This window comes from Microcebus murinus, chromosome 21, assembly GCF_040939455.1.
Source record: "Microcebus murinus isolate Inina chromosome 21, M.murinus_Inina_mat1.0, whole genome shotgun sequence".
Lineage (NCBI taxonomy): Eukaryota > Metazoa > Chordata > Mammalia > Primates > Cheirogaleidae > Microcebus > Microcebus murinus.
Window position 1 is genome coordinate 64883 of NC_134124.1, and position 135398 is coordinate 200280.

Consider the following 135398-nt stretch of genomic DNA (forward strand, 5'->3'; position numbering starts at 1 on the left):
TCAGGTGACATGTGACGCCCTTGCCCCCCTCCCCCCTGCGTTCTTTTTTTTTTTTTTTTTTTTTGAGACAGAGTCTCGTTTTGCTGCCCAGGCTAGAGTGAGTGCCATGGCGTCAGCCTAGCTCACAGCAACCTCAATCTCCGGGCTCAAGCAATCCTGCTGCCTCAGCCTCCCGAGTAGTTGGGACTACAGGCATGCACCACCACGCCCGGCTGTGTTTTTCTATATATATTAGTTGGCCAATTAATTTCTTTCTATTTTTAGTAGAGACGGGGTCTCGCTCTTGCTCAGGCTGGTTTCGAACTCCTGACCTGGAGCAATCCGCCCGCCTCGGCCTCCCAGAGAGCTAGGATTACAGGCGTGAGCCACCGCGCCCGGCCCCCCCTGTGTTCTTATTCATATACCTCTCATGTTGTTCCAGCGTATTGTGGGGGTACCAATGTTAAGGTCGGGTGCCTTGCCCTCTCCAAGCCTCCCCCCTCGGGTCAGAGCTTCAAGTGCGCCCATCCCCCAGTCGGTGCGCACCCACCCCATGCCTAATGGATGTGTATGCCCCTCCCCTCCCCCCACCCGCCCGACACCCACCCGATGAAGGTGATTCCTCTCTGTCCACTTAGGCGTCCATCCGTTCGTACCAATTTGCTGGTGAGCGCGCTCACGTGGTGCTCGTGTGTCCATTCTTGGGATACCTGGCCTACTGGAACGGGTTCCAGCTCTGGCCAGGAGAACACGAGAGGCGCCCTCTCACCGCTGCTCCTCACAGCCGAATGGCACTCCGTGGTGTCCACGCGCCACATTTTATTGATGCACTCCTGGATGGATGGGCACTCGGGTCGCTTCCACGTCTTTGCGATTGTGAATTGTGCCCTAACTGTCACCCTAACCCTTACCCAGCCCGTCTCCTCTGCCCCTGCCTGACGCACTCCTCCCCGGCCAGGCCCGTCACTGTCCTGGGCCCCCGCCTGACCGGCTCCTCCCCGCCCGGCCTGTCACCGTCCTCTGCCCCTGCCTGACATGCTCCTTCCCGCCCGCCCGGCCTCTCACCGTCCTGGGCCCCTGCCTGACCGGCTCCTCCGTCGCCTGGGCCTTCCAAGGGCTTGGTGTGGACGCTGCTTCCAGGAAGCCCACCAGAAACCCGGCAGCAGGGTGGCCGCAGCAGTCTCCAGCAGCCGTCCCTAAGTCGCATGAGTGCGGGGGACGTGCCCCCGCTGTGCCGCGGGGGCCCAGCCTGGTGTCTTCCCTGAGGCCCTGCGGCTGCCGGCTGGGCTGCCGCTCCCCGCAAGGGGAGAGCCGCGGAGGTGGGGACCGCCTCCTGATGGGGACGTACACGCAGCTCTCCACGCAGCTCTCCACGTCGGATTCCGGGGCTCTCTGTCCTGCCCGAAGGCCCAGCTGGCCTGCGGGTCCTTAGAGTGGCAAAAACATCCGAAAACTGAGATTGAGGGTCCGGTGGGTGTCTGCACTTTTGTGCTGGGCACCCCAGGGAGGCCCGGGGGCTGGCTGGACAACGTGGTCTGCTGGGCGGGGGGGTTGGAGGAGCAACTGATGCCCTTTGCACTTTGGGTAGCAAGAGTCTGAGGTGTCTCTGAGCCCTGTGCCCTGTGGGGGGGGGCGGGGGGGGAGGAGGAGGAGGAGGTGGGAAGGGCCGGGGCCTGCAGTCCTGTTCCCGGGGTAGCACGGCAAGTGGCTTCTTCCACAGGCTGCTTGGCCTGGGCTCCCTGCACCTGGGCCTTTGGAGGACCGGCCCTGTGCTTGCCAACACTTCCTGCAGGGACCCAGAGCTGGGAGGTGGCATCTCTCAGCCCTGGGTCGGGCAGAGCCCCAGCGGGCCATGCCCACAACCTCTCTCAGCACCGGTCCCCCAGAAGGCTCCTTTGGGACCAGGATTCTCTTGCGGTGACTCTTTAAGGTCTGGCCCCTGGATGGAGGGGCACCAGGAGTAGAGGAGCAGGAAGGGGAAGGGGGTGGCCATGCGAGGGGACACTTTGAGGCCGAGTCCCAGCTTCAGCCTGATCCTCCTGGGAACCCCGCTCTGAGACAAGGAGCCGGGCTTCGCATTCCCACAGCAGCCAGTCGTGGGCTGAGGACACCTGGGGCGTTGGGAACTCACTGGCTTCTCCTTGGTTTAACGTCTAGAGCTGCTTGTGAATCGCGCCGCCACACACACCCGAGCGCAGGTGTCTTCCGCACAGACTGCGGGCCTCGCTCTTCTGAACGCCGCTAGCTCGCCACCCACCCACGGGTGAACCTGGTCAGGGTGCTTTCTCTAAGGGGCAGACTCTTTTCCGGGCGGGCTACCGGTGTCTCTGTTTGCTCGTTTCTTTCTTCCATTTCGGGAAAGTCTTCCTTGCTGGGTGTGGAAATCTCCTATGCCTTCCCTCGCCTATTCTGTCAGCTTTCAAATTCTCTTTCAGTTGCCACCCTCACAGATGGATTAGGAAACTCTTTCCGGTGCACTCATTAGTGAAATGACCTCCAGGAAGCTGGAATCCAATATCTAATGGCCGATTTTTAGCGAGTCCACACGCCAGGGTGGTCGGGGTCCAATGCAGCCCCGGCCAGGCCCAGGCCCCTTGGACTGGGCCACAGGAGGACACGGAGGAGGGTCCCGGCCCCCACGAAGCGGTGCCGGCAGTTCTCCACGGGCTTGGGCGTTTTCCAGAGGTAGCAGATGGAGGGGACTGATTTCTTCAGCGCCCCCCAAACCACGCCACCCCACCCCACCCATGGGACACATCCCCAGAGAGAGACGCCCCATACACTGGCTGTGCCCCAGCCCTGGCCCGGAGGAATAGGCGGCAGCCCACCCACAGGGCTAGGGGGCGGGCGCAGCTGAAAGGGGTTGTGGGGGAGGGCGGCCCCTGGCTGGGGTCAAAGGGCGAGCGTCCCGCGCGTGCGCAGTCAGCGGCAGGCAGCGACGCGCTGGGGGTGGGCAGCGGGTAGGTGAAGGAGGCCGGGCGAGGAGACGAGGGGGGCTGGGAGGGCTCCACCTTGGCGAGTCCAGCCGTGGAGGCGCATCTTGTGTGGGTGTGAGTGAGTGTGAGTGTGTGTGTGTGTGTGTGTATAGAGAGACAGCCCCCGCCCCGCCCCGCCCCGCCCCGCCCATCACCCCCGTCCCTGGGAGCCCGCGGGACCCGGCCGGGGAACTCAACCGGCCCGGCCCGGCGCGGGAGGCGGCGGCGGGGAAGCCCAGAGAGGCTCGGCTTCTTGAGCGGGGCAGGGGCGCCCTCCGCCGCCGTCTAGGGCCACACCACCCTGAACGCCCCCGATCTCGTCTGGTCTGGGAAGCTAAGCAGGGTCGGGCCCGGTTAGTACTTGGATGGGAGACCGCCTGGGAATACCGGGTGCCACAGGCTGCTGCTTTTTTTTTTTTTTTTTTTTTTTTGGCCTCTTGTTCTGTCCCCTTTCTGGGAGCGCGGCGGCGGCCCGGGGTGGGGGTCACCCCCACCCTCAGCGCCCGCGCGGTGCCTGGCGCCCCAGCCCGCACCGTGGGGCCTCCTCTTGTCCCAAGCCCCGACACCGCCGCTACGCGGCAGCATGCGTGGCATCTGGACTGTCAGGTCTCAGACCAAAGGTCTGCTCTGTGGGAACCGACACGCTGGAGGAAACCTTGAGAGTCTGAGAGGGGAGGGAGTTCCAGAAGAAGGCCAGGATGTCATTTTGAGGGAGTATGTGACCAGAACTCGTCCCGTTGCTTTTGGGGTTCTATGGGCTACACGCAGGAATCTTTGGTGGTGGCACCTGATGTTGGGGGATCCGGAGTCACACCCAGACCTGCTCCACAGGCCTCCTTTTACTTTTCTCTTCGGATTCATTATTTTTAAAAAGTGTCTCTTACCTCTAGGATTGCATTTTCTTTTCTCTCTCTCTTCAAGCAGATGATGGGAGTACAAGTATTCAGGTGACATGTGACGCCCTTGCCCCCCTCCCCCCTGCGTTCTTTTTTTTTTTTTTTTTTTGAGACAGAGTCTCGTTTTGCTGCCCAGGCTAGAGTGAGTGCCATGGCGTCAGCCTAGCTCACAGCAACCTCAATCTCCGGGCTCAAGCAATCCTGCTGCCTCAGCCTCCCGAGTAGTTGGGACTACAGGCATGCACCACCACGCCCGGCTGTGTTTTTCTATATATATTAGTTGGCCAATTAATTTCTTTCTATTTTTAGTAGAGACGGGGTCTCGCTCTTGCTCAGGCTGGTTTCGAACTCCTGACCTGGAGCAATCCGCCCGCCTCGGCCTCCCAGAGAGCTAGGATTACAGGCGTGAGCCACCGCGCCCGGCCCCCCCTGTGTTCTTATTCATATACCTCTCATGTTGTTCCAGCGTATTGTGGGGGTACCAATGTTAAGGTCGGGTGCCTTGCCCTCTCCAAGCCTCCCCCCTCGGGTCAGAGCTTCAAGTGCGCCCATCCCCCAGTCGGTGCGCACCCACCCCATGCCTAATGGATGTGTATGCCCCTCCCCTCCCCCCACCCGCCCGACACCCACCCGATGAAGGTGATTCCTCTCTGTCCACTTAGGCGTCCATCCGTTCGTACCAATTTGCTGGTGAGCGCGCTCACGTGGTGCTCGTGTGTCCATTCTTGGGATACCTGGCCTACTGGAACGGGTTCCAGCTCTGGCCAGGAGAACACGAGAGGCGCCCTCTCACCGCTGCTCCTCACAGCCGAATGGCACTCCGTGGTGTCCACGCGCCACATTTTATTGATGCACTCCTGGATGGATGGGCACTCGGGTCGCTTCCACGTCTTTGCGATTGTGAATTGTGCCCTAACTGTCACCCTAACCCTTACCCAGCCCGTCTCCTCTGCCCCTGCCTGACGCACTCCTCCCCGGCCAGGCCCGTCACTGTCCTGGGCCCCCGCCTGACCGGCTCCTCCCCGCCCGGCCTGTCACCGTCCTCTGCCCCTGCCTGACATGCTCCTTCCCGCCCGCCCGGCCTCTCACCGTCCTGGGCCCCTGCCTGACCGGCTCCTCCGTCGCCTGGGCCTTCCAAGGGCTTGGTGTGGACGCTGCTTCCAGGAAGCCCACCAGAAACCCGGCAGCAGGGTGGCCGCAGCAGTCTCCAGCAGCCGTCCCTAAGTCGCGTGAGTGCGGGGGACGTGCCCCCGCTGTGCCGCGGGGGCCCAGCCTGGTGTCTTCCCTGAGGCCCTGCGGCTGCCGGCTGGGCTGCCGCTCCCCGCAAGGGGAGAGCCGCGGAGGTGGGGACCGCCTCCTGATGGGGACGTACACGCAGCTCTCCACGTCGGATTCCGGGGCTCTCTGTCCTGCCCGAAGGCCCAGCTGGCCTGCGGGTCCTTAGAGTGGCAAAAACATCCGAAAACTGAGATTGAGGGTCCGGTGGGTGTCTGCACTTTTGTGCTGGGCACCCCAGGGAGGCCCGGGGGCTGGCTGGACAACGTGGTCTGCTGGGCGGGGGGGTTGGAGGAGCAACTGATGCCCTTTGCACTTTGGGTAGCAAGAGTCTGAGGTGTCTCTGAGCCCTGTGCCCTGTGGGGGGGGGCGGGGGGGGGAGGAGGAGGAGGAGGAGGAGGAGGTGGGAAGGGCCGGGGCCTGCAGTCCTGTTCCCGGGGTAGCACGGCAAGTGGCTTCTTCCACAGGCTGCTTGGCCTGGGCTCCCTGCACCTGGGCCTTTGGAGGACCGGCCCTGTGCTTGCCAACACTTCCTGCAGGGACCCAGAGCTGGGAGGTGGCATCTCTCAGCCCTGGGTCGGGCAGAGCCCCAGCGGGCCATGCCCACAACCTCTCTCAGCACCGGTCCCCCAGAAGGCTCCTTTGGGACCAGGATTCTCTTGCGGTGACTCTTTAAGGTCTGGCCCCTGGATGGAGGGGCACCAGGAGTAGAGGAGCAGGAAGGGGAAGGGGGTGGCCATGCGAGGGGACACTTTGAGGCCGAGTCCCAGCTTCAGCCTGATCCTCCTGGGAACCCCGCTCTGAGACAAGGAGCCGGGCTTCACATTCCCACAGCAGCCAGTCGTGGGCTGAGGACACCTGGGGCGTTGGGAACTCACTGGCTTCTCCTTGGTTTAACGTCTAGAGCTGCTTGTGAATCGCGCCGCCACACACACCCGAGCGCAGGTGTCTTCCGCACAGACTGCGGGCCTCGCTCTTCTGAACGCCGCTAGCTCGCCACCCACCCACGGGTGAACCTGGTCAGGGTGCTTTCTCTAAGGGGCAGACTCTTTTCCGGGCGGGCTACCGGTGTCTCTGTTTGCTCGTTTCTTTCTTCCATTTCGGGAAAGTCTTCCTTGCTGGGTGTGGAAATCTCCTATGCCTTCCCTCGCCTATTCTGTCAGCTTTCAAATTCTCTTTCAGTTGCCACCCTCACAGATGGATTAGGAAACTCTTTCCGGTGCACTCATTAGTGAAATGACCTCCAGGAAGCTGGAATCCAATATCTAATGGCCGATTTTTAGCGAGTCCACACGCCAGGGTGGTCGGGGTCCAATGCAGCCCCGGCCAGGCCCAGGCCCCTTGGACTGGGCCACAGGAGGACACGGAGGAGGGTCCCGGCCCCCACGAAGCGGTGCCGGCAGTTCTCCACGGGCTTGGGCGTTTTCCAGAGGTAGGAGATGGAGGGGACTGATTTCTTCAGCGCCCCCCAAACCACGCCACCCCACCCCACCCATGGGACACATCCCCAGAGAGAGACGCCCCATACACTGGCTGTGCCCCAGCCCTGGCCCGGAGGAATAGGCGGCAGCCCACCCACAGGGCGAGGGGGGGGGCGCAGCTGAAAGGGGTTGTGGGGGAGGGCGGCCCCTGGCTGGGGTCAAAGGGCGAGCGTCCCGCGCGTGCGCAGTCAGCGGTAGGCAGCGACGCGCTGGGGGTGGGCAGCGGGTAGGTGAAGGAGGCCGGGCGAGGAGACGAGGGGGGCTGGGAGGGCTCCACCTTGGCTAGTCCAACCGTGGAGGCGCATCTTGTGTGAGTGTGAGTGAGTGTGAGTGTGTGTGTGTGTGTATAGAGAGACAGCCCCCGCCCCGCCCCGCCCCGCCCGGCCCCGCCCATCACCCTCGTCCCTGGGAGCCCGCGGGACCCGGCCGGCGAACTCAACCGGCCCGGCCCGGCGCGGGAGGCGGCGGCGGGGAAGCCCAGAGAGGCTCGGCTTCTTGAGCGGGGCAGGGGCGCCCTCCGCCGCCGTCTAGGGCCACACCACCCTGAACGCCCCCGATCTCGTCTGGTCTGGGAAGCTAAGCAGGGTCGGGCCTGGTTAGTACTTGGATGGGAGACCGCCTGGGAATACCGGGTGCCACAGGCTGCTGCTTTTTTTTTTTTTTTTTTTTTTTGGCCTCTTGTTCTGTCCCCTTTCTGGGAGCGCGGCGGCGGCCCGGGGTGGGGGTCACCCCCACCCTCAGCGCCCGCGCGGTGCCTGGCGCCCCAGCCCGCACCGTGGGGCCTCCTCTTCCCAAGCCGCGACACCGCCGCCACGCGGCAGCATGCGTGGCATCTGGACTGTCAGGTCTCAGACCAAAGGTCTGCTCTGTGGGAACCGACACGCTGGAGGAAACCTTGAGAGTCTGAGAGGGGAGGGAGTTCCAGAAGAAGGCCAGGATGTCATTTTGAGGGAGTATGTGACCAGAACTCGTCCCGTTGCTTTTGGGGTTCTATGGGCTACACGCAGGAATCTTTGGTGGTGGCACCTGATGTTGGGGGATCCGGAGTCACACCCAGACCTGCTCCACAGGCCTCCTTTTACTTTTCTCTTCGGATTCATTATTTTTAAAAAGTGTCTCTTACCTCTAGGATTGCATTTTCTTTTCTCTCTCTCTTCAAGCAGATGATGGGAGTACAAGTATTCAGGTGACATGTCACGCCCGTGCCCCCCTCCCCCCTGCGTTCTTTTTTTTTTTTTTTTTTTTTGAGACAGAGTCTCGTTTTGCTGCCCAGGCTAGAGTGAGTGCCATGGCGTCAGCCTAGCTCACAGCAACCTCAATCTCCGGGCTCAAGCAATCCTGCTGCCTCAGCCTCCCGAGTAGTTGGGACTACAGGCATGCACCACCACGCCCGGCTGTGTTTTTCTATATATATTAGTTGGCCAATTAATTTCTTTCTATTTTTAGTAGAGACGGGGTCTCGCTCTTGCTCAGGCTGGTTTCGAACTCCTGACCTGGAGCAATCCGCCCGCCTCGGCCTCCCAGAGAGCTAGGATTACAGGCGTGAGCCACCGCGCCCGGCCCCCCCTGTGTTCTTATTCATATACCTCTCATGTTGTTCCAGCGTATTGTGGGGGTACCAATGTTAAGGTCGGGTGCCTTGCCCTCTCCAAGCCTCCCCCCTCGGGTCAGAGCTTCAAGTGCGCCCATCCCCCAGTCGGTGCGCACCCACCCCATGCCTAATGGATGTGTATGCCCCTCCCCTCCCCCCACCCGCCCGACACCCACCCGATGAAGGTGATTCCTCTCTGTCCACTTAGGCGTCCATCCGTTCGTACCAATTTGCTGGTGAGCGCGCTCACGTGGTGCTCGTGTGTCCATTCTTGGGATACCTGGCCTACTGGAACGGGTTCCAGCTCTGGCCAGGAGAACACGAGAGGCGCCCTCTCACCGCTGCTCCTCACAGCCGAATGGCACTCCGTGGTGTCCACGCGCCACATTTTATTGATGCACTCCTGGATGGATGGGCACTCGGGTCGCTTCCACGTCTTTGCGATTGTGAATTGTGCCCTAACTGTCACCCTAACCCTTACCCAGCCCGTCTCCTCTGCCCCTGCCTGACGCACTCCTCCCCGGCCAGGCCCGTCACTGTCCTGGGCCCCCGCCTGACCGGCTCCTCCCCGCCCGGCCTGTCACCGTCCTCTGCCCCTGCCTGACATGCTCCTTCCCGCCCGCCCGGCCTCTCACCGTCCTGGGCCCCTGCCTGACCGGCTCCTCCGTCGCCTGGGCCTTCCAAGGGCTTGGTGTGGACGCTGCTTCCAGGAAGCCCACCAGAAACCCGGCAGCAGGGTGGCCGCAGCAGTCTCCAGCAGCCGTCCCTAAGTCGCGTGAGTGCGGGGGACGTGCCCCCGCTGTGCCGCGGGGGCCCAGCCTGGTGTCTTCCCTGAGGCCCTGCGGCTGCCGGCTGGGCTGCCGCTCCCCGCAAGGGGAGAGCCGCGGAGGTGGGGACCGCCTCCTGATGGGGACGTACACGCAGCTCTCCACGTCGGATTCCGGGGCTCTCTGTCCTGCCCGAAGGCCCAGCTGGCCTGCGGGTCCTTAGAGTGGCAAAAACATCCGAAAACTGAGATTGAGGGTCCGGTGGGTGTCTGCACTTTTGTGCTGGGCACCCCAGGGAGGCCCGGGGGCTGGCTGGACAACGTGGTCTGCTGGGCGGGGGGGTTGGAGGAGCAACTGATGCCCTTTGCACTTTGGGTAGCAAGAGTCTGAGGTGTCTCTGAGCCCTGTGCCCTGTGGGGGGGGGCGGGGGGGGAGGAGGAGGAGGAGGTGGGAAGGGCCGGGGCCTGCAGTCCTGTTCCCGGGGTAGCACGGCAAGTGGCTTCTTCCACAGGCTGCTTGGCCTGGGCTCCCTGCACCTGGGCCTTTGGAGGACCGGCCCTGTGCTTGCCAACACTTCCTGCAGGGACCCAGAGCTGGGAGGTGGCATCTCTCAGCCCTGGGTCGGGCAGAGCCCCAGCGGGCCATGCCCACAACCTCTCTCAGCACCGGTCCCCCAGAAGGCTCCTTTGGGACCAGGATTCTCTTGCGGTGACACTTTAAGGTCTGGCCCCTGGATGGAGGGGCACCAGGAGTAGAGGAGCAGGAAGGGGAAGGGGGTGGCCATGCGAGGGGACACTTTGAGGCCGAGTCCCAGCTTCAGCCTGATCCTCCTGGGAACCCCGCTCTGAGACAAGGAGCCGGGCTTCGCATTCCCACAGCAGCCAGTCGTGGGCTGAGGACACCTGGGGCGTTGGGAACTCCCTGGCTTCTCCTTGGTTTAACGTCTAGAGCTGCTTGTGAATCGCGCCGCCACACACACCCGAGCGCAGGTGTCTTCCGCACAGACTGCGGGCCTTGCTCTTCTGAACGCCGCTAGCTCGCCACCCACCCACGGGTGAACCTGGTCAGGGTGCTTTCTCTAAGGGGCAGACTCTTTTCCGGGCGGGCTACCGGTGTCTCTGTTTGCTCGTTTCTTTCTTCCATTTCGGGAAAGTCTTCCTTGCTGGGTGTGGAAATCTCCTATGCCTTCCCTCGCCTATTCTGTCAGCTTTAAAATTCTCTTTCAGTTGCCACCCTCACAGATGGATTAGGAAACTCTTTCCAGTGCACTCATTAGTGAAATGACCTCCAGGAAGCTGGAATCCAATATCTAATGGCCGATTTTTAGCGAGTCCACACGCCAGGGTGGTCGGGGTCCAATGCAGCCCCGGCCAGGCCCAGGCCCCTTGGACTGGGCCACAGGAGGACACGGAGGAGGGTCCCGGCCCCCACGAAGCGGTGCCGGCAGTTCTCCACGGGCTTGGGCGTTTTCCAGAGGTAGCAGATGGAGGGGACTGATTTCTTCAGCGCCCCCCAAACCACGCCACCCCACCCCACCCATGGGACACATCCCCAGAGAGAGACGCCCCATACACTGGCTGTGCCCCAGCCCTGGCCCGGGGGAATAGGCGGCAGCCCACCCACAGGGCTAGGGGGCGGGCGCAGCTGAAAGGGGTTGTGGGGGAGGGCGGCCCCTGGCTGGGGTCAAAGGGCGAGCGTCCCGCGCGTGCGCAGTCAGCGGCAGGCAGCGACGCGCTGGGGGTGGGCAGCGGGTAGGTGAAGGAGGCCGGGCGAGGAGACGAGGGGGGCTGGGAGGGCTCCACCTTGGCTAGTCCAACCGTGGAGGCGCATCTTGTGTGAGTGTGAGTGAGTGTGAGTGTGTGTGTGTGTGTATAGAGAGACAGCCCCCGCCCCGCCCCGCCCCGCCCCGCCCCGCCCATCACCCTCGTCCCTGGGAGCCCGCGGGACCCGGCCGGCGAACTCAACCGGCCCGGCCCGGCGCGGGAGGCGGCGGCGGGGAAGCCCAGAGAGGCTCGGCTTCTTGAGCGGGGCAGGGGCGCCCTCCGCCGCCGTCTAGGGCCACACCACCCTGAACGCCCCCGATCTCGTCTGGTCTGGGAAGCTAAGCAGGGTCGGGCCCGGTTAGTACTTGGATGGGAGACCGCCTGGGAATACCGGGTGCCACAGGCTGCTGCTTTTTTTTTTTTTTTTTTTTTTTTGCCTCTTGTTCTGTCCCCTTTCTGGGAGCGCGGCGGCGGCCCGGGGTGGGGGTCACCCCCACCCTCAGCGCCCGCGCGGTGCCTGGCGCCCCAGCCCGCACCGTGGGGCCTCCTCTTCCCAAGCCGCGACACCGCCGCCACGCGGCAGCATGCGTGGCATCTGGACTGTCAGGTCTCAGACCAAAGGTCTGCTCTGTGGGAACCGACACGCTGGAGGAAACCTTGAGAGTCTGAGAGGGGAGGGAGTTCCAGAAGAAGGCCAGGATGTCATTTTGAGGGAGTATGTGACCAGAACTCGTCCCGTTGCTTTTGGGGTTCTATGGGCTACACGCAGGAATCTTTGGTGGTGGCACCTGATGTTGGGGGATCCGGAGTCACACCCAGACCTGCTCCACAGGCCTCCTTTTACTTTTCTCTTCGGATTCATTATTTTTAAAAAGTGTCTCTTACCTCTAGGATTGCATTTTCTTTTCTCTCTCTCTTCAAGCAGATGATGGGAGTACAAGTATTCAGGTGACATGTGTTGCCCGTGCCCCCCTCCTCCCTGCGTTCTTTTTTTTTTTTTTTTTTTTGAGACAGAGTCTCGTTTTGCTGCCCAGGCTAGAGTGAGTGCCATGGCGTCAGCCTAGCTCACAGCAACCTCAATCTCCGGGCTCAAGCAATCCTGCTGCCTCAGCCTCCCGAGTAGTTGGGACTACAGGCATGCACCACCACGCCCGGCTGTGTTTTTCTATATATATTAGTTGGCCAATTAATTTCTTTCTATTTTTAGTAGAGACGGGGTCTCGCTCTTGCTCAGGCTGGTTTCGAACTCCTGACCTGGAGCAATCCGCCCGCCTCGGCCTCCCAGAGAGCTAGGATTACAGGCGTGAGCCACCGCGCCCGGCCCCCCCTGTGTTCTTATTCATATACCTCTCATGTTGTTCCAGCGTATTGTGGGGGTACCAATGTTAAGGTCGGGTGCCTTGCCCTCTCCAAGCCTCCCCCCTCAGGTCAGAGCTTCAAGTGCGCCCATCCCCCAGTCGGTGCGCACCCACCCCATGCCTAATGGATGTGTATGCCCCTCCCCTCCCCCCACCCGCCCGACACCCACCCGATGAAGGTGATTCCTCTCTGTCCACTTAGGCGTCCATCCGTTCGTACCAATTTGCTGGTGAGCGCGCTCACGTGGTGCTCGTGTGTCCATTCTTGGGATACCTGGCCTACTGGAACGGGTTCCAGCTCTGGCCAGGAGAACACGAGAGGCGCCCTCTCACCGCTGCTCCTCACAGCCGAATGGCACTCCGTGGTGTCCACGCGCCACATTTTATTGATGCACTCCTGGATGGATGGGCACTCGGGTCGCTTCCACGTCTTTGCGATTGTGAATTGTGCCCTAACTGTCACCCTAACCCTTACCCAGCCCGTCTCCTCTGCCCCTGCCTGACGCACTCGTCCCCGGCCAGGCCCGTCACTGTCCTGGGCCCCCGCCTGACCGGCTCCTCCCCGCCCGGCCTGTCACCGTCCTCTGCCCCTGCCTGACATGCTCCTTCCCGCCCGCCCGGCCTCTCACCGTCCTGGGCCCCTGCCTGACCGGCTCCTCCGTCGCCTGGGCCTTCCAAGGGCTTGGTGTGGACGCTGCTTCCAGGAAGCCCACCAGAAACCCGGCAGCAGGGTGGCCGCAGCAGTCTCCAGCAGCCGTCCCTAAGTCGCGTGAGTGCGGGGGACGTGCCCCCGCTGTGCCGCGGGGGCCCAGCCTGGTGTCTTCCCTGAGGCCCTGCGGCTGCCGGCTGGGCTGCCGCTCCCCGCAAGGGGAGAGCCGCGGAGGTGGGGACCGCCTCCTGATGGGGACGTACACGCAGCTCTCCACGTCGGATTCCGGGGCTCTCTGTCCTGCCCGAAGGCCCAGCTGGCCTGCGGGTCCTTAGAGTGGCAAAAACATCCGAAAACTGAGATTGAGGGTCCGGTGGGTGTCTGCACTTTTGTGCTGGGCACCCCAGGGAGGCCCGGGGGCTGGCTGGACAACGTGGTCTGCTGGGCGGGGGGGTTGGAGGAGCAACTGATGCCCTTTGCACTTTGGGTAGCAAGAGTCTGAGGTGTCTCTGAGCCCTGTGCCCTGTGGGGGGGGGCGGGGGGGGAGGAGGAGGAGGAGGAGGAGGAGGTGGGAAGGGCCGGGGCCTGCAGTCCTGTTCCCGGGGTGGCACGGCAAGTGGCTTCTTCCACAGGCTGCTTGGCCTGGGCTCCCTGCACCTGGGCCTTTGGAGGACCGGCCCTGTGCTTGCCAACACTTCCTGCAGGGACCCAGAGCTGGGAGGTGGCATCTCTCAGCCCTGGGTCGGGCAGAGCCCCAGCGGGCCATGCCCACAACCTCTCTCAGCACCGGTCCCCCAGAAGGCTCCTTTGGGACCAGGATTCTCTTGCGGTGACTCTTTAAGGTCTGGCCCCTGGATGGAGGGGCACCAGGAGTAGAGGAGCAGGAAGGGGAAGGGGGTGGCCATGCGAGGGGACACTTTGAGGCCGAGTCCCAGCTTCAGCCTGATCCTCCTGGGAACCCCGCTCTGAGACAAGGAGCCGGGCTTCGCATTCCCACAGCAGCCAGTCGTGGGCTGAGGACACCTGGGGCGTTGGGAACTCCCTGGCTTCTCCTTGGTTTAACGTCTAGAGCTGCTTGTGAATCGCGCCGCCACACACACCCGAGCGCAGGTGTCTTCCGCACAGACTGCGGGCCTCGCTCTTCTGAACGCCGCTAGCTCACCACCCACCCACGGGTGAACCTGGTCAGGGTGCTTTCTCTAAGGGGCAGACTCTTTTCCGGGCGGGCTACCGGTGTCTCTGTTTGCTCATTTCTTTCTTCCATTTCGGGAAAGTCTTCCTTGCTGGGTGTGGAAATCTCCTATGCCTTCCCTCGCCTATTCTGTCAGCTTTCAAATTCTCTTTCAGTTGCCACCCTCACAGATGGATTAGGAAACTCTTTCCGGTGCACTCATTAGTGAAATGACCTCCAGGAAGCTGGAATCCAATATCTAATGGCCGATTTTTAGCGAGTCCACACGCCAGGGTGGTCGGGGTCCAATGCAGCCCCGGCCAGGCCCAGGCCCCTTGGACTGGGCCACAGGAGGACACGGAGGAGGGTCCCGGCCCCCACGAAGCGGTGCCGGCAGTTCTCCACGGGCTTGGGCGTTTTCCAGAGGTAGGAGATGGAGGGGACTGATTTCTTCAGCGCCCCCCAAACCACGCCACCCCACCCCACGCATGGGACACATCCCCAGAGAGAGACGCCCCATACACTGGCTGTGCCCCAGCCCTGGCCCGGGGGAATAGGCGGCAGCCCACCCACAGGGCGAGGGGGGGGGCGCAGCTGAAAGGGGTTGTGGGGGAGGGCGGCCCCTGGCTGGGGTCAAAGGGCGAGCGTCCCGCGCGTGCGCAGTCAGCGGCAGGCAGCGACGCGCTGGGGGTGGGCAGCGGGTAGGTGAAGGAGGCCGGGCGAGGAGACGAGGGGGGCTGGGAGGGCTCCACCTTGGCGAGTCCAGCCGTGGAGGCGCATCTTGTGTGAGTGTGAGTGAGTGTGAGTGTGTGTGTGTGTGTATAGAGAGACAGCCCCCGCCCCGCCCCGCCCCGCCCCGCCCCGCCCATCACCCCCGTCCCTGGGAGCCCGCGGGACCCGGCCGGCGAACTCAACCGGCCCGGCCCGGCGCGGGAGGCGGCGGCGGGGAAGCCCAGAGAGGCTCGGCTTCTTGAGCGGGGCAGGGGCGCCCTCCGCCGCCGTCTAGGGCCACACCACCCTGAACGCCCCCGATCTCGTCTGGTCTGGGAAGCTAAGCAGGGTCGGGCCCGGTTAGTACTTGGATGGGAGACCGCCTGGGAATACCGGGTGCCACAGGCTGCTGCTTTTTTTTTTTTTTTTTTTTTTTGGCCTCTTGTTCTGTCCCCTTTCTGGGAGCGCGGCGGCGGCCCGGGGTGGGGGTCACCCCCACCCTCAGCGCCCGCGCGGTGCCTGGCGCCCCAGCCCGCACCGTGGGGCCTCCTCTTGTCCCAAGCCCCGACACCGCCGCTACGCGGCAGCATGCGTGGCATCTGGACTGTCAGGTCTCAGACCAAAGGTCTGCTCTGTGGGAACCGACACGCTGGAGGAAACCTTGAGAGTCTGAGAGGGGAGGGAGTTCCAGAAGAAGGCCAGGATGTCATTTTGAGGGAGTATGTGACCAGAACTCGTCCCGTTGCTTTTGGGGTTCTATGGGCTACACGCAGGAATCTTTGGTGGTGGCACCTGATGTTGGGGGATCCGGAGTCACACCCAGACCTGCTCCACAGGCCTCCTTTTACTTTTCTCTTCGGATTCATTATTTTTAAAAAGTGTCTCTTACCTCTAGGATTGCATTTTCTTTTCTCTCTCTCTTCAAGCAGATGATGGGAGTACAAGTATTCAGGTGACATGTGACGCCCTTGCCCCCCTCCCCCCTGCGTTCTTTTTTTTTTTTTTTTTTTTTGAGACAGAGTCTCGTTTTGCTGCCCAGGCTAGAGTGAGTGCCATGGCGTCAGCCTAGCTCACAGCAACCTCAATCTCCGGGCTCAAGCAATCCTGCTGCCTCAGCCTCCCGAGTAGTTGGGACTACAGGCATGCACCACCACGCCCGGCTGTGTTTTTCTATATATATTAGTTGGCCAATTAATTTCTTTCTATTTTTAGTAGAGACGGGGTCTCGCTCTTGCTCAGGCTGGTTTCGAACTCCTGACCTGGAGCAATCCGCCCGCCTCGGCCTCCCAGAGAGCTAGGATTACAGGCGTGAGCCACCGCGCCCGGCCCCCCCTGTGTTCTTATTCATATACCTCTCATGTTGTTCCAGCGTATTGTGGGGGTACCAATGTTAAGGTCGGGTGCCTTGCCCTCTCCAAGCCTCCCCCCTCGGGTCAGAGCTTCAAGTGCGCCCATCCCCCAGTCGGTGCGCACCCACCCCATGCCTAATGGATGTGTATGCCCCTCCCCTCCCCCCACCCGCCCGACACCCACCCGATGAAGGTGATTCCTCTCTGTCCACTTAGGCGTCCATCCGTTCGTACCAATTTGCTGGTGAGCGCGCTCACGTGGTGCTCGTGTGTCCATTCTTGGGATACCTGGCCTACTGGAACGGGTTCCAGCTCTGGCCAGGAGAACACGAGAGGCGCCCTCTCACCGCTGCTCCTCACAGCCGAATGGCACTCCGTGGTGTCCACGCGCCACATTTTATTGATGCACTCCTGGATGGATGGGCACTCGGGTCGCTTCCACGTCTTTGCGATTGTGAATTGTGCCCTAACTGTCACCCTAACCCTTACCCAGCCCGTCTCCTCTGCCCCTGCCTGACGCACTCCTCCCCGGCCAGGCCCGTCACTGTCCTGGGCCCCCGCCTGACCGGCTCTTCCCCGCCCGGCCTGTCACCGTCCTCTGCCCCTGCCTGACATGCTCCTTCCCGCCCGCCCGGCCTCTCACCGTCCTGGGCCCCTGCCTGACCGGCTCCTCCGTCGCCTGGGCCTTCCAAGGGCTTGGTGTGGACGCTGCTTCCAGGAAGCCCACCAGAAACCCGGCAGCAGGGTGGCCGCAGCAGTCTCCAGCAGCCGTCCCTAAGTCGCGTGAGTGCGGGGGACGTGCCCCCGCTGTGCCGCGGGGGCCCAGCCTGGTGTCTTCCCTGAGGCCCTGCGGCTGCCGGCTGGGCTGCCGCTCCCCGCAAGGGGAGAGCCGCGGAGGTGGGGACCGCCTCCTGATGGGGACGTACACGCAGCTCTCCACGTCGGATTCCGGGGCTCTCTGTCCTGCCCGAAGGCCCAGCTGGCCTGCGGGTCCTTAGAGTGGCAAAAACATCCGAAAACTGAGATTGAGGGTCCGGTGGGTGTCTGCACTTTTGTGCTGGGCACCCCAGGGAGGCCCGGGGGCTGGCTGGACAACGTGGTCTGCTGGGCGGGGGGGTTGGAGGAGCAACTTATGCCCTTTGCACTTTGGGTAGCAAGAGTCTGAGGTGTCTCTGAGCCCTGTGCCCTGTGGGGGGGGGCGGGGGGGGAGGAGGAGGAGGAGGAGGAGGAGGTGGGAAGGGCCGGGGCCTGCAGTCCTGTTCCCGGGGTAGCACGGCAAGTGGCTTCTTCCACAGGCTGCTTGGCCTGGGCTCCCTGCACCTGGGCCTTTGGAGGACCGGCCCTGTGCTTGCCAACACTTCCTGCAGGGACCCAGAGCTGGGAGGTGGCATCTCTCAGCCCTGGGTCGGGCAGAGCCCCAGCGGGCCATGCCCACAACCTCTCTCAGCACCGGTCCCCCAGAAGGCTCCTTTGGGACCAGGATTCTCTTGCGGTGACACTTTAAGGTCTGGCCCCTGGATGGAGGGGCACCAGGAGTAGAGGAGCAGGAAGGGGAAGGGGGTGGCCATGCGAGGGGACACTTTGAGGCCGAGTCCCAGCTTCAGCCTGATCCTCCTGGGAACCCCGCTCTGAGACAAGGAGCCGGGCTTCGCATTCCCACAGCAGCCAGTCGTGGGCTGAGGACACCTGGGGCGTTGGGAACTCCCTGGCTTCTCCTTGGTTTAACGTCTAGAGTTGCTTGTGAATCGCACCGCCACACACACCCGAGCGCAGGTGTCTTCCGCACAGACTGCGGGCCTCGCTCTTCTGAACGCCGCTAGCTCGCCACCCACCCACGGGTGAACCTGGTCAGGGTGCTTTCTCTAAGGGGCAGACTCTTTTCCGGGCGGGCTACCGGTGTCTCTGTTTGCTCGTTTCTTTCTTCCATTTCGGGAAAGTCTTCCTTGCTTGGTGTGGAAATCTCCTATGCCTTCCCTCGCCTATTCTGTCAGCTTTAAAATTCTCTTTCAGTTGCCACCCTCACAGATGGATTAGGAAACTCTTTCCAGTGCACTCATTAGTGAAATGACCTCCAGGAAGCTGGAATCCAATATCTAATGGCCGATTTTTAGCGAGTCCACACGCCAGGGTGGTCGGGGTCCAATGCAGCCCCGGCCAGGCCCAGGCCCCTTGGACTGGGCCACAGGAGGACACGGAGGAGGGTCCCGGCCCCCACGAAGCGGTGCCGGCAGTTCTCCACGGGCTTGGGCGTTTTCCAGAGGTAGCAGATGGAGGGGACTGATTTCTTCAGCGCCCCCCAAACCACGCCACCCCACCCCACCCATGGGACACATCCCCAGAGAGAGACGCCCCATACACTGGCTGTGCCCCAGCCCTGGCCCGGGGGAATAGGCGGCAGCCCACCCACAGGGCTAGGGGGCGGGCGCAGCTGAAAGGGGTTGTGGGGGAGGGCGGCCCCTGGCTGGGGTCAAAGGGCGAGCGTCCCGCGCGTGCGCAGTCAGCGGCAGGCAGCGACGCGCTGGGGGTGGGCAGCGGGTAGGTGAAGGAGGCCGGGCGAGGAGACGAGGGGGGCTGGGAGGGCTCCACCTTGGCTAGTCCAACCGTGGAGGCGCATCTTGTGTGAGTGTGAGTGAGTGTGAGTGTGTGTGTGTGTGTATAGAGAGACAGCCCCCGCCCCGCCCCGCCCCGCCCCGCCCCGCCCATCACCCTCGTCCCTGGGAGCCCGCGGGACCCGGCCGGCGAACTCAACCGGCCCGGCCCGGCGCGGGAGGCGGCGGCGGGGAAGCCCAGAGAGGCTCGGCTTCTTGAGCGGGGCAGGGGCGCCCTCCGCCGCCGTCTAGGGCCACACCACCCTGAACGCCCCCGATCTCGTCTGGTCTGGGAAGCTAAGCAGGGTCGGGCCCGGTTAGTACTTGGATGGGAGACCGCCTGGGAATACCGGGTGCCACAGGCTGCTGCTTTTTTTTTTTTTTTTTTTTTTTTGCCTCTTGTTCTGTCCCCTTTCTGGGAGCGCGGCGGCGGCCCGGGGTGGGGGTCACCCCCACCCTCAGCGCCCGCGCGGTGCCTGGCGCCCCAGCCCGCACCGTGGGGCCTCCTCTTCCCAAGCCGCGACACCGCCGCCACGCGGCAGCATGCGTGGCATCTGGACTGTCAGGTCTCAGACCAAAGGTCTGCTCTGTGGGAACCGACACGCTGGAGGAAACCTTGAGAGTCTGAGAGGGGAGGGAGTTCCAGAGGAAGGCCAGGATGTCATTTTGAGGGAGTATGTGACCAGAACTCGTCCCGTTGCTTTTGGGGTTCTATGGGCTACACGCAGGAATCTTTGGTGGTGGCACCTGATGTTGGGGGATCCGGAGTCACACCCAGACCTGCTCCACAGGCCTCCTTTTACTTTTCTCTTCGGATTCATTATTTTTAAAAAGTGTCTCTTACCTCTAGGATTGCATTTTCTTTTCTCTCTCTCTTCAAGCAGATGATGGGAGTACAAGTATTCAGGTGACATGTCACGCCCGTGCCCCCCTCCCCCCTGCGTTCTTTTTTTTTTTTTTTTTTTTGAGACAGAGTCTCGTTTTGCTGCCCAGGCTAGAGTGAGTGCCATGGCGTCAGCCTAGCTCACAGCAACCTCAATCTCCGGGCTCAAGCAATCCTGCTGCCTCAGCCTCCCGAGTAGTTGGGACTACAGGCATGCACCACCACGCCCGGCTGTGTTTTTCTATATATATTAGTTGGCCAATTAATTTCTTTCTATTTTTAGTAGAGACGGGGTCTCGCTCTTGCTCAGGCTGGTTTCGAACTCCTGACCTGGAGCAATCCGCCCGCCTCGGCCTCCCAGAGAGCTAGGATTACAGGCGTGAGCCACCGCGCCCGGCCCCCCCTGTGTTCTTATTCATATACCTCTCATGTTGTTCCAGCGTATTGTGGGGGTACCAATGTTAAGGTCGGGTGCCTTGCCCTCTCCAAGCCTCCCCCCTCGGGTCAGAGCTTCAAGTGCGCCCATCCCCCAGTCGGTGCGCACCCACCCCATGCCTAATGGATGTGTATGCCCCTCCCCTCCCCCCACCCGCCCGACACCCACCCGATGAAGGTGATTCCTCTCTGTCCACTTAGGCGTCCATCCGTTCGTACCAATTTGCTGGTGAGCGCGCTCACGTGGTGCTCGTGTGTCCATTCTTGGGATACCTGGCCTACTGGAACGGGTTCCAGCTCTGGCCAGGAGAACACGAGAGGCGCCCTCTCACCGCTGCTCCTCACAGCCGAATGGCACTCCGTGGTGTCCACGCGCCACATTTTATTGATGCACTCCTGGATGGATGGGCACTCGGGTCGCTTCCACGTCTTTGCGATTGTGAATTGTGCCCTAACTGTCACCCTAACCCTTACCCAGCCCGTCTCCTCTGCCCCTGCCTGACGCACTCCTCCCCGGCCAGGCCCGTCACTGTCCTGGGCCCCCGCCTGACCGGCTCCTCCCCGCCCGGCCTGTCACCGTCCTCTGCCCCTGCCTGACATGCTCCTTCCCGCCCGCCCGGCCTCTCACCGTCCTGGGCCCCTGCCTGACCGGCTCCTCCGTCGCCTGGGCCTTCCAAGGGCTTGGTGTGGACGCTGCTTCCAGGAAGCCCACCAGAAACCCGGCAGCAGGGTGGCCGCAGCAGTCTCCAGCAGCCGTCCCTAAGTCGCGTGAGTGCGGGGGACGTGCCCCCGCTGTGCCGCGGGGGCCCAGCCTGGTGTCTTCCCTGAGGCCCTGCGGCTGCCGGCTGGGCTGCCGCTCCCCGCAAGGGGAGAGCCGAGGAGGTGGGGACCGCCTCCTGATGGGGACGTACACGCAGCTCTCCACGTCGGATTCCGGGGCTCTCTGTCCTGCCCGAAGGCCCAGCTGGCCTGCGGGTCCTTAGAGTGGCAAAAACATCCGAAAACTGAGATTGAGGGTCCGGTGGGTGTCTGCACTTTTGTGCTGGGCACCCCAGGGAGGCCCGGGGGCTGGCTGGACAACGTGGTCTGCTGGGCGGGGGGGTTGGAGGAGCAACTGATGCCCTTTGCACTTTGGGTAGCAAGAGTCTGAGGTGTCTCTGAGCCCTGTGCCCTGTGGGGGGCGGCGGGGGGGGAGGAGGAGGAGGAGGAGGAGGAGGTGGGAAGGGCCGGGGCCTGCAGTCCTGTTCCCGGGGTAGCACGGCAAGTGGCTTCTTCCACAGGCTGCTTGGCCTGGGCTCCCTGCACCTGGGCCTTTGGAGGACCGGCCCTGTGCTTGCCAACACTTCCTGCAGGGACCCAGAGCTGGGAGGTGGCATCTCTCAGCCCTGGGTCGGGCAGAGCCCCAGCGGGCCATGCCCACAACCTCTCTCAGCACCGGTCCCCCAGAAGGCTCCTTTGGGACCAGGATTCTCTTGCGGTGACTCTTTAAGGTCTGGCCCCTGGATGGAGGGGCACCAGGAGTAGAGGAGCAGGAAGGGGAAGGGGGTGGCCATGCGAGGGGACACTTTGAGGCCGAGTCCCAGCTTCAGCCTGATCCTCCTGGGAACCCCGCTCTGAGACAAGGAGCCGGGCTTCGCATTCCCACAGCAGCCAGTCGTGGGCTGAGGACACCTGGGGCGTTGGGAACTCCCTGGCTTCTCCTTGGTTTAACGTCTAGAGCTGCTTGTGAATCGCGCCGCCACACACACCCGAGCGCAGGTGTCTTCCGCACAGACTGCGGGCCTCGCTCTTCTGAACGCCGCTAGCTCGCCACCCACCCACGGGTGAACCTGGTCAGGGTGCTTTCTCTAAGGGGCAGACTCTTTTCCGGGCGGGCTACCGGTGTCTCTGTTTGCTCGTTTCTTTCTTCCATTTCGGGAAAGTCTTCCTTGCTGGGTGTGGAAATCTCCTATGCCTTCCCTCGCCTATTCTGTCAGCTTTAAAATTCTCTTTCAGTTGCCACCCTCACAGATGGATTAGGAAACTCTTTCCGGTGCACTCATTAGTGAAATGACCTCCAGGAAGCTGGAATCCAATATCTAATGGCCGATTTTTAGCGAGTCCACACGCCAGGGTGGTCGGGGTCCAATGCAGCCCCGGCCAGGCCCAGGCCCCTTGGACTGGGCCACAGGAGGACACGGAGGAGGGTCCCGGCCCCCACGAAGCGGTGCCGGCAGTTCTCCACGGGCTTGGGCGTTTTCCAGAGGTAGGAGATGGAGGGGACTGATTTCTTCAGCGCCCCCCAAACCACGCCACCCCACCCCACCCATGGGATACATCCCCAGAGAGAGACGCCCCATACACTGGCTGTGCCCCAGCCCTGGCCCGGGGGAATAGGCGGCAGCCCACCCACAGGGCTAGGGGGCGGGCGCAGCTGAAAGGGGTTGTGGGGGAGGGCGGCCCCTGGCTGGGGTCAAAGGGCGAGCGTCCCGCGCGTGCGCAGTCAGCGGCAGGCAGCGACGCGCTGGGGGTGGGCAGCGGGTAGGTGAAGGAGGCCGGGCGAGGAGACGAGGGGGGCTGGGAGGGCTCCACCTTGGCGAGTCCAGCCGTGGAGGCGCATCTTGTGTGGGTGTGAGTGAGTGTGAGTGTGTGTGTGTGTGTGTATAGAGAGACAGCCCCCGCCCCGCCCCGCCCCGCCCCGCCCATCACCCCCGTCCCTGGGAGCCCGCGGGACCCGGCCGGCGAACTCAACCGGCCCGGCCCGGCGCGGGAGGCGGCGGCGGGGAAGCCCAGAGAGGCTCGGCTTCTTGAGCGGGGCAGGGGCGCCCTCCGCCGCCGCCGTCTAGGGCCACACCACCCTGAACGCCCCCGATCTCGTCTGCTCTGGGAAGCTAAGCAGGGTCGGGCCCGGTTAGTACTTGGATGGGAGACCGCCTGGGAATACCGGGTGACACAGGCTGCTGTTTTTTTTTTTTTTTTTTTTTTTTTTTGGCCTCTTGTTCTGTCCCCTTTCTGGGAGCGCGGCGGCGGCCCGGGGTGGGGGTCACCCCCACCCTCAGCGCCCGCGCGGTGCCTGGCGCCCCAGCCCGCACCGTGGGGCCTCCTCTTGTCCCAAGCCCCGACACCGCCGCTACGCGGCAGCATGCGTGGCATCTGGACTGTCAGGTCTCAGACCAAAGGTCTGCTCTGTGGGAACCGACACGCTGGAGGAAACCTTGAGAGTCTGAGAGGGGAGGGAGTTCCAGAAGAAGGCCAGGATGTCATTTTGAGGGAGTATGTGACCAGAACTCGTCCCGTTGCTTTTGGGGTTCTATGGGCTACACGCAGGAATCTTTGGTGGTGGCACCTGATGTTGGGGGATCCGGAGTCACACCCAGACCTGCTCCACAGGCCTCCTTTTACTTTTCTCTTCGGATTCATTATTTTTAAAAAGTGTCTCTTACCTCTAGGATTGCATTTTCTTTTCTCTCTCTCTTCAAGCAGATGATGGGAGTACAAGTATTCAGGTGACATGTCACGCCCGTGCCCCCCTCCCCCCTGCGTTCTTTTTTTTTTTTTTTTTTTGAGACAGAGTCTCGTTTTGCTGCCCAGGCTAGAGTGAGTGCCATGGCGTCAGCCTAGCTCACAGCAACCTCAATCTCCGGGCTCAAGCAATCCTGCTGCCTCAGCCTCCCGAGTAGTTGGGACTACAGGCATGCACCACCACGCCCGGCTGTGTTTTTCTATATATATTAGTTGGCCAATTAATTTCTTTCTATTTTTAGTAGAGACGGGGTCTCGCTCTTGCTCAGGCTGGTTTCGAACTCCTGACCTGGAGCAATCCGCCCGCCTCGGCCTCCCAGAGAGCTAGGATTACAGGCGTGAGCCACCGCGCCCGGCCCCCCCTGTGTTCTTATTCATATACCTCTCATGTTGTTCCAGCGTATTGTGGGGGTACCAATGTTAAGGTCGGGTGCCTTGCCCTCTCCAAGCCTCCCCCCTCGGGTCAGAGCTTCAAGTGCGCCCATCCCCCAGTCGGTGCGCACCCACCCCATGCCTAATGGATGTGTATGCCCCTCCCCTCCCCCCACCCGCCCGACACCCACCCGATGAAGGTGATTCCTCTCTGTCCACTTAGGCGTCCATCCGTTCGTACCAATTTGCTGGTGAGCGCGCTCACGTGGTGCTCGTGTGTCCATTCTTGGGATACCTGGCCTACTGGAACGGGTTCCAGCTCTGGCCAGGAGAACACGAGAGGCGCCCTCTCACCGCTGCTCCTCACAGCCGAATGGCACTCCGTGGTGTCCACGCGCCACATTTTATTGATGCACTCCTGGATGGATGGGCACTCGGGTCGCTTCCACGTCTTTGCGATTGTGAATTGTGCCCTAACTGTCACCCTAACCCTTACCCAGCCCGTCTCCTCTGCCCCTGCCTGACGCACTCCTCCCCGGCCAGGCCCGTCACTGTCCTGGGCCCCCGCCTGACCGGCTCCTCCCCGCCCGGCCTGTCACCGTCCTCTGCCCCTGCCTGACATGCTCCTTCCCGCCCGCCCGGCCTCTCACCGTCCTGGGCCCCTGCCTGACCGGCTCCTCCGTCGCCTGGGCCTTCCAAGGGCTTGGTGTGGACGCTGCTTCCAGGAAGCCCACCAGAAACCCGGCAGCAGGGTGGCCGCAGCAGTCTCCAGCAGCCGTCCCTAAGTCGCGTGAGTGCGGGGGACGTGCCCCCGCTGTGCCGCGGGGGCCCAGCCTGGTGTCTTCCCTGAGGCCCTGCGGCTGCCGGCTGGGCTGCCGCTCCCCGCAAGGGGAGAGCCGCGGAGGTGGGGACCGCCTCCTGATGGGGACGTACACGCAGCTCTCCACGTCGGATTCCGGGGCTCTCTGTCCTGCCCGAAGGCCCAGCTGGCCTGCGGGTCCTTAGAGTGGCAAAAACATCCGAAAACTGAGATTGAGGGTCCGGTGGGTGTCTGCACTTTTGTGCTGGGCACCCCAGGGAGGCCCGGGGGCTGGCTGGACAACGTGGTCTGCTGGGCGGGGGGGTTGGAGGAGCAACTGATGCCCTTTGCACTTTGGGTAGCAAGAGTCTGAGGTGTCTCTGAGCCCTGTGCCCTGTGGGGGGGGGCGGGGGGGGAGGAGGAGGAGGAGGAGGAGGAGGTGGGAAGGGCCGGGGCCTGCAGTCCTGTTCCCGGGGTAGCACGGCAAGTGGCTTCTTCCACAGGCTGCTTGGCCTGGGCTCCCTGCACCTGGGCCTTTGGAGGACCGGCCCTGTGCTTGCCAACACTTCCTGCAGGGACCCAGAGCTGGGAGGTGGCATCTCTCAGCCCTGGGTCGGGCAGAGCCCCAGCGGGCCATGCCCACAACCTCTCTCAGCACCGGTCCCCCAGAAGGCTCCTTTGGGACCAGGATTCTCTTGCGGTGACTCTTTAAGGTCTGGCCCCTGGATGGAGGGGCACCAGGAGTAGAGGAGCAGGAAGGGGAAGGGGGTGGCCATGCGAGGGGACACTTTGAGGCCGAGTCCCAGCTTCAGCCTGATCCTCCTGGGAACCCCGCTCTGAGACAAGGAGCCGGGCTTCGCATTCCCACAGCAGCCAGTCGTGGGCTGAGGACACCTGGGGCGTTGGGAACTCCCTGGCTTCTCCTTGGTTTAACGTCTAGAGCTGCTTGTGAATCGCGCCGCCACACACACCCGAGCGCAGGTGTCTTCCGCACAGACTGCGGGCCTCGCTCTTCTGAACGCCGCTAGCTCGCCACCCACCCACGGGTGAACCTGGTCAGGGTGCTTTCTCTAAGGGGCAGACTCTTTTCCGGGCGGGCTACCGGTGTCTCTGTTTGCTCGTTTCTTTCTTCCATTTCGGGAAAGTCTTCCTTGCTGGGTGTGGAAATCTCCTATGCCTTCCCTCGCCTATTCTGTCAGCTTTCAAATTCTCTTTCAGTTGCCACCCTCACAGATGGATTAGGAAACTCTTTCCGGTGCACTCATTAGTGAAATGACCTCCAGGAAGCTGGAATCCAATATCTAATGGCCGATTTTTAGCGAGTCCACACGCCAGGGTGGTCGGGGTCCAATGCAGCCCCGGCCAGGCCCAGGCCCCTTGGACTGGGCCACAGGAGGACACGGAGGAGGGTCCCGGCCCCCACGAAGCGGTGCCGGCAGTTCTCCACGGGCTTGGGCGTTTTCCAGAGGTAGCAGATGGAGGGGACTGATTTCTTCAGCGCCCCCCAAACCACGCCACCCCACCCCACCCATGGGACACATCCCCAGAGAGAGACGCCCCATACACTGGCTGTGCCCCAGCCCTGGCCCGGGGGAATAGGCGGCAGCCCACCCACAGGGCTAGGGGGCGGGCGCAGCTGAAAGGGGTTGTGGGGGAGGGCGGCCCCTGGCTGGGGTCAAAGGGCGAGCGTCCCGCGCGTGCGCAGTCAGCGGCAGGCAGCGACGCGCTGGGGGTGGGCAGCGGGTAGGTGAAGGAGGCCGGGCGAGGAGACGAGGGGGGCTGGGAGGGCTCCACCTTGGCTAGTCCAACCGTGGAGGCGCATCTTGTGTGAGTGTGAGTGAGTGTGAGTGTGTGTGTGTGTGTATAGAGAGACAGCCCCCGCCCCGCCCCGCCCCGCCCCGCCCCGCCCATCACCCTCGTCCCTGGGAGCCCGCGGGACCCGGCCGGCGAACTCAACCGGCCCGGCCCGGCGCGGGAGGCGGCGGCGGGGAAGCCCAGAGAGGCTCGGCTTCTTGAGCGGGGCAGGGGCGCCCTCCGCCGCCGTCTAGGGCCACACCACCCTGAACGCCCCCGATCTCGTCTGGTCTGGGAAGCTAAGCAGGGTCGGGCCTGGTTAGTACTTGGATGGGAGACCGCCTGGGAATACCGGGTGCCACAGGCTGCTGCTTTTTTTTTTTTTTTTTTTTTGTCCCCTTTCTGGGAGCGCGGCGGCGGCCCGGGGTGGGGGTCACCCCCACCCTCAGCGCCCGCGCGGTGCCTGGCGCCCCAGCCCGCACCGTGGGGCCTCCTCTTGTCCCAAGCCCCGACACCGCCGCTACGCGGCAGCATGCGTGGCATCTGGACTGTCAGGTCTCAGACCAAAGGTCTGCTCTGTGGGAACCGACACGCTGGAGGAAACCTTGAGAGTCTGAGAGGGGAGGGAGTTCCAGAAGAAGGCCAGGATGTCATTTTGAGGGAGTATGTGACCAGAACTCGTCCCGTTGCTTTTGGGGTTCTATGGGCTACACGCAGGAATCTTTGGTGGTGGCACCTGATGTTGGGGGATCCGGAGTCACACCCAGACCTGCTCCACAGGCCTCCTTTTACTTTTCTCTTCGGATTCATTATTTTTAAAAAGTGTCTCTTACCTCTAGGATTGCATTTTCTTTTCTCTCTCTCTTCAAGCAGATGATGGGAGTACAAGTATTCAGGTGACATGTCACGCCCGTGCCCCCCTCCCCCCTGCGTTCTTTTTTTTTTTTTTTTTTTTGAGACAGAGTCTCGTTTTGCTGCCCAGGCTAGAGTGAGTGCCATGGCGTCAGCCTAGCTCACAGCAACCTCAATCTCCGGGCTCAAGCAATCCTGCTGCCTCAGCCTCCCGAGTAGTTGGGACTACAGGCATGCACCACCACGCCCGGCTGTGTTTTTCTATATATATTAGTTGGCCAATTAATTTCTTTCTATTTTTAGTAGAGACGGGGTCTCGCTCTTGCTCAGGCTGGTTTCGAACTCCTGACCTGGAGCAATCCGCCCGCCTCGGCCTCCCAGAGAGCTAGGATTACAGGCGTGAGCCACCGCGCCCGGCCCCCCCTGTGTTCTTATTCATATACCTCTCATGTTGTTCCAGCGTATTGTGGGGGTACCAATGTTAAGGTCGGGTGCCTTGCCCTCTCCAAGCCTCCCCCCTCGGGTCAGAGCTTCAAGTGCGCCCATCCCCCAGTCGGTGCGCACCCACCCCATGCCTAATGGATGTGTATGCCCCTCCCCTCCCCCCACCCGCCCGACACCCACCCGATGAAGGTGATTCCTCTCTGTCCACTTAGGCGTCCATCCGTTCGTACCAATTTGCTGGTGAGCGCGCTCACGTGGTGCTCGTGTGTCCATTCTTGGGATACCTGGCCTACTGGAACGGGTTCCAGCTCTGGCCAGGAGAACACGAGAGGCGCCCTCTCACCGCTGCTCCTCACAGCCGAATGGCACTCCGTGGTGTCCACGCGCCACATTTTATTGATGCACTCCTGGATGGATGGGCACTCGGGTCGCTTCCACGTCTTTGCGATTGTGAATTGTGCCCTAACTGTCACCCTAACCCTTACCCAGCCCGTCTCCTCTGCCCCTGCCTGACGCACTCCTCCCCGGCCAGGCCCGTCACTGTCCTGGGCCCCCGCCTGACCGGCTCCTCCCCGCCCGGCCTGTCACCGTCCTCTGCCCCTGCCTGACATGCTCCTTCCCGCCCGCCCGGCCTCTCACCGTCCTGGGCCCCTGCCTGACCGGCTCCTCCGTCGCCTGGGCCTTCCAAGGGCTTGGTGTGGACGCTGCTTCCAGGAAGCCCACCAGAAACCCGGCAGCAGGGTGGCCGCAGCAGTCTCCAGCAGCCGTCCCTAAGTCGCGTGAGTGCGGGGGACGTGCCCCCGCTGTGCCGCGGGGGCCCAGCCTGGTGTCTTCCCTGAGGCCCTGCGGCTGCCGGCTGGGCTGCCGCTCCCCGCAAGGGGAGAGCCGCGGAGGTGGGGACCGCCTCCTGATGGGGACGTACACGCAGCTCTCCACGTCGGATTCCGGGGCTCTCTGTCCTGCCCGAAGGCCCAGCTGGCCTGCGGGTCCTTAGAGTGGCAAAAACATCCGAAAACTGAGATTGAGGGTCCGGTGGGTGTCTGCACTTTTGTGCTGGGCACCCCAGGGAGGCCCGGGGGCTGGCTGGACAACGTGGTCTGCTGGGCGGGGGGGTTGGAGGAGCAACTGATGCCCTTTGCACTTTGGGTAGCAAGAGTCTGAGGTGTCTCTGAGCCCTGTGCCCTGTGGGGGGGGGCGGGGGGGGAGGAGGAGGAGGAGGAGGAGGAGGTGGGAAGGGCCGGGGCCTGCAGTCCTGTTCCCGGGGTAGCACGGCAAGTGGCTTCTTCCACAGGCTGCTTGGCCTGGGCTCCCTGCACCTGGGCCTTTGGAGGACCGGCCCTGTGCTTGCCAACACTTCCTGCAGGGACCCAGAGCTGGGAGGTGGCATCTCTCAGCCCTGGGTCGGGCAGAGCCCCAGCGGGCCATGCCCACAACCTCTCTCAGCACCGGTCCCCCAGAAGGCTCCTTTGGGACCAGGATTCTCTTGCGGTGACTCTTTAAGGTCTGGCCCCTGGATGGAGGGGCACCAGGAGTAGAGGAGCAGGAAGGGGAAGGGGGTGGCCATGCGAGGGGACACTTTGAGGCCGAGTCCCAGCTTCAGCCTGATCCTCCTGGGAACCCCGCTCTGAGACAAGGAGCCGGGCTTCGCATTCCCACAGCAGCCAGTCGTGGGCTGAGGACACCTGGGGCGTTGGGAACTCCCTGGCTTCTCCTTGGTTTAACGTCTAGAGCTGCTTGTGAATCGCGCCGCCACACACACCCGAGCGCAGGTGTCTTCCGCACAGACTGCGGGCCTCGCTCTTCTGAACGCCGCTAGCTCGCCACCCACCCACGGGTGAACCTGGTCAGGGTGCTTTCTCTAAGGGGCAGACTCTTTTCCGGGCGGGCTACCGGTGTCTCTGTTTGCTCGTTTCTTTCTTCCATTTCGGGAAAGTCTTCCTTGCTGGGTGTGGAAATCTCCTATGCCTTCCCTCGCCTATTCTGTCAGCTTTCAAATTCTCTTTCAGTTGCCACCCTCACAGATGGATTAGGAAACTCTTTCCGGTGCACTCATTAGTGAAATGACCTCCAGGAAGCTGGAATCCAATATCTAATGGCCGATTTTTAGCGAGTCCACACGCCAGGGTGGTCGGGGTCCAATGCAGCCCCGGCCAGGCCCAGGCCCCTTGGACTGGGCCACAGGAGGACACGGAGGAGGGTCCCGGCCCCCACGAAGCGGTGCCGGCAGTTCTCCACGGGCTTGGGCGTTTTCCAGAGGTAGCAGATGGAGGGGACTGATTTCTTCAGCGCCCCCCAAACCACGCCACCCCACCCCACCCATGGGACACATCCCCAGAGAGAGACGCCCCATACACTGGCTGTGCCCCAGCCCTGGCCCGGGGGAATAGGCGGCAGCCCACCCACAGGGCTAGGGGGCGGGCGCAGCTGAAAGGGGTTGTGGGGGAGGGCGGCCCCTGGCTGGGGTCAAAGGGCGAGCGTCCCGCGCGTGCGCAGTCAGCGGCAGGCAGCGACGCGCTGGGGGTGGGCAGCGGGTAGGTGAAGGAGGCCGGGCGAGGAGACGAGGGGGGCTGGGAGGGCTCCACCTTGGCTAGTCCAACCGTGGAGGCGCATCTTGTGTGAGTGTGAGTGAGTGTGAGTGTGTGTGTGTGTGTATAGAGAGACAGCCCCCGCCCCGCCCCGCCCCGCCCCGCCCCGCCCCGCCCATCACCCTCGTCCCTGGGAGCCCGCGGGACCCGGCCGGCGAACTCAACCGGCCCGGCCCGGCGCGGGAGGCGGCGGCGGGGAAGCCCAGAGAGGCTCGGCTTCTTGAGCGGGGCAGGGGCGCCCTCCGCCGCCGTCTAGGGCCACACCACCCTGAACGCCCCCGATCTCGTCTGGTCTGGGAAGCTAAGCAGGGTCGGGCCCGGTTAGTACTTGGATGGGAGACCGCCTGGGAATACCGGGTGCCACAGGCTGCTGCTTTTTTTTTTTTTTTTTTTTGTCCCCTTTCTGGGAGCGCGGCGGCGGCCCGGGGTGGGGGTCACCCCCACCCTCAGCGCCCGCGCGGTGCCTGGCGCCCCAGCCCGCACCGTGGGGCCTCCTCTTGTCCCAAGCCCCGACACCGCCGCTACGCGGCAGCATGCGTGGCATCTGGACTGTCAGGTCTCAGACCAAAGGTCTGCTCTGTGGGAACCGACACGCTGGAGGAAACCTTGAGAGTCTGAGAGGGGAGGGAGTTCCAGAAGAAGGCCAGGATGTCATTTTGAGGGAGTATGTGACCAGAACTCGTCCCGTTGCTTTTGGGGTTCTATGGGCTACACGCAGGAATCTTTGGTGGTGGCACCTGATGTTGGGGGATCCGGAGTCACACCCAGACCTGCTCCACAGGCCTCCTTTTACTTTTCTCTTCGGATTCATTATTTTTAAAAAGTGTCTCTTACCTCTAGGATTGCATTTTCTTTTCTCTCTCTCTTCAAGCAGATGATGGGAGTACAAGTATTCAGGTGACATGTCACGCCCGTGCCCCCCTCCCCCCTGCGTTCTTTTTTTTTTTTTTTTTTTTGAGACAGAGTCTCGTTTTGCTGCCCAGGCTAGAGTGAGTGCCATGGCGTCAGCCTAGCTCACAGCAACCTCAATCTCCGGGCTCAAGCAATCCTGCTGCCTCAGCCTCCCGAGTAGTTGGGACTACAGGCATGCACCACCACGCCCGGCTGTGTTTTTCTATATATATTAGTTGGCCAATTAATTTCTTTCTATTTTTAGTAGAGACGGGGTCTCGCTCTTGCTCAGGCTGGTTTCGAACTCCTGACCTGGAGCAATCCGCCCGCCTCGGCCTCCCAGAGAGCTAGGATTACAGGCGTGAGCCACCGCGCCCGGCCCCCCCTGTGTTCTTATTCATATACCTCTCATGTTGTTCCAGCGTATTGTGGGGGTACCAATGTTAAGGTCGGGTGCCTTGCCCTCTCCAAGCCTCCCCCCTCGGGTCAGAGCTTCAAGTGCGCCCATCCCCCAGTCGGTGCGCACCCACCCCATGCCTAATGGATGTGTATGCCCCTCCCCTCCCCCCACCCGCCCGACACCCACCCGATGAAGGTGATTCCTCTCTGTCCACTTAGGCGTCCATCCGTTCGTACCAATTTGCTGGTGAGCGCGCTCACGTGGTGCTCGTGTGTCCATTCTTGGGATACCTGGCCTACTGGAACGGGTTCCAGCTCTGGCCAGGAGAACACGAGAGGCGCCCTCTCACCGCTGCTCCTCACAGCCGAATGGCACTCCGTGGTGTCCACGTGCCACATTTTATTGATGCACTCCTGGATGGATGGGCACTCGGGTCGCTTCCACGTCTTTGCGATTGTGAATTGTGCCCTAACTGTCACCCTAACCCTTACCCAGCCCGTCTCCTCTGCCCCTGCCTGACGCACTCCTCCCCGGCCAGGCCCGTCACTGTCCTGGGCCCCCGCCTGACCGGCTCCTCCCCGCCCGGCCTGTCACCGTCCTCTGCCCCTGCCTGACATGCTCCTTCCCGCCCGCCCGGCCTCTCACCGTCCTGGGCCCCTGCCAGACCGGCTCCTCCGTCGCCTGGGCCTTCCAAGGGCTTGGTGTGGACGCTGCTTCCAGGAAGCCCACCAGAAACCCGGCAGCAGGGTGGCCGCAGCAGTCTCCAGCAGCCGTCCCTAAGTCGCGTGAGTGCGGGGGACGTGCCCCCGCTGTGCCGCGGGGGCCCAGCCTGGTGTCTTCCCTGAGGCCCTGCGGCTGCCGGCTGGGCTGCCGCTCCCCGCAAGGGGAGAGCCGCGGAGGTGGGGACCGCCTCCTGATGGGGACGTACACGCAGCTCTCCACGTCGGATTCCGGGGCTCTCTGTCCTGCCCGAAGGCCCAGCTGGCCTGCGGGTCCTTAGAGTGGCAAAAACATCCGAAAACTGAGATTGAGGGTCCGGTGGGTGTCTGCACTTTTGTGCTGGGCACCCCAGGGAGGCCCGGGGGCTGGCTGGACAACGTGGTCTGCTGGGCGGGGGGGTTGGAGGAGCAACTGATGCCCTTTGTACTTTGGGTAGCAAGAGTCTGAGGTGTCTCTGAGCCCTGTGCCCTGTGGGGGGGGGCGGGGGGGGAGGAGGAGGAGGAGGAGGAGGAGGTGGGAAGGGCCGGGGCCTGCAGTCCTGTTCCCGGGGTAGCACGGCAAGTGGCTTCTTCCACAGGCTGCTTGGCCTGGGCTCCCTGCACCTGGGCCTTTGGAGGACCGGCCCTGTGCTTGCCAACACTTCCTGCAGGGACCCAGAGCTGGGAGGTGGCATCTCTCAGCCCTGGGTCGGGCAGAGCCCCAGCGGGCCATGCCCACAACCTCTCTCAGCACCGGTCCCCCAGAAGGCTCCTTTGGGACCAGGATTCTCTTGCGGTGACTCTTTAAGGTCTGGCCCCTGGATGGAGGGGCACCAGGAGTAGAGGAGCAGGAAGGGGAAGGGGGTGGCCATGCGAGGGGACACTTTGAGGCCGAGTCCCAGCTTCAGCCTGATCCTCCTGGGAACCCCGCTCTGAGACAAGGAGCCGGGCTTCGCATTCCCACAGCAGCCAGTCGTGGGCTGAGGACACCTGGGGCGTTGGGAACTCCCTGGCTTCTCCTTGGTTTAACGTCTAGAGCTGCTTGTGAATCGCGCCGCCACACACACCCGAGCGCAGGTGTCTTCCACACAGACTGCGGGCCTCGCTCTTCTGAACGCCGCTAGCTCGCCACCCACCCACGGGTGAACCTGGTCAGGGTGCTTTCTCTAAGGGGCAGACTCTTTTCCGGGCGGGCTACCGGTGTCTCTGTTTGCTCGTTTCTTTCTTCCATTTCGGGAAAGTCTTCCTTGCTGGGTGTGGAAATCTCCTATGCCTTCCCTCGCCTATTCTGTCAGCTTTCAAATTCTCTTTCAGTTGCCACCCTCACAGATGGATTAGGAAACTCTTTCCGGTGCACTCATTAGTGAAATGACCTCCAGGAAGCTGGAATCCAATATCTAATGGCCGATTTTTAGCGAGTCCACACGCCAGGGTGGTCGGGGTCCAATGCAGCCCCGGCCAGGCCCAGGCCCCTTGGACTGGGCCACAGGAGGACACGGAGGAGGGTCCCGGCCCCCACGAAGCGGTGCCGGCAGTTCTCCACGGGCTTGGGCGTTTTCCAGAGGTAGCAGATGGAGGGGACTGATTTCTTCAGCGCCCCCCAAACCACGCCACCCCACCCCACCCATGGGACACATCCCCAGAGAGAGACGCCCCATACACTGGCTGTGCCCCAGCCCTGGCCCGGGGGAATAGGCGGCAGCCCACCCACAGGGCTAGGGGGCGGGCGCAGCTGAAAGGGGTTGTGGGGGAGGGCGGCCCCTGGCTGGGGTCAAAGGGCGAGCGTCCCGCGCGTGCACAGTCAGCGGCAGGCAGCGACGGGCTGGGGGTGGGCAGCGGGTAGGTGAAGGAGGCCGGGCGAGGAGACGAGGGGGGCTGGGAGGGCTCCACCTTGGCTAGTCCAACCGTGGAGGCGCATCTTGTGTGAGTGTGAGTGAGTGTGAGTGTGTGTGTGTGTGTATAGAGAGACAGCCCCCGCCCCGCCCCGCCCCGCCCCGCCCCGCCCATCACCCTCGTCCCTGGGAGCCCGCGGGACCCGGCCGGCGAACTCAACCGGCCCGGCCCGGCGCGGGAGGCGGCGGCGGGGAAGCCCAGAGAGGCTCGGCTTCTTGAGCGGGGCAGGGGCGCCCTCCGCCGCCGTCTAGGGCCACACCACCCTGAACGCCCCCGATCTCGTCTGGTCTGGGAAGCTAAGCAGGGTCGGGCCCGGTTAGTACTTGGATGGGAGACCGCCTGGGAATACCGGGTGCCACAGGCTGCTGCTTTTTTTTTTTTTTTTTTTTGTCCCCTTTCTGGGAGCGCGGCGGCGGCCCGGGGTGGGGGTCACCCCCACCCTCAGCGCCCGCGCGGTGCCTGGCGCCCCAGCCCGCACCGTGGGGCCTCCTCTTGTCCCAAGCCGCGACACCGCCGCCACGCGGCAGCATGCGTGGCATCTGGACTGTCAGGTCTCAGACCAAAGGTCTGCTCTGTGGGAACCGACACGCTGGAGGAAACCTTGAGAGTCTGAGAGGGGAGGGAGTTCCAGAAGAAGGCCAGGATGTCATTTTGAGGGAGTATGTGACCAGAACTCGTCCCGTTGCTTTTGGGGTTCTATGGGCTACACGCAGGAATCTTTGGTGGTGGCACCTGATGTTGGGGGATCCGGAGTCACACCCAGACCTGCTCCACAGGCCTCCTTTTACTTTTCTCTTCGGATTCATTATTTTTAAAAAGTGTCTCTTACCTCTAGGATTGCATTTTCTTTTCTCTCTCTCTTCAAGCAGATGATGGGAGTACAAGTATTCAGGTGACATGTGTTGCCCGTGCCCCCCTCCTCCCTGCGTTCTTTTTTTTTTTTTTTTTTTTGAGACAGAGTCTCGTTTTGCTGCCCAGGCTAGAGTGAGTGCCATGGGGTCAGCCTAGCTCACAGCAACCTCAATCTCCGGGCTCAAGCAATCCTGCTGCCTCAGCCTCCCGAGTAGTTGGGACTACAGGCATGCACCACCACGCCCGGCTGTGTTTTTCTATATATATTAGTTGGCCAATTAATTTCTTTCTATTTTTAGTAGAGACGGGGTCTCGCTCTTGCTCAGGCTGGTTTCGAACTCCTGACCTGGAGCAATCCGCCCGCCTCGGCCTCCCAGAGAGCTAGGATTACAGGCGTGAGCCACCGCGCCCGGCCCCCCCTGTGTTCTTATTCATATACCTCTCATGTTGTTCCAGCGTATTGTGGGGGTACCAATGTTAAGGTCGGGTGCCTTGCCCTCTCCAAGCCTCCCCCCTCGGGTCAGAGCTTCAAGTGCGCCCATCCCCCAGTCGGTGCGCACCCACCCCATGCCTAATGGATGTGTATGCCCCTCCCCTCCCCCCACCCGCCCGACACCCACCCGATGAAGGTGATTCCTCTCTGTCCACTTAGGCGTCCATCCGTTCGTACCAATTTGCTGGTGAGCGCGCTCACGTGGTGCTCGTGTGTCCATTCTTGGGATACCTGGCCTACTGGAACGGGTTCCAGCTCTGGCCAGGAGAACACGAGAGGCGCCCTCTCACCGCTGCTCCTCACAGCCGAATGGCACTCCGTGGTGTCCACGCGCCACATTTTATTGATGCACTCCTGGATGGATGGGCACTCGGGTCGCTTCCACGTCTTTGCGATTGTGAATTGTGCCCTAACTGTCACCCTAACCCTTACCCAGCCCGTCTCCTCTGCCCCTGCCTGACGCACTCCTCCCCGGCCAGGCCCGTCACTGTCCTGGGCCCCCGCCTGACCGGCTCCTCCCCGCCCGGCCTGTCACCGTCCTCTGCCCCTGCCTGACATGCTCCTTCCCGCCCGCCCGGCCTCTCACCGTCCTGGGCCCCTGCCTGACCGGCTCCTCCGTCGCCTGGGCCTTCCAAGGGCTTGGTGTGGACGCTGCTTCCAGGAAGCCCACCAGAAACCCGGCAGCAGGGTGGCCGCAGCAGTCTCCAGCAGCCGTCCCTAAGTCGCGTGAGTGCGGGGGACGTGCCCCCGCTGTGCCGCGGGGGCCCAGCCTGGTGTCTTCCCTGAGGCCCTGCGGCTGCCGGCTGGGCTGCCGCTCCCCGCAAGGGGAGAGCCGCGGAGGTGGGGACCGCCTCCTGATGGGGACGTACACGCAGCTCTCCACGTCGGATTCCGGGGCTCTCTGTCCTGCCCGAAGGCCCAGCTGGCCTGCGGGTCCTTAGAGTGGCAAAAACATCCGAAAACTGAGATTGAGGGTCCGGTGGGTGTCTGCACTTTTGTGCTGGGCACCCCAGGGAGGCCCGGGGGCTGGCTGGACAACGTGGTCTGCTGGGCGGGGGGGTTGGAGGAGCAACTGATGCCCTTTGCACTTTGGGTAGCAAGAGTCTGAGGTGTCTCTGAGCCCTGTGCCCTGTGGGGGGGGGCGGGGGGGGAGGAGGAGGAGGAGGAGGAGGAGGTGGGAAGGGCCGGGGCCTGCAGTCCTGTTCCCGGGGTGGCACGGCAAGTGGCTTCTTCCACAGGCTGCTTGGCCTGGGCTCCCTGCACCTGGGCCTTTGGAGGACCGGCCCTGTGCTTGCCAACACTTCCTGCAGGGACCCAGAGCTGGGAGGTGGCATCTCTCAGCCCTGGGTCGGGCAGAGCCCCAGCGGGCCATGCCCACAACCTCTCTCAGCACCGGTCCCCCAGAAGGCTCCTTTGGGACCAGGATTCTCTTGCGGTGACTCTTTAAGGTCTGGCCCCTGGATGGAGGGGCACCAGGAGTAGAGGAGCAGGAAGGAGAAGGGGGTGGCCATGCGAGGGGACACTTTGAGGCCGAGTCCCAGCTTCAGCCTGATCCTCCTGGGAACCCCGCTCTGAGACAAGGAGCCGGGCTTCGCATTCCCACAGCAGCCAGTCGTGGGCTGAGGACACCTGGGGCGTTGGGAACTCCCTGGCTTCTCCTTGGTTTAACGTCTAGAGCTGCTTGTGAATCGCGCCGCCACACACACCCGAGCGCAGGTGTCTTCCGCACAGACTGCGGGCCTCGCTCTTCTGAACGCCGCTAGCTCACCACCCACCCACGGGTGAACCTGGTCAGGGTGCTTTCTCTAAGGGGCAGACTCTTTTCCGGGCGGGCTACCGGTGTCTCTGTTTGCTCGTTTCTTTCTTCCATTTCGGGAAAGTCTTCCTTGCTGGGTGTGGAAATCTCCTATGCCTTCCCTCGCCTATTCTGTCAGCTTTCAAATTCTCTTTCAGTTGCCACCCTCACAGATGGATTAGGAAACTCTTTCCGGTGCACTCATTAGTGAAATGACCTCCAGGAAGCTGGAATCCAATATCTAATGGCCGATTTTTAGCGAGTCCACACGCCAGGGTGGTCGGGGTCCAATGCAGCCCCGGCCAGGCCCAGGCCCCTTGGACTGGGCCACAGGAGGACACGGAGGAGGGTCCCGGCCCCCACGAAGCGGTGCCGGCAGTTCTCCACGGGCTTGGGCGTTTTCCAGAGGTAGGAGATGGAGGGGACTGATTTCTTCAGCGCCCCCCAAACCACGCCACCCCACCCCACGCATGGGACACATCCCCAGAGAGAGACGCCCCATACACTGGCTGTGCCCCAGCCCTGGCCCGGGGGAATAGGCGGCAGCCCACCCACAGGGCGAGGGGGGGGCGCAGCTGAAAGGGGTTGTGGGGGAGGGCGGCCCCTGGCTGGGGTCAAAGGGCGAGCGTCCCGCGCGTGCGCAGTCAGCGGCAGGCAGCGACGCGCTGGGGGTGGGCAGCGGGTAGGTGAAGGAGGCCGGGCGAGGAGACGAGGGGGGCTGGGAGGGCTCCACCTTGGCGAGTCCAGCCGTGGAGGCGCATCTTGTGTGAGTGTGAGTGAGTGTGAGTGTGTGTGTGTGTGTATAGAGAGACAGCCCCCGCCCCGCCCCGCCCCGCCCCGCCCATCACCCCCGTCCCTGGGAGCCCGCGGGACCCGGCCGGCGAACTCAACCGGCCCGGCCCGGCGCGGGAGGCGGCGGCGGGGAAGCCCAGAGAGGCTCGGCTTCTTGAGCGGGGCAGGGGCGCCCTCCGCCGCCGTCTAGGGCCACACCACCCTGAACGCCCCCGATCTCGTCTGGTCTGGGAAGCTAAGCAGGGTCGGGCCCGGTTAGTACTTGTATGGGAGACCGCCTGGGAATACCGGGTGCCACAGGCTGCTGCTTTTTTTTTTTTTTTTTTTTTTTGGCCTCTTGTTCTGTCCCCTTTCTGGGAGCGCGGCGGCGGCCCGGGGTGGGGGTCACCCCCACCCTCAGCGCCCGCGCGGTGCCTGGCGCCCCAGCCCGCACCGTGGGGCCTCCTCTTGTCCCAAGCCCCGACACCGCCGCTACGCGGCAGCATGCGTGGCATCTGGACTCCCAGGTCTCAGACCAAAGGTCTGCTCTGTGGGAACCGACACGCTGGAGGAAACCTTGAGAGTCTGAGAGGGGAGGGAGTTCCAGAAGAAGGCCAGGATGTCATTTTGAGGGAGTATGTGACCAGAACTCGTCCCGTTGCTTTTGGGGTTCTATGGGCTACACGCAGGAATCTTTGGTGGTGGCACCTGATGTTGGGGGATCCGGAGTCACACCCAGACCTGCTCCACAGGCCTCCTTTTACTTTTCTCTTCGGATTCATTATTTTTAAAAAGTGTCTCTTACCTCTAGGATTGCATTTTCTTTTCTCTCTCTCTTCAAGCAGATGATGGGAGTACAAGTATTCAGGTGACATGTCACGCCCGTGCCCCCCTCCCCCCTGCGTTCTTTTTTTTTTTTTTTTTTTTGAGACAGAGTCTCGTTTTGCTGCCCAGGCTAGAGTGAGTGCCATGGCGTCAGCCTAGCTCACAGCAACCTCAATCTCCGGGCTCAAGCAATCCTGCTGCCTCAGCCTCCTGAGTAGTTGGGACTACAGGCATGCACCACCACGCCCGGCTGTGTTTTTCTATATATATTAGTTGGCCAATTAATTTCTTTCTATTTTTAGTAGAGACGGGGTCTCGCTCTTGCTCAGGCTGGTTTCGAACTCCTGACCTGGAGCAATCCGCCCGCCTCGGCCTCCCAGAGAGCTAGGATTACAGGCGTGAGCCACCGCGCCCGGCCCCCCCTGTGTTCTTATTCATATACCTCTCATGTTGTTCCAGCGTATTGTGGGGGTACCAATGTTAAGGTCGGGTGCCTTGCCCTCTCCAAGCCTCCCCCCTCGGGTCAGAGCTTCAAGTGCGCCCATCCCCCAGTCGGTGCGCACCCACCCCATGCCTAATGGATGTGTATGCCCCTCCCCTCCCCCCACCCGCCCGACACCCACCCGATGAAGGTGATTCCTCTCTGTCCACTTAGGCGTCCATCCGTTCGTACCAATTTGCTGGTGAGCGCGCTCACGTGGTGCTCGTGTGTCCATTCTTGGGATACCTGGCCTACTGGAACGGGTTCCAGCTCTGGCCAGGAGAACACGAGAGGCGCCCTCTCACCGCTGCTCCTCACAGCCGAATGGCACTCCGTGGTGTCCACGCGCCACATTTTATTGATGCACTCCTGGATGGATGGGCACTCGGGTCGCTTCCACGTCTTTGCGATTGTGAATTGTGCCCTAACTGTCACCCTAACCCTTACCCAGCCCGTCTCCTCTGCCCCTTCCTGACGCACTCCTCCCCGGCCAGGCCCGTCACTGTCCTGGGCCCCCGCCTGACCGGCTCCTCCCCGCCCGGCCTGTCACCGTCCTCTGCCCCTGCCTGACATGCTCCTTCCCGCCCGCCCGGCCTCTCACCGTCCTGGGCCCCTGCCTGACCGGCTCCTCCGTCGCCTGGGCCTTCCAAGGGCTTGGTGTGGACGCTGCTTCCAGGAAGCCCACCAGAAACCCGGCAGCAGGGTGGCCGCAGCAGTCTCCAGCAGCCGTCCCTAAGTCGCGTGAGTGCGGGGGACGTGCCCCCGCTGTGCCGCGGGGGCCCAGCCTGGTGTCTTCCCTGAGGCCCTGCGGCTGCCGGCTGGGCTGCCGCTCCCCGCAAGGGGAGAGCCGCGGAGGTGGGGACCGCCTCCTGATGGGGACGTACACGCAGCTCTCCACGTCGGATTCCGGGGCTCTCTGTCCTGCCCGAAGGCCCAGCTGGCCTGCGGGTCCTTAGAGTGGCAAAAACATCCGAAAACTGAGATTGAGGGTCCGGTGGGTGTCTGCACTTTTGTGCTGGGCACCCCAGGGAGGCCCGGGGGCTGGCTGGACAACGTGGTCTGCTGGGCGGGGGGGTTGGAGGAGCAACTGATGCCCTTTGCACTTTGGGTAGCAAGAGTCTGAGGTGTCTCTGAGCCCTGTGCCCTGTGGGGGGGGGGCGGGGGGGGAGGAGGAGGAGGAGGAGGAGGAGGTGGGAAGGGCCGGGGCCTGCAGTCCTGTTCCCGGGGTAGCACGGCAAGTGGCTTCTTCCACAGGCTGCTTGGCCTGGGCTCCCTGCACCTGGGCCTTTGGAGGACCGGCCCTGTGCTTGCCAACACTTCCTGCAGGGACCCAGAGCTGGGAGGTGGCATCTCTCAGCCCTGGGTCGGGCAGAGCCCCAGCGGGCCATGCCCACAACCTCTCTCAGCACCGGTCCCCCAGAAGGCTCCTTTGGGACCAGGATTCTCTTGCGGTGACTCTTTAAGGTCTGGCCCCTGGATGGAGGGGCACCAGGAGTAGAGGAGCAGGAAGGGGAAGGGGGTGGCCATGCGAGGGGACACTTTGAGGCCGAGTCCCAGCTTCAGCCTGATCCTCCTGGGAACCCCGCTCTGAGACAAGGAGCCGGGCTTCGCATTCCCACAGCAGCCAGTCGTGGGCTGAGGACACCTGGGGCGTTGGGAACTCCCTGGCTTCTCCTTGGTTTAACGTCTAGAGCTGCTTGTGAATCGCGCCGCCACACACACCCGAGCGCAGGTGTCTTCCGCACAGACTGCGGGCCTCGCTCTTCTGAACGCCGCTAGCTCGCCACCCACCCACGGGTGAACCTGGTCAGGGTGCTTTCTCTAAGGGGCAGACTCTTTTCCGGGCGGGCTACCGGTGTCTCTGTTTGCTCGTTTCTTTCTTCCATTTCGGGAAAGTCTTCCTTGCTGGGTGTGGAAATCTCCTATGCCTTCCCTCGCCTATTCTGTCAGCTTTCAAATTCTCTTTCAGTTGCCACCCTCACAGATGGATTAGGAAACTCTTTCCGGTGCACTCATTAGTGAAATGACCTCCAGGAAGCTGGAATCCAATATCTAATGGCCGATTTTTAGCGAGTCCACACGCCAGGGTGGTCGGGGTCCAATGCAGCCCCGGCCAGGCCCAGGCCCCTTGGACTGGGCCACAGGAGGACACGGAGGAGGGTCCCGGCCCCCACGAAGCGGTGCCGGCAGTTCTCCACGGGCTTGGGCGTTTTCCAGAGGTAGGAGATGGAGGGGACTGATTTCTTCAGCGCCCCCCAAACCACGCCACCCCACCCCACCCATGGGACACATCCCCAGAGAGAGACGCCCCATACACTGGCTGTGCCCCAGCCCTGGCCCGGGGGAATAGGCGGCAGCCCACCCACAGGGCTAGGGGGCGGGCGCAGCTGAAAGGGGTTGTGGGGGAGGGCGGCCCCTGGCTGGGGTCAAAGGGCGAGCGTCCCGCGCGTGCGCAGTCAGCGGCAGGCAGCGACGCGCTGGGGGTGGGCAGCGGGTAGGTGAAGGAGGCCGGGCGAGGAGACGAGGGGGGCTGGGAGGGCTCCACCTTGGCGAGTCCAGCCGTGGAGGCGCATCTTGTGTGGGTGTGAGTGAGTGTGAGTGTGTGTGTGTGTGTGTATAGAGAGACAGCCCCCGCCCCGCCCCGCCCCGCCCCGCCCATCACCCCCGTCCCTGGGAGCCCGCGGGACCCGGCCGGGGAACTCAACCGGCCCGGCCCGGCGCGGGAGGCGGCGGCGGGGAAGCCCAGAGAGGCTCGGCTTCTTGAGCGGGGCAGGGGCGCCCTCCGCCGCCGTCTAGGGCCACACCACCCTGAACGCCCCCGATCTCGTCTGGTCTGGGAAGCTAAGCAGGGTCGGGCCCGGTTAGTACTTGGATGGGAGACCGCCTGGGAATACCGGGTGCCACAGGCTGCTGCTTTTTTTTTTTTTTTTTTTTTTTGGCCTCTTGTTCTGTCCCCTTTCTGGGAGCGCGGCGGCGGCCCGGGGTGGGGGTCACCCCCACCCTCAGCGCCCGCGCGGTGCCTGGCGCCCCAGCCCGCACCGTGGGGCCTCCTCTTGTCCCAAGCCCCGACACCGCCGCTACGCGGCAGCATGCGTGGCATCTGGACTGTCAGGTCTCAGACCAAAGGTCTGCTCTGTGGGAACCGACACGCTGGAGGAAACCTTGAGAGTCTGAGAGGGGAGGGAGTTCCAGAAGAAGGCCAGGATGTCATTTTGAGGGAGTATGTGACCAGAACTCGTCCCGTTGCTTTTGGGGTTCTATGGGCTACACGCAGGAATCTTTGGTGGTGGCACCTGATGTTGGGGGATCCGGAGTCACACCCAGACCTGCTCCACAGGCCTCCTTTTACTTTTCTCTTCGGATTCATTATTTTTAAAAAGTGTCTCTTACCTCTAGGATTGCATTTTCTTTTCTCTCTCTCTTCAAGCAGATGATGGGAGTACAAGTATTCAGGTGACATGTCACGCCCGTGCCCCCCTCCCCCCTGCGTTCTTTTTTTTTTTTTTTTTTTTTGAGACAGAGTCTCGTTTTGCTGCCCAGGCTAGAGTGAGTGCCATGGCGTCAGCCTAGCTCACAGCAACCTCAATCTCCGGGCTCAAGCAATCCTGCTGCCTCAGCCTCCCGAGTAGTTGGGACTACAGGCATGCACCACCACGCCCGGCTGTGTTTTTCTATATATATTAGTTGGCCAATTAATTTCTTTCTATTTTTAGTAGAGACGGGGTCTCGCTCTTGCTCAGGCTGGTTTCGAACTCCTGACCTGGAGCAATCCGCCCGCCTCGGCCTCCCAGAGAGCTAGGATTACAGGCGTGAGCCACCGCGCCCGGCCCCCCCTGTGTTCTTATTCATATACCTCTCATGTTGTTCCAGCGTATTGTGGGGGTACCAATGTTAAGGTCGGGTGCCTTGCCCTCTCCAAGCCTCCCCCCTCGGGTCAGAGCTTCAAGTGCGCCCATCCCCCAGTCGGTGCGCACCCACCCCATGCCTAATGGATGTGTATGCCCCTCCCCTCCCCCCACCCGCCCGACACCCACCCGATGAAGGTGATTCCTCTCTGTCCACTTAGGCGTCCATCCGTTCGTACCAATTTGCTGGTGAGCGCGCTCACGTGGTGCTCGTGTGTCCATTCTTGGGATACCTGGCCTACTGGAACGGGTTCCAGCTCTGGCCAGGAGAACACGAGAGGCGCCCTCTCACCGCTGCTCCTCACAGCCGAATGGCACTCCGTGGTGTCCACGCGCCACATTTTATTGATGCACTCCTGGATGGATGGGCACTCGGGTCGCTTCCACGTCTTTGCGATTGTGAATTGTGCCCTAACTGTCACCCTAACCCTTACCCAGCCCGTCTCCTCTGCCCCTGCCTGACGCACTCCTCCCCGGCCAGGCCCGTCACTGTCCTGGGCCCCCGCCTGACCGGCTCCTCCCCGCCCGGCCTGTCACCGTCCTCTGCCCCTGCCTGACATGCTCCTTCCCGCCCGCCCGGCCTCTCACCGTCCTGGGCCCCTGCCTGACCGGCTCCTCCGTCGCCTGGGCCTTCCAAGGTCTTGGTGTGGACGCTGCTTCCAGGAAGCCCACCAGAAACCCGGCAGCAGGGTGGCCGCAGCAGTCTCCAGCAGCCGTCCCTAAGTCGCGTGAGTGCGGGGGACGTGCCCCCGCTGTGCCGCGGGGGCCCAGCCTGGTGTCTTCCCTGAGGCCCTGCGGCTGCCGGCTGGGCTGCCGCTCCCCGCAAGGGGAGAGCCGCGGAGGTGGGGACCGCCTCCTGATGGGGACGTACACGCAGCTCTCCACGTCGGATTCCGGGGCTCTCTGTCCTGCCCGAAGGCCCAGCTGGCCTGCGGGTCCTTAGAGTGGCAAAAACATCCGAAAACTGAGATTGAGGGTCCGGTGGGTGTCTGCACTTTTGTGCTGGGCACCCCAGGGAGGCCCGGGGGCTGGCTGGACAACGTGGTCTGCTGGGCGGGGGGGTTGGAGGAGCAACTGATGCCCTTTGCACTTTGGGTAGCAAGAGTCTGAGGTGTCTCTGAGCCCTGTGCCCTGTGGGGGGGGGCGGGGGGGGAGGAGGAGGAGGAGGAGGAGGAGGTGGGAAGGGCCGGGGCCTGCAGTCCTGTTCCCGGGGTAGCACGGCAAGTGGCTTCTTCCACAGGCTGCTTGGCCTGGGCTCCCTGCACCTGGGCCTTTGGAGGACCGGCCCTGTGCTTGCCAACACTTCCTGCAGGGACCCAGAGCTGGGAGGTGGCATCTCTCAGCCCTGGGTCGGGCAGAGCCCCAGCGGGCCATGCCCACAACCTCTCTCAGCACCGGTCCCCCAGAAGGCTCCTTTGGGACCAGGATTCTCTTGCGGTGACTCTTTAAGGTCTGGCCCCTGGATGGAGGGGCACCAGGAGTAGAGGAGCAGGAAGGGGAAGGGGGTGGCCATGCGAGGGGACACTTTGAGGCCGAGTCCCAGCTTCAGCCTGATCCTCCTGGGAACCCCGCTCTGAGACAAGGAGCCGGGCTTCGCATTCCCACAGCAGCCAGTCGTGGGCTGAGGACACCTGGGGCGTTGGGAACTCCCTGGCTTCTCCTTGGTTTAACGTCTAGAGCTGCTTGTGAATCGCGCCGCCACACACACCCGAGCGCAGGTGTCTTCCGCACAGACTGCGGGCCTCGCTCTTCTGAACGCCGCTAGCTCGCCACCCACCCACGGGTGAACCTGGTCAGGGTGCTTTCTCTAAGGGGCAGACTCTTTTCCGGGCGGGCTACCGGTGTCTCTGTTTGCTCGTTTCTTTCTTCCATTTCGGGAAAGTCTTCCTTGCTGGGTGTGGAAATCTCCTATGCCTTCCCTCGCCTATTCTGTCAGCTTTCAAATTCTCTTTCAGTTGCCACCCTCACAGATGGATTAGGAAACTCTTTCCGGTGCACTCATTAGTGAAATGACCTCCAGGAAGCTGGAATCCAATATCTAATGGCCGATTTTTAGCGAGTCCACACGCCAGGGTGGTCGGGGTCCAATGCAGCCCCGGCCAGGCCCAGGCCCCTTGGACTGGGCCACAGGAGGACACGGAGGAGGGTCCCGGCCCCCACGAAGCGGTGCCGGCAGTTCTCCACGGGCTTGGGCGTTTTCCAGAGGTAGGAGATGGAGGGGACTGATTTCTTCAGCGCCCCCCAAACCACGCCACCCCACCCCACCCATGGGACACATCCCCAGAGAGAGACGCCCCATACACTGGCTGTGCCCCAGCCCTGGCCCGGGGGAATAGGCGGCAGCCCACCCACAGGGCTAGGGGGCGGGCGCAGCTGAAAGGGGTTGTGGGGGAGGGCGGCCCCTGGCTGGGGTCAAAGGGCGAGCGTCCCGCGCGTGCGCAGTCAGCGGCAGGCAGCGACGCGCTGGGGGTGGGCAGCGGGTAGGTGAAGGAGGCCGGGCGAGGAGACGAGGGGGGCTGGGAGGGCTCCACCTTGGCGAGTCCAGCCGTGGAGGCGCATCTTGTGTGGGTGTGAGTGAGTGTGAGTGTGTGTGTGTGTGTGTATAGAGAGACAGCCCCCGCCCCGCCCCGCCCCGCCCCGCCCATCACCCCCGTCCCTGGGAGCCCGCGGGACCCGGCCGGGGAACTCAACCGGCCCGGCCCGGCGCGGGAGGCGGCGGCGGGGAAGCCCAGAGAGGCTCGGCTTCTTGAGCGGGGCAGGGGCGCCCTCCGCCGCCGTCTAGGGCCACACCACCCTGAACGCCCCCGATCTCGTCTGGTCTGGGAAGCTAAGCAGGGTCGGGCCCGGTTAGTACTTGGATGGGAGACCGCCTGGGAATACCGGGTGCCACAGGCTGCTGCTTTTTTTTTTTTTTTTTTTTTTTGGCCTCTTGTTCTGTCCCCTTTCTGGGAGCGCGGCGGCGGCCCGGGGTGGGGGTCACCCCCACCCTCAGCGCCCGCGCGGTGCCTGGCGCCCCAGCCCGCACCGTGGGGCCTCCTCTTGTCCCAAGCCCCGACACCGCCGCTACGCGGCAGCATGCGTGGCATCTGGACTGTCAGGTCTCAGACCAAAGGTCTGCTCTGTGGGAACCGACACGCTGGAGGAAACCTTGAGAGTCTGAGAGGGGAGGGAGTTCCAGAAGAAGGCCAGGATGTCATTTTGAGGGAGTATGTGACCAGAACTCGTCCCGTTGCTTTTGGGGTTCTATGGGCTACACGCAGGAATCTTTGGTGGTGGCACCTGATGTTGGGGGATCCGGAGTCACACCCAGACCTGCTCCACAGGCCTCCTTTTACTTTTCTCTTCGGATTCATTATTTTTAAAAAGTGTCTCTTACCTCTAGGATTGCATTTTCTTTTCTCTCTCTCTTCAAGCAGATGATGGGAGTACAAGTATTCAGGTGACATGTCACGCCCGTGCCCCCCTCCCCCCTGCGTTCTTTTTTTTTTTTTTTTTTTTTGAGACAGAGTCTCGTTTTGCTGCCCAGGCTAGAGTGAGTGCCATGGCGTCAGCCTAGCTCACAGCAACCTCAATCTCCGGGCTCAAGCAATCCTGCTGCCTCAGCCTCCCGAGTAGTTGGGACTACAGGCATGCACCACCACGCCCGGCTGTGTTTTTCTATATATATTAGTTGGCCAATTAATTTCTTTCTATTTTTAGTAGAGACGGGGTCTCGCTCTTGCTCAGGCTGGTTTCGAACTCCTGACCTGGAGCAATCCGCCCGCCTCGGCCTCCCAGAGAGCTAGGATTACAGGCGTGAGCCACCGCGCCCGGCCCCCCCTGTGTTCTTATTCATATACCTCTCATGTTGTTCCAGCGTATTGTGGGGGTACCAATGTTAAGGTCGGGTGCCTTGCCCTCTCCAAGCCTCCCCCCTCGGGTCAGAGCTTCAAGTGCGCCCATCCCCCAGTCGGTGCGCACCCACCCCATGCCTAATGGATGTGTATGCCCCTCCCCTCCCCCCACCCGCCCGACACCCACCCGATGAAGGTGATTCCTCTCTGTCCACTTAGGCGTCCATCCGTTCGTACCAATTTGCTGGTGAGCGCGCTCACGTGGTGCTCGTGTGTCCATTCTTGGGATACCTGGCCTACTGGAACGGGTTCCAGCTCTGGCCAGGAGAACACGAGAGGCGCCCTCTCACCGCTGCTCCTCACAGCCGAATGGCACTCCGTGGTGTCCACGCGCCACATTTTATTGATGCACTCCTGGATGGATGGGCACTCGGGTCGCTTCCACGTCTTTGCGATTGTGAATTGTGCCCTAACTGTCACCCTAACCCTTACCCAGCCCGTCTCCTCTGCCCCTGCCTGACGCACTCCTCCCCGGCCAGGCCCGTCACTGTCCTGGGCCCCCGCCTGACCGGCTCCTCCCCGCCCGGCCTGTCACCGTCCTCTGCCCCTGCCTGACATGCTCCTTCCCGCCCGCCCGGCCTCTCACCGTCCTGGGCCCCTGCCTGACCGGCTCCTCCGTCGCCTGGGCCTTCCAAGGTCTTGGTGTGGACGCTGCTTCCAGGAAGCCCACCAGAAACCCGGCAGCAGGGTGGCCGCAGCAGTCTCCAGCAGCCGTCCCTAAGTCGCGTGAGTGCGGGGGACGTGCCCCCGCTGTGCCGCGGGGGCCCAGCCTGGTGTCTTCCCTGAGGCCCTGCGGCTGCCGGCTGGGCTGCCGCTCCCCGCAAGGGGAGAGCCGCGGAGGTGGGGACCGCCTCCTGATGGGGACGTACACGCAGCTCTCCACGTCGGATTCCGGGGCTCTCTGTCCTGCCCGAAGGCCCAGCTGGCCTGCGGGTCCTTAGAGTGGCAAAAACATCCGAAAACTGAGATTGAGGGTCCGGTGGGTGTCTGCACTTTTGTGCTGGGCACCCCAGGGAGGCCCGGGGGCTGGCTGGACAACGTGGTCTGCTGGGCGGGGGGGTTGGAGGAGCAACTGATGCCCTTTGCACTTTGGGTAGCAAGAGTCTGAGGTGTCTCTGAGCCCTGTGCCCTGTGGGGGGGGGCGGGGGGGGAGGAGGAGGAGGAGGAGGAGGAGGTGGGAAGGGCCGGGGCCTGCAGTCCTGTTCCCGGGGTAGCACGGCAAGTGGCTTCTTCCACAGGCTGCTTGGCCTGGGCTCCCTGCACCTGGGCCTTTGGAGGACCGGCCCTGTGCTTGCCAACACTTCCTGCAGGGACCCAGAGCTGGGAGGTGGCATCTCTCAGCCCTGGGTCGGGCAGAGCCCCAGCGGGCCATGCCCACAACCTCTCTCAGCACCGGTCCCCCAGAAGGCTCCTTTGGGACCAGGATTCTCTTGCGGTGACTCTTTAAGGTCTGGCCCCTGGATGGAGGGGCACCAGGAGTAGAGGAGCAGGAAGGGGAAGGGGGTGGCCATGCGAGGGGACACTTTGAGGCCGAGTCCCAGCTTCAGCCTGATCCTCCTGGGAACCCCGCTCTGAGACAAGGAGCCGGGCTTCGCATTCCCACAGCAGCCAGTCGTGGGCTGAGGACACCTGGGGCGTTGGGAACTCCCTGGCTTCTCCTTGGTTTAACGTCTAGAGCTGCTTGTGAATCGCGCCGCCACACACACCCGAGCGCAGGTGTCTTCCGCACAGACTGCGGGCCTCGCTCTTCTGAACGCCGCTAGCTCGCCACCCACCCACGGGTGAACCTGGTCAGGGTGCTTTCTCTAAGGGGCAGACTCTTTTCCGGGCGGGCTACCGGTGTCTCTGTTTGCTCGTTTCTTTCTTCCATTTCGGGAAAGTCTTCCTTGCTGGGTGTGGAAATCTCCTATGCCTTCCCTCGCCTATTCTGTCAGCTTTCAAATTCTCTTTCAGTTGCCACCCTCACAGATGGATTAGGAAACTCTTTCCGGTGCACTCATTAGTGAAATGACCTCCAGGAAGCTGGAATCCAATATCTAATGGCCGATTTTTAGCGAGTCCACACGCCAGGGTGGTCGGGGTCCAATGCAGCCCCGGCCAGGCCCAGGCCCCTTGGACTGGGCCACAGGAGGACACGGAGGAGGGTCCCGGCCCCCACGAAGCGGTGCCGGCAGTTCTCCACGGGCTTGGGCGTTTTCCAGAGGTAGGAGATGGAGGGGACTGATTTCTTCAGCGCCCCCCAAACCACGCCACCCCACCCCACCCATGGGACACATCCCCAGAGAGAGACGCCCCATACACTGGCTGTGCCCCAGCCCTGGCCCGGGGGAATAGGCGGCAGCCCACCCACAGGGCTAGGGGGCGGGCGCAGCTGAAAGGGGTTGTGGGGGAGGGCGGCCCCTGGCTGGGGTCAAAGGGCGAGCGTCCCGCGCGTGCGCAGTCAGCGGCAGGCAGCGACGCGCTGGGGGTGGGCAGCGGGTAGGTGAAGGAGGCCGGGCGAGGAGACGAGGGGGGCTGGGAGGGCTCCACCTTGGCGAGTCCAGCCGTGGAGGCGCATCTTGTGTGGGTGTGAGTGAGTGTGAGTGTGTGTGTGTGTGTGTATAGAGAGACAGCCCCCGCCCCGCCCCGCCCCGCCCCGCCCATCACCCCCGTCCCTGGGAGCCCGCGGGACCCGGCCGGGGAACTCAACCGGCCCGGCCCGGCGCGGGAGGCGGCGGCGGGGAAGCCCAGAGAGGCTCGGCTTCTTGAGCGGGGCAGGGGCGCCCTCCGCCGCCGTCTAGGGCCACACCACCCTGAACGCCCCCGATCTCGTCTGGTCTGGGAAGCTAAGCAGGGTCGGGCCCGGTTAGTACTTGGATGGGAGACCGCCTGGGAATACCGGGTGCCACAGGCTGCTGCTTTTTTTTTTTTTTTTTTTTTTTGGCCTCTTGTTCTGTCCCCTTTCTGGGAGCGCGGCGGCGGCCCGGGGTGGGGGTCACCCCCACCCTCAGCGCCCGCGCGGTGCCTGGCGCCCCAGCCCGCACCGTGGGGCCTCCTCTTGTCCCAAGCCCCGACACCGCCGCTACGCGGCAGCATGCGTGGCATCTGGACTGTCAGGTCTCAGACCAAAGGTCTGCTCTGTGGGAACCGACACGCTGGAGGAAACCTTGAGAGTCTGAGAGGGGAGGGAGTTCCAGAAGAAGGCCAGGATGTCATTTTGAGGGAGTATGTGACCAGAACTCGTCCCGTTGCTTTTGGGGTTCTATGGGCTACACGCAGGAATCTTTGGTGGTGGCACCTGATGTTGGGGGATCCGGAGTCACACCCAGACCTGCTCCACAGGCCTCCTTTTACTTTTCTCTTCGGATTCATTATTTTTAAAAAGTGTCTCTTACCTCTAGGATTGCATTTTCTTTTCTCTCTCTCTTCAAGCAGATGATGGGAGTACAAGTATTCAGGTGACATGTCACGCCCGTGCCCCCCTCCCCCCTGCGTTCTTTTTTTTTTTTTTTTTTTTTGAGACAGAGTCTCGTTTTGCTGCCCAGGCTAGAGTGAGTGCCATGGCGTCAGCCTAGCTCACAGCAACCTCAATCTCCGGGCTCAAGCAATCCTGCTGCCTCAGCCTCCCGAGTAGTTGGGACTACAGGCATGCACCACCACGCCCGGCTGTGTTTTTCTATATATATTAGTTGGCCAATTAATTTCTTTCTATTTTTAGTAGAGACGGGGTCTCGCTCTTGCTCAGGCTGGTTTCGAACTCCTGACCTGGAGCAATCCGCCCGCCTCGGCCTCCCAGAGAGCTAGGATTACAGGCGTGAGCCACCGCGCCCGGCCCCCCCTGTGTTCTTATTCATATACCTCTCATGTTGTTCCAGCGTATTGTGGGGGTACCAATGTTAAGGTCGGGTGCCTTGCCCTCTCCAAGCCTCCCCCCTCGGGTCAGAGCTTCAAGTGCGCCCATCCCCCAGTCGGTGCGCACCCACCCCATGCCTAATGGATGTGTATGCCCCTCCCCTCCCCCCACCCGCCCGACACCCACCCGATGAAGGTGATTCCTCTCTGTCCACTTAGGCGTCCATCCGTTCGTACCAATTTGCTGGTGAGCGCGCTCACGTGGTGCTCGTGTGTCCATTCTTGGGATACCTGGCCTACTGGAACGGGTTCCAGCTCTGGCCAGGAGAACACGAGAGGCGCCCTCTCACCGCTGCTCCTCACAGCCGAATGGCACTCCGTGGTGTCCACGCGCCACATTTTATTGATGCACTCCTGGATGGATGGGCACTCGGGTCGCTTCCACGTCTTTGCGATTGTGAATTGTGCCCTAACTGTCACCCTAACCCTTACCCAGCCCGTCTCCTCTGCCCCTGCCTGACGCACTCCTCCCCGGCCAGGCCCGTCACTGTCCTGGGCCCCCGCCTGACCGGCTCCTCCCCGCCCGGCCTGTCACCGTCCTCTGCCCCTGCCTGACATGCTCCTTCCCGCCCGCCCGGCCTCTCACCGTCCTGGGCCCCTGCCTGACCGGCTCCTCCGTCGCCTGGGCCTTCCAAGGGCTTGGTGTGGACGCTGCTTCCAGGAAGCCCACCAGAAACCCGGCAGCAGGGTGGCCGCAGCAGTCTCCAGCAGCCGTCCCTAAGTCGCGTGAGTGCGGGGGACGTGCCCCCGCTGTGCCGCGGGGGCCCAGCCTGGTGTCTTCCCTGAGGCCCTGCGGCTGCCGGCTGGGCTGCCGCTCCCCGCAAGGGGAGAGCCGCGGAGGTGGGGACCGCCTCCTGATGGGGACGTACACGCAGCTCTCCACGTCGGATTCCGGGGCTCTCTGTCCTGCCCGAAGGCCCAGCTGGCCTGCGGGTCCTTAGAGTGGCAAAAACATCCGAAAACTGAGATTGAGGGTCCGGTGGGTGTCTGCACTTTTGTGCTGGGCACCCCAGGGAGGCCCGGGGGCTGGCTGGACAACGTGGTCTGCTGGGCGGGGGGGTTGGAGGAGCAACTGATGCCCTTTGCACTTTGGGTAGCAAGAGTCTGAGGTGTCTCTGAGCCCTGTGCCCTGTGGGGGGGGGCGGGGGGGGAGGAGGAGGAGGAGGAGGAGGAGGTGGGAAGGGCCGGGGCCTGCAGTCCTGTTCCCGGGGTAGCACGGCAAGTGGCTTCTTCCACAGGCTGCTTGGCCTGGGCTCCCTGCACCTGGGCCTTTGGAGGACCGGCCCTGTGCTTGCCAACACTTCCTGCAGGGACCCAGAGCTGGGAGGTGGCATCTCTCAGCCCTGGGTCGGGCAGAGCCCCAGCGGGCCATGCCCACAACCTCTCTCAGCACCGGTCCCCCAGAAGGCTCCTTTGGGACCAGGATTCTCTTGCGGTGACTCTTTAAGGTCTGGCCCCTGGATGGAGGGGCACCAGGAGTAGAGGAGCAGGAAGGGGAAGGGGGTGGCCATGCGAGGGGACACTTTGAGGCCGAGTCCCAGCTTCAGCCTGATCCTCCTGGGAACCCCGCTCTGAGACAAGGAGCCGGGCTTCGCATTCCCACAGCAGCCAGTCGTGGGCTGAGGACACCTGGGGCGTTGGGAACTCCCTGGCTTCTCCTTGGTTTAACGTCTAGAGCTGCTTGTGAATCGCGCCGCCACACACACCCGAGCGCAGGTGTCTTCCGCACAGACTGCGGGCCTCGCTCTTCTGAACGCCGCTAGCTCGCCACCCACCCACGGGTGAACCTGGTCAGGGTGCTTTCTCTAAGGGGCAGACTCTTTTCCGGGCGGGCTACCGGTGTCTCTGTTTGCTCGTTTCTTTCTTCCATTTCGGGAAAGTCTTCCTTGCTGGGTGTGGAAATCTCCTATGCCTTCCCTCGCCTATTCTGTCAGCTTTCAAATTCTCTTTCAGTTGCCACCCTCACAGATGGATTAGGAAACTCTTTCCGGTGCACTCATTAGTGAAATGACCTCCAGGAAGCTGGAATCCAATATCTAATGGCCGATTTTTAGCGAGTCCACACGCCAGGGTGGTCGGGGTCCAATGCAGCCCCGGCCAGGCCCAGGCCCCTTGGACTGGGCCACAGGAGGACACGGAGGAGGGTCCCGGCCCCCACGAAGCGGTGCCGGCAGTTCTCCACGGGCTTGGGCGTTTTCCAGAGGTAGGAGATGGAGGGGACTGATTTCTTCAGCGCCCCCCAAACCACGCCACCCCACCCCACCCATGGGACACATCCCCAGAGAGAGACGCCCCATACACTGGCTGTGCCCCAGCCCTGGCCCGGGGGAATAGGCGGCAGCCCACCCACAGGGCTAGGGGGCGGGCGCAGCTGAAAGGGGTTGTGGGGGAGGGCGGCCCCTGGCTGGGGTCAAAGGGCGAGCGTCCCGCGCGTGCGCAGTCAGCGGCAGGCAGCGACGCGCTGGGGGTGGGCAGCGGGTAGGTGAAGGAGGCCGGGCGAGGAGACGAGGGGGGCTGGGAGGGCTCCACCTTGGCGAGTCCAGCCGTGGAGGCGCATCTTGTGTGGGTGTGAGTGAGTGTGAGTGTGTGTGTGTGTGTGTATAGAGAGACAGCCCCCGCCCCGCCCCGCCCCGCCCATCACCCCCGTCCCTGGGAGCCCGCGGGACCCGGCCGGCGAACTCAACCGGCCCGGCCCGGCGCGGGAGGCGGCGGCGGGGAAGCCCAGAGAGGCTCGGCTTCTTGAGCGGGGCAGGGGCGCCCTCCGCCGCCGCCGTCTAGGGCCACACCACCCTGAACGCCCCCGATCTCGTCTGCTCTGGGAAGCTAAGCAGGGTCGGGCCCGGTTAGTACTTGGATGGGAGACCGCCTGGGAATACCGGGTGACACAGGCTGCTGGTTTTTTTTTTTTTTTTTTTTTTTTTTGGCCTCTTGTTCTGTCCCCTTTCTGGGAGCGCGGCGGCGGCCCGGGGTGGGGGTCACCCCCACCCTCAGCGCCCGCGCGGTGCCTGGCGCCCCAGCCCGCACCGTGGGGCCTCCTCTTGTCCCAAGCCCCGACACCGCCGCTACGCGGCAGCATGCGTGGCATCTGGACTCCCAGGTCTCAGACCAAAGGTCTGCTCTGTGGGAACCGACACGCTGGAGGAAACCTTGAGAGTCTGAGAGGGGAGGGAGTTCCAGAAGAAGGCCAGGATGTCATTTTGAGGGAGTATGTGACCAGAACTCGTCCCGTTGCTTTTGGGGTTCTATGGGCTACACGCAGGAATCTTTGGTGGTGGCACCTGATGTTGGGGGATCCGGAGTCACACCCAGACCTGCTCCACAGGCCTCCTTTTACTTTTCTCTTCGGATTCATTATTTTTAAAAAGTGTCTCTTACCTCTAGGATTGCATTTTCTTTTCTCTCTCTCTTCAAGCAGATGATGGGAGTACAAGTATTCAGGTGACATGTCACGCCCGTGCCCCCCTCCCCCCTGCGTTCTTTTTTTTTTTTTTTTTTTTGAGACAGAGTCTCGTTTTGCTGCCCAGGCTAGAGTGAGTGCCATGGCGTCAGCCTAGCTCACAGCAACCTCAATCTCCGGGCTCAAGCAATCCTGCTGCCTCAGCCTCCTGAGTAGTTGGGACTACAGGCATGCACCACCACGCCCGGCTGTGTTTTTCTATATATATTAGTTGGCCAATTAATTTCTTTCTATTTTTAGTAGAGACGGGGTCTCGCTCTTGCTCAGGCTGGTTTCGAACTCCTGACCTGGAGCAATCCGCCCGCCTCGGCCTCCCAGAGAGCTAGGATTACAGGCGTGAGCCACCGCGCCCGGCCCCCCCTGTGTTCTTATTCATATACCTCTCATGTTGTTCCAGCGTATTGTGGGGGTACCAATGTTAAGGTCGGGTGCCTTGCCCTCTCCAAGCCTCCCCCCTCGGGTCAGAGCTTCAAGTGCGCCCATCCCCCAGTCGGTGCGCACCCACCCCATGCCTAATGGATGTGTATGCCCCTCCCCTCCCCCCACCCGCCCGACACCCACCCGATGAAGGTGATTCCTCTCTGTCCACTTAGGCGTCCATCCGTTCGTACCAATTTGCTGGTGAGCGCGCTCACGTGGTGCTCGTGTGTCCATTCTTGGGATACCTGGCCTACTGGAACGGGTTCCAGCTCTGGCCAGGAGAACACGAGAGGCGCCCTCTCACCGCTGCTCCTCACAGCCGAATGGCACTCCGTGGTGTCCACGCGCCACATTTTATTGATGCACTCCTGGATGGATGGGCACTCGGGTCGCTTCCACGTCTTTGCGATTGTGAATTGTGCCCTAACTGTCACCCTAACCCTTACCCAGCCCGTCTCCTCTGCCCCTGCCTGACGCACTCCTCCCCGGCCAGGCCCGTCACTGTCCTGGGCCCCCGCCTGACCGGCTCCTCCCCGCCCGGCCTGTCACCGTCCTCTGCCCCTGCCTGACATGCTCCTTCCCGCCCGCCCGGCCTCTCACCGTCCTGGGCCCCTGCCTGACCGGCTCCTCCGTCGCCTGGGCCTTCCAAGGGCTTGGTGTGGACGCTGCTTCCAGGAAGCCCACCAGAAACCCGGCAGCAGGGTGGCCGCAGCAGTCTCCAGCAGCCGTCCCTAAGTCGCATGAGTGCGGGGGACGTGCCCCCGCTGTGCCGCGGGGGCCCAGCCTGGTGTCTTCCCTGAGGCCCTGCGGCTGCCGGCTGGGCTGCCGCTCCCCGCAAGGGGAGAGCCGCGGAGGTGGGGACCGCCTCCTGATGGGGACGTACACGCAGCTCTCCACGTCGGATTCCGGGGCTCTCTGTCCTGCCCGAAGGCCCAGCTGGCCTGCGGGTCCTTAGAGTGGCAAAAACATCCGAAAACTGAGATTGAGGGTCCGGTGGGTGTCTGCACTTTTGTGCTGGGCACCCCAGGGAGGCCCGGGGGCTGGCTGGACAACGTGGTCTGCTGGGCGGGGGGGTTGGAGGAGCAACTGATGCCCTTTGCACTTTGGGTAGCAAGAGTCTGAGGTGTCTCTGAGCCCTGTGCCCTGTGGGGGGGGGCGGGGGGGGAGGAGGAGGAGGAGGAGGAGGAGGTGGGAAGGGCCGGGGCCTGCAGTCCTGTTCCCGGGGTAGCACGGCAAGTGGCTTCTTCCACAGGCTGCTTGGCCTGGGCTCCCTGCACCTGGGCCTTTGGAGGACCGGCCCTGTGCTTGCCAACACTTCCTGCAGGGACCCAGAGCTGGGAGGTGGCATCTCTCAGCCCTGGGTCGGGCAGAGCCCCAGCGGGCCATGCCCACAACCTCTCTCAGCACCGGTCCCCCAGAAGGCTCCTTTGGGACCAGGATTCTCTTGCGGTGACTCTTTAAGGTCTGGCCCCTGGATGGAGGGGCACCAGGAGTAGAGGAGCAGGAAGGGGAAGGGGGTGGCCATGCGAGGGGACACTTTGAGGCCGAGTCCCAGCTTCAGCCTGATCCTCCTGGGAACCCCGCTCTGAGACAAGGAGCCGGGCTTCGCATTCCCACAGCAGCCAGTCGTGGGCTGAGGACACCTGGGGCGTTGGGAACTCCCTGGCTTCTCCTTGGTTTAACGTCTAGAGCTGCTTGTGAATCGCGCCGCCACACACACCCGAGCGCAGGTGTCTTCCGCACAGACTGCGGGCCTCGCTCTTCTGAACGCCGCTAGCTCGCCACCCACCCACGGGTGAACCTGGTCAGGGTGCTTTCTCTAAGGGGCAGACTCTTTTCCGGGCGGGCTACCGGTGTCTCTGTTTGCTCGTTTCTTTCTTCCATTTCGGGAAAGTCTTCCTTGCTGGGTGTGGAAATCTCCTATGCCTTCCCTCGCCTATTCTGTCAGCTTTCAAATTCTCTTTCAGTTGCCACCCTCACAGATGGATTAGGAAACTCTTTCCGGTGCACTCATTAGTGAAATGACCTCCAGGAAGCTGGAATCCAATATCTAATGGCCGATTTTTAGCGAGTCCACACGCCAGGGTGGTCGGGGTCCAATGCAGCCCCGGCCAGGCCCAGGCCCCTTGGACTGGGCCACAGGAGGACACGGAGGAGGGTCCCGGCCCCCACGAAGCGGTGCCGGCAGTTCTCCACGGGCTTGGGCGTTTTCCAGAGGTAGGAGATGGAGGGGACTGATTTCTTCAGCGCCCCCCAAACCACGCCACCCCACCCCACCCATGGGACACATCCCCAGAGAGAGACGCCCCATACACTGGCTGTGCCCCAGCCCTGGCCCGGGGGAATAGGCGGCAGCCCACCCACAGGGCTAGGGGGCGGGCGCAGCTGAAAGGGGTTGTGGGGGAGGGCGGCCCCTGGCTGGGGTCAAAGGGCGAGCGTCCCGCGCGTGCGCAGTCAGCGGCAGGCAGCGACGCGCTGGGGGTGGGCAGCGGGTAGGTGAAGGAGGCCGGGCGAGGAGACGAGGGGGGCTGGGAGGGCTCCACCTTGGCGAGTCCAGCCGTGGAGGCGCATCTTGTGTGGGTGTGAGTGAGTGTGAGTGTGTGTGTGTGTGTGTATAGAGAGACAGCCCCCGCCCCGCCCCGCCCCGCCCCGCCCCGCCCATCACCCTCGTCCCTGGGAGCCCGCGGGACCCGGCCGGGGAACTCAACCGGCCCGGCCCGGCGCGGGAGGCGGCGGCGGGGAAGCCCAGAGAGGCTCGGCTTCTTGAGCGGGGCAGGGGCGCCCTCCGCCGCCGTCTAGGGCCACACCACCCTGAACGCCCCCGATCTCGTCTGGTCTGGGAAGCTAAGCAGGGTCGGGCCCGGTTAGTACTTGGATGGGAGACCGCCTGGGAATACCGGGTGCCACAGGCTGCTGCTTTTTTTTTTTTTTTTTTTTTTTGGCCTCTTGTTCTGTCCCCTTTCTGGGAGCGCGGCGGCGGCCCGGGGTGGGGGTCACCCCCACCCTCAGCGCCCGCGCGGTGCCTGGCGCCCCAGCCCGCACCGTGGGGCCTCCTCTTGTCCCAAGCCCCGACACCGCCGCTACGCGGCAGCATGCGTGGCATCTGGACTGTCAGGTCTCAGACCAAAGGTCTGCTCTGTGGGAACCGACACGCTGGAGGAAACCTTGAGAGTCTGAGAGGGGAGGGAGTTCCAGAAGAAGGCCAGGATGTCATTTTGAGGGAGTATGTGACCAGAACTCGTCCCGTTGCTTTTGGGGTTCTATGGGCTACACGCAGGAATCTTTGGTGGTGGCACCTGATGTTGGGGGATCCGGAGTCACACCCAGACCTGCTCCACAGGCCTCCTTTTACTTTTCTCTTCGGATTCATTATTTTTAAAAAGTGTCTCTTACCTCTAGGATTGCATTTTCTTTTCTCTCTCTCTTCAAGCAGATGATGGGAGTACAAGTATTCAGGTGACATGTCACGCCCGTGCCCCCCTCCCCCCTGCGTTCTTTTTTTTTTTTTTTTTTTTTGAGACAGAGTCTCGTTTTGCTGCCCAGGCTAGAGTGAGTGCCATGGCGTCAGCCTAGCTCACAGCAACCTCAATCTCCGGGCTCAAGCAATCCTGCTGCCTCAGCCTCCCGAGTAGTTGGGACTACAGGCATGCACCACCACGCCCGGCTGTGTTTTTCTATATATATTAGTTGGCCAATTAATTTCTTTCTATTTTTAGTAGAGACGGGGTCTCGCTCTTGCTCAGGCTGGTTTCGAACTCCTGACCTGGAGCAATCCGCCCGCCTCGGCCTCCCAGAGAGCTAGGATTACAGGCGTGAGCCACCGCGCCCGGCCCCCCCTGTGTTCTTATTCATATACCTCTCATGTTGTTCCAGCGTATTGTGGGGGTACCAATGTTAAGGTCGGGTGCCTTGCCCTCTCCAAGCCTCCCCCCTCGGGTCAGAGCTTCAAGTGCGCCCATCCCCCAGTCGGTGCGCACCCACCCCATGCCTAATGGATGTGTATGCCCCTCCCCTCCCCCCACCCGCCCGACACCCACCCGATGAAGGTGATTCCTCTCTGTCCACTTAGGCGTCCATCCGTTCGTACCAATTTGCTGGTGAGCGCGCTCACGTGGTGCTCGTGTGTCCATTCTTGGGATACCTGGCCTACTGGAACGGGTTCCAGCTCTGGCCAGGAGAACACGAGAGGCGCCCTCTCACCGCTGCTCCTCACAGCCGAATGGCACTCCGTGGTGTCCACGCGCCACATTTTATTGATGCACTCCTGGATGGATGGGCACTCGGGTCGCTTCCACGTCTTTGCGATTGTGAATTGTGCCCTAACTGTCACCCTAACCCTTACCCAGCCCGTCTCCTCTGCCCCTGCCTGACGCACTCCTCCCCGGCCAGGCCCGTCACTGTCCTGGGCCCCCGCCTGACCGGCTCCTCCCCGCCCGGCCTGTCACCGTCCTCTGCCCCTGCCTGACATGCTCCTTCCCGCCCGCCCGGCCTCTCACCGTCCTGGGCCCCTGCCTGACCGGCTCCTCCGTCGCCTGGGCCTTCCAAGGTCTTGGTGTGGACGCTGCTTCCAGGAAGCCCACCAGAAACCCGGCAGCAGGGTGGCCGCAGCAGTCTCCAGCAGCCGTCCCTAAGTCGCGTGAGTGCGGGGGACGTGCCCCCGCTGTGCCGCGGGGGCCCAGCCTGGTGTCTTCCCTGAGGCCCTGCGGCTGCCGGCTGGGCTGCCGCTCCCCGCAAGGGGAGAGCCGCGGAGGTGGGGACCGCCTCCTGATGGGGACGTACACGCAGCTCTCCACGTCGGATTCCGGGGCTCTCTGTCCTGCCCGAAGGCCCAGCTGGCCTGCGGGTCCTTAGAGTGGCAAAAACATCCGAAAACTGAGATTGAGGGTCCGGTGGGTGTCTGCACTTTTGTGCTGGGCACCCCAGGGAGGCCCGGGGGCTGGCTGGACAACGTGGTCTGCTGGGCGGGGGGGTTGGAGGAGCAACTGATGCCCTTTGCACTTTGGGTAGCAAGAGTCTGAGGTGTCTCTGAGCCCTGTGCCCTGTGGGGGGGGGCGGGGGGGGAGGAGGAGGAGGAGGAGGAGGAGGTGGGAAGGGCCGGGGCCTGCAGTCCTGTTCCCGGGGTAGCACGGCAAGTGGCTTCTTCCACAGGCTGCTTGGCCTGGGCTCCCTGCACCTGGGCCTTTGGAGGACCGGCCCTGTGCTTGCCAACACTTCCTGCAGGGACCCAGAGCTGGGAGGTGGCATCTCTCAGCCCTGGGTCGGGCAGAGCCCCAGCGGGCCATGCCCACAACCTCTCTCAGCACCGGTCCCCCAGAAGGCTCCTTTGGGACCAGGATTCTCTTGCGGTGACTCTTTAAGGTCTGGCCCCTGGATGGAGGGGCACCAGGAGTAGAGGAGCAGGAAGGGGAAGGGGGTGGCCATGCGAGGGGACACTTTGAGGCCGAGTCCCAGCTTCAGCCTGATCCTCCTGGGAACCCCGCTCTGAGACAAGGAGCCGGGCTTCGCATTCCCACAGCAGCCAGTCGTGGGCTGAGGACACCTGGGGCGTTGGGAACTCCCTGGCTTCTCCTTGGTTTAACGTCTAGAGCTGCTTGTGAATCGCGCCGCCACACACACCCGAGCGCAGGTGTCTTCCGCACAGACTGCGGGCCTCGCTCTTCTGAACGCCGCTAGCTCGCCACCCAGCCACGGGTGAACCTGGTCAGGGTGCTTTCTCTAAGGGGCAGACTCTTTTCCGGGCGGGCTACCGGTGTCTCTGTTTGCTCGTTTCTTTCTTCCATTTCGGGAAAGTCTTCCTTGCTGGGTGTGGAAATCTCCTATGCCTTCCCTCGCCTATTCTGTCAGCTTTCAAATTCTCTTTCAGTTGCCACCCTCACAGATGGATTAGGAAACTCTTTCCGGTGCACTCATTAGTGAAATGACCTCCAGGAAGCTGGAATCCAATATCTAATGGCCGATTTTTAGCGAGTCCACACGCCAGGGTGGTCGGGGTCCAATGCAGCCCCGGCCAGGCCCAGGCCCCTTGGACTGGGCCACAGGAGGACACGGAGGAGGGTCCCGGCCCCCACGAAGCGGTGCCGGCAGTTCTCCACGGGCTTGGGCGTTTTCCAGAGGTAGGAGATGGAGGGGACTGATTTCTTCAGCGCCCCCCAAACCACGCCACCCCACCCCACCCATGGGACACATCCCCAGAGAGAGACGCCCCATACACTGGCTGTGCCCCAGCCCTGGCCCGGGGGAATAGGCGGCAGCCCACCCACAGGGCTAGGGGGCGGGCGCAGCTGAAAGGGGTTGTGGGGGAGGGCGGCCCCTGGCTGGGGTCAAAGGGCGAGCGTCCCGCGCGTGCGCAGTCAGCGGCAGGCAGCGACGCGCTGGGGGTGGGCAGCGGGTAGGTGAAGGAGGCCGGGCGAGGAGACGAGGGGGGCTGGGAGGGCTCCACCTTGGCGAGTCCAGCCGTGGAGGCGCATCTTGTGTGGGTGTGAGTGAGTGTGAGTGTGTGTGTGTGTGTGTATAGAGAGACAGCCCCCGCCCCGCCCCGCCCCGCCCATCACCCTCGTCCCTGGGAGCCCGCGGGACCCGGCCGGCGAACTCAACCGGCCCGGCCCGGCGCGGGAGGCGGCGGCGGGGAAGCCCAGAGAGGCTCGGCTTCTTGAGCGGGGCAGGGGCGCCCTCCGCCGCCGCCGTCTAGGGCCACACCACCCTGAACGCCCCCGATCTCGTCTGCTCTGGGAAGCTAAGCAGGGTCGGGCCCGGTTAGCACTTGGATGGGAGACCGCCTGGGAATACCGGGTGACACAGGCTGCTGGTTTTTTTTTTTTTTTTTTTTTTTTTTGGCCTCTTGTTCTGTCCCCTTTCTGGGAGCGCGGCGGCGGCCCGGGGTGGGGGTCACCCCCACCCTCAGCGCCCGCGCGGTGCCTGGCGCCCCAGCCCGCACCGTGGGGCCTCCTCTTGTCCCAAGCCCCGACACCGCCGCCACGCGGCAGCATGCGTGGCATCTGGACTGTCAGGTCTCAGACCAAAGGTCTGCTCTGTGGGAACCGACACGCTGGAGGAAACCTTGAGAGTCTGAGAGGGGAGGGAGTTCCAGAAGAAGGCCAGGATGTCATTTTGAGGGAGTATGTGACCAGAACTCGTCCCGTTGCTTTTGGGGTTCTATGGGCTACACGCAGGAATCTTTGGTGGTGGCACCTGATGTTGGGGGATCCGGAGTCACACCCAGACCTGCTCCACAGGCCTCCTTTTACTTTTCTCTTCGGATTCATTATTTTTAAAAAGTGTCTCTTACCTCTAGGATTGCATTTTCTTTTCTCTCTCTCTTCAAGCAGATGATGGGAGTACAAGTATTCAGGTGACATGTCACGCCCGTGCCCCCCTCCCCCCTGCGTTCTTTTTTTTTTTTTTTTTTTTGAGACAGAGTCTCGTTTTGCTGCCCAGGCTAGAGTGAGTGCCATGGCGTCAGCCTAGCTCACAGCAACCTCAATCTCCGGGCTCAAGCAATCCTGCTGCCTCAGCCTCCCGAGTAGTTGGGACTACAGGCATGCACCACCACGCCCGGCTGTGTTTTTCTATATATATTAGTTGGCCAATTAATTTCTTTCTATTTTTAGTAGAGACGGGGTCTCGCTCTTGCTCAGGCTGGTTTCGAACTCCTGACCTGGAGCAATCCGCCCGCCTCGGCCTCCCAGAGAGCTAGGATTACAGGCGTGAGCCACCGCGCCCGGCCCCCCCTGTGTTCTTATTCATATACCTCTCATGTTGTTCCAGCGTATTGTGGGGGTACCAATGTTAAGGTCGGGTGCCTTGCCCTCTCCAAGCCTCCCCCCTCGGGTCAGAGCTTCAAGTGCGCCCATCCCCCAGTCGGTGCGCACCCACCCCATGCCTAATGGATGTGTATGCCCCTCCCCTCCCCCCACCCGCCCGACACCCACCCGATGAAGGTGATTCCTCTCTGTCCACTTAGGCGTCCATCCGTTCGTACCAATTTGCTGGTGAGCGCGCTCACGTGGTGCTCGTGTGTCCATTCTTGGGATACCTGGCCTACTGGAACGGGTTCCAGCTCTGGCCAGGAGAACACGAGAGGCGCCCTCTCACCGCTGCTCCTCACAGCCGAATGGCACTCCGTGGTGTCCACGCGCCACATTTTATTGATGCACTCCTGGATGGATGGGCACTCGGGTCGCTTCCACGTCTTTGCGATTGTGAATTGTGCCCTAACTGTCACCCTAACCCTTACCCAGCCCGTCTCCTCTGCCCCTGCCTGACGCACTCCTCCCCGGCCAGGCCCGTCACTGTCCTGGGCCCCCGCCTGACCGGCTCCTCCCCGCCCGGCCTGTCACCGTCCTCTGCCCCTGCCTGACATGCTCCTTCCCGCCCGCCCGGCCTCTCACCGTCCTGGGCCCCTGCCTGACCGGCTCCTCCGTCGCCTGGGCCTTCCAAGGGCTTGGTGTGGACGCTGCTTCCAGGAAGCCCACCAGAAACCCGGCAGCAGGGTGGCCGCAGCAGTCTCCAGCAGCCGTCCCTAAGTCGCGTGAGTGCGGGGGACGTGCCCCCGCTGTGCCGCGGGGGCCCAGCCTGGTGTCTTCCCTGAGGCCCTGCGGCTGCCGGCTGGGCTGCCGCTCCCCGCAAGGGGAGAGCCGCGGAGGTGGGGACCGCCTCCTGATGGGGACGTACACGCAGCTCTCCACGCAGCTCTCCACGTCGGATTCCGGGGCTCTCTGTCCTGCCCGAAGGCCCAGCTGGCCTGCGGGTCCTTAGAGTGGCAAAAACATCCGAAAACTGAGATTGAGGGTCCGGTGGGTGTCTGCACTTTTGTGCTGGGCACCCCAGGGAGGCCCGGGGGCTGGCTGGACAACGTGGTCTGCTGGGCGGGGGGGTTGGAGGAGCAACTGATGCCCTTTGCACTTTGGGTAGCAAGAGTCTGAGGTGTCTCTGAGCCCTGTGCCCTGTGGGGGGGGGCGGGGGGGGAGGAGGAGGAGGAGGAGGAGGAGGTGGGAAGGGCCGGGGCCTGCAGTCCTGTTCCCGGGGTAGCACGGCAAGTGGCTTCTTCCACAGGCTGCTTGGCCTGGGCTCCCTGCACCTGGGCCTTTGGAGGACCGGCCCTGTGCTTGCCAACACTTCCTGCAGGGACCCAGAGCTGGGAGGTGGCATCTCTCAGCCCTGGGTCGGGCAGAGCCCCAGCGGGCCATGCCCACAACCTCTCTCAGCACCGGTCCCCCAGAAGGCTCCTTTGGGACCAGGATTCTCTTGCGGTGACTCTTTAAGGTCTGGCCCCTGGATGGAGGGGCACCAGGAGTAGAGGAGCAGGAAGGGGAAGGGGGTGGCCATGCGAGGGGACACTTTGAGGCCGAGTCCCAGCTTCAGCCTGATCCTCCTGGGAACCCCGCTCTGAGACAAGGAGCCGGGCTTCGCATTCCCACAGCAGCCAGTCGTGGGCTGAGGACACCTGGGGCGTTGGGAACTCCCTGGCTTCTCCTTGGTTTAACGTCTAGAGCTGCTTGTGAATCGCGCCGCCACACACACCCGAGCGCAGGTGTCTTCCGCACAGACTGCGGGCCTCGCTCTTCTGAACGCCGCTAGCTCGCCACCCACCCACGGGTGAACCTGGTCAGGGTGCTTTCTCTAAGGGGCAGACTCTTTTCCGGGCGGGCTACCGGTGTCTCTGTTTGCTCGTTTCTTTCTTCCATTTCGGGAAAGTCTTCCTTGCTGGGTGTGGAAATCTCCTATGCCTTCCCTCGCCTATTCTGTCAGCTTTCAAATTCTCTTTCAGTTGCCACCCTCACAGATGGATTAGGAAACTCTTTCCGGTGCACTCATTATTGAAATGACCTCCAGGAAGCTGGAATCCAATATCTAATGGCCGATTTTTAGCGAGTCCACACGCCAGGGTGGTCGGGGTCCAATGCAGCCCCGGCCAGGCCCAGGCCCCTTGGACTGGGCCACAGGAGGACACGGAGGAGGGTCCCGGCCCCCACGAAGCGGTGCCGGCAGTTCTCCACGGGCTTGGGCGTTTTCCAGAGGTAGCAGATGGAGGGGACTGATTTCTTCAGCGCCCCCCAAACCACGCCACCCCACCCCACCCATGGGACACATCCCCAGAGAGAGACGCCCCATACACTGGCTGTGCCCCAGCCCTGGCCCGGGGGAATAGGCGGCAGCCCACCCACAGGGCTAGGGGGCGGGCGCAGCTGAAAGGGGTTGTGGGGGAGGGCGGCCCCTGGCTGGGGTCAAAGGGCGAGCGTCCCGCGCGTGCGCAGTCAGCGGCAGGCAGCGACGCGCTGGGGGTGGGCAGCGGGTAGGTGAAGGAGGCCGGGCGAGGAGACGAGGGGGGCTGGGAGGGCTCCACCTTGGCTAGTCCAACCGTGGAGGCGCATCTTGTGTGAGTGTGAGTGAGTGTGAGTGTGTGTGTGTGTGTATAGAGAGACAGCCCCCGCCCCGCCCCGCCCCGCCCCGCCCCGCCCATCACCCTCGTCCCTGGGAGCCCGCGGGACCCGGCCGGGGAACTCAACCGGCCCGGCCCGGCGCGGGAGGCGGCGGCGGGGAAGCCCAGAGAGGCTCGGCTTCTTGAGCGGGGCAGGGGCGCCCTCCGCCGCCGTCTAGGGCCACACCACCCTGAACGCCCCCGATCTCGTCTGGTCTGGGAAGCTAAGCAGGGTCGGGCCCGGTTAGTACTTGGATGGGAGACCGCCTGGGAATACCGGGTGCCACAGGCTGCTGCTTTTTTTTTTTTTTTTTTTTGTCCCCTTTCTGGGAGCGCGGCGGCGGCCCGGGGTGGGGGTCACCCCCACCCTCAGCGCCCGCGCGGTGCCTGGCGCCCCAGCCCGCACCGTGGGGCCTCCTCTTGTCCCAAGCCGCGACACCGCCGCCACGCGGCAGCATGCGTGGCATCTGGACTGTCAGGTCTCAGACCAAAGGTCTGCTCTGTGGGAACCGACACGCTGGAGGAAACCTTGAGAGTCTGAGAGGGGAGGGAGTTCCAGAAGAAGGCCAGGATGTCATTTTGAGGGAGTATGTGACCAGAACTCGTCCCGTTGCTTTTGGGGTTCTATGGGCTACACGCAGGAATCTTTGGTGGTGGCACCTGATGTTGGGGGATCCGGAGTCACACCCAGACCTGCTCCACAGGCCTCCTTTTACTTTTCTCTTCGGATTCATGATTTTTAAAAAGTGTCTCTTACCTCTAGGATTGCATTTTCTTTTCTCTCTCTCTTCAAGCAGATGATGGGAGTACAAGTATTCAGGTGACATGTGTTGCCCGTGCCCCCCTCCTCCCTGCGTTCTTTTTTTTTTTTTTTTTTTTGAGACAGAGTCTCGTTTTGCTGCCCAGGCTAGAGTGAGTGCCATGGCGTCAGCCTAGCTCACAGCAACCTCAATCTCCGGGCTCAAGCAATCCTGCTGCCTCAGCCTCCCGAGTAGTTGGGACTACAGGCATGCACCACCACGCCCGGCTGTGTTTTTCTATATATATTAGTTGGCCAATTAATTTCTTTCTATTTTTAGTAGAGACGGGGTCTCGCTCTTGCTCAGGCTGGTTTCGAACTCCTGACCTGGAGCAATCCGCCCGCCTCGGCCTCCCAGAGAGCTAGGATTACAGGCGTGAGCCACCGCGCCCGGCCCCCCCTGTGTTCTTATTCATATACCTCTCATGTTGTTCCAGCGTATTGTGGGGGTACCAATGTTAAGGTCGGGTGCCTTGCCCTCTCCAAGCCTCCCCCCTCGGGTCAGAGCTTCAAGTGCGCCCATCCCCCAGTCGGTGCGCACCCACCCCATGCCTAATGGATGTGTATGCCCCTCCCCTCCCCCCACCCGCCCGACACCCACCCGATGAAGGTGATTCCTCTCTGTCCACTTAGGCGTCCATCCGTTCGTACCAATTTGCTGGTGAGCGCGCTCACGTGGTGCTCGTGTGTCCATTCTTGGGATACCTGGCCTACTGGAACGGGTTCCAGCTCTGGCCAGGAGAACACGAGAGGCGCCCTCTCACCGCTGCTCCTCACAGCCGAATGGCACTCCGTGGTGTCCACGCGCCACATTTTATTGATGCACTCCTGGATGGATGGGCACTCGGGTCGCTTCCACGTCTTTGCGATTGTGAATTGTGCCCTAACTGTCACCCTAACCCTTACCCAGCCCGTCTCCTCTGCCCCTGCCTGACGCACTCCTCCCCGGCCAGGCCCGTCACTGTCCTGGGCCCCCGCCTGACCGGCTCCTCCCCGCCCGGCCTGTCACCGTCCTCTGCCCCTGCCTGACATGCTCCTTCCCGCCCGCCCGGCCTCTCACCGTCCTGGGCCCCTGCCTGACCGGCTCCTCCGTCGCCTGGGCCTTCCAAGGGCTTGGTGTGGACGCTGCTTCCAGGAAGCCCACCAGAAACCCGGCAGCAGGGTGGCCGCAGCAGTCTCCAGCAGCCGTCCCTAAGTCGCGTGAGTGCGGGGGACGTGCCCCCGCTGTGCCGCGGGGGCCCAGCCTGGTGTCTTCCCTGAGGCCCTGCGGCTGCCGGCTGGGCTGCCGCTCCCCGCAAGGGGAGAGCCGCGGAGGTGGGGACCGCCTCCTGATGGGGACGTACACGCAGCTCTCCACGTCGGATTCCGGGGCTCTCTGTCCTGCCCGAAGGCCCAGCTGGCCTGCGGGTCCTTAGAGTGGCAAAAACATCCGAAAACTGAGATTGAGGGTCCGGTGGGTGTCTGCACTTTTGTGCTGGGCACCCCAGGGAGGCCCGGGGGCTGGCTGGACAACGTGGTCTGCTGGGCGGGGGGGTTGGAGGAGCAACTGATGCCCTTTGCACTTTGGGTAGCAAGAGTCTGAGGTGTCTCTGAGCCCTGTGCCCTGTGGGGGGGGGGCGGGGGGGGAGGAGGAGGAGGAGGAGGAGGAGGTGGGAAGGGCCGGGGCCTGCAGTCCTGTTCCCGGGGTGGCACGGCAAGTGGCTTCTTCCACAGGCTGCTTGGCCTGGGCTCCCTGCACCTGGGCCTTTGGAGGACCGGCCCTGTGCTTGCCAACACTTCCTGCAGGGACCCAGAGCTGGGAGGTGGCATCTCTCAGCCCTGGGTCGGGCAGAGCCCCAGCGGGCCATGCCCACAACCTCTCTCAGCACCGGTCCCCCAGAAGGCTCCTTTGGGACCAGGATTCTCTTGCGGTGACTCTTTAAGGTCTGGCCCCTGGATGGAGGGGCACCAGGAGTAGAGGAGCAGGAAGGGGAAGGGGGTGGCCATGCGAGGGGACACTTTGAGGCCGAGTCCCAGCTTCAGCCTGATCCTCCTGGGAACCCCGCTCTGAGACAAGGAGCCGGGCTTCGCATTCCCACAGCAGCCAGTCGTGGGCTGAGGACACCTGGGGCGTTGGGAACTCCCTGGCTTCTCCTTGGTTTAACGTCTAGAGCTGCTTGTGAATCGCGCCGCCACACACACCCGAGCGCAGGTGTCTTCCGCACAGACTGCGGGCCTCGCTCTTCTGAACGCCGCTAGCTCGCCACCCACCCACGGGTGAACCTGGTCAGGGTGCTTTCTCTAAGGGGCAGACTCTTTTCCGGGCGGGCTACCGGTGTCTCTGTTTGCTCGTTTCTTTCTTCCATTTCGGGAAAGTCTTCCTTGCTGGGTGTGGAAATCTCCTATGCCTTCCCTCGCCTATTCTGTCAGCTTTAAAATTCTCTTTCAGTTGCCACCCTCACAGATGGATTAGGAAACTCTTTCCGGTGCACTCATTAGTGAAATGACCTCCAGGAAGCTGGAATCCAATATCTAATGGCCGATTTTTAGCGAGTCCACACGCCAGGGTGGTCGGGGTCCAATGCAGCCCCGGCCAGGCCCAGGCCCCTTGGACTGGGCCACAGGAGGACACGGAGGAGGGTCCCGGCCCCCACGAAGCGGTGCCGGCAGTTCTCCACGGGCTTGGGCGTTTTCCAGAGGTAGGAGATGGAGGGGACTGATTTCTTCAGCGCCCCCAAACCACGCCAACCCACCCCACCCATGGGACACATCCCCAGAGAGAGACGCCCCATACACTGGCTGTGCCCCAGCCCTGGCCCAGGGGAATAGGCGGCAGCCCACCCACAGGGCTAGGGGGGGGGCGCAGCTGAAAGGGGTTGTGGGGGAGGGTGGCCCCTGGCTGGGGTCAAAGGGCGAGCGTCCCGCGCGTGCGCAGTCAGCGGCAGGCAGCGACGCGCTGGGGGTGGGCAGCGGGTAGGTGAAGGAGGCCGGGCGAGGAGACGAGGGGGGTTGGGAGGGCTCCACCTTGGCGAGTCCAGCCGTGGAGGCGCATCTTGTGTGAGTGTGAGTGAGTGTGAGTGTGTGTGTGTGTGTGTATAGAGAGACAGCCCCCGCCCCGCCCCGCCCCGCCCCGCCCATCACCCCCGTCCCTGGGAGCCCGGGACCCGGCCGGCGAACTCAACCGGCCCGGCCCGGCGCGGGAGGCGGCGGCGGGGAAGCCCAGAGAGGCTCGGCTTCTTGAGCGGGGCAGGGGTGCCCTCCGCTGCCGTCTAGGGCCACACCACCCTGAACGCCCCCGATCTCGTCTGGTCTGGGAAGCTAAGCAGGGTCGGGCCCGGTTAGTACTTGGATGGGAGACCGCCTGGGAATACCGGGTGCCACAGGCTGCTGCTTTTTTTTTTTTTTTTTTTTTTTTTGGCCTCTTGTTCTGTCCCCTTTCTGGGAGCGCGGCGGCGGCACGGGGTGGGGGTCACCCCCACCCTCAGCGCCCGCGCGGTGCCTGGCACCCCAGCCCGCACCGTGGGGCCTCCTCTTGTCCCAAGCCCCGACACCGCCGCTACGCGGCAGCATGCGTGGCATCTGGACTGTCAGGTCTCAGACCAAAGGTCTGCTCTGTGGGAACCGACACGCTGGAGGAAACCTTGAGAGTCTGAGAGGGGAGGGAGTTCCAGAAGAAGGCCAGGATGTCATTTTGAGGGAGTATGTGACCAGAACTCGTCCCGTTGCTTTTGGGGTTCTATGGGCTACACGCAGGAATCTTTGGTGGTGGCACCTGATGTTGGGGGATCCGGAGTCACACCCAGACCTGCTCCACAGGCCTCCTTTTACTTTTCTCTTCGGATTCATTATTTTTAAAAAGTGTCTCTTACCTCTAGGATTGCATTTTCTTTTCTCTCTCTCTTCAAGCAGATGATGGGAGTACAAGTATTCAGGTGACATGTCACGCCCGTGCCCCCCTCCCCCCTGCGTTCTTTTTTTTTTTTTTTTTTTGAGACAGAGTCTCATTTTGCTGCCCAGGCTAGAGTGAGTGCCATGGCGTCAGCCTAGCTCACAGCAACCTCAATCTCCGGGCTCAAGCAATCCTGCTGCCTCAGCCTCCCGAGTAGTTGGGACTACAGGCATGCACCACCACGCCCGGCTGTGTTTTTCTATATATATTAGTTGGCCAATTAATTTCTTTCTATTTTTAGTAGAGACGGGGTCTCGCTCTTGCTCAGGCTGGTTTCGAACTCCTGACCTGGAGCAATCCGCCCGCCTCGGCCTCCCAGAGAGCTAGGATTACAGGCGTGAGCCACCGCGCCCGGCCCCCCCTGTGTTCTTATTCATATACCTCTCATGTTGTTCCAGCGTATTGTGGGGGTACCAATGTTAAGGTCGGGTGCCTTGCCCTCTCCAAGCCTCCCCCCTCGGGTCAGAGCTTCAAGTGCGCCCATCCCCCAGTCGGTGCGCACCCACCCCATGCCTAATGGATGTGTATGCCCCTCCCCTCCCCCCACCCGCCCGACACCCACCCGATGAAGGTGATTCCTCTCTGTCCACTTAGGCGTCCATCCGTTCGTACCAATTTGCTGGTGAGCGCGCTCACGTGGTGCTCGTGTGTCCATTCTTGGGATACCTGGCCTACTGGAACGGGTTCCAGCTCTGGCCAGGAGAACACGAGAGGCGCCCTCTCACCGCTGCTCCTCACAGCCGAATGGCACTCCGTGGTGTCCACGCGCCACATTTTATTGATGCACTCCTGGATGGATGGGCACTCGGGTCGCTTCCACGTCTTTGCGATTGTGAATTGTGCCCTAACTGTCACCCTAACCCTTACCCAGCCCGTCTCCTCTGCCCCTGCCTGACGCACTCCTCCCCGGCCAGGCCCGTCACTGTCCTGGGCCCCCGCCTCCTTCCTGCCCGCCCGGCCTCTCACCGTCCTGGGCCCCTGCCTGACCGGCTCCTCCGTCGCCTGGGCCTTCCAAGGGCTTGGTGTGGACGCTGCTTCCAGGAAGCCCACCAGAAACCCGGCAGCAGGGTGGCCGCAGCAGTCTCCAGCAGCCGTCCCTAAGTCGCGTGAGTGCGGGGGACGTGCCCCCGCTGTGCCGCGGGGGCCCAGCCTGGTGTCTTCCCTGAGGCCCTGCGGCTGCCGGCTGGGCTGCCGCTCCCCGCAAGGGGAGAGCCGCGGAGGTGGGGACCGCCTCCTGATGGGGACGTACACGCAGCTCTCCACGTCGGATTCCGGGGCTCTCTGTCCTGCCCGAAGGCCCAGCTGGCCTGCGGGTCCTTAGAGTGGCAAAAACATCCGAAAACTGAGATTGAGGGTCCGGTGGGTGTCTGCACTTTTGTGCTGGGCACCCCAGGGAGGCCCGGGGGCTGGCTGGACAACGTGGTCTGCTGGGCGGGGGGGTTGGAGGAGCAACTGATGCCCTTTGCACTTTGAGTAGCAAGAGTCTGAGGTGTCTCTGAGCCCTGTGCCCTGTGGGGGGGGCGGGGGGGGGAGGAGGAGGAGGAGGAGGAGGAGGTGGGAAGGGCCGGGGCCTGCAGTCCTGTTCCCGGGGTGGCACGGCAAGTGGCTTCTTCCACAGGCTGCTTGGCCTGGGCTCCCTGCACCTGGGCCTTTGGAGGACCGGCCCTGTGCTTGCCAACACTTCCTGCAGGGACCCAGAGCTGGGAGGTGGCATCTCTCAGCCCTGGGTCGGGCAGAGCCCCAGCGGGCCATGCCCACAACCTCTCTCAGCACCGGTCCCCCAGAAGGCTCCTTTGGGACCAGGATTCTCTTGCGGTGACTCTTTAAGGTCTGGCCCCTGGATGGAGGGGCACCAGGAGTAGAGGAGCAGGAAGGGGAAGGGGGTGGCCATGCGAGGGGACACTTTGAGGCCGAGTCCCAGCTTCAGCCTGATCCTCCTGGGAACCCCGCTCTGAGACAAGGAGCCGGGCTTCGCATTCCCACAGCAGCCAGTCGTGGGCTGAGGACACCTGGGGCGTTGGGAACTCCCTGGCTTCTCCTTGGTTTAACGTCTAGAGCTGCTTGTGAATCGCGCCGCCACACACACCCGAGCGCAGGTGTCTTCCGCACAGACTGCGGGCCTCGCTCTTCTGAACGCCGCTAGCTCGCCACCCACCCACGGGTGAACCTGGTCAGGGTGCTTTCTCTAAGGGGCAGACTCTTTTCCGGGCGGGCTACCGGTGTCTCTGTTTGCTCGTTTCTTTCTTCCATTTCGGGAAAGTCTTCCTTGCTGGGTGTGGAAATCTCCTATGCCTTCCCTCGCCTATTCTGTCAGCTTTCAAATTCTCTTTCAGTTGCCACCCTCACAGATGGATTAGGAAACTCTTTCCGGTGCACTCATTAGTGAAATGACCTCCAGGAAGCTGGAATCCAATATCTAATGGCCGATTTTTAGCGAGTCCACACGCCAGGGTGGTCGGGGTCCAATGCAGCCCCGGCCAGGCCCAGGCCCCTTGGACTGGGCCACAGGAGGACACGGAGGAGGGTCCCGGCCCCCACGAAGCGGTGCCGGCAGTTCTCCACGGGCTTGGGCGTTTTCCAGAGGTAGGAGATGGAGGGGACTGATTTCTTCAGCGCCCCCCAAACCACGCCACCCCACCCCACCCATGGGACACATCCCCAGAGAGAAACGCCCCATACACTGGCTGTGCCCCAGCCCTGGCCCGGGGGAATAGGCGGCAGCCCACCCACAGGGCGAGGGAGGGGCGCAGCTGAAAGGGGTTGTGGGGGAGGGCGGCCCCTGGCTGGGGTCAAAGGGCGAGCGTCCCGCGCGTGCGCAGTCAGCGGCAGGCAGCGACGCGCTGGGGGTGGGCAGCGGGTAGGTGAAGGAGGCCGGGCGAGGAGACGAGGGGGGCTGGGAGGGCTCCACCTTGGCGAGTCCAACCGTGGAGTCGCATCTTGTGTGAGTGTTAGTGAGTGTGAGTGTGTGTGTGTGTGTATAGAGAGACAGCCCCCGCCCCGCCCCGCCCCGCCCTGCCCCGCCCCGCCCATCACCCTCATCCCTGGGAGCCCGCGGGACCCGGCCGGCGAACTCAACCGGCCCGGCCCGGCGCGGGAGGCGGCGGCGGGGAAGCCCAGAGAGGCTCGGCTTCTTGAGCGGGGCAGGGGCGCCCTCCGCCGCCGTCTAGGGCCACACCACCCTGAACGCCCCCGATCTCGTCTGGTCTGGGAATCTAAGCAGGGTCGGGCCCGGTTAGTACTTGGATGGGAGACCGCCTGGGAATACCGGGTGCCACAGGCTGTTGCTTTTTTTTTTTTTTTTTTTGTCCCCTTTCTGGGAGCGCGGCGGCGGCCCGGGGTGGGGGTCACCCCCACCCTCAGCGCCCGCGCGGTGCCTGGCGCCCCAGCCCGCACCGTGGGGCCTCCTCTTGTCCCAAGCCGCGACACCGCCGCCACGCGGCAGCATGCGTGGCATCTGGACTGTCAGGTCTCAGACCAAAGGTCTGCTCTGTGGGAACCGACACGCTGGAGGAAACCTTGAGAGTCTGAGAGGGGAGGGAGTTCCAGAAGAAGGCCAGGATGTCATTTTGAGGGAGTATGTGACCAGAACTCGTCCCGTTGCTTTTGGGGTTCTATGGGCTACACGCAGGAATCTTTGGTGGTGGCACCTGATGTTGGGGGATCCGGAGTCACACCCAGACCTGCTCCACAGGCCTCCTTTTACTTTTCTCTTCGGATTCATTATTTTTAAAAAGTGTCTCTTACCTCTAGGATTGCATTTTCTTTTCTCTCTCTCTTCAAGCAGATGATGGGAGTACAAGTATTCAGGTGACATGTGTTGCCCGCGCCCCCCTCCTCCCTGCGTTCTTTTTTTTTTTTTTTTTTTTGAGACAGAGTCTCGTTTTGCTGCCCAGGCTAGAGTGAGTGCCATGGCGTCAGCCTAGCTCACAGCAACCTCAATCTCCGGGCTCAAGCAATCCTGCTGCCTCAGCCTCCCGAGTAGTTGGGACTACAGGCATGCACCACCACGCCCGGCTGTGTTTTTCTATATATATTAGTTGGCCAATTAATTTCTTTCTATTTTTAGTAGAGACGGGGTCTCGCTCTTGCTCAGGCTGGTTTCGAACTCCTGACCTGGAGCAATCCGCCCGCCTCGGCCTCCCAGAGAGCTAGGATTACAGGCGTGAGCCACCGCGCCCGGCCCCCCCTGTGTTCTTATTCATATACCTCTCATGTTGTTCCAGCGTATTGTGGGGGTACCAATGTTAAGGTCGGGTGCCTTGCCCTCTCCAAGCCTCCCCCCTCGGGTCAGAGCTTCAAGTGCGCCCATCCCCCAGTCGGTGCGCACCCACCCCATGCCTAATGGATGTGTATGCCCCTCCCCTCCCCCCACCCGCCCGACACCCACCCGATGAAGGTGATTCCTCTCTGTCCACTTAGGCGTCCATCCGTTCGTACCAATTTGCTGGTGAGCGCGCTCACGTGGTGCTCGTGTGTCCATTCTTGGGATACCTGGCCTACTGGAACGGGTTCCAGCTCTGGCCAGGAGAACACGAGAGGCGCCCTCTCACCGCTGCTCCTCACAGCCGAATGGCACTCCGTGGTGTCCACGCGCCACATTTTATTGATGCACTCCTGGATGGATGGGCACTCGGGTCGCTTCCACGTCTTTGCGATTGTGAATTGTGCCCTAACTGTCACCCTAACCCTTACCCAGCCCGTCTCCTCTGCCCCTGCCTGACGCACTCCTCCCCGGCCAGGCCCGTCACTGTCCTGGGCCCCCGCCTCCTTCCTGCCCGCCCGGCCTCTCACCGTCCTGGGCCCCTGCCTGACCGGCTCCTCCGTCGCCTGGGCCTTCCAAGGGCTTGGTGTGGACGCTGCTTCCAGGAAGCCCACCAGAAACCCGGCAGCAGGGTGGCCGCAGCAGTCTCCAGCAGCCGTCCCTAAGTCGCGTGAGTGCGGGGGACGTGCCCCCGCTGTGCCGCGGGGGCCCAGCCTGGTGTCTTCCCTGAGGCCCTGCGGCTGCCGGCTGGGCTGCCGCTCCCCGCAAGGGGAGAGCCGCGGAGGTGGGGACCGCCTCCTGATGGGGACGTACACGCAGCTCTCCACGTCGGATTCCGGGGCTCTCTGTCCTGCCCGAAGGCCCAGCTGGCCTGCGGGTCCTTAGAGTGGCAAAAACATCCGAAAACTGAGATTGAGGGTCCGGTGGGTGTCTGCACTTTTGTGCTGGGCACCCCAGGGAGGCCCGGGGGCTGGCTGGACAACGTGGTCTGCTGGGCGGGGGGGTTGGAGGAGCAACTGATGCCCTTTGCACTTTGAGTAGCAAGAGTCTGAGGTGTCTCTGAGCCCTGTGCCCTGTGGGGGGGGCGGGGGGGGGAGGAGGAGGAGGAGGAGGAGGAGGTGGGAAGGGCCGGGGCCTGCAGTCCTGTTCCCGGGGTGGCACGGCAAGTGGCTTCTTCCACAGGCTGCTTGGCCTGGGCTCCCTGCACCTGGGCCTTTGGAGGACCGGCCCTGTGCTTGCCAACACTTCCTGCAGGGACCCAGAGCTGGGAGGTGGCATCTCTCAGCCCTGGGTCGGGCAGAGCCCCAGCGGGCCATGCCCACAACCTCTCTCAGCACCGGTCCCCCAGAAGGCTCCTTTGGGACCAGGATTCTCTTGCGGTGACTCTTTAAGGTCTGGCCCCTGGATGGAGGGGCACCAGGAGTAGAGGAGCAGGAAGGGGAAGGGGGTGGCCATGCGAGGGGACACTTTGAGGCCGAGTCCCAGCTTCAGCCTGATCCTCCTGGGAACCCCGCTCTGAGACAAGGAGCCGGGCTTCGCATTCCCACAGCAGCCAGTCGTGGGCTGAGGACACCTGGGGCGTTGGGAACTCCCTGGCTTCTCCTTGGTTTAACGTCTAGAGCTGCTTGTGAATCGCGCCGCCACACACACCCGAGCGCAGGTGTCTTCCGCACAGACTGCGGGCCTCGCTCTTCTGAACGCCGCTAGCTCGCCACCCACCCACGGGTGAACCTGGTCAGGGTGCTTTCTCTAAGGGGCAGACTCTTTTCCGGGCGGGCTACCGGTGTCTCTGTTTGCTCGTTTCTTTCTTCCATTTCGGGAAAGTCTTCCTTGCTGGGTGTGGAAATCTCCTATGCCTTCCCTCGCCTATTCTGTCAGCTTTAAAATTCTCTTTCAGTTGCCACCCTCACAGATGGATTAGGAAACTCTTTCCGGTGCACTCATTAGTGAAATGACCTCCAGGAAGCTGGAATCCAATATCTAATGGCCGATTTTTAGCGAGTCCACACGCCAGGGTGGTCGGGGTCCAATGCAGCCCCGGCCAGGCCCAGGCCCCTTGGACTGGGCCACAGGAGGACACGGAGGAGGGTCCCGGCCCCCACGAAGCGGTGCCGGCAGTTCTCCACGGGCTTGGGCGTTTTCCAGAGGTAGGAGATGGAGGGGACTGATTTCTTCAGCGCCCCCCAAACCACGCCACCCCACCCCACCCATGGGACACATCCCCAGAGAGAAACGCCCCATACACTGGCTGTGCCCCAGCCCTGGCCCGGGGGAATAGGCGGCAGCCCACCCACAGGGCGAGGGAGGGGCGCAGCTGAAAGGGGTTGTGGGGGAGGGCGGCCCCTGGCTGGGGTCAAAGGGCGAGCGTCCCGCGCATGCGCAGTCAGCGGCAGGCAGTGACGCGCTGGGGGTGGGCAGCGGGTAGGTGAAGGAGGCCGGGCGAGGAGACGAGGGGGGCTGGGAGGGCTCCACCTTGGCGAGTCCAACCGTGGAGTCGCATCTTGTGTGAGTGTTAGTGAGTGTGAGTGTGTGTGTGTGTGTATAGAGAGACAGCCCCCGCCCCGCCCCGCCCCGCCCTGCCCCGCCCCGCCCATCACCCTCATCCCTGGGAGCCCGCGGGACCCGGCCGGCGAACTCAACCGGCCCGGCCCGGCGCGGGAGGCGGCGGCGGGGAAGCCCAGAGAGGCTCGGCTTCTTGAGCGGGGCAGGGGCGCCCTCCGCCGCCGTCTAGGGCCACACCACCCTGAACGCCCCCGATCTCGTCTGGTCTGGGAATCTAAGCAGGGTCGGGCCCGGTTAGTACTTGGATGGGAGACCGCCTGGGAATACCGGGTGCCACAGGCTGTTGCTTTTTTTTTTTTTTTTTTTGTCCCCTTTCTGGGAGCGCGGCGGCGGCCCGGGGTGGGGGTCACCCCCACCCTCAGCGCCCGCGCGGTGCCTGGCGCCCCAGCCCGCACCGTGGGGCCTCCTCTTGTCCCAAGCCGCGACACCGCCGCCACGCGGCAGCATGCGTGGCATCTGGACTGTCAGGTCTCAGACCAAAGGTCTGCTCTGTGGGAACCGACACGCTGGAGGAAACCTTGAGAGTCTGAGAGGGGAGGGAGTTCCAGAAGAAGGCCAGGATGTCATTTTGAGGGAGTATGTGACCAGAACTCGTCCCGTTGCTTTTGGGGTTCTATGGGCTACACGCAGGAATCTTTGGTGGTGGCACCTGATGTTGGGGGATCCGGAGTCACACCCAGACCTGCTCCACAGGCCTCCTTTTACTTTTCTCTTCGGATTCATTATTTTTAAAAAGTGTCTCTTACCTCTAGGATTGCATTTTCTTTTCTCTCTCTCTTCAAGCAGATGATGGGAGTACAAGTATTCAGGTGACATGTGTTGCCCGCGCCCCCCTCCTCCCTGCGTTCTTTTTTTTTTTTTTTTTTTTGAGACAGAGTCTCGTTTTGCTGCCCAGGCTAGAGTGAGTGCCATGGCGTCAGCCTAGCTCACAGCAACCTCAATCTCCGGGCTCAAGCAATCCTGCTGCCTCAGCCTCCCGAGTAGTTGGGACTACAGGCATGCACCACCACGCCCGGCTGTGTTTTTCTATATATATTAGTTGGCCAATTAATTTCTTTCTATTTTTAGTAGAGACGGGGTCTCGCTCTTGCTCAGGCTGGTTTCGAACTCCTGACCTGGAGCAATCCGCCCGCCTCGGCCTCCCAGAGAGCTAGGATTACAGGCGTGAGCCACCGCGCCCGGCCCCCCCTGTGTTCTTATTCATATACCTCTCATGTTGTTCCAGCGTATTGTGGGGGTACCAATGTTAAGGTCGGGTGCCTTGCCCTCTCCAAGCCTCCCCCCTCGGGTCAGAGCTTCAAGTGCGCCCATCCCCCAGTCGGTGCGCACCCACCCCATGCCTAATGGATGTGTATGCCCCTCCCCTCCCCCCACCCGCCCGACACCCACCCGATGAAGGTGATTCCTCTCTGTCCACTTAGGCGTCCATCCGTTCGTACCAATTTGCTGGTGAGCGCGCTCACGTGGTGCTCGTGTGTCCATTCTTGGGATACCTGGCCTACTGGAACGGGTTCCAGCTCTGGCCAGGAGAACACGAGAGGCGCCCTCTCACCGCTGCTCCTCACAGCCGAATGGCACTCCGTGGTGTCCACGCGCCACATTTTATTGATGCACTCCTGGATGGATGGGCACTCGGGTCGCTTCCACGTCTTTGCGATTGTGAATTGTGCCCTAACTGTCACCCTAACCCTTACCCAGCCCGTCTCCTCTGCCCCTGCCTGACGCACTCCTCCCCGGCCAGGCCCGTCACTGTCCTGGGCCCCCGCCTGACCGGCTCCTCCCCGCCCGGCCTGTCACCGTCCTCTGCCCCTGCCTGACATGCTCCTTCCCGCCCGCCCGGCCTCTCACCGTCCTGGGCCCCTGCCTGACCGGCTCCTCCGTCGCCTGGGCCTTCCAAGGGCTTGGTGTGGACGCTGCTTCCAGGAAGCCCACCAGAAACCCGGCAGCAGGGTGGCCGCAGCAGTCTCCAGCAGCCGTCCCTAAGTCGCGTGAGTGCGGGGGACGTGCCCCCGCTGTGCCGCGGGGGCCCAGCCTGGTGTCTTCCCTGAGGCCCTGCGGCTGCCGGCTGGGCTGCCGCTCCCCGCAAGGGGAGAGCCGCGGAGGTGGGGACCGCCTCCTGATGGGGACGTACACGCAGCTCTCCACGTCGGATTCCGGGGCTCTCTGTCCTGCCCGAAGGCCCAGCTGGCCTGCGGGTCCTTAGAGTGGCAAAAACATCCGAAAACTGAGATTGAGGGTCCGGTGGGTGTCTGCACTTTTGTGCTGGGCACCCCAGGGAGGCCCGGGGGCTGGCTGGACAACGTGGTCTGCTGGGCGGGGGGGTTGGAGGAGCAACTGATGCCCTTTGCACTTTGGGTAGCAAGAGTCTGAGGTGTCTCTGAGCCCTGTGCCCTGTGGGGGGGGGCGGGGGGGGTAGGAGGAGGAGGAGGAGGAGGAGGTGGGAAGGGCCGGGGCCTGCAGTCCTGTTCCCGGGGTAGCACGGCAAGTGGCTTCTTCCACAGGCTGCTTGGCCTGGGCTCCCTGCACCTGGGCCTTTGGAGGACCGGCCCTGTGCTTGCCAACACTTCCTGCAGGGACCCAGAGCTGGGAGGTGGCATCTCTCAGCCCTGGGTCGGGCAGAGCCCCAGCGGGCCATGCCCACAACCTCTCTCAGCACCGGTCCCCCAGAAGGCTCCTTTGGGACCAGGATTCTCTTGCGGTGACTCTTTAAGGTCTGGCCCCTGGATGGAGGGGCACCAGGAGTAGAGGAGCAGGAAGGGGAAGGGGGTGGCCATGCGAGGGGACACTTTGAGGCCGAGTCCCAGCTTCAGCCTGATCCTCCTGGGAACCCCGCTCTGAGACAAGGAGCCGGGCTTCGCATTCCCACAGCAGCCAGTCGTGGGCTGAGGACACCTGGGGCGTTGGGAACTCACTGGCTTCTCCTTGGTTTAACGTCTAGAGCTGCTTGTGAATCGCGCCGCCACACACACCCGAGCGCAGGTGTCTTCCGCACAGACTGCGGGCCTCGCTCTTCTGAACGCCGCTAGCTCGCCACCCACCCACGGGTGAACCTGGTCAGGGTGCTTTCTCTAAGGGGCAGACTCTTTTCCGGGCGGGCTACCGGTGTCTCTGTTTGCTCGTTTCTTTCTTCCATTTCGGGAAAGTCTTCCTTGCTGGGTGTGGAAATCTCCTATGCCTTCCCTCGCCTATTCTGTCAGCTTTCAAATTCTCTTTCAGTTGCCACCCTCACAGATGGATTAGGAAACTCTTTCCGGTGCACTCATTAGTGAAATGACCTCCAGGAAGCTGGAATCCAATATCTAATGGCCGATTTTTAGCGAGTCCACACGCCAGGGTGGTCGGGGTCCAATGCAGCCCCGGCCAGGCCCAGGCCCCTTGGACTGGGCCACAGGAGGACACGGAGGAGGGTCCCGGCCCCCACGAAGCGGTGCCGGCAGTTCTCCACGGGCTTGGGCGTTTTCCAGAGGTAGGAGATGGAGGGGACTGATTTCTTCAGCGCCCCCCAAACCACGCCACCCCACCCCACCCATGGGACACATCCCCAGAGAGAGACGCCCCATACACTGGCTGTGCCCCAGCCCTGGCCCGGAGGAATAGGCGGCAGCCCACCCACAGGGCGAGGGGGGGGGCGCAGCTGAAAGGGGTTGTGGGGGAGGGCGGCCCCTGGCTGGGGTCAAAGGGCGAGCGTCCCGCGCGTGCGCAGTCAGCGGTAGGCAGCGACGCGCTGGGGGTGGGCAGCGGGTAGGTGAAGGAGGCCGGGCGAGGAGACGAGGGGGGCTGGGAGGGCTCCACCTTGGCTAGTCCAACCGTGGAGGCGCATCTTGTGTGAGTGTGAGTGAGTGTGAGTGTGTGTGTGTGTGTATAGAGAGACAGCCCCCGCCCCGCCCCGCCCCGCCCGGCCCCGCCCATCACCCTCGTCCCTGGGAGCCCGCGGGACCCGGCCGGCGAACTCAACCGGCCCGGCCCGGCGCGGGAGGCGGCGGCGGGGAAGCCCAGAGAGGCTCGGCTTCTTGAGCGGGGCAGGGGCGCCCTCCGCCGCCGTCTAGGGCCACACCACCCTGAACGCCCCCGATCTCGTCTGGTCTGGGAAGCTAAGCAGGGTCGGGCCTGGTTAGTACTTGGATGGGAGACCGCCTGGGAATACCGGGTGCCACAGGCTGCTGCTTTTTTTTTTTTTTTTTTTTTTTGGCCTCTTGTTCTGTCCCCTTTCTGGGAGCGCGGCGGCGGCCCGGGGTGGGGGTCACCCCCACCCTCAGCGCCCGCGCGGTGCCTGGCGCCCCAGCCCGCACCGTGGGGCCTCCTCTTCCCAAGCCGCGACACCGCCGCCACGCGGCAGCATGCGTGGCATCTGGACTGTCAGGTCTCAGACCAAAGGTCTGCTCTGTGGGAACCGACACGCTGGAGGAAACCTTGAGAGTCTGAGAGGGGAGGGAGTTCCAGAAGAAGGCCAGGATGTCATTTTGAGGGAGTATGTGACCAGAACTCGTCCCGTTGCTTTTGGGGTTCTATGGGCTACACGCAGGAATCTTTGGTGGTGGCACCTGATGTTGGGGGATCCGGAGTCACACCCAGACCTGCTCCACAGGCCTCCTTTTACTTTTCTCTTCGGATTCATTATTTTTAAAAAGTGTCTCTTACCTCTAGGATTGCATTTTCTTTTCTCTCTCTCTTCAAGCAGATGATGGGAGTACAAGTATTCAGGTGACATGTCACGCCCGTGCCCCCCTCCCCCCTGCGTTCTTTTTTTTTTTTTTTTTTTTTGAGACAGAGTCTCGTTTTGCTGCCCAGGCTAGAGTGAGTGCCATGGCGTCAGCCTAGCTCACAGCAACCTCAATCTCCGGGCTCAAGCAATCCTGCTGCCTCAGCCTCCCGAGTAGTTGGGACTACAGGCATGCACCACCACGCCCGGCTGTGTTTTTCTATATATATTAGTTGGCCAATTAATTTCTTTCTATTTTTAGTAGAGACGGGGTCTCGCTCTTGCTCAGGCTGGTTTCGAACTCCTGACCTGGAGCAATCCGCCCGCCTCGGCCTCCCAGAGAGCTAGGATTACAGGCGTGAGCCACCGCGCCCGGCCCCCCCTGTGTTCTTATTCATATACCTCTCATGTTGTTCCAGCGTATTGTGGGGGTACCAATGTTAAGGTCGGGTGCCTTGCCCTCTCCAAGCCTCCCCCCTCGGGTCAGAGCTTCAAGTGCGCCCATCCCCCAGTCGGTGCGCACCCACCCCATGCCTAATGGATGTGTATGCCCCTCCCCTCCCCCCACCCGCCCGACACCCACCCGATGAAGGTGATTCCTCTCTGTCCACTTAGGCGTCCATCCGTTCGTACCAATTTGCTGGTGAGCGCGCTCACGTGGTGCTCGTGTGTCCATTCTTGGGATACCTGGCCTACTGGAACGGGTTCCAGCTCTGGCCAGGAGAACACGAGAGGCGCCCTCTCACCGCTGCTCCTCACAGCCGAATGGCACTCCGTGGTGTCCACGCGCCACATTTTATTGATGCACTCCTGGATGGATGGGCACTCGGGTCGCTTCCACGTCTTTGCGATTGTGAATTGTGCCCTAACTGTCACCCTAACCCTTACCCAGCCCGTCTCCTCTGCCCCTGCCTGACGCACTCCTCCCCGGCCAGGCCCGTCACTGTCCTGGGCCCCCGCCTGACCGGCTCCTCCCCGCCCGGCCTGTCACCGTCCTCTGCCCCTGCCTGACATGCTCCTTCCCGCCCGCCCGGCCTCTCACCGTCCTGGGCCCCTGCCTGACCGGCTCCTCCGTCGCCTGGGCCTTCCAAGGGCTTGGTGTGGACGCTGCTTCCAGGAAGCCCACCAGAAACCCGGCAGCAGGGTGGCCGCAGCAGTCTCCAGCAGCCGTCCCTAAGTCGCGTGAGTGCGGGGGACGTGCCCCCGCTGTGCCGCGGGGGCCCAGCCTGGTGTCTTCCCTGAGGCCCTGCGGCTGCCGGCTGGGCTGCCGCTCCCCGCAAGGGGAGAGCCGCGGAGGTGGGGACCGCCTCCTGATGGGGACGTACACGCAGCTCTCCACGTCGGATTCCGGGGCTCTCTGTCCTGCCCGAAGGCCCAGCTGGCCTGCGGGTCCTTAGAGTGGCAAAAACATCCGAAAACTGAGATTGAGGGTCCGGTGGGTGTCTGCACTTTTGTGCTGGGCACCCCAGGGAGGCCCGGGGGCTGGCTGGACAACGTGGTCTGCTGGGCGGGGGGGTTGGAGGAGCAACTGATGCCCTTTGCACTTTGGGTAGCAAGAGTCTGAGGTGTCTCTGAGCCCTGTGCCCTGTGGGGGGGGGCGGGGGGGGAGGAGGAGGAGGAGGTGGGAAGGGCCGGGGCCTGCAGTCCTGTTCCCGGGGTAGCACGGCAAGTGGCTTCTTCCACAGGCTGCTTGGCCTGGGCTCCCTGCACCTGGGCCTTTGGAGGACCGGCCCTGTGCTTGCCAACACTTCCTGCAGGGACCCAGAGCTGGGAGGTGGCATCTCTCAGCCCTGGGTCGGGCAGAGCCCCAGCGGGCCATGCCCACAACCTCTCTCAGCACCGGTCCCCCAGAAGGCTCCTTTGGGACCAGGATTCTCTTGCGGTGACACTTTAAGGTCTGGCCCCTGGATGGAGGGGCACCAGGAGTAGAGGAGCAGGAAGGGGAAGGGGGTGGCCATGCGAGGGGACACTTTGAGGCCGAGTCCCAGCTTCAGCCTGATCCTCCTGGGAACCCCGCTCTGAGACAAGGAGCCGGGCTTCGCATTCCCACAGCAGCCAGTCGTGGGCTGAGGACACCTGGGGCGTTGGGAACTCCCTGGCTTCTCCTTGGTTTAACGTCTAGAGCTGCTTGTGAATCGCGCCGCCACACACACCCGAGCGCAGGTGTCTTCCGCACAGACTGCGGGCCTCGCTCTTCTGAACGCCGCTAGCTCGCCACCCACCCACGGGTGAACCTGGTCAGGGTGCTTTCTCTAAGGGGCAGACTCTTTTCCGGGCGGGCTACCGGTGTCTCTGTTTGCTCGTTTCTTTCTTCCATTTCGGGAAAGACTTCCTTGCTGGGTGTGGAAATCTCCTATGCCTTCCCTCGCCTATTCTGTCAGCTTTAAAATTCTCTTTCAGTTGCCACCCTCACAGATGGATTAGGAAACTCTTTCCAGTGCACTCATTAGTGAAATGACCTCCAGGAAGCTGGAATCCAATATCTAATGGCCGATTTTTAGCGAGTCCACACGCCAGGGTGGTCGGGGTCCAATGCAGCCCCGGCCAGGCCCAGGCCCCTTGGACTGGGCCACAGGAGGACACGGAGGAGGGTCCCGGCCCCCACGAAGCGGTGCCGGCAGTTCTCCACGGGCTTGGGCGTTTTCCAGAGGTAGCAGATGGAGGGGACTGATTTCTTCAGCGCCCCCCAAACCACGCCACCCCACCCCACCCATGGGACACATCCCCAGAGAGAGACGCCCCATACACTGGCTGTGCCCCAGCCCTGGCCCGGGGGAATAGGCGGCAGCCCACCCACAGGGCTAGGGGGCGGGCGCAGCTGAAAGGGGTTGTGGGGGAGGGCGGCCCCTGGCTGGGGTCAAAGGGCGAGCGTCCCGCGCGTGCGCAGTCAGCGGCAGGCAGCGACGCGCTGGGGGTGGGCAGCGGGTAGGTGAAGGAGGCCGGGCGAGGAGACGAGGGGGGCTGGGAGGGCTCCACCTTGGCTAGTCCAACCGTGGAGGCGCATCTTGTGTGAGTGTGAGTGAGTGTGAGTGTGTGTGTGTGTGTATAGAGAGACAGCCCCCGCCCCGCCCCGCCCCGCCCCGCCCCGCCCATCACCCTCGTCCCTGGGAGCCCGCGGGACCCGGCCGGCGAACTCAACCGGCCCGGCCCGGCGCGGGAGGCGGCGGCGGGGAAGCCCAGAGAGGCTCGGCTTCTTGAGCGGGGCAGGGGCGCCCTCCGCCGCCGTCTAGGGCCACACCACCCTGAACGCCCCCGATCTCGTCTGGTCTGGGAAGCTAAGCAGGGTCGGGCCCGGTTAGTACTTGGATGGGAGACCGCCTGGGAATACCGGGTGCCACAGGCTGCTGCTTTTTTTTTTTTTTTTTTTTTTTTTGCCTCTTGTTCTGTCCCCTTTCTGGGAGCGCGGCGGCGGCCCGGGGTGGGGGTCACCCCCACCCTCAGCGCCCGCGCGGTGCCTGGCGCCCCAGCCCGCACCGTGGGGCCTCCTCTTCCCAAGCCGCGACACCGCCGCCACGCGGCAGCATGCGTGGCATCTGGACTGTCAGGTCTCAGACCAAAGGTCTGCTCTGTGGGAACCGACACGCTGGAGGAAACCTTGAGAGTCTGAGAGGGGAGGGAGTTCCAGAAGAAGGCCAGGATGTCATTTTGAGGGAGTATGTGACCAGAACTCGTCCCGTTGCTTTTGGGGTTCTATGGGCTACACGCAGGAATCTTTGGTGGTGGCACCTGATGTTGGGGGATCCGGAGTCACACCCAGACCTGCTCCACAGGCCTCCTTTTACTTTTCTCTTCGGATTCATTATTTTTAAAAAGTGTCTCTTACCTCTAGGATTGCATTTTCTTTTCTCTCTCTCTTCAAGCAGATGATGGGAGTACAAGTATTCAGGTGACATGTGTTGCCCGTGCCCCCCTCCTCCCTGCGTTCTTTTTTTTTTTTTTTTTTTTGAGACAGAGTCTCGTTTTGCTGCCCAGGCTAGAGTGAGTGCCATGGCGTCAGCCTAGCTCACAGCAACCTCAATCTCCGGGCTCAAGCAATCCTGCTGCCTCAGCCTCCCGAGTAGTTGGGACTACAGGCATGCACCACCACGCCCGGCTGTGTTTTTCTATATATATTAGTTGGCCAATTAATTTCTTTCTATTTTTAGTAGAGACGGGGTCTCGCTCTTGCTCAGGCTGGTTTCGAACTCCTGACCTGGAGCAATCCGCCCGCCTCGGCCTCCCAGAGAGCTAGGATTACAGGCGTGAGCCACCGCGCCCGGCCCCCCCTGTGTTCTTATTCATATACCTCTCATGTTGTTCCAGCGTATTGTGGGGGTACCAATGTTAAGGTCGGGTGCCTTGCCCTCTCCAAGCCTCCCCCCTCGGGTCAGAGCTTCAAGTGCGCCCATCCCCCAGTCGGTGCGCACCCACCCCATGCCTAATGGATGTGTATGCCCCTCCCCTCCCCCCACCCGCCCGACACCCACCCGATGAAGGTGATTCCTCTCTGTCCACTTAGGCGTCCATCCGTTCGTACCAATTTGCTGGTGAGCGCGCTCACGTGGTGCTCGTGTGTCCATTCTTGGGATACCTGGCCTACTGGAACGGGTTCCAGCTCTGGCCAGGAGAACACGAGAGGCGCCCTCTCACCGCTGCTCCTCACAGCCGAATGGCACTCCGTGGTGTCCACGCGCCACATTTTATTGATGCACTCCTGGATGGATGGGCACTCGGGTCGCTTCCACGTCTTTGCGATTGTGAATTGTGCCCTAACTGTCACCCTAACCCTTACCCAGCCCGTCTCCTCTGCCCCTGCCTGACGCACTCCTCCCCGGCCAGGCCCGTCACTGTCCTGGGCCCCCGCCTGACCGGCTCCTCCCCGCCCGGCCTGTCACCGTCCTCTGCCCCTGCCTGACATGCTCCTTCCCGCCCGCCCGGCCTCTCACCGTCCTGGGCCCCTGCCTGACCGGCTCCTCCGTCGCCTGGGCCTTCCAAGGGCTTGGTGTGGACGCTGCTTCCAGGAAGCCCACCAGAAACCCGGCAGCAGGGTGGCCGCAGCAGTCTCCAGCAGCCGTCCCTAAGTCGCGTGAGTGCGGGGGACGTGCCCCCGCTGTGCCGCGGGGGCCCAGCCTGGTGTCTTCCCTGAGGCCCTGCGGCTGCCGGCTGGGCTGCCGCTCCCCGCAAGGGGAGAGCCGCGGAGGTGGGGACCGCCTCCTGATGGGGACGTACACGCAGCTCTCCACGTCGGATTCCGGGGCTCTCTGTCCTGCCCGAAGGCCCAGCTGGCCTGCGGGTCCTTAGAGTGGCAAAAACATCCGAAAACTGAGATTGAGGGTCCGGTGGGTGTCTGCACTTTTGTGCTGGGCACCCCAGGGAGGCCCGGGGGCTGGCTGGACAACGTGGTCTGCTGGGCGGGGGGGTTGGAGGAGCAACTGATGCCCTTTGCACTTTGGGTAGCAAGAGTCTGAGGTGTCTCTGAGCCCTGTGCCCTGTGGGGGGGGGCGGGGGGGGAGGAGGAGGAGGAGGAGGAGGAGGTGGGAAGGGCCGGGGCCTGCAGTCCTGTTCCCGGGGTGGCACGGCAAGTGGCTTCTTCCACAGGCTGCTTGGCCTGGGCTCCCTGCACCTGGGCCTTTGGAGGACCGGCCCTGTGCTTGCCAACACTTCCTGCAGGGACCCAGAGCTGGGAGGTGGCATCTCTCAGCCCTGGGTCGGGCAGAGCCCCAGCGGGCCATGCCCACAACCTCTCTCAGCACCGGTCCCCCAGAAGGCTCCTTTGGGACCAGGATTCTCTTGCGGTGACTCTTTAAGGTCTGGCCCCTGGATGGAGGGGCACCAGGAGTAGAGGAGCAGGAAGGGGAAGGGGGTGGCCATGCGAGGGGACACTTTGAGGCCGAGTCCCAGCTTCAGCCTGATCCTCCTGGGAACCCCGCTCTGAGACAAGGAGCCGGGCTTCGCATTCCCACAGCAGCCAGTCGTGGGCTGAGGACACCTGGGGCGTTGGGAACTCCCTGGCTTCTCCTTGGTTTAACGTCTAGAGCTGCTTGTGAATCGCGCCGCCACACACACCCGAGCGCAGGTGTCTTCCGCACAGACTGCGGGCCTCGCTCTTCTGAACGCCGCTAGCTCACCACCCACCCACGGGTGAACCTGGTCAGGGTGCTTTCTCTAAGGGGCAGACTCTTTTCCGGGCGGGCTACCGGTGTCTCTGTTTGCTCGTTTCTTTCTTCCATTTCGGGAAAGTCTTCCTTGCTGGGTGTGGAAATCTCCTATGCCTTCCCTCGCCTATTCTGTCAGCTTTAAAATTCTCTTTCAGTTGCCACCCTCACAGATGGATTAGGAAACTCTTTCCGGTGCACTCATTAGTGAAATGACCTCCAGGAAGCTGGAATCCAATATCTAATGGCCGATTTTTAGCGAGTCCACACGCCAGGGTGGTCGGGGTCCAATGCAGCCCCGGCCAGGCCCAGGCCCCTTGGACTGGGCCACAGGAGGACACGGAGGAGGGTCCCGGCCCCCACGAAGCGGTGCCGGCAGTTCTCCACGGGCTTGGGCGTTTTCCAGAGGTAGGAGATGGAGGGGACTGATTTCTTCAGCGCCCCCCAAACCACGCCACCCCACCCCACGCATGGGACACATCCCCAGAGAGAGACGCCCCATACACTGGCTGTGCCCCAGCCCTGGCCCGGGGGAATAGGCGGCAGCCCACCCACAGGGCGAGGGGGGGGCGCAGCTGAAAGGGGTTGTGGGGGAGGGCGGCCCCTGGCTGGGGTCAAAGGGCGAGCGTCCCGCGCGTGCGCAGTCAGCGGCAGGCAGCGACGCGCTGGGGGTGGGCAGCGGGTAGGTGAAGGAGGCCGGGCGAGGAGACGAGGGGGGCTGGGAGGGCTCCACCTTGGCGAGTCCAGCCGTGGAGGCGCATCTTGTGTGAGTGTGAGTGAGTGTGAGTGTGTGTGTGTGTGTATAGAGAGACAGCCCCCGCCCCGCCCCGCCCCGCCCCGCCCCGCCCCGCCCATCACCCCCGTCCCTGGGAGCCCGCGGGACCCGGCCGGCGAACTCAACCGGCCCGGCCCGGCGCGGGAGGCGGCGGCGGGGAAGCCCAGAGAGGCTCGGCTTCTTGAGCGGGGCAGGGGCGCCCTCCGCCGCCGTCTAGGGCCACACCACCCTGAACGCCCCCGATCTCGTCTGGTCTGGGAAGCTAAGCAGGGTCGGGCCCGGTTAGTACTTGGATGGGAGACCGCCTGGGAATACCGGGTGCCACAGGCTGCTGCTTTTTTTTTTTTTTTTTTTTTTTGGCCTCTTGTTCTGTCCCCTTTCTGGGAGCGCGGCGGCGGCCCGGGGTGGGGGTCACCCCCACCCTCAGCGCCCGCGCGGTGCCTGGCGCCCCAGCCCGCACCGTGGGGCCTCCTCTTGTCCCAAGCCCCGACACCGCCGCTACGCGGCAGCATGCGTGGCATCTGGACTCCCAGGTCTCAGACCAAAGGTCTGCTCTGTGGGAACCGACACGCTGGAGGAAACCTTGAGAGTCTGAGAGGGGAGGGAGTTCCAGAAGAAGGCCAGGATGTCATTTTGAGGGAGTATGTGACCAGAACTCGTCCCGTTGCTTTTGGGGTTCTATGGGCTACACGCAGGAATCTTTGGTGGTGGCACCTGATGTTGGGGGATCCGGAGTCACACCCAGACCTGCTCCACAGGCCTCCTTTTACTTTTCTCTTCGGATTCATTATTTTTAAAAAGTGTCTCTTACCTCTAGGATTGCATTTTCTTTTCTCTCTCTCTTCAAGCAGATGATGGGAGTACAAGTATTCAGGTGACATGTCACGCCCGTGCCCCCCTCCCCCCTGCGTTCTTTTTTTTTTTTTTTTTTTTGAGACAGAGTCTCGTTTTGCTGCCCAGGCTAGAGTGAGTGCCATGGCGTCAGCCTAGCTCACAGCAACCTCAATCTCCGGGCTCAAGCAATCCTGCTGCCTCAGCCTCCTGAGTAGTTGGGACTACAGGCATGCACCACCACGCCCGGCTGTGTTTTTCTATATATATTAGTTGGCCAATTAATTTCTTTCTATTTTTAGTAGAGACGGGGTCTCGCTCTTGCTCAGGCTGGTTTCGAACTCCTGACCTGGAGCAATCCGCCCGCCTCGGCCTCCCAGAGAGCTAGGATTACAGGCGTGAGCCACCGCGCCCGGCCCCCCCTGTGTTCTTATTCATATACCTCTCATGTTGTTCCAGCGTATTGTGGGGGTACCAATGTTAAGGTCGGGTGCCTTGCCCTCTCCAAGCCTCCCCCCTCGGGTCAGAGCTTCAAGTGCGCCCATCCCCCAGTCGGTGCGCACCCACCCCATGCCTAATGGATGTGTATGCCCCTCCCCTCCCCCCACCCGCCCGACACCCACCCGATGAAGGTGATTCCTCTCTGTCCACTTAGGCGTCCATCCGTTCGTACCAATTTGCTGGTGAGCGCGCTCACGTGGTGCTCGTGTGTCCATTCTTGGGATACCTGGCCTACTGGAACGGGTTCCAGCTCTGGCCAGGAGAACACGAGAGGCGCCCTCTCACCGCTGCTCCTCACAGCCGAATGGCACTCCGTGGTGTCCACGCGCCACATTTTATTGATGCACTCCTGGATGGATGGGCACTCGGGTCGCTTCCACGTCTTTGCGATTGTGAATTGTGCCCTAACTGTCACCCTAACCCTTACCCAGCCCGTCTCCTCTGCCCCTGCCTGACGCACTCCTCCCCGGCCAGGCCCGTCACTGTCCTGGGCCCCCGCCTGACCGGCTCCTCCCCGCCCGGCCTGTCACCGTCCTCTGCCCCTGCCTGACATGCTCCTTCCCGCCCGCCCGGCCTCTCACCGTCCTGGGCCCCTGCCTGACCGGCTCCTCCGTCGCCTGGGCCTTCCAAGGGCTTGGTGTGGACGCTGCTTCCAGGAAGCCCACCAGAAACCCGGCAGCAGGGTGGCCGCAGCAGTCTCCAGCAGCCGTCCCTAAGTCGCGTGAGTGCGGGGGACGTGCCCCCGCTGTGCCGCGGGGGCCCAGCCTGGTGTCTTCCCTGAGGCCCTGCGGCTGCCGGCTGGGCTGCCGCTCCCCGCAAGGGGAGAGCCGCGGAGGTGGGGACCGCCTCCTGATGGGGACGTACACGCAGCTCTCCACGTCGGATTCCGGGGCTCTCTGTCCTGCCCGAAGGCCCAGCTGGCCTGCGGGTCCTTAGAGTGGCAAAAACATCCGAAAACTGAGATTGAGGGTCCGGTGGGTGTCTGCACTTTTGTGCTGGGCACCCCAGGGAGGCCCGGGGGCTGGCTGGACAACGTGGTCTGCTGGGCGGGGGGGTTGGAGGAGCAACTGATGCCCTTTGCACTTTGGGTAGCAAGAGTCTGAGGTGTCTCTGAGCCCTGTGCCCTGTGGGGGGGGGCGGGGGGGGAGGAGGAGGAGGAGGAGGAGGAGGTGGGAAGGGCCGGGGCCTGCAGTCCTGTTCCCGGGGTGGCACGGCAAGTGGCTTCTTCCACAGGCTGCTTGGCCTGGGCTCCCTGCACCTGGGCCTTTGGAGGACCGGCCCTGTGCTTGCCAACACTTCCTGCAGGGACCCAGAGCTGGGAGGTGGCATCTCTCAGCCCTGGGTCGGGCAGAGCCCCAGCGGGCCATGCCCACAACCTCTCTCAGCACCGGTCCCCCAGAAGGCTCCTTTGGGACCAGGATTCTCTTGCGGTGACTCTTTAAGGTCTGGCCCCTGGATGGAGGGGCACCAGGAGTAGAGGAGCAGGAAGGGGAAGGGGGTGGCCATGCGAGGGGACACTTTGAGGCCGAGTCCCAGCTTCAGCCTGATCCTCCTGGGAACCCCGCTCTGAGACAAGGAGCCGGGCTTCGCATTCCCACAGCAGCCAGTCGTGGGCTGAGGACACCTGGGGCGTTGGGAACTCCCTGGCTTCTCCTTGGTTTAACGTCTAGAGCTGCTTGTGAATCGCGCCGCCACACACACCCGAGCGCAGGTGTCTTCCACACAGACTGCGGGCCTCGCTCTTCTGAACGCCGCTAGCTCGCCACCCACCCACGGGTGAACCTGGTCAGGGTGCTTTCTCTAAGGGGCAGACTCTTTTCCGGGCGGGCTACCGGTGTCTCTGTTTGCTCGTTTCTTTCTTCCATTTCGGGAAAGTCTTCCTTGCTGGGTGTGGAAATCTCCTATGCCTTCCCTCGCCTATTCTGTCAGCTTTCAAATTCTCTTTCAGTTGCCACCCTCACAGATGGATTAGGAAACTCTTTCCGGTGCACTCATTAGTGAAATGACCTCCAGGAAGCTGGAATCCAATATCTAATGGCCGATTTTTAGCGAGTCCACACGCCAGGGTGGTCGGGGTCCAATGCAGCCCCGGCCAGGCCCAGGCCCCTTGGACTGGGCCACAGGAGGACACGGAGGAGGGTCCCGGCCCCCACGAAGCGGTGCCGGCAGTTCTCCACGGGCTTGGGCGTTTTCCAGAGGTAGGAGATGGAGGGGACTGATTTCTTCAGCGCCCCCCAAACCACGCCACCCCACCCCACCCATGGGACACATCCCCAGAGAGAGACGCCCCATACACTGGCTGTGCCCCAGCCCTGGCCCGGGGGAATAGGCGGCAGCCCACCCACAGGGCTAGGGGGCGGGCGCAGCTGAAAGGGGTTGTGGGGGAGGGCGGCCCCTGGCTGGGGTCAAAAGGCGAGCGTCCCGCGCGTGCGCAGTCAGCGGCAGGCAGCGACGCGCTGGGGGTGGGCAGCGGGTAGGTGAAGGAGGCCGGGCGAGGAGACGAGGGGGGCTGGGAGGGCTCCACCTTGGCGAGTCCAGCCGTGGAGGCGCATCTTGTGTGGGTGTGAGTGAGTGTGAGTGTGTGTGTGTGTGTGTATAGAGAGACAGCCCCCGCCCCGCCCCGCCCCGCCCCGCCCATCACCCCCGTCCCTGGGAGCCCGCGGGACCCGGCCGGGGAACTCAACCGGCCCGGCCCGGCGCGGGAGGCGGCGGCGGGGAAGCCCAGAGAGGCTCGGCTTCTTGAGCGGGGCAGGGGCGCCCTCCGCCGCCGTCTAGGGCCACACCACCCTGAACGCCCCCGATCTCGTCTGGTCTGGGAAGCTAAGCAGGGTCGGGCCCGGTTAGTACTTGGATGGGAGACCGCCTGGGAATACCGGGTGCCACAGGCTGCTGCTTTTTTTTTTTTTTTTTTTTTTGGCCTCTTGTTCTGTCCCCTTTCTGGGAGCGCGGCGGCGGCCCGGGGTGGGGGTCACCCCCACCCTCAGCGCCCGCGCGGTGCCTGGCGCCCCAGCCCGCACCGTGGGGCCTCCTCTTGTCCCAAGCCCCGACACCGCCGCTACGCGGCAGCATGCGTGGCATCTGGACTCCCAGGTCTCAGACCAAAGGTCTGCTCTGTGGGAACCGACACGCTGGAGGAAACCTTGAGAGTCTGAGAGGGGAGGGAGTTCCAGAAGAAGGCCAGGATGTCATTTTGAGGGAGTATGTGACCAGAACTCGTCCCGTTGCTTTTGGGGTTCTATGGGCTACACGCAGGAATCTTTGGTGGTGGCACCTGATGTTGGGGGATCCGGAGTCACACCCAGACCTGCTCCACAGGCCTCCTTTTACTTTTCTCTTCGGATTCATTATTTTTAAAAAGTGTCTCTTACCTCTAGGATTGCATTTTCTTTTCTCTCTCTCTTCAAGCAGATGATGGGAGTACAAGTATTCAGGTGACATGTCACGCCCGTGCCCCCCTCCCCCCTGCGTTCTTTTTTTTTTTTTTTTTTTTTGAGACAGAGTCTCGTTTTGCTGCCCAGGCTAGAGTGAGTGCCATGGCGTCAGCCTAGCTCACAGCAACCTCAATCTCCGGGCTCAAGCAATCCTGCTGCCTCAGCCTCCCGAGTAGTTGGGACTACAGGCATGCACCACCACGCCCGGCTGTGTTTTTCTATATATATTAGTTGGCCAATTAATTTCTTTCTATTTTTAGTAGAGACGGGGTCTCGCTCTTGCTCAGGCTGGTTTCGAACTCCTGACCTGGAGCAATCCGCCCGCCTCGGCCTCCCAGAGAGCTAGGATTACAGGCGTGAGCCACCGCGCCCGGCCCCCCCTGTGTTCTTATTCATATACCTCTCATGTTGTTCCAGCGTATTGTGGGGGTACCAATGTTAAGGTCGGGTGCCTTGCCCTCTCCAAGCCTCCCCCCTCGGGTCAGAGCTTCAAGTGCGCCCATCCCCCAGTCGGTGCGCACCCACCCCATGCCTAATGGATGTGTATGCCCCTCCCCTCCCCCCACCCGCCCGACACCCACCCGATGAAGGTGATTCCTCTCTGTCCACTTAGGCGTCCATCCGTTCGTACCAATTTGCTGGTGAGCGCGCTCACGTGGTGCTCGTGTGTCCATTCTTGGGATACCTGGCCTACTGGAACGGGTTCCAGCTCTGGCCAGGAGAACACGAGAGGCGCCCTCTCACCGCTGCTCCTCACAGCCGAATGGCACTCCGTGGTGTCCACGCGCCACATTTTATTGATGCACTCCTGGATGGATGGGCACTCGGGTCGCTTCCACGTCTTTGCGATTGTGAATTGTGCCCTAACTGTCACCCTAACCCTTACCCAGCCCGTCTCCTCTGCCCCTGCCTGACGCACTCCTCCCCGGCCAGGCCCGTCACTGTCCTGGGCCCCCGCCTGACCGGCTCCTCCCCGCCCGGCCTGTCACCGTCCTCTGCCCCTGCCTGACATGCTCCTTCCCGCCCGCCCGGCCTCTCACCGTCCTGGGCCCCTGCCTGACCGGCTCCTCCGTCGCCTGGGCCTTCCAAGGGCTTGGTGTGGACGCTGCTTCCAGGAAGCCCACCAGAAACCCGGCAGCAGGGTGGCCGCAGCAGTCTCCAGCAGCCGTCCCTAAGTCGCGTGAGTGCGGGGGACGTGCCCCCGCTGTGCCGCGGGGGCCCAGCCTGGTGTCTTCCCTGAGGCCCTGCGGCTGCCGGCTGGGCTGCCGCTCCCCGCAAGGGGAGAGCCGCGGAGGTGGGGACCGCCTCCTGATGGGGACGTACACGCAGCTCTCCACGTCGGATTCCGGGGCTCTCTGTCCTGCCCGAAGGCCCAGCTGGCCTGCGGGTCCTTAGAGTGGCAAAAACATCCGAAAACTGAGATTGAGGGTCCGGTGGGTGTCTGCACTTTTGTGCTGGGCACCCCAGGGAGGCCCGGGGGCTGGCTGGACAACGTGGTCTGCTGGGCGGGGGGGTTGGAGGAGCAACTGATGCCCTTTGCACTTTGGGTAGCAAGAGTCTGAGGTGTCTCTGAGCCCTGTGCCCTGTGGGGGGGGGCGGGGGGGGAGGAGGAGGAGGAGGTGGGAAGGGCCGGGGCCTGCAGTCCTGTTCCCGGGGTAGCACGGCAAGTGGCTTCTTCCACAGGCTGCTTGGCCTGGGCTCCCTGCACCTGGGCCTTTGGAGGACCGGCCCTGTGCTTGCCAACACTTCCTGCAGGGACCCAGAGCTGGGAGGTGGCATCTCTCAGCCCTGGGTCGGGCAGAGCCCCAGCGGGCCATGCCCACAACCTCTCTCAGCACCGGTCCCCCAGAAGGCTCCTTTGGGACCAGGATTCTCTTGCGGTGACACTTTAAGGTCTGGCCCCTGGATGGAGGGGCACCAGGAGTAGAGGAGCAGGAAGGGGAAGGGGGTGGCCATGCGAGGGGACACTTTGAGGCCGAGTCCCAGCTTCAGCCTGATCCTCCTGGGAACCCCGCTCTGAGACAAGGAGCCGGGCTTCGCATTCCCACAGCAGCCAGTCGTGGGCTGAGGACACCTGGGGCGTTGGGAACTCCCTGGCTTCTCCTTGGTTTAACGTCTAGAGCTGCTTGTGAATCGCGCCGCCACACACACCCGAGCGCAGGTGTCTTCCGCACAGACTGCGGGCCTCGCTCTTCTGAACGCCGCTAGCTCGCCACCCACCCACGGGTGAACCTGGTCAGGGTGCTTTCTCTAAGGGGCAGACTCTTTTCCGGGCGGGCTACCGGTGTCTCTGTTTGCTCGTTTCTTTCTTCCATTTCGGGAAAGTCTTCCTTGCTGGGTGTGGAAATCTCCTATGCCTTCCCTCGCCTATTCTGTCAGCTTTAAAATTCTCTTTCAGTTGCCACCCTCACAGATGGATTAGGAAACTCTTTCCAGTGCACTCATTAGTGAAATGACCTCCAGGAAGCTGGAATCCAATATCTAATGGCCGATTTTTAGCGAGTCCACACGCCAGGGTGGTCGGGGTCCAATGCAGCCCCGGCCAGGCCCAGGCCCCTTGGACTGGGCCACAGGAGGACACGGAGGAGGGTCCCGGCCCCCACGAAGCGGTGCCGGCAGTTCTCCACGGGCTTGGGCGTTTTCCAGAGGTAGCAGATGGAGGGGACTGATTTCTTCAGCGCCCCCCAAACCACGCCACCCCACCCCACCCATGGGACACATCCCCAGAGAGAGACGCCCCATACACTGGCTGTGCCCCAGCCCTGGCCCGGGGGAATAGGCGGCAGCCCACCCACAGGGCTAGGGGGCGGGCGCAGCTGAAAGGGGTTGTGGGGGAGGGCGGCCCCTGGCTGGGGTCAAAGGGCGAGCGTCCCGCGCGTGCGCAGTCAGCGGCAGGCAGCGACGCGCTGGGGGTGGGCAGCGGGTAGGTGAAGGAGGCCGGGCGAGGAGACGAGGGGGGCTGGGAGGGCTCCACCTTGGCTAGTCCAACCGTGGAGGCGCATCTTGTGTGAGTGTGAGTGAGTGTGAGTGTGTGTGTGTGTGTATAGAGAGACAGCCCCCGCCCCGCCCCGCCCCGCCCCGCCCCGCCCATCACCCTCGTCCCTGGGAGCCCGCGGGACCCGGCCGGCGAACTCAACCGGCCCGGCCCGGCGCGGGAGGCGGCGGCGGGGAAGCCCAGAGAGGCTCGGCTTCTTGAGCGGGGCAGGGGCGCCCTCCGCCGCCGTCTAGGGCCACACCACCCTGAACGCCCCCGATCTCGTCTGGTCTGGGAAGCTAAGCAGGGTCGGGCCCGGTTAGTACTTGGATGGGAGACCGCCTGGGAATACCGGGTGCCACAGGCTGCTGCTTTTTTTTTTTTTTTTTTTTTTTTGCCTCTTGTTCTGTCCCCTTTCTGGGAGCGCGGCGGCGGCCCGGGGTGGGGGTCACCCCCACCCTCAGCGCCCGCGCGGTGCCTGGCGCCCCAGCCCGCACCGTGGGGCCTCCTCTTCCCAAGCCGCGACACCGCCGCCACGCGGCAGCATGCGTGGCATCTGGACTGTCAGGTCTCAGACCAAAGGTCTGCTCTGTGGGAACCGACACGCTGGAGGAAACCTTGAGAGTCTGAGAGGGGAGGGAGTTCCAGAAGAAGGCCAGGATGTCATTTTGAGGGAGTATGTGACCAGAACTCGTCCCGTTGCTTTTGGGGTTCTATGGGCTACACGCAGGAATCTTTGGTGGTGGCACCTGATGTTGGGGGATCCGGAGTCACACCCAGACCTGCTCCACAGGCCTCCTTTTACTTTTCTCTTCGGATTCATTATTTTTAAAAAGTGTCTCTTACCTCTAGGATTGCATTTTCTTTTCTCTCTCTCTTCAAGCAGATGATGGGAGTACAAGTATTCAGGTGACATGTGTTGCCCGTGCCCCCCTCCTCCCTGCGTTCTTTTTTTTTTTTTTTTTTTGAGACAGAGTCTCGTTTTGCTGCCCAGGCTAGAGTGAGTGCCATGGCGTCAGCCTAGCTCACAGCAACCTCAATCTCCGGGCTCAAGCAATCCTGCTGCCTCAGCCTCCCGAGTAGTTGGGACTACAGGCATGCACCACCACGCCCGGCTGTGTTTTTCTATATATATTAGTTGGCCAATTAATTTCTTTCTATTTTTAGTAGAGACGGGGTCTCGCTCTTGCTCAGGCTGGTTTCGAACTCCTGACCTGGAGCAATCCGCCCGCCTCGGCCTCCCAGAGAGCTAGGATTACAGGCGTGAGCCACCGCGCCCGGCCCCCCCTGTGTTCTTATTCATATACCTCTCATGTTGTTCCAGCGTATTGTGGGGGTACCAATGTTAAGGTCGGGTGCCTTGCCCTCTCCAAGCCTCCCCCCTCGGGTCAGAGCTTCAAGTGCGCCCATCCCCCAGTCGGTGCGCACCCACCCCATGCCTAATGGATGTGTATGCCCCTCCCCTCCCCCCACCCGCCCGACACCCACCCGATGAAGGTGATTCCTCTCTGTCCACTTAGGCGTCCATCCGTTCGTACCAATTTGCTGGTGAGCGCGCTCACGTGGTGCTCGTGTGTCCATTCTTGGGATACCTGGCCTACTGGAACGGGTTCCAGCTCTGGCCAGGAGAACACGAGAGGCGCCCTCTCACCGCTGCTCCTCACAGCCGAATGGCACTCCGTGGTGTCCACGCGCCACATTTTATTGATGCACTCCTGGATGGATGGGCACTCGGGTCGCTTCCACGTCTTTGCGATTGTGAATTGTGCCCTAACTGTCACCCTAACCCTTACCCAGCCCGTCTCCTCTGCCCCTGCCTGACGCACTCCTCCCCGGCCAGGCCCGTCACTGTCCTGGGCCCCCGCCTGACCGGCTCCTCCCCGCCCGGCCTGTCACCGTCCTCTGCCCCTGCCTGACATGCTCCTTCCCGCCCGCCCGGCCTCTCACCGTCCTGGGCCCCTGCCTGACCGGCTCCTCCGTCGCCTGGGCCTTCCAAGGGCTTGGTGTGGACGCTGCTTCCAGGAAGCCCACCAGAAACCCGGCAGCAGGGTGGCCGCAGCAGTCTCCAGCAGCCGTCCCTAAGTCGCGTGAGTGCGGGGGACGTGCCCCCGCTGTGCCGCGGGGGCCCAGCCTGGTGTCTTCCCTGAGGCCCTGCGGCTGCCGGCTGGGCTGCCGCTCCCCGCAAGGGGAGAGCCGCGGAGGTGGGGACCGCCTCCTGATGGGGACGTACACGCAGCTCTCCACGTCGGATTCCGGGGCTCTCTGTCCTGCCCGAAGGCCCAGCTGGCCTGCGGGTCCTTAGAGTGGCAAAAACATCCGAAAACTGAGATTGAGGGTCCGGTGGGTGTCTGCACTTTTGTGCTGGGCACCCCAGGGAGGCCCGGGGGCTGGCTGGACAACGTGGTCTGCTGGGCGGGGGGGTTGGAGGAGCAACTGATGCCCTTTGCACTTTGGGTAGCAAGAGTCTGAGGTGTCTCTGAGCCCTGTGCCCTGTGGGGGGGGGCGGGGGGGGAGGAGGAGGAGGAGGAGGAGGAGGTGGGAAGGGCCGGGGCCTGCAGTCCTGTTCCCGGGGTGGCACGGCAAGTGGCTTCTTCCACAGGCTGCTTGGCCTGGGCTCCCTGCACCTGGGCCTTTGGAGGACCGGCCCTGTGCTTGCCAACACTTCCTGCAGGGACCCAGAGCTGGGAGGTGGCATCTCTCAGCCCTGGGTCGGGCAGAGCCCCAGCGGGCCATGCCCACAACCTCTCTCAGCACCGGTCCCCCAGAAGGCTCCTTTGGGACCAGGATTCTCTTGCGGTGACTCTTTAAGGTCTGGCCCCTGGATGGAGGGGCACCAGGAGTAGAGGAGCAGGAAGGGGAAGGGGGTGGCCATGCGAGGGGACACTTTGAGGCCGAGTCCCAGCTTCAGCCTGATCCTCCTGGGAACCCCGCTCTGAGACAAGGAGCCGGGCTTCGCATTCCCACAGCAGCCAGTCGTGGGCTGAGGACACCTGGGGCGTTGGGAACTCCCTGGCTTCTCCTTGGTTTAACGTCTAGAGCTGCTTGTGAATCGCGCCGCCACACACACCCGAGCGCAGGTGTCTTCCGCACAGACTGCGGGCCTCGCTCTTCTGAACGCCGCTAGCTCACCACCCACCCACGGGTGAACCTGGTCAGGGTGCTTTCTCTAAGGGGCAGACTCTTTTCCGGGCGGGCTACCGGTGTCTCTGTTTGCTCGTTTCTTTCTTCCATTTCGGGAAAGTCTTCCTTGCTGGGTGTGGAAATCTCCTATGCCTTCCCTCGCCTATTCTGTCAGCTTTAAAATTCTCTTTCAGTTGCCACCCTCACAGATGGATTAGGAAACTCTTTCCGGTGCACTCATTAGTGAAATGACCTCCAGGAAGCTGGAATCCAATATCTAATGGCCGATTTTTAGCGAGTCCACACGCCAGGGTGGTCGGGGTCCAATGCAGCCCCGGCCAGGCCCAGGCCCCTTGGACTGGGCCACAGGAGGACACGGAGGAGGGTCCCGGCCCCCACGAAGCGGTGCCGGCAGTTCTCCACGGGCTTGGGCGTTTTCCAGAGGTAGGAGATGGAGGGGACTGATTTCTTCAGCGCCCCCCAAACCACGCCACCCCACCCCACGCATGGGACACATCCCCAGAGAGAGACGCCCCATACACTGGCTGCGCCCCAGCCCTGGCCCGGGGGAATAGGCGGCAGCCCACCCACAGGGCGAGGGGGGGGCGCAGCTGAAAGGGGTTGTGGGGGAGGGCGGCCCCTGGCTGGGGTCAAAGGGCGAGCGTCCCGCGCGTGCGCAGTCAGCGGCAGGCAGCGACGCGCTGGGGGTGGGCAGCGGGTAGGTGAAGGAGGCCGGGCGAGGAGACGAGGGGGGCTGGGAGGGCTCCACCTTGGCGAGTCCAGCCGTGGAGGCGCATCTTGTGTGAGTGTGAGTGAGTGTGAGTGTGTGTGTGTGTGTATAGAGAGACAGCCCCCGCCCCGCCCCGCCCCGCCCCGCCCCGCCCCGCCCATCACCCCCGTCCCTGGGAGCCCGCGGGACCCGGCCGGCGAACTCAACCGGCCCGGCCCGGCGCGGGAGGCGGCGGCGGGGAAGCCCAGAGAGGCTCGGCTTCTTGAGCGGGGCAGGGGCGCCCTCCGCCGCCGTCTAGGGCCACACCACCCTGAACGCCCCCGATCTCGTCTGGTCTGGGAAGCTAAGCAGGGTCGGGCCCGGTTAGTACTTGGATGGGAGACCGCCTGGGAATACCGGGTGCCACAGGCTGCTGCTTTTTTTTTTTTTTTTTTTTTTTGGCCTCTTGTTCTGTCCCCTTTCTGGGAGCGCGGCGGCGGCCCGGGGTGGGGGTCACCCCCACCCTCAGCGCCCGCGCGGTGCCTGGCGCCCCAGCCCGCACCGTGGGGCCTCCTCTTGTCCCAAGCCCCGACACCGCCGCTACGCGGCAGCATGCGTGGCATCTGGACTCCCAGGTCTCAGACCAAAGGTCTGCTCTGTGGGAACCGACACGCTGGAGGAAACCTTGAGAGTCTGAGAGGGGAGGGAGTTCCAGAAGAAGGCCAGGATGTCATTTTGAGGGAGTATGTGACCAGAACTCGTCCCGTTGCTTTTGGGGTTCTATGGGCTACACGCAGGAATCTTTGGTGGTGGCACCTGATGTTGGGGGATCCGGAGTCACACCCAGACCTGCTCCACAGGCCTCCTTTTACTTTTCTCTTCGGATTCATTATTTTTAAAAAGTGTCTCTTACCTCTAGGATTGCATTTTCTTTTCTCTCTCTCTTCAAGCAGATGATGGGAGTACAAGTATTCAGGTGACATGTCACGCCCGTGCCCCCCTCCCCCCTGCGTTCTTTTTTTTTTTTTTTTTTTTGAGACAGAGTCTCGTTTTGCTGCCCAGGCTAGAGTGAGTGCCATGGCGTCAGCCTAGCTCACAGCAACCTCAATCTCCGGGCTCAAGCAATCCTGCTGCCTCAGCCTCCTGAGTAGTTGGGACTACAGGCATGCACCACCACGCCCGGCTGTGTTTTTCTATATATATTAGTTGGCCAATTAATTTCTTTCTATTTTTAGTAGAGACGGGGTCTCGCTCTTGCTCAGGCTGGTTTCGAACTCCTGACCTGGAGCAATCCGCCCGCCTCGGCCTCCCAGAGAGCTAGGATTACAGGCGTGAGCCACCGCGCCCGGCCCCCCCTGTGTTCTTATTCATATACCTCTCATGTTGTTCCAGCGTATTGTGGGGGTACCAATGTTAAGGTCGGGTGCCTTGCCCTCTCCAAGCCTCCCCCCTCGGGTCAGAGCTTCAAGTGCGCCCATCCCCCAGTCGGTGCGCACCCACCCCATGCCTAATGGATGTGTATGCCCCTCCCCTCCCCCCACCCGCCCGACACCCACCCGATGAAGGTGATTCCTCTCTGTCCACTTAGGCGTCCATCCGTTCGTACCAATTTGCTGGTGAGCGCGCTCACGTGGTGCTCGTGTGTCCATTCTTGGGATACCTGGCCTACTGGAACGGGTTCCAGCTCTGGCCAGGAGAACACGAGAGGCGCCCTCTCACCGCTGCTCCTCACAGCCGAATGGCACTCCGTGGTGTCCACGCGCCACATTTTATTGATGCACTCCTGGATGGATGGGCACTCGGGTCGCTTCCACGTCTTTGCGATTGTGAATTGTGCCCTAACTGTCACCCTAACCCTTACCCAGCCCGTCTCCTCTGCCCCTGCCTGACGCACTCCTCCCCGGCCAGGCCCGTCACTGTCCTGGGCCCCCGCCTGACCGGCTCCTCCCCGCCCGGCCTGTCACCGTCCTCTGCCCCTGCCTGACATGCTCCTTCCCGCCCGCCCGGCCTCTCACCGTCCTGGGCCCCTGCCTGACCGGCTCCTCCGTCGCCTGGGCCTTCCAAGGGCTTGGTGTGGACGCTGCTTCCAGGAAGCCCACCAGAAACCCGGCAGCAGGGTGGCCGCAGCAGTCTCCAGCAGCCGTCCCTAAGTCGCGTGAGTGCGGGGGACGTGCCCCCGCTGTGCCGCGGGGGCCCAGCCTGGTGTCTTCCCTGAGGCCCTGCGGCTGCCGGCTGGGCTGCCGCTCCCCGCAAGGGGAGAGCCGCGGAGGTGGGGACCGCCTCCTGATGGGGACGTACACGCAGCTCTCCACGTCGGATTCCGGGGCTCTCTGTCCTGCCCGAAGGCCCAGCTGGCCTGCGGGTCCTTAGAGTGGCAAAAACATCCGAAAACTGAGATTGAGGGTCCGGTGGGTGTCTGCACTTTTGTGCTGGGCACCCCAGGGAGGCCCGGGGGCTGGCTGGACAACGTGGTCTGCTGGGCGGGGGGGTTGGAGGAGCAACTGATGCCCTTTGCACTTTGGGTAGCAAGAGTCTGAGGTGTCTCTGAGCCCTGTGCCCTGTGGGGGGGGGCGGGGGGGGAGGAGGAGGAGGAGGAGGAGGAGGTGGGAAGGGCCGGGGCCTGCAGTCCTGTTCCCGGGGTAGCACGGCAAGTGGCTTCTTCCACAGGCTGCTTGGCCTGGGCTCCCTGCACCTGGGCCTTTGGAGGACCGGCCCTGTGCTTGCCAACACTTCCTGCAGGGACCCAGAGCTGGGAGGTGGCATCTCTCAGCCCTGGGTCGGGCAGAGCCCCAGCGGGCCATGCCCACAACCTCTCTCAGCACCGGTCCCCCAGAAGGCTCCTTTGGGACCAGGATTCTCTTGCGGTGACTCTTTAAGGTCTGGCCCCTGGATGGAGGGGCACCAGGAGTAGAGGAGCAGGAAGGGGAAGGGGGTGGCCATGCGAGGGGACACTTTGAGGCCGAGTCCCAGCTTCAGCCTGATCCTCCTGGGAACCCCGCTCTGAGACAAGGAGCCGGGCTTCGCATTCCCACAGCAGCCAGTCGTGGGCTGAGGACACCTGGGGCGTTGGGAACTCCCTGGCTTCTCCTTGGTTTAACGTCTAGAGCTGCTTGTGAATCGCGCCGCCACACACACCCGAGCGCAGGTGTCTTCCACACAGACTGCGGGCCTCGCTCTTCTGAACGCCGCTAGCTCGCCACCCACCCACGGGTGAACCTGGTCAGGGTGCTTTCTCTAAGGGGCAGACTCTTTTCCGGGCGGGCTACCGGTGTCTCTGTTTGCTCGTTTCTTTCTTCCATTTCGGGAAAGTCTTCCTTGCTGGGTGTGGAAATCTCCTATGCCTTCCCTCGCCTATTCTGTCAGCTTTCAAATTCTCTTTCAGTTGCCACCCTCACAGATGGATTAGGAAACTCTTTCCGGTGCACTCATTAGTGAAATGACCTCCAGGAAGCTGGAATCCAATATCTAATGGCCGATTTTTAGCGAGTCCACACGCCAGGGTGGTCGGGGTCCAATGCAGCCCCGGCCAGGCCCAGGCCCCTTGGACTGGGCCACAGGAGGACACGGAGGAGGGTCCCGGCCCCCACGAAGCGGTGCCGGCAGTTCTCCACGGGCTTGGGCGTTTTCCAGAGGTAGGAGATGGAGGGGACTGATTTCTTCAGCGCCCCCCAAACCACGCCACCCCACCCCACCCATGGGACACATCCCCAGAGAGAGACGCCCCATACACTGGCTGTGCCCCAGCCCTGGCCCGGGGGAATAGGCGGCAGCCCACCCACAGGGCTAGGGGGCGGGCGCAGCTGAAAGGGGTTGTGGGGGAGGGCGGCCCCTGGCTGGGGTCAAAGGGCGAGCGTCCCGCGCGTGCGCAGTCAGCGGCAGGCAGCGACGCGCTGGGGGTGGGCAGCGGGTAGGTGAAGGAGGCCGGGCGAGGAGACGAGGGGGGCTGGGAGGGCTCCACCTTGGCGAGTCCAGCCGTGGAGGCGCATCTTGTGTGGGTGTGAGTGAGTGTGAGTGTGTGTGTGTGTGTGTATAGAGAGACAGCCCCCGCCCCGCCCCGCCCCGCCCCGCCCATCACCCCCGTCCCTGGGAGCCCGCGGGACCCGGCCGGGGAACTCAACCGGCCCGGCCCGGCGCGGGAGGCGGCGGCGGGGAAGCCCAGAGAGGCTCGGCTTCTTGAGCGGGGCAGGGGCGCCCTCCGCCGCCGTCTAGGGCCACACCACCCTGAACGCCCCCGATCTCGTCTGGTCTGGGAAGCTAAGCAGGGTCGGGCCCGGTTAGTACTTGGATGGGAGACCGCCTGGGAATACCGGGTGCCACAGGCTGCTGCTTTTTTTTTTTTTTTTTTTTTTGGCCTCTTGTTCTGTCCCCTTTCTGGGAGCGCGGCGGCGGCCCGGGGTGGGGGTCACCCCCACCCTCAGCGCCCGCGCGGTGCCTGGCGCCCCAGCCCGCACCGTGGGGCCTCCTCTTGTCCCAAGCCCCGACACCGCCGCTACGCGGCAGCATGCGTGGCATCTGGACTCCCAGGTCTCAGACCAAAGGTCTGCTCTGTGGGAACCGACACGCTGGAGGAAACCTTGAGAGTCTGAGAGGGGAGGGAGTTCCAGAAGAAGGCCAGGATGTCATTTTGAGGGAGTATGTGACCAGAACTCGTCCCGTTGCTTTTGGGGTTCTATGGGCTACACGCAGGAATCTTTGGTGGTGGCACCTGATGTTGGGGGATCCGGAGTCACACCCAGACCTGCTCCACAGGCCTCCTTTTACTTTTCTCTTCGGATTCATTATTTTTAAAAAGTGTCTCTTACCTCTAGGATTGCATTTTCTTTTCTCTCTCTCTTCAAGCAGATGATGGGAGTACAAGTATTCAGGTGACATGTCACGCCCGTGCCCCCCTCCCCCCTGCGTTCTTTTTTTTTTTTTTTTTTTTTGAGACAGAGTCTCGTTTTGCTGCCCAGGCTAGAGTGAGTGCCATGGCGTCAGCCTAGCTCACAGCAACCTCAATCTCCGGGCTCAAGCAATCCTGCTGCCTCAGCCTCCCGAGTAGTTGGGACTACAGGCATGCACCACCACGCCCGGCTGTGTTTTTCTATATATATTAGTTGGCCAATTAATTTCTTTCTATTTTTAGTAGAGACGGGGTCTCGCTCTTGCTCAGGCTGGTTTCGAACTCCTGACCTGGAGCAATCCGCCCGCCTCGGCCTCCCAGAGAGCTAGGATTACAGGCGTGAGCCACCGCGCCCGGCCCCCCCTGTGTTCTTATTCATATACCTCTCATGTTGTTCCAGCGTATTGTGGGGGTACCAATGTTAAGGTCGGGTGCCTTGCCCTCTCCAAGCCTCCCCCCTCGGGTCAGAGCTTCAAGTGCGCCCATCCCCCAGTCGGTGCGCACCCACCCCATGCCTAATGGATGTGTATGCCCCTCCCCTCCCCCCACCCGCCCGACACCCACCCGATGAAGGTGATTCCTCTCTGTCCACTTAGGCGTCCATCCGTTCGTACCAATTTGCTGGTGAGCGCGCTCACGTGGTGCTCGTGTGTCCATTCTTGGGATACCTGGCCTACTGGAACGGGTTCCAGCTCTGGCCAGGAGAACACGAGAGGCGCCCTCTCACCGCTGCTCCTCACAGCCGAATGGCACTCCGTGGTGTCCACGCGCCACATTTTATTGATGCACTCCTGGATGGATGGGCACTCGGGTCGCTTCCACGTCTTTGCGATTGTGAATTGTGCCCTAACTGTCACCCTAACCCTTACCCAGCCCGTCTCCTCTGCCCCTGCCTGACGCACTCCTCCCCGGCCAGGCCCGTCACTGTCCTGGGCCCCCGCCTGACCGGCTCCTCCCCGCCCGGCCTGTCACCGTCCTCTGCCCCTGCCTGACATGCTCCTTCCCGCCCGCCCGGCCTCTCACCGTCCTGGGCCCCTGCCTGACCGGCTCCTCCGTCGCCTGGGCCTTCCAAGGGCTTGGTGTGGACGCTGCTTCCAGGAAGCCCACCAGAAACCCGGCAGCAGGGTGGCCGCAGCAGTCTCCAGCAGCCGTCCCTAAGTCGCGTGAGTGCGGGGGACGTGCCCCCGCTGTGCCGCGGGGGCCCAGCCTGGTGTCTTCCCTGAGGCCCTGCGGCTGCCGGCTGGGCTGCCGCTCCCCGCAAGGGGAGAGCCGCGGAGGTGGGGACCGCCTCCTGATGGGGACGTACACGCAGCTCTCCACGTCGGATTCCGGGGCTCTCTGTCCTGCCCGAAGGCCCAGCTGGCCTGCGGGTCCTTAGAGTGGCAAAAACATCCGAAAACTGAGATTGAGGGTCCGGTGGGTGTCTGCACTTTTGTGCTGGGCACCCCAGGGAGGCCCGGGGGCTGGCTGGACAACGTGGTCTGCTGGGCGGGGGGGTTGGAGGAGCAACTGATGCCCTTTGCACTTTGGGTAGCAAGAGTCTGAGGTGTCTCTGAGCCCTGTGCCCTGTGGGGGGGGGCGGGGGGGGAGGAGGAGGAGGAGGAGGAGGAGGTGGGAAGGGCCGGGGCCTGCAGTCCTGTTCCCGGGGTGGCACGGCAAGTGGCTTCTTCCACAGGCTGCTTGGCCTGGGCTCCCTGCACCTGGGCCTTTGGAGGACCGGCCCTGTGCTTGCCAACACTTCCTGCAGGGACCCAGAGCTGGGAGGTGGCATCTCTCAGCCCTGGGTCGGGCAGAGCCCCAGCGGGCCATGCCCACAACCTCTCTCAGCACCGGTCCCCCAGAAGGCTCCTTTGGGACCAGGATTCTCTTGCGGTGACTCTTTAAGGTCTGGCCCCTGGATGGAGGGGCACCAGGAGTAGAGGAGCAGGAAGGGGAAGGGGGTGGCCATGCGAGGGGACACTTTGAGGCCGAGTCCCAGCTTCAGCCTGATCCTCCTGGGAACCCCGCTCTGAGACAAGGAGCCGGGCTTCGCATTCCCACAGCAGCCAGTCGTGGGCTGAGGACACCTGGGGCGTTGGGAACTCCCTGGCTTCTCCTTGGTTTAACGTCTAGAGCTGCTTGTGAATCGCGCCGCCACACACACCCGAGCGCAGGTGTCTTCCGCACAGACTGCGGGCCTCGCTCTTCTGAACGCCGCTAGCTCGCCACCCACCCACGGGTGAACCTGGTCAGGGTGCTTTCTCTAAGGGGCAGACTCTTTTCCGGGCGGGCTACCGGTGTCTCTGTTTGCTCGTTTCTTTCTTCCATTTCGGGAAAGTCTTCCTTGCTGGGTGTGGAAATCTCCTATGCCTTCCCTCGCCTATTCTGTCAGCTTTAAAATTCTCTTTCAGTTGCCACCCTCACAGATGGATTAGGAAACTCTTTCCGGTGCACTCATTAGTGAAATGACCTCCAGGAAGCTGGAATCCAATATCTAATGGCCGATTTTTAGCGAGTCCACACGCCAGGGTGGTCGGGGTCCAATGCAGCCCCGGCCAGGCCCAGGCCCCTTGGACTGGGCCACAGGAGGACACGGAGGAGGGTCCCGGCCCCCACGAAGCGGTGCCGGCAGTTCTCCACGGGCTTGGGCGTTTTCCAGAGGTAGGAGATGGAGGGGACTGATTTCTTCAGCGCCCCCCAAACCACGCCACCCCACCCCACCCATGGGACACATCCCCAGAGAGAGACGCCCCATACACTGGCTGTGCCCCAGCCCTGGCCCGGAGGAATAGGCGGCAGCCCACCCACAGGGCGAGGGGGGGGGCGCAGCTGAAAGGGGTTGTGGGGGAGGGCGGCCCCTGGCTGGGGTCAAAGGGCGAGCGTCCCGCGCGTGCGCAGTCAGCGGTAGGCAGCGACGCGCTGGGGGTGGGCAGCGGGTAGGTGAAGGAGGCCGGGCGAGGAGACGAGGGGGGCTGGGAGGGCTCCACCTTGGCTAGTCCAACCGTGGAGGCGCATCTTGTGTGAGTGTGAGTGAGTGTGAGTGTGTGTGTGTGTGTATAGAGAGACAGCCCCCGCCCCGCCCCGCCCCGCCCGGCCCCGCCCATCACCCTCGTCCCTGGGAGCCCGCGGGACCCGGCCGGCGAACTCAACCGGCCCGGCCCGGCGCGGGAGGCGGCGGCGGGGAAGCCCAGAGAGGCTCGGCTTCTTGAGCGGGGCAGGGGCGCCCTCCGCCGCCGTCTAGGGCCACACCACCCTGAACGCCCCCGATCTCGCTGGTCTGGGAAGCTAAGCAGGGTCGGGCCTGGTTAGTACTTGGATGGGAGACCGCCTGGGAATACCGGGTGCCACAGGCTGCTGCTTTTTTTTTTTTTTTTTTTTTTTTTGCCTCTTGTTCTGTCCCCTTTCTGGGAGCGCGGCGGCGGCCCGGGGTGGGGGTCACCCCCACCCTCAGCGCCCGCGCGGTGCCTGGCGCCCCAGCCCGCACCGTGGGGCCTCCTCTTCCCAAGCCGCGACACCGCCGCCACGCGGCAGCATGCGTGGCATCTGGACTGTCAGGTCTCAGACCAAAGGTCTGCTCTGTGGGAACCGACACGCTGGAGGAAACCTTGAGAGTCTGAGAGGGGAGGGAGTTCCAGAAGAAGGCCAGGATGTCATTTTGAGGGAGTATGTGACCAGAACTCGTCCCGTTGCTTTTGGGGTTCTATGGGCTACACGCAGGAATCTTTGGTGGTGGCACCTGATGTTGGGGGATCCGGAGTCACACCCAGACCTGCTCCACAGGCCTCCTTTTACTTTTCTCTTCGGATTCATTATTTTTAAAAAGTGTCTCTTACCTCTAGGATTGCATTTTCTTTTCTCTCTCTCTTCAAGCAGATGATGGGAGTACAAGTATTCAGGTGACATGTCACGCCCGTGCCCCCCTCCCCCCTGCGTTCTTTTTTTTTTTTTTTTTTTTGAGACAGAGTCTCGTTTTGCTGCCCAGGCTAGAGTGAGTGCCATGGCGTCAGCCTAGCTCACAGCAACCTCAATCTCCGGGCTCAAGCAATCCTGCTGCCTCAGCCTCCCGAGTAGTTGGGACTACAGGCATGCACCACCACGCCCGGCTGTGTTTTTCTATATATATTAGTTGGCCAATTAATTTCTTTCTATTTTTAGTAGAGACGGGGTCTCGCTCTTGCTCAGGCTGGTTTCGAACTCCTGACCTGGAGCAATCCGCCCGCCTCGGCCTCCCAGAGAGCTAGGATTACAGGCGTGAGCCACCGCGCCCGGCCCCCCCCTGTGTTCTTATTCATATACCTCTCATGTTGTTCCAGCGTATTGTGGGGGTACCAATGTTAAGGTCGGGTGCCTTGCCCTCTCCAAGCCTCCCCCCTCGGGTCAGAGCTTCAAGTGCGCCCATCCCCCAGTCGGTGCGCACCCACCCCATGCCTAATGGATGTGTATGCCCCTCCCCTCCCCCCACCCGCCCGACACCCACCCGATGAAGGTGATTCCTCTCTGTCCACTTAGGCGTCCATCCGTTCGTACCAATTTGCTGGTGAGCGCGCTCACGTGGTGCTCGTGTGTCCATTCTTGGGATACCTGGCCTACTGGAACGGGTTCCAGCTCTGGCCAGGAGAACACGAGAGGCGCCCTCTCACCGCTGCTCCTCACAGCCGAATGGCACTCCGTGGTGTCCACGCGCCACATTTTATTGATGCACTCCTGGATGGATGGGCACTCGGGTCGCTTCCACGTCTTTGCGATTGTGAATTGTGCCCTAACTGTCACCCTAACCCTTACCCAGCCCGTCTCCTCTGCCCCTGCCTGACGCACTCCTCCCCGGCCAGGCCCGTCACTGTCCTGGGCCCCCGCCTGACCGGCTCCTCCCCGCCCGGCCTGTCACCGTCCTCTGCCCCTGCCTGACATGCTCCTTCCCGCCCGCCCGGCCTCTCACCGTCCTGGGCCCCTGCCTGACCGGCTCCTCCGTCGCCTGGGCCTTCCAAGGGCTTGGTGTGGACGCTGCTTCCAGGAAGCCCACCAGAAACCCGGCAGCAGGGTGGCCGCAGCAGTCTCCAGCAGCCGTCCCTAAGTCGCGTGAGTGCGGGGGACGTGCCCCCGCTGTGCCGCGGGGGCCCAGCCTGGTGTCTTCCCTGAGGCCCTGCGGCTGCCGGCTGGGCTGCCGCTCCCCGCAAGGGGAGAGCCGCGGAGGTGGGGACCGCCTCCTGATGGGGACGTACACGCAGCTCTCCACGTCGGATTCCGGGGCTCTCTGTCCTGCCCGAAGGCCCAGCTGGCCTGCGGGTCCTTAGAGTGGCAAAAACATCCGAAAACTGAGATTGAGGGTCCGGTGGGTGTCTGCACTTTTGTGCTGGGCACCCCAGGGAGGCCCGGGGGCTGGCTGGACAACGTGGTCTGCTGGGCGGGGGGGTTGGAGGAGCAACTGATGCCCTTTGCACTTTGGGTAGCAAGAGTCTGAGGTGTCTCTGAGCCCTGTGCCCTGTGGGGGGGGCGGGGGGGGAGGAGGAGGAGGAGGAGGAGGAGGTGGGAAGGGCCGGGGCCTGCAGTCCTGTTCCCGGGGTAGCACGGCAAGTGGCTTCTTCCACAGGCTGCTTGGCCTGGGCTCCCTGCACCTGGGCCTTTGGAGGACCGGCCCTGTGCTTGCCAACACTTCCTGCAGGGACCCAGAGCTGGGAGGTGGCATCTCTCAGCCCTGGGTCGGGCAGAGCCCCAGCGGGCCATGCCCACAACCTCTCTCAGCACCGGTCCCCCAGAAGGCTCCTTTGGGACCAGGATTCTCTTGCGGTGACACTTTAAGGTCTGGCCCCTGGATGGAGGGGCACCAGGAGTAGAGGAGCAGGAAGGGGAAGGGGGTGGCCATGCGAGGGGACACTTTGAGGCCGAGTCCCAGCTTCAGCCTGATCCTCCTGGGAACCCCGCTCTGAGACAAGGAGCCGGGCTTCGCATTCCCACAGCAGCCAGTCGTGGGCTGAGGACACCTGGGGCGTTGGGAACTCCCTGGCTTCTCCTTGGTTTAACGTCTAGAGTTGCTTGTGAATCGCGCCGCCACACACACCCGAGCGCAGGTGTCTTCCGCACAGACTGCGGGCCTCGCTCTTCTGAACGCCGCTAGCTCGCCACCCACCCACGGGTGAACCTGGTCAGGGTGCTTTCTCTAAGGGGCAGACTCTTTTCCGGGCGGGCTACCGGTGTCTCTGTTTGCTCGTTTCTTTCTTCCATTTCGGGAAAGTCTTCCTTGCTGGGTGTGGAAATCTCCTATGCCTTCCCTCGCCTATTCTGTCAGCTTTAAAATTCTCTTTCAGTTGCCACCCTCACAGATGGATTAGGAAACTCTTTCCAGTGCACTCATTAGTGAAATGACCTCCAGGAAGCTGGAATCCAATATCTAATGGCCGATTTTTAGCGAGTCCACACGCCAGGGTGGTCGGGGTCCAATGCAGCCCCGGCCAGGCCCAGGCCCCTTGGACTGGGCCACAGGAGGACACGGAGGAGGGTCCCGGCCCCCACGAAGCGGTGCCGGCAGTTCTCCACGGGCTTGGGCGTTTTCCAGAGGTAGCAGATGGAGGGGACTGATTTCTTCAGCGCCCCCCAAACCACGCCACCCCACCCCACCCATGGGACACATCCCCAGAGAGAGACGCCCCATACACTGGCTGTGCCCCAGCCCTGGCCCGGGGGAATAGGCGGCAGCCCACCCACAGGGCTAGGGGGCGGGCGCAGCTGAAAGGGGTTGTGGGGGAGGGCGGCCCCTGGCTGGGGTCAAAGGGCGAGCGTCCCGCGCGTGCGCAGTCAGCGGCAGGCAGCGACGCGCTGGGGGTGGGCAGCGGGTAGGTGAAGGAGGCCGGGCGAGGAGACGAGGGGGGCTGGGAGGGCTCCACCTTGGCTAGTCCAACCGTGGAGGCGCATCTTGTGTGAGTGTGAGTGAGTGTGAGTGTGTGTGTGTGTGTATAGAGAGACAGCCCCCGCCCCGCCCCGCCCCGCCCCGCCCCGCCCATCACCCTCGTCCCTGGGAGCCCGCGGGACCCGGCCGGCGAACTCAACCGGCCCGGCCCGGCGCGGGAGGCGGCGGCGGGGAAGCCCAGAGAGGCTCGGCTTCTTGAGCGGGGCAGGGGCGCCCTCCGCCGCCGTCTAGGGCCACACCACCCTGAACGCCCCCGATCTCGTCTGGTCTGGGAAGCTAAGCAGGGTCGGGCCCGGTTAGTACTTGGATGGGAGACCGCCTGGGAATACCGGGTGCCACAGGCTGCTGCTTTTTTTTTTTTTTTTTTTTGTCCCCTTTCTGGGAGCGCGGCGGCGGCCCGGGGTGGGGGTCACCCCCACCCTCAGCGCCCGCGCGGTGCCTGGCGCCCCAGCCCGCACCGTGGGGCCTCCTCTTGTCCCAAGCCGCGACACCGCCGCCACGCGGCAGCATGCGTGGCATCTGGACTGTCAGGTCTCAGACCAAAGGTCTGCTCTGTGGGAACCGACACGCTGGAGGAAACCTTGAGAGTCTGAGAGGGGAGGGAGTTCCAGAGGAAGGCCAGGATGTCATTTTGAGGGAGTATGTGACCAGAACTCGTCCCGTTGCTTTTGGGGTTCTATGGGCTACACGCAGGAATCTTTGGTGGTGGCACCTGATGTTGGGGGATCCGGAGTCACACCCAGACCTGCTCCACAGGCCTCCTTTTACTTTTCTCTTCGGATTCATTATTTTTAAAAAGTGTCTCTTACCTCTAGGATTGCATTTTCTTTTCTCTCTCTCTTCAAGCAGATGATGGGAGTACAAGTATTCAGGTGACATGTGTTGCCCGTGCCCCCCTCCTCCCTGCGTTCTTTTTTTTTTTTTTTTTTTTGAGACAGAGTCTCGTTTTGCTGCCCAGGCTAGAGTGAGTGCCATGGCGTCAGCCTAGCTCACAGCAACCTCAATCTCCGGGCTCAAGCAATCCTGCTGCCTCAGCCTCCCGAGTAGTTGGGACTACAGGCATGCACCACCACGCCCGGCTGTGTTTTTCTATATATATTAGTTGGCCAATTAATTTCTTTCTATTTTTAGTAGAGACGGGGTCTCGCTCTTGCTCAGGCTGGTTTCGAACTCCTGACCTGGAGCAATCCGCCCGCCTCGGCCTCCCAGAGAGCTAGGATTACAGGCGTGAGCCACCGCGCCCGGCCCCCCCTGTGTTCTTATTCATATACCTCTCATGTTGTTCCAGCGTATTGTGGGGGTACCAATGTTAAGGTCGGGTGCCTTGCCCTCTCCAAGCCTCCCCCCTCGGGTCAGAGCTTCAAGTGCGCCCATCCCCCAGTCGGTGCGCACCCACCCCATGCCTAATGGATGTGTATGCCCCTCCCCTCCCCCCACCCGCCCGACACCCACCCGATGAAGGTGATTCCTCTCTGTCCACTTAGGCGTCCATCCGTTCGTACCAATTTGCTGGTGAGCGCGCTCACGTGGTGCTCGTGTGTCCATTCTTGGGATACCTGGCCTACTGGAACGGGTTCCAGCTCTGGCCAGGAGAACACGAGAGGCGCCCTCTCACCGCTGCTCCTCACAGCCGAATGGCACTCCGTGGTGTCCACGCGCCACATTTTATTGATGCACTCCTGGATGGATGGGCACTCGGGTCGCTTCCACGTCTTTGCGATTGTGAATTGTGCCCTAACTGTCACCCTAACCCTTACCCAGCCCGTCTCCTCTGCCCCTGCCTGACGCACTCCTCCCCGGCCAGGCCCGTCACTGTCCTGGGCCCCCGCCTGACCGGCTCCTCCCCGCCCGGCCTGTCACCGTCCTCTGCCCCTGCCTGACATGCTCCTTCCCGCCCGCCCGGCCTCTCACCGTCCTGGGCCCCTGCCTGACCGGCTCCTCCGTCGCCTGGGCCTTCCAAGGGCTTGGTGTGGACGCTGCTTCCAGGAAGCCCACCAGAAACCCGGCAGCAGGGTGGCCGCAGCAGTCTCCAGCAGCCGTCCCTAAGTCGCGTGAGTGCGGGGGACGTGCCCCCGCTGTGCCGCGGGGGCCCAGCCTGGTGTCTTCCCTGAGGCCCTGCGGCTGCCGGCTGGGCTGCCGCTCCCCGCAAGGGGAGAGCCGCGGAGGTGGGGACCGCCTCCTGATGGGGACGTACACGCAGCTCTCCACGTCGGATTCCGGGGCTCTCTGTCCTGCCCGAAGGCCCAGCTGGCCTGCGGGTCCTTAGAGTGGCAAAAACATCCGAAAACTGAGATTGAGGGTCCGGTGGGTGTCTGCACTTTTGTGCTGGGCACCCCAGGGAGGCCCGGGGGCTGGCTGGACAACGTGGTCTGCTGGGCGGGGGGGTTGGAGGAGCAACTGATGCCCTTTGCACTTTGGGTAGCAAGAGTCTGAGGTGTCTCTGAGCCCTGTGCCCTGTGGGGGGGGGCGGGGGGGGGAGGAGGAGGAGGAGGAGGAGGAGGTGGGAAGGGCCGGGGCCTGCAGTCCTGTTCCCGGGGTGGCACGGCAAGTGGCTTCTTCCACAGGCTGCTTGGCCTGGGCTCCCTGCACCTGGGCCTTTGGAGGACCGGCCCTGTGCTTGCCAACACTTCCTGCAGGGACCCAGAGCTGGGAGGTGGCATCTCTCAGCCCTGGGTCGGGCAGAGCCCCAGCGGGCCATGCCCACAACCTCTCTCAGCACCGGTCCCCCAGAAGGCTCCTTTGGGACCAGGATTCTCTTGCGGTGACTCTTTAAGGTCTGGCCCCTGGATGGAGGGGCACCAGGAGTAGAGGAGCAGGAAGGGGAAGGGGGTGGCCATGCGAGGGGACACTTTGAGGCCGAGTCCCAGCTTCAGCCTGATCCTCCTGGGAACCCCGCTCTGAGACAAGGAGCCGGGCTTCGCATTCCCACAGCAGCCAGTCGTGGGCTGAGGACACCTGGGGCGTTGGGAACTCCCTGGCTTCTCCTTGGTTTAACGTCTAGAGTTGCTTGTGAATCGCGCCGCCACACACACCCGAGCGCAGGTGTCTTCCGCACAGACTGCGGGCCTCGCTCTTCTGAACGCCGCTAGCTCGCCACCCACCCACGGGTGAACCTGGTCAGGGTGCTTTCTCTAAGGGGCAGACTCTTTTCCGGGCGGGCTACCGGTGTCTCTGTTTGCTCGTTTCTTTCTTCCATTTCGGGAAAGTCTTCCTTGCTGGGTGTGGAAATCTCCTATGCCTTCCCTCGCCTATTCTGTCAGCTTTAAAATTCTCTTTCAGTTGCCACCCTCACAGATGGATTAGGAAACTCTTTCCGGTGCACTCATTAGTGAAATGACCTCCAGGAAGCTGGAATCCAATATCTAATGGCCGATTTTTAGCGAGTCCACACGCCAGGGTGGTCGGGGTCCAATGCAGCCCCGGCCAGGCCCAGGCCCCTTGGACTGGGCCACAGGAGGACACGGAGGAGGGTCCCGGCCCCCACGAAGCGGTGCCGGCAGTTCTCCACGGGCTTGGGCGTTTTCCAGAGGTAGGAGATGGAGGGGACTGATTTCTTCAGCGCCCCCCAAACCACGCCACCCCACCCCACCCATGGGACACATCCCCAGAGAGAGACGCCCCATACACTGGCTGTGCCCCAGCCCTGGCCCGGAGGAATAGGCGGCAGCCCACCCACAGGGCGAGGGGGGGGGCGCAGCTGAAAGGGGTTGTGGGGGAGGGCGGCCCCTGGCTGGGGTCAAAGGGCGAGCGTCCCGCGCGTGCGCAGTCAGCGGTAGGCAGCGACGCGCTGGGGGTGGGCAGCGGGTAGGTGAAGGAGGCCGGGCGAGGAGACGAGGGGGGCTGGGAGGGCTCCACCTTGGCTAGTCCAACCGTGGAGGCGCATCTTGTGTGAGTGTGAGTGAGTGTGAGTGTGTGTGTGTGTGTATAGAGAGACAGCCCCCGCCCCGCCCCGCCCCGCCCGGCCCCGCCCATCACCCTCGTCCCTGGGAGCCCGCGGGACCCGGCCGGCGAACTCAACCGGCCCGGCCCGGCGCGGGAGGCGGCGGCGGGGAAGCCCAGAGAGGCTCGGCTTCTTGAGCGGGGCAGGGGCGCCCTCCGCCGCCGTCTAGGGCCACACCACCCTGAACGCCCCCGATCTCGCTGGTCTGGGAAGCTAAGCAGGGTCGGGCCTGGTTAGTACTTGGATGGGAGACCGCCTGGGAATACCGGGTGCCACAGGCTGCTGCTTTTTTTTTTTTTTTTTTTTTTTTTGCCTCTTGTTCTGTCCCCTTTCTGGGAGCGCGGCGGCGGCCCGGGGTGGGGGTCACCCCCACCCTCAGCGCCCGCGCGGTGCCTGGCGCCCCAGCCCGCACCGTGGGGCCTCCTCTTCCCAAGCCGCGACACCGCCGCCACGCGGCAGCATGCGTGGCATCTGGACTGTCAGGTCTCAGACCAAAGGTCTGCTCTGTGGGAACCGACACGCTGGAGGAAACCTTGAGAGTCTGAGAGGGGAGGGAGTTCCAGAAGAAGGCCAGGATGTCATTTTGAGGGAGTATGTGACCAGAACTCGTCCCGTTGCTTTTGGGGTTCTATGGGCTACACGCAGGAATCTTTGGTGGTGGCACCTGATGTTGGGGGATCCGGAGTCACACCCAGACCTGCTCCACAGGCCTCCTTTTACTTTTCTCTTCGGATTCATTATTTTTAAAAAGTGTCTCTTACCTCTAGGATTGCATTTTCTTTTCTCTCTCTCTTCAAGCAGATGATGGGAGTACAAGTATTCAGGTGACATGTCACGCCCGTGCCCCCCTCCCCCCTGCGTTCTTTTTTTTTTTTTTTTTTTTGAGACAGAGTCTCGTTTTGCTGCCCAGGCTAGAGTGAGTGCCATGGCGTCAGCCTAGCTCACAGCAACCTCAATCTCCGGGCTCAAGCAATCCTGCTGCCTCAGCCTCCCGAGTAGTTGGGACTACAGGCATGCACCACCACGCCCGGCTGTGTTTTTCTATATATATTAGTTGGCCAATTAATTTCTTTCTATTTTTAGTAGAGACGGGGTCTCGCTCTTGCTCAGGCTGGTTTCGAACTCCTGACCTGGAGCAATCCGCCCGCCTCGGCCTCCCAGAGAGCTAGGATTACAGGCGTGAGCCACCGCGCCCGGCCCCCCCCTGTGTTCTTATTCATATACCTCTCATGTTGTTCCAGCGTATTGTGGGGGTACCAATGTTAAGGTCGGGTGCCTTGCCCTCTCCAAGCCTCCCCCCTCGGGTCAGAGCTTCAAGTGCGCCCATCCCCCAGTCGGTGCGCACCCACCCCATGCCTAATGGATGTGTATGCCCCTCCCCTCCCCCCACCCGCCCGACACCCACCCGATGAAGGTGATTCCTCTCTGTCCACTTAGGCGTCCATCCGTTCGTACCAATTTGCTGGTGAGCGCGCTCACGTGGTGCTCGTGTGTCCATTCTTGGGATACCTGGCCTACTGGAACGGGTTCCAGCTCTGGCCAGGAGAACACGAGAGGCGCCCTCTCACCGCTGCTCCTCACAGCCGAATGGCACTCCGTGGTGTCCACGCGCCACATTTTATTGATGCACTCCTGGATGGATGGGCACTCGGGTCGCTTCCACGTCTTTGCGATTGTGAATTGTGCCCTAACTGTCACCCTAACCCTTACCCAGCCCGTCTCCTCTGCCCCTGCCTGACGCACTCCTCCCCGGCCAGGCCCGTCACTGTCCTGGGCCCCCGCCTGACCGGCTCCTCCCCGCCCGGCCTGTCACCGTCCTCTGCCCCTGCCTGACATGCTCCTTCCCGCCCGCCCGGCCTCTCACCGTCCTGGGCCCCTGCCTGACCGGCTCCTCCGTCGCCTGGGCCTTCCAAGGGCTTGGTGTGGACGCTGCTTCCAGGAAGCCCACCAGAAACCCGGCAGCAGGGTGGCCGCAGCAGTCTCCAGCAGCCGTCCCTAAGTCGCGTGAGTGCGGGGGACGTGCCCCCGCTGTGCCGCGGGGGCCCAGCCTGGTGTCTTCCCTGAGGCCCTGCGGCTGCCGGCTGGGCTGCCGCTCCCCGCAAGGGGAGAGCCGCGGAGGTGGGGACCGCCTCCTGATGGGGACGTACACGCAGCTCTCCACGTCGGATTCCGGGGCTCTCTGTCCTGCCCGAAGGCCCAGCTGGCCTGCGGGTCCTTAGAGTGGCAAAAACATCCGAAAACTGAGATTGAGGGTCCGGTGGGTGTCTGCACTTTTGTGCTGGGCACCCCAGGGAGGCCCGGGGGCTGGCTGGACAACGTGGTCTGCTGGGCGGGGGGGTTGGAGGAGCAACTGATGCCCTTTGCACTTTGGGTAGCAAGAGTCTGAGGTGTCTCTGAGCCCTGTGCCCTGTGGGGGGGGCGGGGGGGGAGGAGGAGGAGGAGGAGGAGGAGGTGGGAAGGGCCGGGGCCTGCAGTCCTGTTCCCGGGGTAGCACGGCAAGTGGCTTCTTCCACAGGCTGCTTGGCCTGGGCTCCCTGCACCTGGGCCTTTGGAGGACCGGCCCTGTGCTTGCCAACACTTCCTGCAGGGACCCAGAGCTGGGAGGTGGCATCTCTCAGCCCTGGGTCGGGCAGAGCCCCAGCGGGCCATGCCCACAACCTCTCTCAGCACCGGTCCCCCAGAAGGCTCCTTTGGGACCAGGATTCTCTTGCGGTGACACTTTAAGGTCTGGCCCCTGGATGGAGGGGCACCAGGAGTAGAGGAGCAGGAAGGGGAAGGGGGTGGCCATGCGAGGGGACACTTTGAGGCCGAGTCCCAGCTTCAGCCTGATCCTCCTGGGAACCCCGCTCTGAGACAAGGAGCCGGGCTTCGCATTCCCACAGCAGCCAGTCGTGGGCTGAGGACACCTGGGGCGTTGGGAACTCCCTGGCTTCTCCTTGGTTTAACGTCTAGAGTTGCTTGTGAATCGCGCCGCCACACACACCCGAGCGCAGGTGTCTTCCGCACAGACTGCGGGCCTCGCTCTTCTGAACGCCGCTAGCTCGCCACCCACCCACGGGTGAACCTGGTCAGGGTGCTTTCTCTAAGGGGCAGACTCTTTTCCGGGCGGGCTACCGGTGTCTCTGTTTGCTCGTTTCTTTCTTCCATTTCGGGAAAGTCTTCCTTGCTGGGTGTGGAAATCTCCTATGCCTTCCCTCGCCTATTCTGTCAGCTTTAAAATTCTCTTTCAGTTGCCACCCTCACAGATGGATTAGGAAACTCTTTCCAGTGCACTCATTAGTGAAATGACCTCCAGGAAGCTGGAATCCAATATCTAATGGCCGATTTTTAGCGAGTCCACACGCCAGGGTGGTCGGGGTCCAATGCAGCCCCGGCCAGGCCCAGGCCCCTTGGACTGGGCCACAGGAGGACACGGAGGAGGGTCCCGGCCCCCACGAAGCGGTGCCGGCAGTTCTCCACGGGCTTGGGCGTTTTCCAGAGGTAGCAGATGGAGGGGACTGATTTCTTCAGCGCCCCCCAAACCACGCCACCCCACCCCACCCATGGGACACATCCCCAGAGAGAGACGCCCCATACACTGGCTGTGCCCCAGCCCTGGCCCGGGGGAATAGGCGGCAGCCCACCCACAGGGCTAGGGGGCGGGCGCAGCTGAAAGGGGTTGTGGGGGAGGGCGGCCCCTGGCTGGGGTCAAAGGGCGAGCGTCCCGCGCGTGCGCAGTCAGCGGCAGGCAGCGACGCGCTGGGGGTGGGCAGCGGGTAGGTGAAGGAGGCCGGGCGAGGAGACGAGGGGGGCTGGGAGGGCTCCACCTTGGCTAGTCCAACCGTGGAGGCGCATCTTGTGTGAGTGTGAGTGAGTGTGAGTGTGTGTGTGTGTGTATAGAGAGACAGCCCCCGCCCCGCCCCGCCCCGCCCCGCCCCGCCCATCACCCTCGTCCCTGGGAGCCCGCGGGACCCGGCCGGCGAACTCAACCGGCCCGGCCCGGCGCGGGAGGCGGCGGCGGGGAAGCCCAGAGAGGCTCGGCTTCTTGAGCGGGGCAGGGGCGCCCTCCGCCGCCGTCTAGGGCCACACCACCCTGAACGCCCCCGATCTCGTCTGGTCTGGGAAGCTAAGCAGGGTCGGGCCCGGTTAGTACTTGGATGGGAGACCGCCTGGGAATACCGGGTGCCACAGGCTGCTGCTTTTTTTTTTTTTTTTTTTTGTCCCCTTTCTGGGAGCGCGGCGGCGGCCCGGGGTGGGGGTCACCCCCACCCTCAGCGCCCGCGCGGTGCCTGGCGCCCCAGCCCGCACCGTGGGGCCTCCTCTTGTCCCAAGCCGCGACACCGCCGCCACGCGGCAGCATGCGTGGCATCTGGACTGTCAGGTCTCAGACCAAAGGTCTGCTCTGTGGGAACCGACACGCTGGAGGAAACCTTGAGAGTCTGAGAGGGGAGGGAGTTCCAGAGGAAGGCCAGGATGTCATTTTGAGGGAGTATGTGACCAGAACTCGTCCCGTTGCTTTTGGGGTTCTATGGGCTACACGCAGGAATCTTTGGTGGTGGCACCTGATGTTGGGGGATCCGGAGTCACACCCAGACCTGCTCCACAGGCCTCCTTTTACTTTTCTCTTCGGATTCATTATTTTTAAAAAGTGTCTCTTACCTCTAGGATTGCATTTTCTTTTCTCTCTCTCTTCAAGCAGATGATGGGAGTACAAGTATTCAGGTGACATGTGTTGCCCGTGCCCCCCTCCTCCCTGCGTTCTTTTTTTTTTTTTTTTTTTTGAGACAGAGTCTCGTTTTGCTGCCCAGGCTAGAGTGAGTGCCATGGCGTCAGCCTAGCTCACAGCAACCTCAATCTCCGGGCTCAAGCAATCCTGCTGCCTCAGCCTCCCGAGTAGTTGGGACTACAGGCATGCACCACCACGCCCGGCTGTGTTTTTCTATATATATTAGTTGGCCAATTAATTTCTTTCTATTTTTAGTAGAGACGGGGTCTCGCTCTTGCTCAGGCTGGTTTCGAACTCCTGACCTGGAGCAATCCGCCCGCCTCGGCCTCCCAGAGAGCTAGGATTACAGGCGTGAGCCACCGCGCCCGGCCCCCCCTGTGTTCTTATTCATATACCTCTCATGTTGTTCCAGCGTATTGTGGGGGTACCAATGTTAAGGTCGGGTGCCTTGCCCTCTCCAAGCCTCCCCCCTCGGGTCAGAGCTTCAAGTGCGCCCATCCCCCAGTCGGTGCGCACCCACCCCATGCCTAATGGATGTGTATGCCCCTCCCCTCCCCCCACCCGCCCGACACCCACCCGATGAAGGTGATTCCTCTCTGTCCACTTAGGCGTCCATCCGTTCGTACCAATTTGCTGGTGAGCGCGCTCACGTGGTGCTCGTGTGTCCATTCTTGGGATACCTGGCCTACTGGAACGGGTTCCAGCTCTGGCCAGGAGAACACGAGAGGCGCCCTCTCACCGCTGCTCCTCACAGCCGAATGGCACTCCGTGGTGTCCACGCGCCACATTTTATTGATGCACTCCTGGATGGATGGGCACTCGGGTCGCTTCCACGTCTTTGCGATTGTGAATTGTGCCCTAACTGTCACCCTAACCCTTACCCAGCCCGTCTCCTCTGCCCCTGCCTGACGCACTCCTCCCCGGCCAGGCCCGTCACTGTCCTGGGCCCCCGCCTGACCGGCTCCTCCCCGCCCGGCCTGTCACCGTCCTCTGCCCCTGCCTGACATGCTCCTTCCCGCCCGCCCGGCCTCTCACCGTCCTGGGCCCCTGCCTGACCGGCTCCTCCGTCGCCTGGGCCTTCCAAGGGCTTGGTGTGGACGCTGCTTCCAGGAAGCCCACCAGAAACCCGGCAGCAGGGTGGCCGCAGCAGTCTCCAGCAGCCGTCCCTAAGTCGCGTGAGTGCGGGGGACGTGCCCCCGCTGTGCCGCGGGGGCCCAGCCTGGTGTCTTCCCTGAGGCCCTGCGGCTGCCGGCTGGGCTGCCGCTCCCCGCAAGGGGAGAGCCGCGGAGGTGGGGACCGCCTCCTGATGGGGACGTACACGCAGCTCTCCACGTCGGATTCCGGGGCTCTCTGTCCTGCCCGAAGGCCCAGCTGGCCTGCGGGTCCTTAGAGTGGCAAAAACATCCGAAAACTGAGATTGAGGGTCCGGTGGGTGTCTGCACTTTTGTGCTGGGCACCCCAGGGAGGCCCGGGGGCTGGCTGGACAACGTGGTCTGCTGGGCGGGGGGGTTGGAGGAGCAACTGATGCCCTTTGCACTTTGGGTAGCAAGAGTCTGAGGTGTCTCTGAGCCCTGTGCCCTGTGGGGGGGGGCGGGGGGGGGGAGGAGGAGGAGGAGGAGGAGGAGGTGGGAAGGGCCGGGGCCTGCAGTCCTGTTCCCGGGGTGGCACGGCAAGTGGCTTCTTCCACAGGCTGCTTGGCCTGGGCTCCCTGCACCTGGGCCTTTGGAGGACCGGCCCTGTGCTTGCCAACACTTCCTGCAGGGACCCAGAGCTGGGAGGTGGCATCTCTCAGCCCTGGGTCGGGCAGAGCCCCAGCGGGCCATGCCCACAACCTCTCTCAGCACCGGTCCCCCAGAAGGCTCCTTTGGGACCAGGATTCTCTTGCGGTGACTCTTTAAGGTCTGGCCCCTGGATGGAGGGGCACCAGGAGTAGAGGAGCAGGAAGGGGAAGGGGGTGGCCATGCGAGGGGACACTTTGAGGCCGAGTCCCAGCTTCAGCCTGATCCTCCTGGGAACCCCGCTCTGAGACAAGGAGCCGGGCTTCGCATTCCCACAGCAGCCAGTCGTGGGCTGAGGACACCTGGGGCGTTGGGAACTCCCTGGCTTCTCCTTGGTTTAACGTCTAGAGTTGCTTGTGAATCGCGCCGCCACACACACCCGAGCGCAGGTGTCTTCCGCACAGACTGCGGGCCTCGCTCTTCTGAACGCCGCTAGCTCGCCACCCACCCACGGGTGAACCTGGTCAGGGTGCTTTCTCTAAGGGGCAGACTCTTTTCCGGGCGGGCTACCGGTGTCTCTGTTTGCTCGTTTCTTTCTTCCATTTCGGGAAAGTCTTCCTTGCTGGGTGTGGAAATCTCCTATGCCTTCCCTCGCCTATTCTGTCAGCTTTAAAATTCTCTTTCAGTTGCCACCCTCACAGATGGATTAGGAAACTCTTTCCAGTGCACTCATTAGTGAAATGACCTCCAGGAAGCTGGAATCCAATATCTAATGGCCGATTTTTAGCGAGTCCACACGCCAGGGTGGTCGGGGTCCAATGCAGCCCCGGCCAGGCCCAGGCCCCTTGGACTGGGCCACAGGAGGACACGGAGGAGGGTCCCGGCCCCCACGAAGCGGTGCCGGCAGTTCTCCACGGGCTTGGGCGTTTTCCAGAGGTAGCAGATGGAGGGGACTGATTTCTTCAGCGCCCCCCAAACCACGCCACCCCACCCCACCCATGGGACACATCCCCAGAGAGAGACGCCCCATACACTGGCTGTGCCCCAGCCCTGGCCCGGGGGAATAGGCGGCAGCCCACCCACAGGGCTAGGGGGCGGGCGCAGCTGAAAGGGGTTGTGGGGGAGGGCGGCCCCTGGCTGGGGTCAAAGGGCGAGCGTCCCGCGCGTGCGCAGTCAGCGGCAGGCAGCGACGCGCTGGGGGTGGGCAGCGGGTAGGTGAAGGAGGCCGGGCGAGGAGACGAGGGGGGCTGGGAGGGCTCCACCTTGGCTAGTCCAACCGTGGAGGCGCATCTTGTGTGAGTGTGAGTGAGTGTGAGTGTGTGTGTGTGTGTATAGAGAGACAGCCCCCGCCCCGCCCCGCCCCGCCCCGCCCCGCCCATCACCCTCGTCCCTGGGAGCCCGCGGGACCCGGCCGGCGAACTCAACCGGCCCGGCCCGGCGCGGGAGGCGGCGGCGGGGAAGCCCAGAGAGGCTCGGCTTCTTGAGCGGGGCAGGGGCGCCCTCCGCCGCCGTCTAGGGCCACACCACCCTGAACGCCCCCGATCTCGTCTGGTCTGGGAAGCTAAGCAGGGTCGGGCCCGGTTAGTACTTGGATGGGAGACCGCCTGGGAATACCGGGTGCCACAGGCTGCTGCTTTTTTTTTTTTTTTTTTTTGTCCCCTTTCTGGGAGCGCGGCGGCGGCCCGGGGTGGGGGTCACCCCCACCCTCAGCGCCCGCGCGGTGCCTGGCGCCCCAGCCCGCACCGTGGGGCCTCCTCTTGTCCCAAGCCGCGACACCGCCGCCACGCGGCAGCATGCGTGGCATCTGGACTGTCAGGTCTCAGACCAAAGGTCTGCTCTGTGGGAACCGACACGCTGGAGGAAACCTTGAGAGTCTGAGAGGGGAGGGAGTTCCAGAGGAAGGCCAGGATGTCATTTTGAGGGAGTATGTGACCAGAACTCGTCCCGTTGCTTTTGGGGTTCTATGGGCTACACGCAGGAATCTTTGGTGGTGGCACCTGATGTTGGGGGATCCGGAGTCACACCCAGACCTGCTCCACAGGCCTCCTTTTACTTTTCTCTTCGGATTCATTATTTTTAAAAAGTGTCTCTTACCTCTAGGATTGCATTTTCTTTTCTCTCTCTCTTCAAGCAGATGATGGGAGTACAAGTATTCAGGTGACATGTGTTGCCCGTGCCCCCCTCCTCCCTGCGTTCTTTTTTTTTTTTTTTTTTTTGAGACAGAGTCTCGTTTTGCTGCCCAGGCTAGAGTGAGTGCCATGGCGTCAGCCTAGCTCACAGCAACCTCAATCTCCGGGCTCAAGCAATCCTGCTGCCTCAGCCTCCCGAGTAGTTGGGACTACAGGCATGCACCACCACGCCCGGCTGTGTTTTTCTATATATATTAGTTGGCCAATTAATTTCTTTCTATTTTTAGTAGAGACGGGGTCTCGCTCTTGCTCAGGCTGGTTTCGAACTCCTGACCTGGAGCAATCCGCCCGCCTCGGCCTCCCAGAGAGCTAGGATTACAGGCGTGAGCCACCGCGCCCGGCCCCCCCTGTGTTCTTATTCATATACCTCTCATGTTGTTCCAGCGTATTGTGGGGGTACCAATGTTAAGGTCGGGTGCCTTGCCCTCTCCAAGCCTCCCCCCTCGGGTCAGAGCTTCAAGTGCGCCCATCCCCCAGTCGGTGCGCACCCACCCCATGCCTAATGGATGTGTATGCCCCTCCCCTCCCCCCACCCGCCCGACACCCACCCGATGAAGGTGATTCCTCTCTGTCCACTTAGGCGTCCATCCGTTCGTACCAATTTGCTGGTGAGCGCGCTCACGTGGTGCTCGTGTGTCCATTCTTGGGATACCTGGCCTACTGGAACGGGTTCCAGCTCTGGCCAGGAGAACACGAGAGGCGCCCTCTCACCGCTGCTCCTCACAGCCGAATGGCACTCCGTGGTGTCCACGCGCCACATTTTATTGATGCACTCCTGGATGGATGGGCACTCGGGTCGCTTCCACGTCTTTGCGATTGTGAATTGTGCCCTAACTGTCACCCTAACCCTTACCCAGCCCGTCTCCTCTGCCCCTGCCTGACGCACTCCTCCCCGGCCAGGCCCGTCACTGTCCTGGGCCCCCGCCTGACCGGCTCCTCCCCGCCCGGCCTGTCACCGTCCTCTGCCCCTGCCTGACATGCTCCTTCCCGCCCGCCCGGCCTCTCACCGTCCTGGGCCCCTGCCTGACCGGCTCCTCCGTCGCCTGGGCCTTCCAAGGGCTTGGTGTGGACGCTGCTTCCAGGAAGCCCACCAGAAACCCGGCAGCAGGGTGGCCGCAGCAGTCTCCAGCAGCCGTCCCTAAGTCGCGTGAGTGCGGGGGACGTGCCCCCGCTGTGCCGCGGGGGCCCAGCCTGGTGTCTTCCCTGAGGCCCTGCGGCTGCCGGCTGGGCTGCCGCTCCCCGCAAGGGGAGAGCCGCGGAGGTGGGGACCGCCTCCTGATGGGGACGTACACGCAGCTCTCCACGTCGGATTCCGGGGCTCTCTGTCCTGCCCGAAGGCCCAGCTGGCCTGCGGGTCCTTAGAGTGGCAAAAACATCCGAAAACTGAGATTGAGGGTCCGGTGGGTGTCTGCACTTTTGTGCTGGGCACCCCAGGGAGGCCCGGGGGCTGGCTGGACAACGTGGTCTGCTGGGCGGGGGGGTTGGAGGAGCAACTGATGCCCTTTGCACTTTGGGTAGCAAGAGTCTGAGGTGTCTCTGAGCCCTGTGCCCTGTGGGGGGGGGCGGGGGGGGAGGAGGAGGAGGAGGAGGAGGAGGTGGGAAGGGCCGGGGCCTGCAGTCCTGTTCCCGGGGTGGCACGGCAAGTGGCTTCTTCCACAGGCTGCTTGGCCTGGGCTCCCTGCACCTGGGCCTTTGGAGGACCGGCCCTGTGCTTGCCAACACTTCCTGCAGGGACCCAGAGCTGGGAGGTGGCATCTCTCAGCCCTGGGTCGGGCAGAGCCCCAGCGGGCCATGCCCACAACCTCTCTCAGCACCGGTCCCCCAGAAGGCTCCTTTGGGACCAGGATTCTCTTGCGGTGACTCTTTAAGGTCTGGCCCCTGGATGGAGGGGCACCAGGAGTAGAGGAGCAGGAAGGGGAAGGGGGTGGCCATGCGAGGGGACACTTTGAGGCCGAGTCCCAGCTTCAGCCTGATCCTCCTGGGAACCCCGCTCTGAGACAAGGAGCCGGGCTTCGCATTCCCACAGCAGCCAGTCGTGGGCTGAGGACACCTGGGGCGTTGGGAACTCCCTGGCTTCTCCTTGGTTTAACGTCTAGAGTTGCTTGTGAATCGCGCCGCCACACACACCCGAGCGCAGGTGTCTTCCGCACAGACTGCGGGCCTCGCTCTTCTGAACGCCGCTAGCTCGCCACCCACCCACGGGTGAACCTGGTCAGGGTGCTTTCTCTAAGGGGCAGACTCTTTTCCGGGCGGGCTACCGGTGTCTCTGTTTGCTCGTTTCTTTCTTCCATTTCGGGAAAGTCTTCCTTGCTGGGTGTGGAAATCTCCTATGCCTTCCCTCGCCTATTCTGTCAGCTTTAAAATTCTCTTTCAGTTGCCACCCTCACAGATGGATTAGGAAACTCTTTCCAGTGCACTCATTAGTGAAATGACCTCCAGGAAGCTGGAATCCAATATCTAATGGCCGATTTTTAGCGAGTCCACACGCCAGGGTGGTCGGGGTCCAATGCAGCCCCGGCCAGGCCCAGGCCCCTTGGACTGGGCCACAGGAGGACACGGAGGAGGGTCCCGGCCCCCACGAAGCGGTGCCGGCAGTTCTCCACGGGCTTGGGCGTTTTCCAGAGGTAGCAGATGGAGGGGACTGATTTCTTCAGCGCCCCCCAAACCACGCCACCCCACCCCACCCATGGGACACATCCCCAGAGAGAGACGCCCCATACACTGGCTGTGCCCCAGCCCTGGCCCGGGGGAATAGGCGGCAGCCCACCCACAGGGCTAGGGGGCGGGCGCAGCTGAAAGGGGTTGTGGGGGAGGGCGGCCCCTGGCTGGGGTCAAAGGGCGAGCGTCCCGCGCGTGCGCAGTCAGCGGCAGGCAGCGACGCGCTGGGGGTGGGCAGCGGGTAGGTGAAGGAGGCCGGGCGAGGAGACGAGGGGGGCTGGGAGGGCTCCACCTTGGCTAGTCCAACCGTGGAGGCGCATCTTGTGTGAGTGTGAGTGAGTGTGAGTGTGTGTGTGTGTGTATAGAGAGACAGCCCCCGCCCCGCCCCGCCCCGCCCCGCCCCGCCCATCACCCTCGTCCCTGGGAGCCCGCGGGACCCGGCCGGCGAACTCAACCGGCCCGGCCCGGCGCGGGAGGCGGCGGCGGGGAAGCCCAGAGAGGCTCGGCTTCTTGAGCGGGGCAGGGGCGCCCTCCGCCGCCGTCTAGGGCCACACCACCCTGAACGCCCCCGATCTCGTCTGGTCTGGGAAGCTAAGCAGGGTCGGGCCCGGTTAGTACTTGGATGGGAGACCGCCTGGGAATACCGGGTGCCACAGGCTGCTGCTTTTTTTTTTTTTTTTTTTTGTCCCCTTTCTGGGAGCGCGGCGGCGGCCCGGGGTGGGGGTCACCCCCACCCTCAGCGCCCGCGCGGTGCCTGGCGCCCCAGCCCGCACCGTGGGGCCTCCTCTTCCCAAGCCGCGACACCGCCGCCACGCGGCAGCATGCGTGGCATCTGGACTGTCAGGTCTCAGACCAAAGGTCTGCTCTGTGGGAACCGACACGCTGGAGGAAACCTTGAGAGTCTGAGAGGGGAGGGAGTTCCAGAAGAAGGCCAGGATGTCATTTTGAGGGAGTATGTGACCAGAACTCGTCCCGTTGCTTTTGGGGTTCTATGGGCTACACGCAGGAATCTTTGGTGGTGGCACCTGATGTTGGGGGATCCGGAGTCACACCCAGACCTGCTCCACAGGCCTCCTTTTACTTTTCTCTTCGGATTCATTATTTTTAAAAAGTGTCTCTTACCTCTAGGATTGCATTTTCTTTTCTCTCTCTCTTCAAGCAGATGATGGGAGTACAAGTATTCAGGTGACATGTGTTGCCCGTGCCCCCCTCCTCCCTGCGTTCTTTTTTTTTTTTTTTTTTTTGAGACAGAGTCTCGTTTTGCTGCCCAGGCTAGAGTGAGTGCCATGGCGTCAGCCTAGCTCACAGCAACCTCAATCTCCGGGCTCAAGCAATCCTGCTGCCTCAGCCTCCCGAGTAGTTGGGACTACAGGCATGCACCACCACGCCCGGCTGTGTTTTTCTATATATATTAGTTGGCCAATTAATTTCTTTCTATTTTTAGTAGAGACGGGGTCTCGCTCTTGCTCAGGCTGGTTTCGAACTCCTGACCTGGAGCAATCCGCCCGCCTCGGCCTCCCAGAGAGCTAGGATTACAGGCGTGAGCCACCGCGCCCGGCCCCCCCTGTGTTCTTATTCATATACCTCTCATGTTGTTCCAGCGTATTGTGGGGGTACCAATGTTAAGGTCGGGTGCCTTGCCCTCTCCAAGCCTCCCCCCTCGGGTCAGAGCTTCAAGTGCGCCCATCCCCCAGTCGGTGCGCACCCACCCCATGCCTAATGGATGTGTATGCCCCTCCCCTCCCCCCACCCGCCCGACACCCACCCGATGAAGGTGATTCCTCTCTGTCCACTTAGGCGTCCATCCGTTCGTACCAATTTGCTGGTGAGCGCGCTCACGTGGTGCTCGTGTGTCCATTCTTGGGATACCTGGCCTACTGGAACGGGTTCCAGCTCTGGCCAGGAGAACACGAGAGGCGCCCTCTCACCGCTGCTCCTCACAGCCGAATGGCACTCCGTGGTGTCCACGCGCCACATTTTATTGATGCACTCCTGGATGGATGGGCACTCGGGTCGCTTCCACGTCTTTGCGATTGTGAATTGTGCCCTAACTGTCACCCTAACCCTTACCCAGCCCGTCTCCTCTGCCCCTGCCTGACGCACTCCTCCCCGGCCAGGCCCGTCACTGTCCTGGGCCCCCGCCTGACCGGCTCCTCCCCGCCCGGCCTGTCACCGTCCTCTGCCCCTGCCTGACATGCTCCTTCCCGCCCGCCCGGCCTCTCACCGTCCTGGGCCCCTGCCTGACCGGCTCCTCCGTCGCCTGGGCCTTCCAAGGGCTTGGTGTGGACGCTGCTTCCAGGAAGCCCACCAGAAACCCGGCAGCAGGGTGGCCGCAGCAGTCTCCAGCAGCCGTCCCTAAGTCGCGTGAGTGCGGGGGACGTGCCCCCGCTGTGCCGCGGGGGCCCAGCCTGGTGTCTTCCCTGAGGCCCTGCGGCTGCCGGCTGGGCTGCCGCTCCCCGCAAGGGGAGAGCCGCGGAGGTGGGGACCGCCTCCTGATGGGGACGTACACGCAGCTCTCCACGTCGGATTCCGGGGCTCTCTGTCCTGCCCGAAGGCCCAGCTGGCCTGCGGGTCCTTAGAGTGGCAAAAACATCCGAAAACTGAGATTGAGGGTCCGGTGGGTGTCTGCACTTTTGTGCTGGGCACCCCAGGGAGGCCCGGGGGCTGGCTGGACAACGTGGTCTGCTGGGCGGGGGGGTTGGAGGAGCAACTGATGCCCTTTGCACTTTGGGTAGCAAGAGTCTGAGGTGTCTCTGAGCCCTGTGCCCTGTGGGGGGGGGCGGGGGGGGAGGAGGAGGAGGAGGAGGAGGAGGTGGGAAGGGCCGGGGCCTGCAGTCCTGTTCCCGGGGTGGCACGGCAAGTGGCTTCTTCCACAGGCTGCTTGGCCTGGGCTCCCTGCACCTGGGCCTTTGGAGGACCGGCCCTGTGCTTGCCAACACTTCCTGCAGGGACCCAGAGCTGGGAGGTGGCATCTCTCAGCCCTGGGTCGGGCAGAGCCCCAGCGGGCCATGCCCACAACCTCTCTCAGCACCGGTCCCCCAGAAGGCTCCTTTGGGACCAGGATTCTCTTGCGGTGACTCTTTAAGGTCTGGCCCCTGGATGGAGGGGCACCAGGAGTAGAGGAGCAGGAAGGGGAAGGGGGTGGCCATGCGAGGGGACACTTTGAGGCCGAGTCCCAGCTTCAGCCTGATCCTCCTGGGAACCCCGCTCTGAGACAAGGAGCCGGGCTTCGCATTCCCACAGCAGCCAGTCGTGGGCTGAGGACACCTGGGGCGTTGGGAACTCCCTGGCTTCTCCTTGGTTTAACGTCTAGAGCTGCTTGTGAATCGCGCCGCCACACACACCCGAGCGCAGGTGTCTTCCGCACAGACTGCGGGCCTCGCTCTTCTGAACGCCGCTAGCTCACCACCCACCCACGGGTGAACCTGGTCAGGGTGCTTTCTCTAAGGGGCAGACTCTTTTCCGGGCGGGCTACCGGTGTCTCTGTTTGCTCGTTTCTTTCTTCCATTTCGGGAAAGTCTTCCTTGCTGGGTGTGGAAATCTCCTATGCCTTCCCTCGCCTATTCTGTCAGCTTTAAAATTCTCTTTCAGTTGCCACCCTCACAGATGGATTAGGAAACTCTTTCCGGTGCACTCATTAGTGAAATGACCTCCAGGAAGCTGGAATCCAATATCTAATGGCCGATTTTTAGCGAGTCCACACGCCAGGGTGGTCGGGGTCCAATGCAGCCCCGGCCAGGCCCAGGCCCCTTGGACTGGGCCACAGGAGGACACGGAGGAGGGTCCCGGCCCCCACGAAGCGGTGCCGGCAGTTCTCCACGGGCTTGGGCGTTTTCCAGAGGTAGGAGATGGAGGGGACTGATTTCTTCAGCGCCCCCCAAACCACGCCACCCCACCCCACGCATGGGACACATCCCCAGAGAGAGACGCCCCATACACTGGCTGCGCCCCAGCCCTGGCCCGGGGGAATAGGCGGCAGCCCACCCACAGGGCGAGGGGGGGGCGCAGCTGAAAGGGGTTGTGGGGGAGGGCGGCCCCTGGCTGGGGTCAAAGGGCGAGCGTCCCGCGCGTGCGCAGTCAGCGGCAGGCAGCGACGCGCTGGGGGTGGGCAGCGGGTAGGTGAAGGAGGCCGGGCGAGGAGACGAGGGGGGCTGGGAGGGCTCCACCTTGGCGAGTCCAGCCGTGGAGGCGCATCTTGTGTGAGTGTGAGTGAGTGTGAGTGTGTGTGTGTGTGTATAGAGAGACAGCCCCCGCCCCGCCCCGCCCCGCCCCGCCCCGCCCCGCCCATCACCCCCGTCCCTGGGAGCCCGCGGGACCCGGCCGGCGAACTCAACCGGCCCGGCCCGGCGCGGGAGGCGGCGGCGGGGAAGCCCAGAGAGGCTCGGCTTCTTGAGCGGGGCAGGGGCGCCCTCCGCCGCCGTCTAGGGCCACACCACCCTGAACGCCCCCGATCTCGTCTGGTCTGGGAAGCTAAGCAGGGTCGGGCCCGGTTAGTACTTGGATGGGAGACCGCCTGGGAATACCGGGTGCCACAGGCTGCTGCTTTTTTTTTTTTTTTTTTTTTTTGGCCTCTTGTTCTGTCCCCTTTCTGGGAGCGCGGCGGCGGCCCGGGGTGGGGGTCACCCCCACCCTCAGCGCCCGCGCGGTGCCTGGCGCCCCAGCCCGCACCGTGGGGCCTCCTCTTGTCCCAAGCCCCGACACCGCCGCTACGCGGCAGCATGCGTGGCATCTGGACTCCCAGGTCTCAGACCAAAGGTCTGCTCTGTGGGAACCGACACGCTGGAGGAAACCTTGAGAGTCTGAGAGGGGAGGGAGTTCCAGAAGAAGGCCAGGATGTCATTTTGAGGGAGTATGTGACCAGAACTCGTCCCGTTGCTTTTGGGGTTCTATGGGCTACACGCAGGAATCTTTGGTGGTGGCACCTGATGTTGGGGGATCCGGAGTCACACCCAGACCTGCTCCACAGGCCTCCTTTTACTTTTCTCTTCGGATTCATTATTTTTAAAAAGTGTCTCTTACCTCTAGGATTGCATTTTCTTTTCTCTCTCTCTTCAAGCAGATGATGGGAGTACAAGTATTCAGGTGACATGTCACGCCCGTGCCCCCCTCCCCCCTGCGTTCTTTTTTTTTTTTTTTTTTTTGAGACAGAGTCTCGTTTTGCTGCCCAGGCTAGAGTGAGTGCCATGGCGTCAGCCTAGCTCACAGCAACCTCAATCTCCGGGCTCAAGCAATCCTGCTGCCTCAGCCTCCTGAGTAGTTGGGACTACAGGCATGCACCACCACGCCCGGCTGTGTTTTTCTATATATATTAGTTGGCCAATTAATTTCTTTCTATTTTTAGTAGAGACGGGGTCTCGCTCTTGCTCAGGCTGGTTTCGAACTCCTGACCTGGAGCAATCCGCCCGCCTCGGCCTCCCAGAGAGCTAGGATTACAGGCGTGAGCCACCGCGCCCGGCCCCCCCTGTGTTCTTATTCATATACCTCTCATGTTGTTCCAGCGTATTGTGGGGGTACCAATGTTAAGGTCGGGTGCCTTGCCCTCTCCAAGCCTCCCCCCTCGGGTCAGAGCTTCAAGTGCGCCCATCCCCCAGTCGGTGCGCACCCACCCCATGCCTAATGGATGTGTATGCCCCTCCCCTCCCCCCACCCGCCCGACACCCACCCGATGAAGGTGATTCCTCTCTGTCCACTTAGGCGTCCATCCGTTCGTACCAATTTGCTGGTGAGCGCGCTCACGTGGTGCTCGTGTGTCCATTCTTGGGATACCTGGCCTACTGGAACGGGTTCCAGCTCTGGCCAGGAGAACACGAGAGGCGCCCTCTCACCGCTGCTCCTCACAGCCGAATGGCACTCCGTGGTGTCCACGCGCCACATTTTATTGATGCACTCCTGGATGGATGGGCACTCGGGTCGCTTCCACGTCTTTGCGATTGTGAATTGTGCCCTAACTGTCACCCTAACCCTTACCCAGCCCGTCTCCTCTGCCCCTGCCTGACGCACTCCTCCCCGGCCAGGCCCGTCACTGTCCTGGGCCCCCGCCTGACCGGCTCCTCCCCGCCCGGCCTGTCACCGTCCTCTGCCCCTGCCTGACATGCTCCTTCCCGCCCGCCCGGCCTCTCACCGTCCTGGGCCCCTGCCTGACCGGCTCCTCCGTCGCCTGGGCCTTCCAAGGGCTTGGTGTGGACGCTGCTTCCAGGAAGCCCACCAGAAACCCGGCAGCAGGGTGGCCGCAGCAGTCTCCAGCAGCCGTCCCTAAGTCGCGTGAGTGCGGGGGACGTGCCCCCGCTGTGCCGCGGGGGCCCAGCCTGGTGTCTTCCCTGAGGCCCTGCGGCTGCCGGCTGGGCTGCCGCTCCCCGCAAGGGGAGAGCCGCGGAGGTGGGGACCGCCTCCTGATGGGGACGTACACGCAGCTCTCCACGTCGGATTCCGGGGCTCTCTGTCCTGCCCGAAGGCCCAGCTGGCCTGCGGGTCCTTAGAGTGGCAAAAACATCCGAAAACTGAGATTGAGGGTCCGGTGGGTGTCTGCACTTTTGTGCTGGGCACCCCAGGGAGGCCCGGGGGCTGGCTGGACAACGTGGTCTGCTGGGCGGGGGGGTTGGAGGAGCAACTGATGCCCTTTGCACTTTGGGTAGCAAGAGTCTGAGGTGTCTCTGAGCCCTGTGCCCTGTGGGGGGGGGCGGGGGGGGAGGAGGAGGAGGAGGAGGAGGAGGTGGGAAGGGCCGGGGCCTGCAGTCCTGTTCCCGGGGTAGCACGGCAAGTGGCTTCTTCCACAGGCTGCTTGGCCTGGGCTCCCTGCACCTGGGCCTTTGGAGGACCGGCCCTGTGCTTGCCAACACTTCCTGCAGGGACCCAGAGCTGGGAGGTGGCATCTCTCAGCCCTGGGTCGGGCAGAGCCCCAGCGGGCCATGCCCACAACCTCTCTCAGCACCGGTCCCCCAGAAGGCTCCTTTGGGACCAGGATTCTCTTGCGGTGACTCTTTAAGGTCTGGCCCCTGGATGGAGGGGCACCAGGAGTAGAGGAGCAGGAAGGGGAAGGGGGTGGCCATGCGAGGGGACACTTTGAGGCCGAGTCCCAGCTTCAGCCTGATCCTCCTGGGAACCCCGCTCTGAGACAAGGAGCCGGGCTTCGCATTCCCACAGCAGCCAGTCGTGGGCTGAGGACACCTGGGGCGTTGGGAACTCCCTGGCTTCTCCTTGGTTTAACGTCTAGAGCTGCTTGTGAATCGCGCCGCCACACACACCCGAGCGCAGGTGTCTTCCACACAGACTGCGGGCCTCGCTCTTCTGAACGCCGCTAGCTCGCCACCCACCCACGGGTGAACCTGGTCAGGGTGCTTTCTCTAAGGGGCAGACTCTTTTCCGGGCGGGCTACCGGTGTCTCTGTTTGCTCGTTTCTTTCTTCCATTTCGGGAAAGTCTTCCTTGCTGGGTGTGGAAATCTCCTATGCCTTCCCTCGCCTATTCTGTCAGCTTTAAAATTCTCTTTCAGTTGCCACCCTCACAGATGGATTAGGAAACTCTTTCCGGTGCACTCATTAGTGAAATGACCTCCAGGAAGCTGGAATCCAATATCTAATGGCCGATTTTTAGCGAGTCCACACGCCAGGGTGGTCGGGGTCCAATGCAGCCCCGGCCAGGCCCAGGCCCCTTGGACTGGGCCACAGGAGGACACGGAGGAGGGTCCCGGCCCCCACGAAGCGGTGCCGGCAGTTCTCCACGGGCTTGGGCGTTTTCCAGAGGTAGGAGATGGAGGGGACTGATTTCTTCAGCGCCCCCCAAACCACGCCACCCCACCCCACCCATGGGACACATCCCCAGAGAGAGACGCCCCATACACTGGCTGTGCCCCAGCCCTGGCCCGGGGGAATAGGCGGCAGCCCACCCACAGGGCTAGGGGGCGGGCGCAGCTGAAAGGGGTTGTGGGGGAGGGCGGCCCCTGGCTGGGGTCAAAGGGCGAGCGTCCCGCGCGTGCGCAGTCAGCGGCAGGCAGCGACGCGCTGGGGGTGGGCAGCGGGTAGGTGAAGGAGGCCGGGCGAGGAGACGAGGGGGGCTGGGAGGGCTCCACCTTGGCGAGTCCAGCCGTGGAGGCGCATCTTGTGTGGGTGTGAGTGAGTGTGAGTGTGTGTGTGTGTGTGTATAGAGAGACAGCCCCCGCCCCGCCCCGCCCCGCCCCGCCCATCACCCCCGTCCCTGGGAGCCCGCGGGACCCGGCCGGGGAACTCAACCGGCCCGGCCCGGCGCGGGAGGCGGCGGCGGGGAAGCCCAGAGAGGCTCGGCTTCTTGAGCGGGGCAGGGGCGCCCTCCGCCGCCGTCTAGGGCCACACCACCCTGAACGCCCCCGATCTCGTCTGGTCTGGGAAGCTAAGCAGGGTCGGGCCCGGTTAGTACTTGGATGGGAGACCG

At 62.9% G+C, this 135398-nt stretch overlaps 35 pseudogenes; all 35 read left to right on the forward strand.

Annotated features, from left to right (window-relative positions):
* The first annotated feature begins 3237 nt into the window (after nucleotides 1-3237).
* LOC142863288 (uncharacterized) lies at nucleotides 3238-3356 on the forward strand (annotated as a pseudogene).
* Nucleotides 3357-7131: 3775 nt separating this feature from the next.
* Nucleotides 7132-7250, forward strand: LOC142863264 (uncharacterized; annotated as a pseudogene).
* A 3764-nt stretch (nucleotides 7251-11014) lies between these two features.
* LOC142863289 (uncharacterized) lies at nucleotides 11015-11133 on the forward strand (annotated as a pseudogene).
* A 3772-nt stretch (nucleotides 11134-14905) lies between these two features.
* Nucleotides 14906-15024, forward strand: LOC142863291 (uncharacterized; annotated as a pseudogene).
* Nucleotides 15025-18799: 3775 nt separating this feature from the next.
* Nucleotides 18800-18918, forward strand: LOC142863292 (uncharacterized; annotated as a pseudogene).
* Nucleotides 18919-22690: 3772 nt separating this feature from the next.
* On the forward strand, nucleotides 22691-22809 carry LOC142863353 (uncharacterized; annotated as a pseudogene).
* Nucleotides 22810-26585: 3776 nt separating this feature from the next.
* On the forward strand, nucleotides 26586-26704 carry LOC142863265 (uncharacterized; annotated as a pseudogene).
* A 3764-nt stretch (nucleotides 26705-30468) lies between these two features.
* LOC142863293 (uncharacterized) lies at nucleotides 30469-30587 on the forward strand (annotated as a pseudogene).
* A 3758-nt stretch (nucleotides 30588-34345) lies between these two features.
* Nucleotides 34346-34464, forward strand: LOC142863294 (uncharacterized; annotated as a pseudogene).
* Nucleotides 34465-38216: 3752 nt separating this feature from the next.
* Nucleotides 38217-38335, forward strand: LOC142863346 (uncharacterized; annotated as a pseudogene).
* A 3772-nt stretch (nucleotides 38336-42107) lies between these two features.
* On the forward strand, nucleotides 42108-42226 carry LOC142863295 (uncharacterized; annotated as a pseudogene).
* A 3772-nt stretch (nucleotides 42227-45998) lies between these two features.
* On the forward strand, nucleotides 45999-46117 carry LOC142863296 (uncharacterized; annotated as a pseudogene).
* Nucleotides 46118-49889: 3772 nt separating this feature from the next.
* On the forward strand, nucleotides 49890-50008 carry LOC142863297 (uncharacterized; annotated as a pseudogene).
* Nucleotides 50009-53778: 3770 nt separating this feature from the next.
* On the forward strand, nucleotides 53779-53897 carry LOC142863354 (uncharacterized; annotated as a pseudogene).
* A 3779-nt stretch (nucleotides 53898-57676) lies between these two features.
* Nucleotides 57677-57795, forward strand: LOC142863298 (uncharacterized; annotated as a pseudogene).
* A 3770-nt stretch (nucleotides 57796-61565) lies between these two features.
* LOC142863367 (uncharacterized) lies at nucleotides 61566-61684 on the forward strand (annotated as a pseudogene).
* Nucleotides 61685-65473: 3789 nt separating this feature from the next.
* LOC142863299 (uncharacterized) lies at nucleotides 65474-65592 on the forward strand (annotated as a pseudogene).
* A 3753-nt stretch (nucleotides 65593-69345) lies between these two features.
* On the forward strand, nucleotides 69346-69464 carry LOC142863300 (uncharacterized; annotated as a pseudogene).
* Nucleotides 69465-73188: 3724 nt separating this feature from the next.
* On the forward strand, nucleotides 73189-73307 carry LOC142863349 (uncharacterized; annotated as a pseudogene).
* Nucleotides 73308-77013: 3706 nt separating this feature from the next.
* On the forward strand, nucleotides 77014-77132 carry LOC142863350 (uncharacterized; annotated as a pseudogene).
* Nucleotides 77133-80890: 3758 nt separating this feature from the next.
* LOC142863266 (uncharacterized) lies at nucleotides 80891-81009 on the forward strand (annotated as a pseudogene).
* Nucleotides 81010-84773: 3764 nt separating this feature from the next.
* Nucleotides 84774-84892, forward strand: LOC142863302 (uncharacterized; annotated as a pseudogene).
* Nucleotides 84893-88669: 3777 nt separating this feature from the next.
* Nucleotides 88670-88788, forward strand: LOC142863303 (uncharacterized; annotated as a pseudogene).
* Nucleotides 88789-92559: 3771 nt separating this feature from the next.
* Nucleotides 92560-92678, forward strand: LOC142863304 (uncharacterized; annotated as a pseudogene).
* Nucleotides 92679-96443: 3765 nt separating this feature from the next.
* Nucleotides 96444-96562, forward strand: LOC142863305 (uncharacterized; annotated as a pseudogene).
* A 3775-nt stretch (nucleotides 96563-100337) lies between these two features.
* Nucleotides 100338-100456, forward strand: LOC142863306 (uncharacterized; annotated as a pseudogene).
* Nucleotides 100457-104227: 3771 nt separating this feature from the next.
* On the forward strand, nucleotides 104228-104346 carry LOC142863307 (uncharacterized; annotated as a pseudogene).
* Nucleotides 104347-108120: 3774 nt separating this feature from the next.
* On the forward strand, nucleotides 108121-108238 carry LOC142863363 (uncharacterized; annotated as a pseudogene).
* A 3773-nt stretch (nucleotides 108239-112011) lies between these two features.
* LOC142863308 (uncharacterized) lies at nucleotides 112012-112130 on the forward strand (annotated as a pseudogene).
* Nucleotides 112131-115889: 3759 nt separating this feature from the next.
* On the forward strand, nucleotides 115890-116007 carry LOC142863364 (uncharacterized; annotated as a pseudogene).
* Nucleotides 116008-119780: 3773 nt separating this feature from the next.
* On the forward strand, nucleotides 119781-119899 carry LOC142863309 (uncharacterized; annotated as a pseudogene).
* A 3760-nt stretch (nucleotides 119900-123659) lies between these two features.
* Nucleotides 123660-123778, forward strand: LOC142863310 (uncharacterized; annotated as a pseudogene).
* Nucleotides 123779-127536: 3758 nt separating this feature from the next.
* LOC142863311 (uncharacterized) lies at nucleotides 127537-127655 on the forward strand (annotated as a pseudogene).
* A 3760-nt stretch (nucleotides 127656-131415) lies between these two features.
* LOC142863313 (uncharacterized) lies at nucleotides 131416-131534 on the forward strand (annotated as a pseudogene).
* A 3771-nt stretch (nucleotides 131535-135305) lies between these two features.
* The window catches only part of LOC142863314 (uncharacterized), a 119-nt pseudogene continuing 26 nt past the window's right edge, over nucleotides 135306-135398 (forward strand).